General features: G+C 38.8%; 6 protein-coding genes and 1 pseudogene across 8 annotated transcripts; 3 read left to right on the top strand and 4 right to left on the bottom strand.

Annotated features, from left to right (window-relative positions):
* Positions 1–9,761: 9,761 nt before the first annotated feature.
* parm1 (prostate androgen-regulated mucin-like protein 1) lies at positions 9,762–16,110 on the bottom strand. Its single transcript, XM_042509815.1, has 4 exons — positions 16,014–16,110; positions 13,608–14,306; positions 11,227–11,305; positions 9,762–10,987 (listed from the first exon to the last, which is right to left on the bottom strand). Exons 1-4 carry the CDS (start codon positions 16,045–16,047, stop codon positions 10,906–10,908), a joined length of 894 nt encoding a protein of 297 aa, XP_042365749.1. The 5' UTR covers positions 16,048–16,110; the 3' UTR covers positions 9,762–10,905.
* Positions 16,111–17,272: 1,162 nt separating this feature from the next.
* On the top strand, positions 17,273–35,953 carry LOC121960106 (annotated as a pseudogene).
* Positions 35,954–64,314: 28,361 nt separating this feature from the next.
* Positions 64,315–70,493, bottom strand: LOC121960281. The gene is made up of 3 exons (XM_042509933.1): positions 70,410–70,493; positions 68,514–68,948; positions 64,315–68,098 (listed from the first exon to the last, which is right to left on the bottom strand). The coding sequence occupies exons 2-3, from the start codon at positions 68,819–68,821 to the stop codon at positions 67,633–67,635; spliced, it is 774 nt and encodes a 257-aa protein (XP_042365867.1). The 5' UTR covers positions 68,822–68,948; positions 70,410–70,493; the 3' UTR covers positions 64,315–67,632.
* A 13,937-nt stretch (positions 70,494–84,430) lies between these two features.
* Positions 84,431–85,802, bottom strand: htr1ab (5-hydroxytryptamine (serotonin) receptor 1A b). Its single transcript, XM_042509634.1, has one exon. It carries the CDS (start codon positions 85,682–85,684, stop codon positions 84,440–84,442), a length of 1,245 nt encoding a protein of 414 aa, XP_042365568.1. The 5' UTR covers positions 85,685–85,802; the 3' UTR covers positions 84,431–84,439.
* A 1,472-nt stretch (positions 85,803–87,274) lies between these two features.
* rnf180b (ring finger protein 180b) lies at positions 87,275–96,193 on the top strand. Of its 2 annotated transcripts, none has more exons than XM_042508687.1 (8): positions 87,275–87,363; positions 89,689–89,785; positions 90,377–90,472; positions 90,978–91,721; positions 92,755–92,877; positions 93,509–93,728; positions 93,966–94,091; positions 95,081–96,193. In XM_042508687.1, the coding sequence occupies exons 2-8, from the start codon at positions 89,729–89,731 to the stop codon at positions 95,272–95,274; spliced, it is 1,560 nt and encodes a 519-aa protein (XP_042364621.1). In that variant the 5' UTR covers positions 87,275–87,363; positions 89,689–89,728; the 3' UTR covers positions 95,275–96,193. The 2 variants fall into 2 exon arrangements, with proteins under 2 accessions (XP_042364621.1, XP_042364620.1); XM_042508686.1 differs by having other exon boundaries at positions 90,374–90,472.
* Positions 96,194–98,394: 2,201 nt separating this feature from the next.
* On the top strand, positions 98,395–116,523 carry c6 (complement component 6). 2 transcript variants are annotated; one of them, XM_042509229.1, is made up of 21 exons: positions 98,395–98,541; positions 98,785–98,957; positions 100,165–100,295; positions 101,794–101,932; positions 106,879–107,010; positions 107,298–107,457; positions 107,676–107,820; positions 108,042–108,183; positions 108,768–108,906; positions 109,350–109,565; positions 109,851–110,094; positions 110,771–110,893; positions 111,002–111,168; positions 111,264–111,489; positions 111,575–111,743; positions 112,058–112,169; positions 112,989–113,121; positions 113,288–113,482; positions 114,296–114,383; positions 114,584–114,828; positions 115,411–116,523. In XM_042509229.1, exons 1-21 carry the CDS (start codon positions 98,410–98,412, stop codon positions 115,590–115,592), a joined length of 3,393 nt encoding a protein of 1,130 aa, XP_042365163.1. In that variant the 5' UTR covers positions 98,395–98,409; the 3' UTR covers positions 115,593–116,523. The 2 variants fall into 2 exon arrangements, with proteins under 2 accessions (XP_042365163.1, XP_042365162.1); XM_042509228.1 differs by lacking the exons at positions 98,395–98,541; positions 98,785–98,957; positions 100,165–100,295; positions 101,794–101,932 and adding an exon at positions 105,966–106,248 and having other exon boundaries at positions 106,825–107,010.
* Positions 116,524–117,318: 795 nt separating this feature from the next.
* c7b (complement component 7b) lies at positions 117,319–126,611 on the bottom strand. Its single transcript, XM_042509705.1, is given in 21 exon segments — positions 117,319–117,693; positions 118,201–118,382; positions 118,486–118,582; positions 118,692–118,883; positions 119,115–119,247; positions 119,438–119,525; positions 119,684–119,855; positions 120,519–120,747; positions 120,828–120,994; positions 121,197–121,310; positions 121,611–121,854; positions 122,421–122,549; positions 122,999–123,069; positions 123,072–123,136; positions 123,239–123,260; positions 123,263–123,384; positions 123,689–123,834; positions 124,091–124,166; positions 124,452–124,513; positions 125,034–125,080; positions 126,566–126,611. Coding segments are annotated over 21 exon segments (2,577 nt in total). The 3' UTR covers positions 117,319–117,520.
* Between the last annotated feature and the right edge of the window lie 1,568 nt (positions 126,612–128,179).

Here is a 128,179-nt window from a genome sequence, read left to right as displayed (position 1 = left end):
TTCCTTCCCAGGTTATCAAGTATAGCCGCTTTGTCACGCCCCCTCAGCGTGTCATATTGACGTGCAGGGCATCATTTAGTGTGTTAATATGATGCACAGTAGTCTCCTGGGTAAAAGTGTTGTAAAACATGGTTAATGTTATGCAACAGTTGCAGTTAGGCAATGCAGCTACTGAGTTAGGCGAGAAAAAGGATCATGTTTCAGGTGTTAATGAGTACATTTGTTATAGAGTTATGACGTAATTAAATGATGAAATTACATGCCACCCGTACAATGGTGTTAACTTTTGGTTTCACATGGTAGAAAAACAGCATTTCCTGGGTGATATACCTATCTTTTTCACCACCCCAAAATATTTTGCTCGTTTATCCGGTCAGTTGACCTCAGCATCAAATGGATGCTGTGGATGGCTTTTTTACCGGAGCTTGTAGAAGGCCTTGTGTGTCTAATCAAGATGCTAAAAAGAAAGGCTTCATCATTGGTGTCCCACCCTGAGGGGCATGACAAGTCATTCAAATTCAAACTAACATGGCTATTTAGACGGCTGGTGGGAAGCCAGTGAGGGTTCTCGTCTTTATTGCTACTCTGGTGTCTAAACAAATACAACTGCACACATGACTGTAACTGTCTAAACTGGTGGTAAACGCACACACACACACCAAAATGTATCCATCATCGTCCCAACACACACATCGCATGTCTCCAACAGTATGAGACATAAAACCACTTCCTACTGTAAACACATCTTCATTCAAGTATGCACATGTGAAAGTCTTCGTGCAGGTTCGCTGCATCTCTTCTGAGTCAGAAACAGCGCTGGAAAATTTTAAACCACATCTCTTGCACTTCATCCAGAGCCACTCAGGGGAAAATCCAACCCTGGTCAATTATTACCGTCAGCCTACCACAGTTTTTTGTTCAGACACAGGAAGTGCTCAATTAAGTTTTTGGGTGTCCTGGTTGATTTGGGAAAGTAAATCGTGTAAGTAAGACAGCTTAACTTTTGTGAACGGTTAAGTAATATTTTAAAAAAACACAATAGAAACCTTGATGATTTGAGAGCTGAGCAAAGGTTTTAGGAGTTGACAGTAAAAATCTTAGACTACTTCCTCTTTCTGTTCTCTGATATTACGATTAGGATCTCTTATTTTAACTTTCTTCCGTAGAATATTTAAAGTAAAAATAAGTAGGCTGTGGCTCATTGTTGGGTGCTGAGCATCTCCCATAAGTGTCTTTCTCAAGAAACGCCTTACAACATTTCCTGAAGATGGTGACAGCACTGCTGATCTCTTTAGCAACACAGATCTGCCTCATTCGTTGGTTTTTATTTTAAGTATCATTACTGAACCTTATAGTGACAAAGTCTGTCATCAAGCCAAGAAAGTTGTTCGAGGAAAAATGACAAAATTTTAACCATAACTTATCTTTACATGACCCACTGATCCTTAAATAAAGATATCATCTTAAGTGCATATATGGAAATCATTGGGATGGTAATGCTTCCATTTTTTTAAAACAAAGTATTTTAATGGTCTTATATTTTTGATAAACTCTCCCATAGGAAATGTAGGAAAACTACAATACCCCTCTGTGTACATGTCACAATAATAGTCAGCTACATAATCCACTGGCAACATCTAGGGCAGTTTTCTTTTTTTTTCTGTAGTTTACATATATCATTGTTTCTTTTTTCCTAACATACTCACTTTACTGATGAGTTTTTCAAGTGGGCAATATGCCATGCTGAATTTAGATTAAATTATAGTTTCATTTTATATGACAAATTTAAATGGACCCCCTTGGCGAAGGTAATAAGCCCGAAACTCCTCTGCTTTGTAATCAAGAAACTGTGCTGTCAGGACCTGCAGATACAAACCAAAAATGAAGAAAGCACAGTTGAAATGTGGCTTAATGGAATGTTTTCATTAAGTCTAATTAGTGATCTGTCTGTGTCTGTCTGTGTGTGTGTGTGTGTGTGTGTGTGTGTGTGTGTGTGTGATGATCTCCTTGTTGTTAGTTTTTCATTTCTAAATCACACGAAGTGACATGGTGATAATAGTCCCATGTAAGTAGGGCTTTTAAATGGAATTAGTGAATTCTAGCTTTTTGACAACCAAAACCACTGGCATGAAAGCTGCAACATAAAGAGGGATTTAACACCAGGTTAAACACAAGAACATAACAATTCTTTTCTTGAAAACAAAACAAAACAAAACAAGAAAAACAAACAAAAGAAGTGGGTCTTGTGTCAGGGACTCAGGAAAAGTGTGGACTGAGTGATGAGTCTCTTATATAGACTCAGTCCACACCCCAACACAGGTGTCCTCAATCAGCCATCTGCCATCAGCCAGTCAATCGCTGCAGCGGCACCTACAACACATTGATTAGACACACACACACACAAGCAAAGCAGTAGCACAACGTGTAACCATGCCCTCTCTTAAGATGGCAACCACACTGGCGACATCATAACGTGCACGGGAGGGCAACAGCAGCCAACATTTTCACGACTGATTTTTATATTGAAGTTGTTAAAATGACATGTCATGTGTTGAAGAGGACATCATGACTTGTTAGGGATTCACAATTTAAAGCCCAGGACTTGGCACTTGACTTGGGATTTGAGACTTACTTGAGACATGCAAAACATTATTTTGGTCCTACCTGTTAAAGTATTTTTTTCAGCAGTGCATCTTGTATGTCATGAAACCTGGTGATTAGTGACATCTGCTGGTAATAATACTCATGTGCAACATACAGTAGATACACATACAGTGGCAACATGGAAAGAGTACTTTTGTGCTCCGCGTGCAAGTGTCTGGATCTAAATATAACACTGTAAACACAAATAGTAATACTCCTTTAAACTCATAGAAAATACCTGTGGTGAAATGTAACCAAGTGCATTTACTTGAGTACTGTGCTAAAGTACATGTGCTTGTTGTTTATTTGTTTATTCTATTCTTTTCATGCTACTTTGTACTTCTACTCCACTACTTTTTGGAGGAACATTTTGTACTTCACTACATTAATCTGAAGGCTTTAGTTTCGAGTTACTGATGAATAGATTATTTTGATTTTTTTGCATAAAAAACCTACAAGAAAAGCATATAAAATAACATGTTTGCTACATTTTAAATTACCAAAATGTCTATATGCAGCTGAAACAATTAGTGTATTAATAAATTAACTGATTAATTAACCACTGTTTTGCAGCTGTGTTTGCTTAACATTCAGTAAACATTTTAGTTTTCTAATTTATTTTGAATTAGCTTTTTTTTCTTTAAATATGTCATCATTGGGTACTTTTACTTTTAATACTTTAAGTTCATGTACCCAGTTATACTTAATTACATTTAGTTAAGCAACATTTTCAATACAGGACTTGTACTTGGGACAGACTATTACCACAGTGTGGTATCAGTACTTGGGTTTGAATACTGCACACTACTGCTAAATACTGCAACTTTAATATATGGTCACAATGAACTAGTAATGCTATAGTTGATTATTTTATCTGGTTATGTGTACTATACATAACTTTCTGCAGAATCGTATACATAGATGATCTTCTGTGTCTTTATATTTATGCACACCAGGTGACGTCTAATGGTAAATATTTCCAAGACAGTCATTTTTGAGTGAGTTTTATGGCATCATGAGTTGCCATCAGCTCCAAACAACCAAACATCATTATTGATGTAGCAAGAAAAATAAGTCTCAAACGTAAAAACTGTGTTTTGCTAAAGAGGAACAGTGTTCATTATGCTTTTCTAGGTGATTTGTGTTGAGATATTTATGTTGCAGCTCAAACAGCTCTGTACTGCTTTTTGATGATGTATCTCTGAGTTAGTGTGTTTTTCATATACTTCAAAAATGCAATGAACATATCGCATCAATGCAAAACCAGAAAAGTTTCAGTTCATTAAAAAATCCCCCAAAGTATTTTGCAGTTCTGACTCATTATTTGCAACCACATCGCCACTGATTGATTTGTAGATAATTGCACAGGTATGAGAGTACAGTGGTTTACTTGCTAAAAGAAGTTAATGCTTCATACGACAAAACAGATATCAAAATCCATACAGCTATCATAATGTATCTCCAATGTCTCCCTCTCTTATCTCTCTTTTCAGCTTTTATTACAACACAGTTTGAAATTTATCAAACCAGTTACGAAATGTTTTCAGACTGTACAACAGGTTGTAATTCTTAAGTTAAAACATATAAGAAACCAGACATTGAGAAGCTTTAGTGTCAGTGAGGCAGAAAGTGAAACCTGCAAATGTCTTTTCCAAGTAAATGAAACACCGGTGGTTTCCGTTCTCTTAACAGGACGTTTGTGTGTGGGTAAGTATATCGCGTGTGTGTGTGTGGTTTTGAAGATATGAGTATAGATTTATTACCCTTGTCAATTGCTGCCCTAAAGGTTCAGGTTTCCAGTTGAAACAGATAAGATAAAGCATTATTTATCCTGAGGATAATTGCTGTGCAGTTGCAAAACAACGGACAGACTTCAGAAACAAAGATGCAATATTCAACGACTAAAAAAACATAGCAGAAATGCAAATGTATAGCAAAGGTCAACAAAATTAATACTAGATAACAAAAAGATGCAAAATACGAAAAATAGCTAGCAGTACGGTGGAAACAGTGAGGTAAAAAAAAAGTGAAAACGATTACATACAATATATGTAATGACAAAAACCCATTACGGAGTTGGTGTTAGAGCAAGGGAGCACATGGTTAATGCAATATGTTCATGATGAGGCCTGTGATGTTTCCTTAATAACATATTTTTGCAAATAACGTCATGTGGGTCTGCTTTGAGAGCTTTATATATATAAGTAGGAGTCACAATAAAAAAGGTTAATTTCTGCAGCTTGTAAGCCACTGTGTCACTGTGGTTGCACTGCATGTTGTCAGACTTTGGAGTTTCAAACAGCTTTGAGAAAGTGAAGCGAGAGAGAGGACAAGACCTCTTCCTGTTTCATAAAGTCTGACACCGTCTCAGTATAATGAGGCCAGTAGATGAACTGAAAAAAGAAGCACATGCTGTCTAATGTTTTCCCTGAGCATCACTGCCAGCCTGTGCGACTCCTCGTTATCTTCTTTCTTGCTACTTCTCCTGCAGTAATTAAGAAATTGCCACATAAAGAGAATGTTTAGGACATAATTTGACTCATATAATCATAGTTTCTTGACACTAAACTGCATTGTAGAGTATATTTCCTGAATAGAAGTCATGTCTGTGAGTAACAGTGACAGTGATGGACAGTGGCTCATTTTAAGGACTGTAATTGTTCCATGTTTATGCATTCAGATAGTAAGTTTTAAAGTGTATCATTTTCGCAGTTGTGCTGTCCAGATGCTTGTAATGTAAAACATGGTCCCACCCTTCTCTCAGTGTAAGTATAAAGAGGCGCGCGCACACACACACACACACCCACACGCACACACACACACACACACACACACACACACACACACACACACACACACACACAGCTCAGGGTATTTAAGGACTGATAATAACAGTGCATCGCAGAAAGCTGTTATTACTGCTGCTGCCCTGCAATGATGATAAATAGAAAGGCGATGTAACAGCGGTGGAAAGTAACTATGCAATTTGCACTACTATGTTTCTGCACATTTTTGAGTACTTGTATCTACCTCTGTATCATGTTTTCATCCTGTACAGAGTGCACACATCCAGTCGACTTCATAAGCGACAAAATGCACATACTCATTTTGGTTTTCCTGCTTCCACCTCACTTGGTGTTGTGGCTAATGTTGGCTAACTTTTGATTTGCTGTGTGACTGAATTTGCATTGCTTTTTACTCTCTTCTTGACTTTTGTGTACTTGTCGTGATATTAAATTAATGTTTCAACATGTCAGAGATAAACATGTCAATGGTTTTGTCATGAAAGTAAAACAAGTAACAGGCTCAAGAATTCATGAGAAATAAATGAAAATTCAGCTTCATCATCCTGTAAGTGGTCACTCTACAGCAAAAGTTCCATGACCTTGCTTTAAATCTCCAATGCACCAAATCATGTCTGTTATTAAACTCAAAGGGTGTTATTTAAATGGTTTTAAAAAAGAAAAAATAAGTCCACTTCATATCCAGTGTGGCTTTTTGCAGTCTTCACAAAATCAGATAACTTGCCTGAGGGGACATCACTTGTGGAAATGTATTAGATGCTTATACCTTCCCTGTAGCAAATATCTAAAAGTGTGCCATGAAATAATTGATTTTGCTTAATTTCTGGAATAAACCAGTGATATTAACTCCCAGCAAGGAAACTCCTAATTTCTCAATGATTCATTTTGTTTACACTAATCTGATAGCATCTGGTCAAGTTGCAGGAGAAATCCATAAAGAATGCATGTTTAACATTATAACTGTGTTGTTAAATGGCATTACTTTGGCAGCATTTGGAACTTGACTTTGGACTCGAGTACGAGGACTTGAAACTTACTTGTGACTTGCAGAGTGGTAAGTTGGTCTCATTTTTGCTTTTTGAAGTTCCTTCTGGAGACAAAGAGGTCTACAACTGTTTTCACATATGCAGTAATACATCTATTTACCTGAGAGTAAAGTTTTGAATCCAAGACATTTCAAAGATTTTTTTTACATTATGTTGTTTCTATTTTTTTTTTGGGATGTGTATTTGGACCTTGACAGGAAGTTACACTTGCACTTAAAAAGAGATTGTTAAACTGTAATGCAGGTTAGGAAAGAGATGAAAATAACTTGGACACTGGGGTTTTAATCATGTCAACCAGTCAATGATTACTTCTTACGGTACAGTATTTTAGCAATATGCAACCATGAATGTTGTGGCCAAAAACAATGAGTCGTTCAGTTGCTTGTAAAACATCAACCGAATAACAAAGCCGGGGTTGAAAGGGGGGATGAAAAAAGAACGTGGGTTGAAAGCTGGTGTGGGGTTAAGTAGGGAGAGACAAGACAAGCGTGGGCAGCAGAAGAGGAGGATTTCATGGGAAAGGGTTTGAGAAAGAGGAAGAATGGAAGCAGTTACGATGGGAGGGCAGCAATGACAGGACTGCTATTAAAGCTTCCACTAATAAATGCTCTGCAGCCCATTGAGGAGCAGAGATGGTGCTGAACCTTTGTATTTGCGTGTGTTTTACGCACATTCTGTGTTGTCTTGTCACTTTTCCATGTTTTTGAAACAGCTATGATATTTCTGTATTAAGCCTTTGAAACCTAGATTAACATCACTTTTCTTGTGCTGCGCTCAGATGCCTTCACAAGTATTTAAACCCTCAAAATCTCAGCAAAATTGTTTGCTTTCTTTCAGGGGAAAAAAAGGCAATATAAAAATAAAATATCAAAATAGAAGTCCTCTGACAATGTCTTTGTTGACAGAATAGCATCAGATAGTGACACAAGGTATTTTATTGTGAAATGTTCACAGAACCATGTTTTTGACAACGCAGGAGATGGCACGACTTCATAAATGAGTAAAATATCTGCAAATAAATGTGGAAATTCAGGTCTCATATCAGAGGCAGCGTTGCAGAGGTGTCACAGCAACAACACTGCCAGTGTGGACACCACCAGCAGTTTAAATAGTACTGAAGGGCTGATGAGCTGATTGATGGCAGGTGAGTGATGAGTGGGGAACCAGGAGAGCTGAGGAGCAGATTTTAAACAGGTGTGTGGGTAGAGCTGCAGCTGTTGCTACTTAGTACTGAACACAAGGTAGGGGAGTCTGAGGGCAACACTGTTTGGTGGCATTACTCAAAACCCCTTTAGACTGATTTTTATGTACCTTTATTAATGGTCTCCTTATAAAAATTAATCAAATGTTTTTACAAACATATTTAGTCACAACATTAAAGTCAAATGTTACATGTGCCCCACAAATGCAAAAGTACAAGCATATAAGGGGAAATTAGCAACACACTTAATACCTTCATATAAATACCAAGGACCACAATAAACTCTAGATTTAGTTCATCAAACAATTTTGAGTGTATCAGTTGCCCCCAGTCCTCCCTACAGATGAAGTGGCTTGAAATGTCATTAGTTTTGCAGATATTTGGTCAAATCAGAGGGATTCATCCTCTGCACACCATGAATTTTTGTCCAAAACTCAGTGGCTCATGGAATACTTGTTACTGAGATATCAAAGTCTGGATCAAAGTGGTGAGTCAACAGACTGACCATTGCCACGCCACTAACCAGGCTAAGAAAAGCATTTGAATGTGTGTGTGTTTGTATTTGTCATTTGCTTCTCATTATTGTTGCATAGACACGCACCTTCAAGTTTGCTCTACAAGACCATCACCAGCACTCACATTATTCCTTTATCATTTTTATTGCACAAACAATTTAATACAATCGTATCACACAATAAAATATTGTCACATTATTCTTCACCTGAATGCGAACAAATACTTAATTAAATATTTGGAAATAATATAATTGGAAATGCAGCCTAGCTGAGCTGCTAAACAAAGCAAAATCACACTCAATAATAAAAAACTAACTCATAAATAGTAGTTTAAGTTGATCAAGTGTGAGAGAGACGCATTTCCCTGCAATACACATTTTATTAAGGCCACATTCAATGTACGTTACATTTTCTGAGATCTTTCCCCTAAAAACTAATTTTCTCCATTTTCAAATGACTGCTGTGTTTTGTTTTTTTTTTGTTCCTCCACAGGTCAGAGGTCAGACTCAGCAGCAGACCAGCACATAATGGGGATCCAGTGTTTTGTTCAAGGACACTTCAGCATAATGAATACAAGGGACTTGAACCAAAGATTGTCCTTTTCAAGGCTAATCTCCCTCGGCCTCTGCACTGTGTGGTTTGTAATATGAAAACAATTCCTACCCATTTCAAGGAAAATCAAGGACTGCGTCTGTTTTAAATCCTGAAAATTGCCTGAAAATGTCTCCACTGCACTATCGACACGTTTTAATCCAAACTCATCAATTACTGCTGCTTTGTCAGGGGACCTAAACATGTGCCTTTTTTTTGACATTCAGAGATGTCATGACAATTTTTGCTTGTTACATACTTTGTGTTTTTTCAAAATACACTTCAGTTTTCGCAGGAAATGTACGGCTTCTAATTGTAAAATGCAAACAGTATTTTCAAAAAATAAACTAACACTGATAAAACACTTAATTGCACTTTATACTACAGTAGTTGCTGGTGGTGTTACAGACTGCTGCCCAATATGTAGCATACCGCCGGGAAGGGTGCCTTTGTGCATCCGTGTCTATGGTCCACTGACAGTGGACTGACTGTGGCAGTATTTGACAGGTTGGGTTGTTGCTCACTGCATTAAAAACTGCTTTGGTCCAGTGTGTACCATTCCAGCCTATGCTTATTACAAAGTCATCATATACTGCCACTTGGTCAGTGATTTTGGCATAAAATACAGACACCAAAAGCCACCTTCTGCGGCAGTATGATGTGTGTCAGAATGTGACATGGCTGGACAGAATCTTTTGCAGTGTTTTGATGCGACTCCAGTTGGCCAGATGGTACCTGGTGCAGTCGTATGATGCGCTGATGGGGGGTGTTAGTTGATAATGCAGCCAGACAGAAAACTGCCATGTCAAGATGACTTGCTGCCAGACAGCATCAGGCTGAAACATTGTTTGTAAGGGCATAATAAAAGGAGCACAAACCCTGAACTTTCACCCGGGAGGTCAGTGTTTGCTTCCTGTTTGAATGCAGAGCAAAGGCATGATGTCTTTTCCCCAAACCTAACCATCCTAAACATGTGCTTTTGTTAACATTGTGATGTTGGAAGCAGCATCCCGGAATGTCAACAAGTTGGTGTCTGACTCCGAGATCACTGACAAAATGGTGATTTTTGAAGCTTTGAATAAAAAAAAGGCTCTTAAACTATCCTCTTGTGTATATGTTGATGCTCCCACTCGCTGTCAAAACACTTGATAAAAGTTATGCATCATTACCGTGCTATCAGTGCTTTCTCAGAATTTCCATTTCCTCCAAATAACTAACTCTTCACCTCCTCCTAATCTGCAGAATCTGAACATGCATGTAAAAGCAGGACATTTGTCGATGAGCGCTGTCTAAAATTTGAACTTCGTCGATACAGCCACAAGAAAATCTATCCACTTTTGTGACAGAAATCTCATCATTTCACAGTTTAACCAAGGAAAAGGTATCTAAGTGGGTGGTTAAAGGAGCAGTGTTAAAAATGAAGGAACATTTTGTGTCATTATGCATAACTACATTATTTGCATTTCAGGCATAAATTCAGGCTTTTTCTACCTTTGTATGTCACACATTTTGGTGACCATTTTTTTAATTCTAATTCTCAGTTTCCATTGCTGCTCCCCGACAGCGGAAAACATCACTGACAGATCTTAGTCATTAATAACCATTCCTAAATATTGCCTAGAGCTACCTTTTTACAGTTGCTCAGTAATTTATTTATTGTAAAAAATATCCTGGTTTAGTTCACATAATCCATACTTGTTGACAGAGGACTTAATTTTACAATTACCCTGTTAGATACATGATACTCCTGATTTGACACTTGCTTTTACAACAATTTATACTTTCATTTTGGTAATATGATTGTGCGTTTTGTCTATATGCAGCTAGAGCTGTTTGCAAAGCTACCTGAGTAAAAACTGCAATTTTAGGCCAATTGTACTACACTTAAAGTGTAACAAAAATTAGGCTACTTGGACAAAGATCAATAAAAATGTCACATTTGTTTTGTATTTTGCAGTCAAGTGATCAGGCCGCATGTCACAGTTATAAAATGTGCGCCTGTTCAGAACTTATTACGCACAAACTACAAATACACTCAGCTTCTGCAGACTGAGGACTTTCGGTATGAGTGGTGACTTTGCGAGTCAGACCTTAAAAGTTCAGATTCAAGGGTCATACATGGGGTTGCTGAAGTTTCCCAAAGTGCTGCGTTCGTTGTTTTCCAGTAGAGGGCCATAGGATGTCCGCCTGGAATGGAGAGGTGGAGAAAACAGGAATAAAAACGACAGTAGTACTTACTTGTAAAATATACTTAAAAAACTGCTCATTTAGTATTTACATGTTTGTAATTGCTGTTTTTGCAGTTACTTCAGTATGAAGTATAATCTATATAATGTTACCATTCCCATCAAATTTTACTGCTTGAGTTATAGTATAATTAATAGTTGCATGTTAGTGTATTTGTAGGAGATGAGCTCTTGACTTACCGGACCTTGTAGTAGTACAGCCCAACTAACACTAGGGTGACGGTTACAATGAACACACAAATAATGACTGCGATACTTCCTGGAGAGAGACAATAAAATATACATTTTTAGTAAAAAAAACCCAGATTTATTATTTATTTATTCGTCCAATTTTCCCAAGCACTTCCAAAATGTGTTTGTGTTATTCAGCGATTTCGTGATGTTGTAAGTTATGTTATCACCTCATAGTTTCCTGATTGGTCTAACACACACAGTACGTGGCTGGCCTCAACTGATTATACTTCTTGTGATAGACTTTAATCTTCTCTGTTAAATCTCTAACTCTGTATCAGGTAAGACATAATGGCCACTGTGCCTCACAATGTACCATGACCTTAAGATATTTCTTTTTCCGGCAGACAACACTGACCCTTGAGCTGAAGAAATAATTAGTAATCTCCCAGTGGGAAACTGAATGAACCACATTGTTAAAGATCTATTTGTATGCTTGAGATGGTACGGAGGTGCAATAAAATAATCAGACAGCTGTCAAACAAGGCATTGGGAAATTGCCAATATCTCCCTCCAAGGTTAAAGTTTAAGTAACTTGGCTGATAGACTACATAGTAACAAATAAGGTTGAGTTTCCACAATGAGCTTGGAGGAAATTTAAGGATTTGTTTATTTACTGTAGATGATCAGTCCTTTGCTCATCATGGAACAAAGCTGTCTGTTTTTTTCACTCACTTGGTGTTGAGTGGGTAGAGTGTAAGAGAGAGGTTTGTGCTAGACACTCTGGAGGTTGAGATCAAAATTTCACTCTAGTTCCAAATGACACTGAGGCAGTTGCCCACAAGCTTCATCTGAATGCAAATGCACATTTTTAAATGGGACACGTAGCCTAGAAAAAGTCACGTTCAAAAACCACTGCCCTGTAGACACGCCATAAAAGTTCTGAGTCAGATGCATTATCAGATTTACTAATGACGGGAAAGACTTTTTCACATTCCCGCACATGAAGGACAAAGTTCAAACTGTGGGACAACACCTAAAACATGGAATTGTTTAGGCTTTTGAGCCTGGGTAAAGAGCACTTTAACAAGGCAAATACTTACAGTAAGAAGAAGTAAAAGTGGATAGATGGTGGATAGACCAGAACACTACTGAATGTATGATTTAAAAAAAACAAGGAAAACACAGAATTTGCAGACACTGAGCTTATGAATTCCCATGATAATATTGCCTGTACAACTTGTAACATATACTAACAGGTCTGTAAAGAGTGACATGTGTTGCCACAATATCTGAAATGATGACAATGACCTGGTCTCATGAAAAACCTGGTCAGTTGTTGAGCAGTTATGTGAATGATAGAATGAGCAGGGGGAGGACTGGCAGAAAGCCTTTTTTTCATCAAATGTTTTGCCATTTGCTTTCACTCATTCATCTATAAAGACTCAACTGTTAAGTAAACAAGGAAGTGTAAGAGGAAAGTGTTGTGTTCACATATTAACCACAGATTGACTCAGAGCTTAAGGAGGTCATAGATGAGGAGGAACCTGATCCATGGACTCTGCATGCGTACATTTGACCTCTTTAATCAGAGAGGTGTGATTGCCTTTGGTTAGGTGTGATAGTGTGTAAGGCAATGTCCTTGCATGACACATTCAGATACCAGATACCTAGTTTCCTCCCACAGTCCAAAGACATGCAGGTCAGGTTAATTGGTGACTCTAAACTGGCTGTAGATGTGAATGTAAACATGAATGGTTGCTTGTCTCTACATAGCCATCTTTCTACCACACTTAAAAACTGCGAAAACCTGCTAACAGAGAGGTCAAGGGTATTTATCACCACTGTCTCTGATTGACCGTGATGGAAACACGACATATGGGTGAACACAATTTCAGCTCCTTAACTTGTAAGTTGCCTTGATGTGCCCCCACTAATAACTGTTCATCAACACCTGAGCAGGAACATCGCTCCATATTAGTTCAAACTAAGTTTAAAGAAAAGACAGAAAAAAAAAATAACTCATGGAAAAAAGTGACCAGCCTGTGAGTGACGCCGAAAGTGACACACAAAAAAAAGAACACACACAAAAGGCAGAGCCGTGCACACAGCCTTACACTACTGGCATAAGGAAAGCAGTTTATAGCCTACCAGAATTAAAAAAACAGTGTGCATGCTGTAATTTTAATGAAAATGGGGGTGTACCCTGCCTCTTGCCAAATGTCATTTGGGAAAGCCCCCCCGCGACCCCTAACAGGATGACTGATAATGACTGAATAAATGAAAATCTATAAATCTATGTGCATAAAAACCTTGCACAACATATTTAACATTGTGTTAACACTGTTATTCAAGAAAATGTAAAGAAAGAAAAGAACTTTTTGACGTACCTGAGCTCAGAGCCTTGGACTTGTGTCCTTCATCAACCAGTGTGGTAGTTTGGATGGTACTGGTGGTAATGGCAGTGGCGCTGGGGGTTGTGGTTGCAGTGGCAGTGGCAGTGGCAGTGGCGCTGGGGGTTGTGGTTGCAGTGGCAGTGGCAGTGGCAGTGGCGCTGGGGGTTGTGGTTGCAGTGGCAGTGGCGGTGGCAGTTGCAGTTACAGTTGCAGTTGCAGTTGCAGTAGCAGTAGCAGTGGCAGGGGGCGTTGTGTTGTGTGTAGTGTTGAGGGTGGGGCCAGGACCAGTGCTGGTGCCGTTGGTGCTGGTGCTAGTCTCCTGGATTTGGGCTGTGGTAGATGAGGATGATGGGGTTGATGAAGAAGGTGAGGAAGACGTGAGCACAGTTTGTGCTGTTGACGTTGTCGAGTTCGAAGTGTTGTTTATCTCTGCTGTAGCTGTCAACGAGGTGGAAGCTGTACTGCTGATGGACGGAGTGGGACTGGAGGAATTTTTATTGGTGCCATCAGAAGTTGACTCGGTCTGTTGTGTAAATGATGAATTCAAAGTTGTAGGCGAGGAGCTGATGGTGGTCAACATGGTCTCAGGGTTCAGTGAATCGGTAGGAGGGACTGTTGCTGCTGAGGAGGGCAATGGAGATATTGGTGTTGTATTTTCCGCCTGTGTTGTAACTGCACGGCACAACAGTAAACCTGCAAAACAAAAGACATTTTGTCAATCCTCTGGGCTGGCTTTAATGCTACTCATACTCCTATCTCTCTGCACGAAAAATGAACTTTTCAAAGCCAAGCTTTCAAAAATATTATACATTAATATTATTCTCTACTTTGTGGGTTAAGTTTTTAACCAACATAAGTCAGTCCTTATCATAAACATCAAATATTGCAAATATTGCATTGCTGCAATGATTATCATTATCATGTTTTTTTTCTAAATTTACTTATTTCCTGCAATTTGAGGAACATGCCTAACTAAGTTGCTCATTGCTTCTTTTTTTAATCACTTTTTTGAATAATTTGAACCACTTTGCTTAGGTTTCACAGTGTTAACTACTTGCGAAAAGGCGCCTGAAAGCAGCACAAAAGTGATGTCGAATTAGGTATCGAAAGTTTAAAAAACCAACTTCACTCTTACAATAAATTATTTTTTAAGAGTATTGCATTGTCATGGCAGAGTCATGTTCTGTGGAGTAGAAGACATTGTAATTCTTTAGAAGGAAACCACAGTTTTGTCATCAGTGTTTCAACAAACAGGAAGTCAGGGCAGAGGCCAGGTATGATGCATTTAAGAGACATCAGGGAGAAAGACACTGCACAACTATGCTGGGATGTAAGACCTGAATTACTACCCACAGGTTTCAAAACAGCACTGTGCTCTTCACAGTCAGTCAAGATTTTCTGCCTCTGAGCATTAGTGACCCTGACACAAATTTGCTTAACTCCTTGAGACCTGGATCGACATCAGTTTACCTGTGCTGTGTCGAGGTGCCTTTCACGACGTATTTAACAAGCTATTCAGCACTTGAAATTTAGGCAAATTGGTTTGATTTCTTTTGAAAACATAAGGGAAAAAGGGCAATAAGCAACTTGGCAAGAAATTTTCTTCAAATTGCAAAAAAATCAGAAAGAGGTGACAAGAAAACAACGTGATAATTTGTTAAAATTAAAAAAAAAAATTATGGAAAAATGTCCAGAAAACTGTATGTCAAATTATTATAACCACATGTAGAATTATGTTATGTTATGTTATGTTATGTTACAGAAAGCACTATTTTCAGGTAATTTCCTTGTTACTTAAAAAACAACAATATATTTCCTTTATTATATGCATTATTCTGTGTTTTAGAGCTCAGCACTAAATCAAACACTACAAAACAAAGATGCATTCTCTCATATGTTAACTACTCAATGTGGAGAGTGGGCTTGTGATTCTGATTTTTTTTAATTGAAAAGTTACATGTGACTCCATCTTAAAACCAACCAAAAATTCTACTCTTAGGAGTTGCTGCAACTTAAATGGTGAAAAATGTGAAACAATCCAGATGCAATGGTAAACAAGAGATTATCTCCCCCAAACAGAAACTTGGATTAAATTTGAAGTGATTTTAAACAGTTTTCACTGATTTAGAGCTATATCAGATAGTAAGCAGGATATTTTTGCACTGGAGCCTGAATATTAAATCAAAATTTATTTGGTAGTTGAAGTGACTTTTTAACATGCTATATCTGCATCCCCTGCACCTCCCTGAGCCAAAATTTTCTTTATTAAAGTGAACTGCCTTGACTCTTACAACACTTGCTTAAGACACTGAATTATCTTCTACATAAACAGACAATAAAGTATATTTTTAGGCCAGTCTCCACATCAGATAGCATACAGTGAAGTCAGAGTTTACTCACATGTTATCAGAGTTTGCAGGCTGATCCTCATCATTGTGTTCTTGTCTCTATAAATCTCCACAAACACTTGTGCAGCTGCAGCTCTGCACTCTCTGTGGTCGGCTGTAGTGTGTGTGGCTGCCTGTGACTGGAGGTGACTGATTATAAGAGCTTGGGGGCGTGGCTGCTTGATGACTGAGTCACGTTCAAAAAAGAGCGGCGGTCGTGGTATAAAGCACCATTAGCCTGTTAATGACTTAAAAACCGAAGACCACAGGAAGTTGCATCATGTGTGAATAAGGTATATTTATTGAAGTTAATGATAGTATTAAAAAGTACAACTTTTAACGTGGTATCACGTTTCAATAAAAAATATTTGTCAAACAATATATTTCCAAATATAGCTATAGCTAGCTGTATCGTGTGTATATATGATCCTTTTCATTATTTGTTCTTTTCATTTTTAAAAACTCATAGTCCTCTTTTAAAACATTTTTTTTAAAAAAACCTAATTTTTATAAAATGACATTTCTAGGATTTCAGGATGTTTCTACAATGTTTGATATTTTTAAGATTTTAGGATCTCTGGAATTATATAACATTTCTAAGATTTTAGGATGTTTAAGGAGTCCAGAATGTTTCGAGTATTTTATGACCAGTAATTTTGGATCTTTCAATTGTTTCTGAGATTTTACAACATTTCTATGATTTTAGGACATTGCAAAGATTTTAGGATGTTTCTAGGACATATCTTGTATTTTAGGACACTTCTCTGACATTAGGACGTGTCTAAGATTTCAGGATGTTTTTAGGATTTTAGGATGTGTCTAAAATTTTAGGACTTTAGAGACTTAGTTAGCACCTCTGTCAGGGGTGCAAGGGATCCTCCATTGGCACATATTTTTGATAAACAAGCTCAATTTGATGCTGTTTTATTCACTTTGTTTCCCTGAAGTACAAAAACAATTCATCTTATTTTTAGTGTGAATTAGAAAATAGTTTGGGGGGCCACCTGGCACCCTATCAGGAGCAGGATTTGGCCCGCAGGCCTTAAATTGCTTAAATTGAGTATCACTGGTTTCAGGAGATCGGACGAGCATAAAGGGGTGTTCCCATAAACAATTATATAATTCATCAGAAGTCTGATCTGACATGAACTGAGAGCCAGTGATGCTAAAACTGGTGTGATATGGTCTTGAACTCCACCTCTTCCTGTACGGGGATGTACACTGAGGACACTTCATGAGATAATCAGAGCAGACGAACAGGCAGACCGAGAGATGTTCTACCTGAACATGGATCACTTGTTGGTGTTGATGCTGTTGTTGTGGAGCTCAGGTAGGACTTTAAAGATGATGTGATATTATTCAAATATTGATTTTGAGTAAACTAGAGAACAAACTGCTCACACACGCCACCATCAACACTGCACACACATTGTATGAAAGACTCAGGAGGACAAGACATAAAGGGACAAAAGACATTTGTTAATATTTAAGTTATAATCTTTCAAAAGCTGATTCTATTTTTAGTCAATTATTGTCCCTGCAACATCCAGCCATGCCGTCAAAAACAATATTTAGATTCAGTAATTACCTCAGATGGGACCATTTGGTTCATGTACAAATGTCTCACAAATATACAAATATACGACACAAATATAAAAAATATCACCCCGCACAATTTTTGATGATAATGTTTGTGCTAAAAGTTTTCAAAGTTTGAATTCAAAACTTATAAGGAAACCAAAAGTAATTGACAGCTTCAAGCTTCCTGCAGAGACCAACAGAAACTGATAATCTTTGGGTTTTGTACTGTTGGTGGGACAGAGCAAGGCTTTTACAGAGAGCACAATTTTCTCAATTTACTTACTTAGAATTAGCATCAATTAGCTGATAGTAACAGCCCCCATCGGCCTGTTGTCATGATAAACAGAAACCATAGTCGTATAATCTATAACATGTCAGTTGCTTCTTATCAAATGCAAGATTACTAGTTTGAAAGTTGACTTCATGACCACAGAGTATTTTTGATGGACCAATTTTAAAATGGACAACAACAAAAAGAAAAAACAATAAAACTGCTGGGGGGTGGATGGGTCCCTCAAACAATTGATTTCCGTGCGGGAGTCCTTTTCACTTTCCGTGTGGTTGTCTGTTCTTTCTTTTTTTTTTTACACCTTACCATTTGCCACTTTTGACTTTGTTGCCTAGTCCTAACTATCGTGACAGTGTGTGAACTGTATCAAGGAGCAGAGGATACCTGAAATGTCATAAGTAGTTGCGATGAGTGAAAAAGTGACAAACCAGTGACAACTACTGTTTAATTGTTGCTATCTTAACCTTCCAAACTGTGATTATTGTTTTAATCTGTATTTTGTCCTGTTTTTCTCCCTCAGGACTCTGGGGTGAAGAAAAACACAACTCAAAAGGTAAACAGAGAAAGAAAAGAGAAAAAGAATCATTAAAGCAAAATGAGCAAGTATAATGAACATTTTATAGTACATTTTATATGCTTTACACACTTTTTCTTATATATATTTTAGGCTTTGTTCATGTATATTGCATACATTTTGACAACTGAATATTTTTTTTTGATCTTGGCATTTCCAACTCAGCTCCCACAGTGTCTAAAATTCAGTGTAAAAAAATGTTACATTTATACTGCTAAGTGGAAAAAATGTGCCAGTGAAAACCATTCAAACTGTCATTTTTGATCCCACAGCCATCAAAGCATAAAATATGAATTGTATTATATCTGGGTGTCTTTCTGGGCTTTTGACTTGGAATTTGGAGTCATTGACATAACCCAGGCTGTGATAGTAAACAAACAAACAAAAAAAACAAAAAAAAATAATGATAATGGGTTTTTTTTTTTGTTACAACTGGTGAACCAGGTAATCAAAAAATATAGTGGTATCATGACAAAAAACTGACATTTATGGGATTAAAATTCTTAAAGCTAATGAATATTTGGTATTTATTATTAGATTTGTTGTTGGTTAAAATATAAGCCCAGAGAGAAGTAAATAATATTAATGTATAATATATTTTTAAAGCTGGATTTGGAAAAGCACATTTTGTGCACAGAGCTTCATGAGCGTGTTTAATATATTAAAGCTGGCCCTAGGGGTTAAATCCCTTTCTTTACCAAAGATTGTCTTTGTTTTTGTTCAGAGTCGGTCAGGTTGGTGGGAGGAGCCAGTCGCTGTGCAGGAATGCTGGAAATTAAACATCTTGGAGAATGGAGACCAGTGAGCGAAATTAATATTCGCGTTGACTGGACTCCATCGCATGTAGTTGTTGTGTGTGGTGAGCTGGATTGCGGCTCTGCTCTTTCTGTGGAATTGATTGCGGGGATTCTCACGCAGTCCTGTGTGGGTGATCAGTCTGCTCTGTGTGTTTCGTCATGGTGGTTCTGCTGCGAGTCAGTGTGTAGAACCAGGGATATCCTCATCCATTTTTAACCTCACTTGCTCAGGTAAGCCGACACATTCTCATTCCTAACTTGTGAAATATCAATGATCTGATACCCTAAATGGTGGGTCAATTTATGCAAGTTGCATGCATTGAATCTTTCCAAAATAAACATGCGTTTTCACAATAACAAATGGACTGTTTCCACTCATTAAATGTAAATAGTCTCTTTTCAAAATTTAACTTAGAATGTAGGTTAAAAAACAAACAAAAACAAACAAAAACAAAAAGCCCCCACCACTTTATACTACAAAATTATGTGGTTACACTCAACATGCATAATCAGCCAAAAAAAAAGTTGACAAGGCTGATAAGAGCTGATCAGTGCCAACAGTGTGGGAAACACTCGGGCACCAGACACTCACAGATGGCCCGGTATTGACCAAAGGCCATTTATTGGCTTGGTGTGTTAGGGGGCCCATAAATTTGAGTTGCGATGTTATTAATGATCTGTTTTTTTTTTTAAATTTTGTTTTTTTGAATCACTGAATTTTTGTTTCATGACACCTTTTATTTTGGGTCTGGCATATTTTCTGTTTCAGTTTTACCTCATGTTATCTCTCCAGAATCTGTCAGATTGGTAAATGGGTCTGGACGGTGCTCAGGCAGACTGGAGGTGAAGTCTAACCAGTCCAACCACTGGTCCTCAGTGTGTGAAAGCTGACTTTGACCAGCAGGATGCAGAGGTGGTCTGTCGGGAGCTCGGCTGTGGGTCTCCTTCACTCTACCAGGGGGCGCTCTATGGGGAAGTGGAGACTCCAATGTGGTCTGAAGAGCTCCAGTGTGGAGGCCATGAGTCTAGTCTCATGGACTGTGCAATCTCAGGCCCAGCTAGAAACACCTGCTCACCTGGCAAAGCTGTTGGACTCACCTGTTTAGGTAGAAGAGAAGCTGCAGCTTTGATTTGGCTCATTTCTGCTCTAATGAACTCACTTTATCCTGTTAATTCTAAGTCTCTTGTTTCTGTTCAGATCCTGTCAGGTTGGTAAGAGGAAACAGTCGCTGTGAGGGTAACCTGGAGGTGGAACAGGAACACATGTGGAATTGGGTTGATGACTTGACCCTGAAGGAAGCAGATGTTGCCTGTAGAGAGCTGGGCTGTGGCTCTGCTGTTTCTGTCGGACGGCATTAAGAGATCCTCAGAGAACACTGTGTGGGTCATCGAGTCTGACTGTGTTCAGTCAGGATCTGTTCTCAGGGAATGTGCACTTTCAAATGCTTCTTCAGTGTTTGTACATCTCACCTGCTCAGGTAAGCCCATCAGTGTATACAGCTCGTTCTCATTCTGAAGTTGTCAAAAACCACAGTTTTGCCAGTGCTGAGGAATAAGATCTCAATGCCAAAAGTCATTTTTCGCGTCTGCATGATACGCTGTTGGACAGAGTCAGCTGAGAACACAGCTGGACAGAACTGGTCACAGTGTTTATAACATGCCAGGGGACAGCGCCTGACTCTGCAACATGACGTGGATGGGCAGCGTCACCTCAGAATGTGGCTGGACAGAACCTGTGGGTAACAGTGTAATATAAGGAGCATGATGCTGCCACTGGGTGGGAGGGGAGGTGTATTGGTCCAACATTGATGTTTTTTCTAAACCTCACTATGTGCCTCCTTCCCCGAGTCCATCTGTGCCAGCATTTGCATTTGTTGACATCCCGGCGTTGGTTGCGATGTGCTTTTGTTGTGTCATCATCAAAACCACATGCAGCGTAATCCCAGCATGTGCTTGTGCTGACATCACTGGAGTGGCATCCCGGAGGCAAACAGCAGAAGCAGAAGGATACCTTAAGTGTAAAACATAGACGTGGAAATCTACTGCAAAGTGGCAACATGTGATGACTTCATTCGTCAATAAAAAAAATCAATTGCAATAGCCAGGTTTCAGCCTTAACAGGGCAGTCACTAGGCATATTTAGAACATACAATTTTATACTTTGCACTCAAATGTCAAGAGTTGGACCTGAATTGATCAACAACACTACTGAATAGCCACATATATTGCTTTTTAACTGAAAAGTCTGGTTTGGGGGTTGATATACTCTTTAAGTTTAGTGATAATATCATATCATTGGACCCGAGGTCTGCTGCTTTTTTGTGTCCATTGTCTTTTTTTTGTCTCGATTTTATCTTCTATTATCTCTCCAGAATCTGTCAGACTGGTTAATGGGCCTAGTCTGTGCTCAGGCAGACTGGAGGTGAAGTCTAAACCAGTCCAACCACTGGTCCTCAGTGTGTGAAGCTGACTTTGACCAGCAGGATGCAGAGGTGGTCTGTCGGTCGGGAGCTCGGCTGTGGGTCTCCTTTACTCTACCAGGGGGCGCTCTATGGTGAAATGGAGGCTCCAATGTGGACTGAAGAGTTCCAGTGTGGAGGCCATGAGTCTGCTCTCATGGACTGTGCAATCTCAGGTCCAGCTAGAAACACCTGCTCACCTGGCAAAGCTGTTGGACTCACCTGTTTAGGTAGAAGAGAAGCTGCAGCTTTGATATGGTTGTTTCTGTTGTAATGAAACTCAAGTTATCCTTCTGATGTTGAGTCTATTTTTTTCTGTTCAGATCCTGTCAGGTTGGTGGGGAGGAGACAGTCGTTGTGCAGGTTACCTGGAGGTGAAACAGGGAGACTGGAAACCAGTGAGTGATTTCACTGGACCCTGAAAGAAGCAGCCTTTGCATGTAGAGCTCTGTACTGTGGCTCTGCTGTTTCTAGAACGGAGAGAGTACATAAACCGAAATTGGTTTAACTCATGCTGACTGTGTCCCGTTTGGATCTCCCCGAGAGATACTGCAAAACATTAAACTACTCTCCCTTCAACTTGAATCTCACACCTGCTCTCAGGTAAACTCATCAGTGACATCATTATGACAGTATTGTTTTAATAATAATGAATGAATAGTAATGTGACTTTCTCTGTCGTAGGGGTTACGGTTACATGCACACCAACATTCCACTGTTATTCCAAATATTACACTACTGTGAATTTGATGAGCATCATGCAGACAGCATATTCTGATTAGATTCTCCAAATTAGACTATTTTCCAAATTTAGCATGTTCCAAATAAAGGAATATGCTGGTATTGTTTGGGTTTTAGGAGCATTATTTGGGCAGCTCATTTGGAATATGCATTGTTTTTACTGCAGTTTGCGACACACAGCTTGTTGTCTATTTATGGTGGGCTCTGTGTGTTGTCATAGCAACACCTTCTCATCCTAGTCATCACATATTGCAGCTTTCCACCACCATCCTTTGGTGTTATGCTGTTACACCTAAAGCACTGACAAAGCTGTCCAATTTTAGGAGTTTAAAATGAGAATGGGCTGGTCATGGATATGTTGCACATAAACCAGCTCGCCAATAGTTTGTAAAGCTGTGATTAAGATGCATGCCCAAAAGAAAAGCATTCATTTCTGGTTGGAGGAAGAAACACTTGGGAAAAAGGAGACTGAAAGAATTGCATGGTCCAAGATGTCTGCCACCAGTGGGAAACAGAAAAAAAACTAATTTGATGCAAAGAAGCAAGAAGACAATCAGCTCCATTTTTTCTTTTCCATATTATAACAAAATAAAAAAATATTGGGGCATGTTTAACTGAGTAATATTCGTGAAATACTCATTTCTTTTAGCCATGTAAACAGCTTAGTAATATTGTCCTTTTTGGAATAAGGGCAAAAACCCTGCATAATTTGTGTGTGTGTAAATGTACTCCATGACAGTCAGTGTGTTGGTTTTGAACTGTAAAGTTATCCAGGATAGGGATTGATCAATATGGTGTATTCAGGGCAGATTCTAATACCGATTATTTATAATCAGGGAGACAGCTAAGCAATTTTTGAACTGATGTACATTTATAGCAAAATTTAGACACAAACTCACGAATGCCATTATGGAGCTTTGTGTAAATGCTTTTAACCATCCTATATTTATTTAAATGTTACAAAACAGAGTGAGGTTGGGGATGCAGAAGGCGAGAATATGGACTGAAGTTTTGAATCAATCCAAAAGGTTTTTTTGAATATTGAACTGTTTAATTTTCTGGTTTATTAGTAACTTGTAGAGGAACTTCTAAAGGCTGATTTATAGCCGTACTTAGCTCTCCCTGCATTAATTTGCTGAATAATCACACAGATGACTTCCCCACTGGGAAAACTCACTGAAGTTGATATCATATATATGCAGAAATATGACGAACAAAACTAAAAGTTTGGTTGATGATAATAAAACTTTAGATTTTTTATAATCCACCCACTGCATTGTCAAATGTTAGCTGACATGCAACTTGTTATATGGTATAAGGGCATGATGATTATTAGTTGCTGTCCACGCAGAGTGCCAAACATCAGAGCAAAAGTAGCACATTTTTTAATTAACTTATTTTTATCAGCTGTTGGAATTAACGATTCATACATTACAAATGTACAGTCTCGATAATTGTAAAAAATGCTGAATATTGCTGTTAATAATCGGTCAGTCAGTTTTTCAGGAGTCTTTTTTGAATCTGACCTTTTGTGTTTACAGAGCTGCTGCTTCAGCCTAACATCTCTGTGTCCTTCCCCATGGACGGGGTCTCCCAGGCACAGCTGCAGGGGTTTCAGGTGATCCGGGCTCGAACTTCACCATCAGCTGCGCAGTCGAGCCCGAGTACCCAGGAGGCCTTTTCCTGCTCACTTTGAACTCCTCCAACTCAGCACAAAACTACATCCAGCCCGCTGTCAATCACTCTGCCAATTTCCTGTTTCCTTCAGCAGAGCTCACCCATCAAGGAACTTACAGCTGTGACTACATTTTGCCTCATAACCTCTCGTTTAAAAGCCATCTTCTGTCTCTCACCGTCTTAGGTAAGTTGACGAAAGAAGAGAAACTAAATATCATACTGACTGTTTACATGCAAGCGTGGAAAAGACAGTTCTTTCAAACGGTCTGGAAATGATCAGCTGTCTGTTGTTGTGTCCGTACGTGTAAAGCTAACTTAATGCAGAAGTAAGAGACTGGCCTGCATTATATAGCCCATTATTGCCCTTGCCTGCCATCTTCGTCTTCTTGTGATATGCTGAGATATATTCACGAAAAATGGGATGCACGAAAAAAAAAAAAAATCATGTAGCTCCAGCCATGGCTACCACTGGTGTGGAGGCATAAAAGGCTAAATATCAGGAGGATCAACTGTGTTCAGAACAGGAAACACTTTACCGAGTAGACAGAGAGATCAGTGACACAACATATATGAACAAATGCAATTTAAGATATTAAATTTATCAGATGCATTTAATATGAACTAAATATTAAGTGTATGGTTTAAGAGATAACTCTTTGTGAGACGAAGTCAAGTGACTCCATGTCATAGTGATTCTGAGAGAGTTCAGGTCACTACAGTTTAATGGGAGCTGTTATTTTCACACTTACTGACATGACTGTCTGTGTGTTTCATAATCAGATTCAACACCTTTTATCATCAAAGCGGTCGTCCTGTTGCTGACTCTGGCCTTGGTGAACGCTGCCATGTATATCTACTGCAAGGTACAGACACAAGTCTTGTCATGTTGTTTATTGGACAAACTAAAATGAAACTCATTCTGTGTTTACTGAACCAAAGACAGGAGTGACACATCTGTGTGCTGTCATGTCTCTCCAGGCCAGCAGGAGGCAGAATACGGCTACACAGGAAAACATTTGAGCTGGATTATTATAACTAGGGTCCTTCTACAGCTGAAGGAGGGCCGATTGAAGAGGAAGGACCTCAGAGAGCAGAGTAGTTCCTTTAAGGAGTTCATATCTATAGACTATGGATTTTATATACATGTTTTCTTAAAATAATGAGGCTGGTATTTTTTTTTTTTTTGCGCAGGTTCTTTCCTATTTGCTTTACATATAAAATTAAGATACATTCATTTCAAATATTGTAACCATCTTTGTCTACATACTTCCTGCTTCCTTTTTTTTGTCAAATGTTTCTGACAACGATAATCATGGTGATGGTGCCAAAAAAAATATGCATCTGAAAAACATTTTTTTTTTTTTTTTTTTTTTCCAGAAATCATGACCTGGTTGCACAAGATAATCCACAAATCTTGATGTGAGCAGTTTCATAAAGGAGCTATTTCCTTTCTACTGAACTTTACCCACCAACCATCATATCATGCAGAATAAAGTGTGTATGTACTTATGGAAAAGAAGTTTGTGTCCATGACAACATGAGATGTAAACAATAATGGCGCCCTCTTCTGCTCAGCTATAATTGTGTCAATTTTGTATTTGAGAAATGTATTGACTCTTGTGATGAAAGCTTTTGTTTTTTCTATCAACAATGATTTGCTTATACCATACTTTTATATTGCTTTGTCCATTGCATATTTGAAATAAACGTTCCAATCAATCAATATATCAATCAGTTTTACTTCATTTTAAATGTCGGGTATTTACCAGATGTTGACTACTATGACTAAGATCCTATAATACTGTAAATGTATCACCATTATCTACTGTCTTTCAAGAAAATAAAACCATTTAATGAAAACTGTGGAAGTCTGTAAATGAGCTGATTTTCAATGGTTTGCAGGAATTTGGCGTAATTTTATTTTTTTTTTTTAATATATATATTTTTTTGCCCACCAGAAGGAGGCCTTGGTCATGACCCACTATCTTATTATTACCAGAGGAGATCTGATAATTACCACAATGAATGTATTAATTATTACATTTGGGTGCATGGCAGAGTTTATCTACGAAGGAGAGTTTGCTGTCTGACCCTCATCACTGAGTATTTCCCCCAAATTACATGCAAGAACACGTGATGGAGATCAGACCATGTCATGTTGAGCTGGATTAAGGATGCCCTCTATTATCAGAACAGAAAGTTTGACTCAAAAGTGTGAAAACTTACTTATACAATGTTGTTAGAAAACGTAAGGATTGTTTTCTGACTTTCATCCGGTCAAAGATCAGAATGAACCCACCCACTCTGTAGCTTGCACCTAGAACAATTTTATTGACCAACACACAATGTTTTGGTCCATCTCAGGATAGGTTTTCCAATACATCTGTCCCTCAATAGAAGCAAAAAATGCTAAAAAAGTATTATTTCCTTTCAAAGTTCGCCAGCATTAGCACCCAGAAAACATTTCGGCCTCCTAACACTTGACCTGACAATATCCCAAAATCACCTATGTTGGCTAATCACAGGGTTTAGTCTCACTGTCTTGCCAATCAATATTAAGTGAGCAAATAAATTATTTGTGTTTGTGTCTGCATATCTGTGTTTTCATTTGAGAAACAAAGTGGCATCATGAGAAAAAGTGTGACATTCAAAGGTTTAAAACTCTCAAAATGAATGAGAATTTGATTTTTAATATGGACTGATGTTGGTTAAAGAATTAACTCAATGGAAGCAGAAAATAATGTTGATGTGTAATATTTTTTTAAGCTTGGTTTGAAAAGCATATTTTTGTGAGCAGAGTGATTTCTGGCTGTTTGTGTTTCTGGTTACTGTGTTCTCACCCTTCTGTGTTTCTGTGCTGCCTTTCCCTCTTATGCCCTTCTGCACACCTGCCCCACATCAGCCTCGTTAGTCCTTCACTGCTCCTCAGTTTCTCTCAGCCAATCAGCTCGCTGCCCGCTCTCCTAATCACCTTATTCCCCTCACCTGAGCTCATCTGCCCTTTTCTCCACCTGCACTTCATCCCCCTCGTCAGATTAGCATATAATCCTGCATTTATGTGGTGTTGAAGTAATTGGACAAATTAAGTTCCTTAATGGGAAAATTTACAAGAAAACCATCAAACTGTAACAACAAATCAGAAAGTCTGAAAAGGATTTTAGGACATTTCAAGGATTTTAGGATTTTTCTAAGAATTTAGGACATTTCTAGAATGTTAGGATCTTTCAAAGATTTTAGGATTTTACATCATTTCTATGATTTTAGAACAAATATTTTAGATTGTTTCTCAGTAATTTCTAGTATTTTAGGACACTTCTAGGACATTACTGGGATTTTAACACATTTCTAGGCTTAGTTAGCACCTTTATCAGGGGCACGGGGGATCCTCCAATGGCACTTATTTTTTAATAAACAAGCTCAATTTGATGCTGTTTTGTTCACTTTGTCTCCTTAAAGTACAAAAACAATTCATCTTCTTTTTTTAGTGTGAATTAGAAAATGGTTTGGGGGGCCACCTGGCACCCTATCAGGAGCAGGATTTGGCCCGCAGGCCTTAAATTGCTTAAATTGAGTATCACTGGTTTCAGGAGATCAGACGAGCATAAAGGGGTGTTCCCATTAACAATTTTATAATTCATCAGAAGTCTGATCTGACATGAACTGAGAGCCAGTGATGCTAAAACTGGTGTGATATGGTCCTGAACTCCACCTCTTCCTGTACGGGGATGTACACTGAGGACACTTCATGAGATAATCAGAGCAGACGAACAGGCAGACCGAGAGATGTTCTACCTGAACATGGATCACTTGTTGGTGTTGATGCTGTTGTTGTGGAGCTCAGGTAGGACTTTAAAGATGATGTGATATTATTCAAATATTGATTTTGAGTAAACTAGAGAACAAACTGCTCACACACGCCACCATCAACACTGCACACACATTGTATGAAAGACTCAGGAGGACAAGACATAAAGGGACAAAAGACATTTGTTAATATTTAAGTTATAATCTTTCAAAAGTGATTTTTTTTAGTCAATTATTGTCCCTGCAACATCCAGCCATGCCGTCAAAAACAATATTTAGATTCAGTAATTACCTCAGATGGGATCATTTGGTTCATGTACAAATGTCTCACAAATATACAAATATACGACACAAATATAAAAAATATCACCCCGCACAATTTTTGATGATAATGTTTGTGCTAAAAGTTTTCAAAGTTTGAATTCAAAACTTATAAGAAACCAAAAGTAATCGACAGCTTCGAGCTTCCTGCAGAGACCAACAGAAACTGATAATCTTTGGGTTGCGGACTGTTGGTGGGACAGAGCAAGGCTTTTACAGAGAGAAGAACAATTTTCTTACTTTACTTAGCATCTATCATTAGCGTCTGATAGTAACAGCCCCATCGGCCTGATTTATGGTAAAAAACATATCGTATAATCTATAACATAGATCAGTTGCTTCTTATCAAATGCAAGATTACTAGTATGATCCTCCCTGAGTATGAGTATGAGTATTATGTTTGATGGACCAATTTTAATGGACAACAACAAAAAGAAAACACAATAAACTGCTGGGGGGTGGATGGGTCCCTCAAACATCAATTGATTTCCGTGCGGGAGTCCCACTTTCCGTGTGGTTGTCTGTTCTTTTTTTTTTTTAAACCTTATATTTGCACTTTACTTTGTTGCTATCCTAACTATCGTGACAGTGTGCTTCTGTATCAAGGAGCAAGGATACCTGAAATGTCATAAGTAGACCACGATGAGTGAAAATGTTTGATGACAAACCAGTGACAACTGGACTATTTAATTGTTGCTATCTTAACCTTCCAAACTGGATTATTGTTTTAATCTGTTTCTGTCCTGTTTTTCTCCTCAGGACTCCGGGGTGAAGAAAAACACAACTCAAAAGGTAAACAGAGAAAGAAAAGAGAAAAAGAATCATTAAAGCAAAATGAGCAAGTATAATGAACCCCAAAGGATACTGTACATTTTATATGCTTTACACACTTTTTTTTATATATATTTTTGGCTTTGTTCATGTATATTGCAATACATTTGACAAAACTGAATATTTTTGTTTGATCTTGGAATTTCCAACTCAGCTCCCACAGTAAGTCTAAAATTCAGTGTAAAAAAATGTTACATTCATACTGCTAAGTGGAAAAAATGTGCCAGTGAAAACCATTTAAACTGTAATTTTTGATCCCACAGCCATCAAAGCATAAAATATGAATTGTATTATATCTGGGTGTCTTTCTGGGCTTTTGACTTGGAATTTAGAGTCATTGACATAACCCAGGCTGTGATAGTAAACAAAACAAACAAACAAAAATAATAACAAAAAAAAATAATAATGATAAATGGGTTTTTTATTTGTTTTTTTAATCAAAAAATATAGTGGTATCATGACAAAAAACCTGACATTTATGGGATTAAAATTCTTAAAGCTAATGAATATTTGGTATTTATTATTAGATTTGTTGTTGGTTAAAATATAAGCCCAGAGAGAAGTAAATAATATTAATGTATAATATTTTTTAAAGCTGGATTTGGAAAAGCACATTTTGTGCACAGAGCTTTATGAGTGTGTTTAATATTAAAGCTGGCCCTAGGGGTTAAATCCCTTTCTTTACCAAAGATTGTCTTTGTTTTTGTTCAGAGTCGGTCAGGTTGGTGGGAGGAGCCAGTCGCTGTGCAGGAATGCTGGAAATTAAACATCTTGGAGAATGGAGACCAGTGAGCGAAATTAAGATTCACGCTCACTGGACTCCATCGCATGTAGTTGTTGTGTGTGGTGAGCTGGATTGCGGCTCTGATGTTTCTGTGGAATTGATTGCGGGATTCTCACGCAGTCCTGTGTGGGTGATCCGTCCGTTCTGTGTTCGTCATGGTCTGCTGCGAGTCAGTGTGTAGAACCAGGGATCTCCTCATCCATTTTTAACCTCACTTGCTCAGGTAAGCCGACACATTCTCATTCCTAACTTGTGAAATATCAATGATCTGATACCCTAAATGGTGGGTCAATTTATGCAAGTTGCATGCATTGAATCTTTCCAAAATAAACATGCGTTTTCACAACAAATGGACTGTTTCCACTCATTAAATGTAAATAGTCTCTTTTCAAAATTTAACTTAGAATGTAGGTTAAAAAACAAACAAACAAACAAAAACAAAAAGCCCCCACCACTTTATACTACAAAATTATGTGGTTACACTCAACATGCATAATCAGCCAAAAAAAAGTTGACAAGGCTGATAAGAGCTGATCAGTGCCAACAGTCTGGGAAACACTCGGGCACCAGACACTCACAGATGGCCCGGTATTGACCAAAGGCCATTTATTGGCTTGGTGTGTTAGGGCCCATAAATTTGAGTTGCGATGTTATTAATGCTCTGTTTATTTTTTTTTAAATTGTGTGAATCACTGAATTTTTGTTTCATGACACCTTTTATTTTGGGTCTGGCATATTTTCTGTTTCAGTTTTACCTCATGTTATCTCTCCAGAATCTGTCAGATTGGTAAATGGGTCTGGACGGTGCTCAGGCAGACTGGAGGTGAAGTCGCTAACCAGTCCAACCACTGGTCCTCAGTGTGTGAAGCTGACTTTGACCAGCAGGATGCAGAGGTGGTCTGTCGGGAGCTCGGCTGTGGGTCTCCTTTACTCTACCAGGGGGCGCTCCATGGGGAAGTGGAGACTCCAATGTGGTCTGAAGAGCTCCAGTGTGGAGGCCATGAGTCTAGTCTCATGGACTGTGCAATCTCAGGCCCAGCTAGAAACACCTGCTCACCTGGCAAAGCTGTTGGACTCACCTGTTTAGGTAGAAGAGAAGCTGCAGCTTTGATTTGGCTCATTTCTGCTCTAATGAAACTCACTTTATCCTGTTAATTCTAAGTCTCTTGTTTCTGTTCAGATTCTGTCAGGTTGGTAAGAGGAAACAGTCGCTGTGAGGGTAACCTGGAGGTGGAACAGAAACACATGTGGAATTGGGTTGATGACTTGACCCTGAGGAAGCAGATGTTGCCTGTAGAGAGCTGGGCTGTGCTCTGCTGTTTCTGTCGGACGGCATAAGAGATCCTCAGAGAACACTGTGTGGGTCATCGAGTCTGACTGTGTTCAGTCAGGATCTGCTCTCAGGGAATGTGCAATTTCAAATGCTTCTACAGTGTTTGTACATCTCACCTGCTCAGGTAAGCCCATCAGTGTATACAGCTCGTTCTCATTCTGAAGTTGTCAAAAACCACAGTTTTGCCAGTGCTGAGGAATAAGATCTCAATGCCAAAAGTCATTTTTCGCGTCTGCATGATACGCTGTTGGACAGAGTCAGCTGAGAACACAGCTGGACAGAACTGGTCACAGTGTTATAACATGCCAGGGGACAGCGCCTGACTCTGCAACATGACGTGGATGGGCAGCGTCACCTCAGAATGTGGCTGGACAGAACCTGTGGGTAACAGTGTAATATAAGGAGCATGATGCTGCCACTGGGTGGGAGGGGAGGTGTATTGGTCCAACATTGATGTTTTTTCTAAACCTCACTATGTGCCTCCTTCCCCGAGTCCATCTGTGCCAGCATTTGCATTTGTTGACATCCCGGCGTTGGTTGCCATGTGCTTTTGTTGTGTCATCAAAACCACATGCAGCGTAATCCCAGCATGTGCTTGTGCTGACATCACTGGTGTGGCATCCCGGGAGGCAAACAGCAGAAGCAGAAAGATACCTTAAGTGTAAAACATAGACGTGGAAATCTACTGCAAAGTGGCAACATGTGATGACTTCATTCGCCAATAAAAAAATTCAATTGCAATAGCCAGGTTTCAGCCTTAACAGGGCAGTCACTAGGCATATTTAGAACATACAATTTTAATACTTTGCACTCAAATGTCAAGAGTTGGACCTGAGTTGATCAACAACACTACTGAATAGCCACATATATTGCTTTTTAACTGAAAAGTCTGGTTTGGGGGTTGATATACTCTTTAAGTTTAGTGATAATATCATATCATTGGACCCGAGGTCTGCTGCTTTTTTGTGTCCATTGTCTTTTATTTGTCTCGATTTTATCTTCTATTATCTCTCCAGAATCTGTCAGACTGGTTAATGGGCCTAGTCTGTGCTCAGGCAGACTGGAGGTGAAGTCTAAAAAGTCCAACCACTGGTCCTCAGTGTGTGAAGCTGACTTTGACCAGCAGGATGCAGAGGTGGTCTGTCGGGAGCTCGGCTGTGGGTCTCCTTTACTCTACCAGGGGGCGCTCTATGGTGAAATGGAGGCTCCAATGTGGACTGAAGAGTTCCAGTGTGGAGGCCACAGTCTGCTCTCATGGACTGTGCAATCTCAGGTCCAGCTAGAAACACCTGCTCACCTGGCAAAGCTGTTGGACTCACCTGTTTAGGTAGAAGAGAAGCTGCAGCTTTGATATGGTTGTTTCTGTTGTAATGAAACTCAAGTTATCCTTCTAATGTTGAGTCTATTTTTTTCTGTTCAGATCCTGTCAGGTTGGTGGGAGGAGACAGTCGTTGTGCAGGTTACCTGGAGGTGAAACAGGGAGACTGGAAACCAGTGAGTGACTTTCACTGGACCCTGAAAGAAGCAGCCTTTGCATGTAGAGCTCTGTACTGTGGCTCTGCTGTTTCTGTAGAACGGAGAGAGTACATGATCCGTCATCTGGGGTTTAGTCATGCTGACTGTGTCCCGTTTGGATCTCCCCGGAGATACTGCAAAACATTAAACTACTCTCCCTTCAACTTGAATCTCACCTGCTCAGGTAAACTCATCAGTGACATCATTATGACAGTATTGTTTTAATAATAATGAATGAATAGTAATGTGACTTTTCTCTGTCGTAGGGGTTACGGTTACATGCACACCAACATTCCACTGTTATTCCAAATATTACACTACTGTGAATTTGATGAGCATCATGCAGACAGCATATTCTGATTAGATTCTCCAAATTAGACTATTTTCCAAATTTAGCATGTTCCAAATAAAGGAATATGCTGGTATTGTTTGGGTTTTAGGAGCATTATTTGGGCAGCTCATTTGGAATATGCATTGTTTTTACTGCAGTTTGCGACACAAAGCTTGTTGTCTGTTTATGGTGGGCTCTGTGTGTTGTCATAGCAACACCTTCTCATCCTAGTCATCACATATTGCAGCTTTCCACCACCATCCTTTGGTGTTATGCTGTTACACCTAAAGCACTGACAAAGCTGTGCAATTTTAGGAGTTTAAAATGAGAATGGGCTGGTCATGGATATGTTGCACATAAACCAGCTCGCCAATAGTTTGTAAAGCTGTGATTAAGATGCATGCCCAAAAGAAAAGCATTCATTTCTGGTTGGAGGAAGAAACACACTTGGGAAAAAGGAGACTGAACTTGCATGGTCCAAGATGTCTGCCACCAGTGGGAAACAGAAAAAAATACTAATCTGATGCAAAGAAGCAAGAAGACAATCAGCTCCATTTTTTTCTTTTCCATATTTTAACAAAATAAAAATATTGGGGCATGTTTAGCTGAGTAATGCCATTATGCCATTATGGAGCTTTGTGTCACAAATTTTGTGTCTATTTAATTAAATGTTACAAAACAGAGTAAGGTTGGGGGGATGCAGAAGGCGCGAATATATGGACTGAAGTTTTGAATCAATCCAAAAGGTTTTTTTGAATATTGAACTGTTTAATTTTCTGGTTTATTAGTAACTTGTATAGGAACTTCTCTAAAGGCTGATTTATAGCCGCACTTAGCTCTCCCTGCATTAATTTGCTGAATAATCACACAGATGACTTCCCCACTGGGAAAACTCACTGAAGTTGATATCATATATGCAGAAATATGACGAACAAAACTAAAAGTTTGGTTGATGATAATAAACTTTTGATTTTTTATAATCCACCCACTGCATTGTCAAATGTTAGCTGACATGCAACTTGTTATATGGTATAAGGGCATGATTATTAGTTGCTGTCCACGCAGAGTGCCAAACATCAGAGCAAAAGTAGCACATTTTTGAATTAACTTATTATTTTTATCAGCTGTTGGAATTAACGATTAATAAATTACAAATGTACAGTCTCGATAATTGTAAAAAATGCTGAATATTGCTGTTAATAATCGGTCAGTCAGTTTTTCAGGAGTCTTTTTTGAATCTGACCTTTTGTGTTTACAGAGCTGCTGCTTCAGCCTAACATCTCTGTGTCCTTCCCCATGGACGGGGTCTCCCAGGCACAGCTGCAGGGGTTTCAGGTGATCCGGGGCTCCAACTTCACCATCAGCTGCTCAGTCGAGCCCGAGTACCCAGGAGGCCTTTTCCTGCTCACTTTGAACTCCTCCAACTCAGCACAAAACTACATCCAGCCCGCTGTCAATCACTCTGCCAATTTCCTGTTTCCTTCAGCAGAGCTCACCCATCAAGGAACTTACAGCTGTGACTACATTTTGCCTCATAACCTCTCGTTTAAAAGCCATCTTCTGTCTCTCACCGTCTTAGGTAAGTTGACGAAAGAAGAGAAACTAAATATCATACTGACTGTTTACATGCAAGCGTGGAAAAGATAGTTCTTTCAAACGGTCTGGAAATGATCAGCTGTCCGTGTGTCCGTACGTGTAAAGCTAACTTAATGCAGAAGTAAGAGACTGGCCTGCATTATATAGCCCATTATTGCCCTTGCCTGCCATCTTCGTCTTCTTGTGATATGCTGAGATATATTCACGAAAATGGGATGCATGAAAAAAAAAAAATCATGTAGCTCCAGCCATGGCTACCACTGGTGTGGAGGCATAAAAGGCTAAATATCAGGAGGATCAACTGTGTTCAGAACAGGAAACACTTTACCGAGTAGACAGAGAGATCAGTGACACAACATATATGAACAAATGCAATTTAAGATATTAAATTCATCAGATGCATTTAATATGAACTAAATATTAAATGTATGGTTTAAGAGATAACTCTTTGTGAGACGAAGTCAAGTGACTCCATGTCATAGTGATTCTGAGAGAGTTCAGGTCACTACAGTTTAATGGGAGCTGTTATTTTCACACTTACTGACATGACTGTCTGTGTGTTTCATAATCAGATTCAACACCTTTTATCATCAAAGCGGTCGTCCTGTTGCTGACTCTGGCCTTGGTGAACGCTGCCATGTATATCTACTGCAAGGTACAGACACAAGTCTTGTCATGTTGTTTATTGGACAAACTAAACTAAACTTCTGTGTTTACTGAACCAAAGACAGGAGTGACACATCTGTGTGCTGTCATGTCTCTCCAGGCCAGCAGGAGGCAGAATACGGCTACACAGGAAAACATTGAGCTAGATTATTATAACTAGGGTCCTTCTACAGCTGAAGGAGGGCCGATTGAAGAGGAAGGACCTCAGAGAGCAGAGTAGTTCCTTTAAGGAGTTCATATCTATAGACTATGGATTTTATATACATGTTTCCTTAAAATAATGAGGCTGGTATTTTTTTATTTTTGCGAGGTTCTTTCCTATTTGCTTGTGTATAAAAAATTAGATACATTCATTTTAAATATTGTAACCATCCTTGTCTACATACTTCCTGCTTCCTTTTTGTCAAATGTTTCTGACAACGATAATCATGGTGATGGTGCCAAAAAAAATATGCATTTGAAAAACATTTTCAGAAATCATGACCTGGTTGCACAAGATAATCCACAGATCTTGATGTGAGCAGTTTCATAAAGGAGCTATTTCCTTTCTACTGAACTTTACCCACCAACCATCATATCATGCAGAATAAAGTGTGTATGTACTTATGGAAAAGAAGTTTGTGTCCATGACAACATGAGATGTAAACAATAATGGCGCCCTCTTCTGCTCAGCTATAATTGTGTCAATTTTGTATTTGAGAAATGTATTGACTCTTGTGATGAAAGCTTTTGTTTTTTCTATCAACAATGATTTGCTTATACCATACTTTTATATTGCTTTGTCCATTGCATATTTGAAATAAACGTTCCAATCAATCAATATATCAATCAGTTTTACTTCATTTTAAATGTCGGGTATTTACCAGATGTTGTACTATGACTAAGATCCTATAATACTGTAAATGTATCACCATTATCTACTGTCTTTCAAGAAAATAAAACCATTTAATGAACTGTGGAAGTCTGTAAATGAGCTGATTTTCAATGGTTTGTAGGAATTTGGCGTAATTTTATTTTATTTTTTTTAATATATATATTTTTGCCCACCAGAAGGAGGCCTTGGTCATGACCCACTATCTTATTATTACCAGAGGAGATCTGATAATTACCACAATGAATGTATTAATAATTACATTTGGGTGCATGGCAGAGTTTATCTACGAAGGAGAGTTTGCTGTCTGACCCTCATCACTGAGTATTTCCCCCAAATTACATGCAAGAACACGTGATGGAGATCAGACCATGTCATGTTGAGCTGGATTAAGGATGCCCTCTATTATCAGATAACAGAAAGTTTGACTCAAAAGTGTGAAAACTTACTTATACAATGTTGTTAGAAAACGTAAGGACTGTTTAAACTGACTTTCATCCGGTCAAAGATCAGAATGAACCCCTGAAACGCTCTGTAGTTTGCACCTAGAACAATTTTATTGACAAACACACAATGTTTTGGTCCATCTCAGGATAGGTTTTCCAATACATCTGTCCCTCAATCGAAGCAAAAAATGCTAAAAAAGTATTGATTCCTTTCAAAGTGCGCCAGCATTAGCACCCCAGAAAACATTTCGGCCTCCTAACACTTGACCTGACAATATCCCAAAATCACCTATGTTGGCTAATCACAGGGTTTAGTCTCACTGTCTTGCCAATCAATATTAAGTGAGCAAATAAATTATTTGTGTTTGTGTCTGCATATCTGTGTTTTCATTTGAGAAACAAAGTGGCATCATGAGAAAAAGTGTGACATTCAAAGGTTTAAAACTCTCAAAATGAATGAGAATTTGATTTTTAATATGGACTGATGTTGGTTAAAGAATTAACTCAATGAAAGTAGAAAATAATGTTGATGTGTAATATTTTTTAAAGCTTGGTTTGAAAAGCATATTTTGTGAGCAGAGTGATTTCTGGCTGTTTGTGTTTCTGGTTACTGTGTTCTCACCCTTCTGTGTTTCTGTGCTGCCTTTCCCTCTTATGCCCTTCTGCACACCTGCCCCACATCAGCCTCGTTAGTCCTTCACTGCTCCTCAGTTTCTCTCAGCCAATCAGCTCGCTGCCCGCTCTCCTAATCACCTTATTCCCCTCACCTGAGCTCATCTGCCCTTTTCTCCACCTGCACTTCATCCCCCTCGTCAGATTAGCATATAATCCTGCATTTATGTGGTGTTGAAGTAACTGGACAAATTAGTTCCTTAATGGGAAAATTTACAAGAAAACCATCAAGCTGTAACAACAAATCAGAAAGTCTAAAACATTTGCTGAGTTGCTGAGTTTATAGCATACATGCAGAAACATAATGGACTAATGGACTCACATATCACATAAATATTTTGTTGTTCACATGTAAGTTGTAATAAGGTATTAGATCATATTTGTTGGTTGCTCTACACATAAAGTGACCTCGATTAGTTTAAAAAGTTGTTTATTAGCATCCTTTAAATCAATATTTTAAAAGTTTTAGGGAGTGTACTGGTGCAGCAACAAGTCCTTTGTGTTGTTTCAATGCTCTGAGCAATAAAAATACATCCCAACACCTGTTGTTTATATGTTACAACTTAAAGCTCATGAACACACCAAAGTCAGAAAAGACCTCCTGAATTCAGGAAATGGGCCATTCAAGTAGTATACAACTGCAGCGCATGTCCTGGTTTTTAGTTCAGTTTTTGTTGGATCCTTAGTTTTGTTATGTGATCTTGATTTTTGCATTTTTTTTTTGCTCAAACATTGAATAAAAAGTAATTTATTCAGATTCCTGTTGCCTACAATATCATGTGTTTTGATCCATTGAGTATCTTTGTTTTGCTTTTTGTTTTTTTGAGTTTTTGAGTCGTAATGTGTGTTGTTGACTTTCTGTTTTTTCTTTTCTGACAGTAAAGGATGCATGAGTCAATTTCATTCAGTTTGGTGTGAAACACAGCTGGCCCTGTGGTGTGCTCATTCAGACTCTAGACTTTGATGCTAGAGATCTGCTGATTAAGATTCACCATTTGTTCTCATGTTATATTTCCTGTTAGAATGACCTAACTGTGGCTTATTCATAAAAAAATATGTAGTTCATATTGTAAGCCAGAAGAGAGCAGCATATTCATTTATAACGCGGCCTGTTATTTCAAAACCAGTGAAGTCATAGGAGCTTAAAAAAATCCACTGTATTGGTCTCGAAAGTACTACAGCGTCTAACAAGTGAGTCCCTATATTAGCATTCCTATCATGTTCCTGGCATGTTTTGAAATAATACTTTTTGTATTAATTCTACCACAGTACCTTTATTACAGTAAAAGTACAAGTTGGACCACAGAACATTAAATATCACTATTTGCTGAAAATTATAGAAACAGAGTGTGAGGCCTGACAGTATCATAACAGAAAAGTTGTGGCAAACATACCTTGAGTAACTTCCTCGCGGGAGTGCAGAATTCACTTACCATGTGTGTGCGTGTGTGTGTGTGTGTGTGTGTGTGTGTGTGTGTGTGTATTTCTACACTTAACCATGTGCCTTTTTTGCCTAAACCTAACCATCCATGACTTTGTTGCCTAATCCCAACCATCATGACAGTCTGTGCTGTTGTGTAAACATAAGGACCATGCTGCTTCATCCCACCATGTGCATTTGTTGACATCATGGTAACAGCATCCAGCAGCATAAACAGCAGATGCACAAGAATACGTTAAATGTCATAGGTAGACGCAGAAGGTCATGGATGGAGGGGCACAATGTGACAAGTTGGGATGAGAACGTGTTGGCTGCAACTGTTGACCATGTTGGTAAGAGGGCTAAATGAGCAGGCAAATCTACAAAACCAACTTTCTGTTTTATAAAGTTGTAGTACCATTGCCTAAGTCTTGTGTGCCTCTTAAGCCTCTCCTCACAGTTTGAAAACCTCTGGCCTTAACACTACCAGTCTCCATTTCTCATTTGCCCTGCATGTGCATCAGAGGATTGAATGAATATTTGTGTTCAGAAGTGCTGAAACAATTTGCTAAGGAGCCAATAAAAACAGAAAAATAAAGTAACAGGTATTTTAATGACAGATTAATAAAAAAAAAACGTTTCTGGTTCCAGCTCCACAAAAGTGAGAAACCAGCATGAATAACACCTGCACTAACATCTGCAATGTTAAGACATTTCTGCTGTGAGTTACTATTGTTTTCTGTGATAAAGGCCAACAGTGGGAGGTTTACATGCACCTCAGTGGGAGATGGGAATAATGGACACCTCATGCAGTGACCTCGCTGTGACAAACTCCCTCCGCTCCCGACCGATTGCCTAATTAATCGGTCTGGCTGCTGATAGCCCTGAATTAGTTTGCAAAACAAATGAGGACGGCTGCCGTGCCACTGAAACCTCTGTGGGGAAGGGCAGTGAATAAGGGGTTGGCATGAATGAATAACAAGATCTATACTTTTGTAATATTTGAGGAACAACTTCACATTTCTGTCTGTGCTTTCTATTGACAGACAAGGATGGTACAAGATGATAAGGACCTCATCCTATTGATCTTTTTAAAGGTAAAAGAAAAGCAGCAGGTGAAGTTCAGTGTTCCTGTGGCACAGCTTGACACAGGTGGATATTTGGTTTTTCCTGGAGGTTGAACCAGCGCCCACACGGTCATTATAGCCTTTTTTTTTAAAAAAAACTTTTTGCTTTATGCAGCACAGGAGGCGTGTTGCTGCTGCAAAATACAAAGAGGGTAAAACATTAAAGGGATTTTTCAGGTGCCACTTCATCAATAGAATAATGGGGGTAATTATCTATGGAGTGGAGAAAGGTCTGCGATTTAAATGGACTGTTTTATTGAGGCTGGAGTTAAGCCACCACTAGATTAAGTCCAGGAGGTGCCCATCTGTATGTGTGTATGTGTGTGTGTGTGTGTGTGTGTGTGTGTGTGTGTGTGTGTGTGTGTGTGCGTGTGTGTGTGTGTGTGTGTGCATGCTAGTTCTTGTGTGTACAGTAAGTATGGTGGAGACACACAGAACAAACAACACATTTTGCTAAAGGAGGCTCTCAATGAAAGGTCAAAAAATAGGTCATCCTTCAGGGAGCATGAATTTACTTGGTGGATCTCATAAGTATCTGCCTAATACGTTTTTAAATTGTGTAATCTAAAATATGACCTAATCTATGTGCAAACCTGGCCTTTTAATTCATCTTTTGTCGGGCAGGATTATTGATGGCAAATTTAATGAAAACTTTGCAATACATTTTTGAAATAGTGTCATTGTAAGCTTTATGTCACTATAGATGAAAAGTTAAGGGATCAGCCAATTTGGAACAATAAAGCCTCAGGGGGACAGATTTGTCTGAGCCGAATTTCATGGCAATCCATCTGACAGCTGTTGAGACATAATGCTGAAAAACAGAAATGTCAGTGTCGTGGTTGTTCCAGGGGAAAAGTCAGAGCATCCAGTCATTGAGATATATCATCTTTGAACCATGAATAGATACACACTTTTTTTAAATTCTATCCAGTAGACGAGATATCTCACAGGGTAAATGAAAACTTTGACTAGTAAGTGGCACTAGTGGAAATGTCCAAGGGTCTTTAAAATCATGAGGTCGTTTTTCAGGAAGCATGAATGTGCTTAGTAAAACCTAGGAGAATTTGCCTACTGAATTTGAATTTCTTCTAATATAAAATATGACCTAATCTGTGTGAAACTTAACAGACAGAATCATCTGGGCCAAATTTCATGGCAATCCATCTGACAGATATTAAGAATGAATGCTGAAAACCAGAAACCTCTTGGTTGTGCTTGGGGAAAGTTAAGTGGTCACCAAAGTCCATAGAGAAATAATAAATCTGTACAAAACTTTGTGTCATAATATCTTGTAGATGAGATGTTTCACACGATAAGAGAAAACTTTGACTTCTTTGATAAAAAAAGCCATCCATAGGCTTAGTTTTTTGGATAGCATGTTGATGGCAACTCATCTAATAGTTGAGATATTTCAGTCGAGACCAAAGTAAAGGACCGACCAACCAGCATTTCCATCCAGAACATTTCCACTGAGGCTCAAAAAACATTGTCAGTGAACATATTGCAATTTTGTGGTTTGTAAACTCCTCAGATGTCAACAATCTCTTCTGGCAGAAAGGCTCACACTGTAGACCAGTTTGTTAGGCCTTTGTGTGCCTCACAGTAGGACCAAAACCAATGTAATCTCATCCCTACTCATCTTATTTTGACACTTGTGCAGACGCCAGTGATACCAGCCTTTTTTAATTGTATTTTGAGACGAAAAGGTTCAGCAGTTAGACAGCGCCACTGCTACGTACACGCGCACCATGCACTGTGCGTAGGGCACCACAGTGCTGAGGGGGAAACCAGCTGAGCCGATCATCATAATAATTACAGGCCTAAATGATGAACTGTTTTATTTTAAGTTAAACTGAAGCACATAGGAAATAAGATAAGCCTGTACATATTTGCTCAAAATAATCATGTGTCGCGGTCGCGAGTCTTGTGACGTGTCATTGCTTGTGCATGCCATCATGGATGTATCAGGATTCAGGAACAGAGGCGGCCCCTCCTTCCTGCTCGGTCTTGCAGCAGCATGCGTTTGCTTTGAAATATGATTCCCGCCCTGCGGTGACAAGTGAGGAAAAAAATGGGCCCCAAAAGGCAACAGGAGTCAGGGGCAGAGAACAGAAAAAGAAGAAATTGCAAGAGGAGGCTTGTGCATCACTTGCAGGTATGTTTAGTGTTAATAAGCATCTAGACGCCAACGTTAGGACAAATGGTGAAAATAGCCAATCTACAAGCTGAAACGCGTCACAGTGCGACAGTGCTTGTTACTTTCAGAAAATGTCAAAAAATCATAAAACATTTTTGACATTTTGACAATGCAAAGAAGCATGCGAGTGTGCCCATATAGGCTATGCTAGGTTTAAATGGGGGCCTCTTAAGGGTTTATGGGGGGGGAGGGCTTATTCACATAATTATTGCATATAATTATTCCGATGGTTTTCTATTTCTATTTCTAGTTTGTTGAAAGCCCAGTGCATCAGATACAGACACCAAAGTTAGCATTGTGGGTGTGTATCCGACGCTAAGGGCCATTGACTATTCAACAGGTACAGTATCAGTCCAACACACACATCTGTGACGTTGAACTTGACACAGCGGGAAGAAAAGAGTTTCTAAGCTATCTGTCACCTACTTTCAATGGGTTTCCTGGCACTGAAAAAAAAATGCATACATGTGGTAATTTTGGTGCTAAAGTTGTTAATGGCATTATTTTGTACTTGACAAATGAGTGCAAGTGAGCAATAAATGCAGGATTTATGGTTCCCTCTCATTTTTGCAGATTAAAATCTAGTGGTCTTAACAAGAATTGCCAAACCCATATCGAAAATAACAAAACTGATTGTAATCAAAATCGAAAGTGGGTTAAAAACTTGTTGAAACAGAACCATCCTGACATTTGTGTGTGTGTGTGTGTGTATGTGTGTGTGTGTGCTCCTCCTTGTATCAGTAGAGGACTTATCCAAAGCTCTGTCATGGTGTGAAATATTAATTTGCAATATGTAATCTGGCCAACCGGACTCCTGAATATATGCAGTAGGTTCTTTTGGTTATTAGTAATTCAAGTCATGTGCTTCTTATTATGCAAAAAACATTTCCCCCTGTGCAACCGTTGCCCCAACAGTTTTCTCCTCTTGAATTTTCATCACCTGATTTGGAATTTGACACCAAGATAACTGAGCATCATGAGTCCAAAATCAAATGCAAAAGTTTGTATAAAAATAAAACAAGATTCAAATAAATAAAAGTTTGAGCATATGTAGACACTGAATCAAATGACAAAATGTCACACAGTGCTGTGTAGGTTTGCCTCACTGTAAGTGATATGACACATCATACAGCTGCTGCCCGATGCAGCAGTCCCAGCTCTGAACATCTTAAAAAGGCCCGGCAATACTGTTGCTCTTTACAGTGTACAGACGAGTCAGCTCATCCCCTTATACTCGCTGTCCCGGTCCTGGCAATCGCCCGAACTTAATGAGCCACTGACCTTTCACTGCATCATTTTGCACAGACAGTCTACTGCTAAGTCATAATCCACACGGCCTTACCAGATTGTATGATTTGCATTTATATTGACGGGAGGAATGTGTTGATTGATGCAGTGGTGGTTGCAGCGGCTGCAGCCTGGACACAGTCAGATAAAATGACATATTGGATCATCTGGGCGCCTTTTGGTCTCAAGCTGAAACCAGACAACTTTCTTTTTTTTCTGGTTCACACATTGTTCTGATGAAGTCCTAAAGGTCGTTGTGGAGATTGGGGTCGATGACAATGATCAATCAATAGCAGCTCGGAGGAAAAGCCAATATGAGAGAGTGCGGGGACATTATTGAAGAGTTTTGCTCTTTCTAACATTGCTAATAACAATCACACACAAAAAAAGAGGTTTTAATAAGTGACACATCACCTCAACCCATAAGAGCAATAACACAGAGTATTCTAAAAAAAATGGATCAAATGACAATGTGAGAATGTCAAAGAGGTCACTGGCTCATATCTGCAGCTCCTCTCGGCTTCAAGGAGCTTTATAGCGAATTTCGGCAACTTTACTGTTTTGTTTCATTCTCGGCGCCCTCGTAGTGGTGTTATCAGCCGCGGCAGGCTGCTGTTTTGAGAGAAAAAAGCTTTAAAAAACAAATTTTACTCTAGCTGCTCAGCACCAAGAGAAACACAGACACACAGAGACCAGCTGGTGAGAATAGTGTAGTCTCTCATTCAGCAACCTGGGAGCCAAATATATCCCTCTGGAGCTGGAAGAGACCAAAAGCCAACCTAAACACCAGAACAAATACTGGCATTGTATATTTCTGCAAAGCATGGATGCAGTAAATTTGTACATTAATATGTAGCTGATATTTTATTTTTTAACAACACTTTGGTTGGTTTAAGCACAGAACCTACTTGGCTATGTCGTGGCATAAATACTCGCTTTGATGGCACAATCTTGACTGGAAATGCAGTAATGCCTCTCTATAAAACAAATGTTTTTAAAAACCAAAAGGAGAGAACTAATGCTTTATCAGATTCTCATTGTGCTCGATCACTATCAGGTGTGACTTTAATATAATCAGATCCTGATTGGCAAGGGAAACAGCATTTATTGATCCACCAAAAAAGGCAATAGCAAATGTTAGTTCTCACAGCAGAAGCGTCTCTGCTGTGCTGCTGCCACAGGAGCTCTTAAGCAGCTCCTTCCCAGACCAGGTGCACCTCATAAGGTGATGCAGCACACCTGGGAAGAGCTGCGGGATAGGAAGAAAGTGACAACAGCAAAGGGAACATGTGCAGCTGAAAAAAGTGTAATATACCTGTGGTTTGCAGAAACACTCAATTCAAAAAAATCTTTAGGTGACTGGGTTTCCAAAAGCAGAGCTTAAAGACATTGAATATTGCACTTAAAGGGATAGTTCACCCAAAAATGAAAATTCAGTCATTTTCTGCATTACTTACAATCCACAAAACATGACTGCAGTTTCACAAAAAAAGTGTTCCAGTCATCTCTGAAAAGATGAAAGCTTATGGTGACCAGAATTTAAAGTTAAAAAACAAACAAAAAACAATTTCACCATAAATAACCTACATACTGCTTGTGCAAAGTAATCCAAGTGACCAGAATCATTTTTAGCCATAGTTTGTTTAAAGCAGTTATTAAGAGGGGTCATTTTGCACAATTGTTCCTCTACAGGATTTTAAAAGATAATAACACAAAAAAGAGATTAAAATAAAAATAAAAATCAGACTAAGGGAAAAAAACATAAAAAAAATAAAATAATACATAGCCATAGTGCATCCCACATTTAGCCATATCCCACATAAGGAGCTACCGTACAGCACAGCTGAAAACACGGCATTAGTGATTTTTTTTTTTTTTTTTTCAAAATAACTTTGCATGTCTGGGCGTCAGTACATTTGGATTAATTCGGACAGGCAGCATGGAGGCATTTAATGGTTTTATTTGTTTTTTTCTGTTTGTTTGTTTTTGTCACATTTGAATCTTGGTCACTATAAGCTTCAATTGTTTGTTTGACTATAAAACTTCACCTGACCATCCAACAGCATGAGGGTGAGTAGATAATGACTTAACTTTTATTTTTGGGTGAGCTATCCATTCAATAATGCTGACTAAGTCTTTTGCATTTCTCTGGTTTATTTTCATCTCATGGGAAAAGTTATCCTTAACCTTGAAGATTTTTCTGTCATAAAACGGAAAAGTGAGCTCCATTAAAGCTTCATGTAAATCCTGCATCTGTCAGGCTTGTCCAAGTGCGTTTCTAAGTGCTAATTCTTCAGTCACGCACTCAAACGCTCTCCTGTCAGACTTATGGAAGTGATGATTTTTCACTGGCAGTTAGCATTTTTCATCATGGCAGAGTGACACTGCTAACTCTCACCTGCTTGACAGATGATTCAGTCTGTCCCTGGTCCACTTTTTTGACTCCCTCGTCAAGGATTTATGTCCTCTATGACGGCAAAACACATCACACAAGCCATCAGAAACTCCCAGAGGTTGAACTCAGCTAATTTAACAGTTTAAGAGCTGAATTACTCCATCAAAAACACTGAAAATGCAGATGAGGGAAGGCGCTAGCCAAGCAGCATTAAGATCTTACTCATCCAGTGCAACATGAACAGAGCCCGCACTGCTCGCACGCTGGACGCCCAAACAAGCATTAAATTAAATCTTTGGCATATTTCTCCCTTATGTTTAGTTTTTGGGGGTTTTTTTTGGCATGCTGCCTAAAGAAATCCGTAGGTGATTAAAAGGAATGACAAAAAGTACTATGTACCTACAGACCTTTGTGGTTCCTGGATGGACAATGTATCTTGAAGACTTTGTGATCCCCTGACTTCTCCACCACAATGTCTACATTTACAGTTTTAAGTGAAATTCTCCTTTTCTCTGTTTTATATCACTTCAAACTGAAAATCCTTGGATTTTCAATTGTTGGTCCTACAATACAACCTATTTACTCCATAATTGGTTCTGGAAGCCTGTAGAGGATATTCTTTCCACTGTTTTCTGACATTTTATATACTTACGAATTAAACAGGAAAATTGTCAGAATACTAAATGGAAATAAATGTATTGCCCTGTTGGAGCATAATAAATAAATAAGTAAAATTTTAAAAAATAATTATTATTATTAAAATAATAATAGACCCAAAATGCCAGACAGGATACAAAAACAAAAACATTCGGCTGACAGAGTTTTAGATTTAAATTTAAAATGTTTATATTGTAAATGCTTATTAATGACCTACTCCATCATCGTCTTTGGATTCAATTTAAAGTGTATATAGTTTAGATTTGTGCTGCATGTCCATTAACATGACCTCCATTATGCTAAAAGCAATCTTATTTTATTATATACGAATATCATTATCTTTATCAGAGATAGTATCAGATATTTAATTAGTATCAGTCCAACCCAATTACCTTTAATGGATTACTTTTAATTGACTGAATGAAACTTTCCTCCCCAGGACTTGAACAAAGTGACAAATCTCCCACTGGTTCACAAGTACACACACACACACACACACACACACACACACACACCTTAATGTTATTTCTTTATTTTCCGTTTAATTACTCACAATGTTCTCATGCAGCTGTAATTATGATTTTTGACCTTCTTGAATGACTTCCAGGAAGTTTATGTCCTGTGCCACAGACAGGTCTATACGTTAAGTGCAAGAAGTTTGTCTATGCACACATTTGCTGAAGGTTTCAGGTGATTGCTCTAGTAGTTTGGAGCTACGATGGGTCATGCACACTTCTCTATAATGTGAAAACCTGCTAACCCGTGCCAGGCCGGTGCAGACTGGCAGATGGTAGCAGTGGGTGATGCAGTCTGTTTCCCACTGCAGAAAAGACCGGGAGGCAAAGAGGAGCAGGCATCTGTGAAAGACAGGAACTGTGGCATTTTGAGATTATGAAGAGGTCAGGCTTTCTTCCAGTGAAGAAAGCATTTCATGGCAGGTAATCACTCTTTTTTTTTCTTTCTTAGAATCATGCACCTTTTGAACACCTGCACAACTTGCAGATTTTCAGAGCTTGAAAATGCCAATGCTGAGAGATGAAGCTTTTGTCTCTACTTATGTATGCCTTTGCGTGGATTTAAGCACTTTAAGAGGATTCTGTTACTGTATGCCACAGTCCTTAAGCTCACAAAGGTACAGAATATGAAGAAATCCTAACTTTTTGGCACTCAACAGGATTGTAAGTGATTGAAATTATGATTCTTTATTATTATTATTCAAATAAAACCCCATTTCTGACACAGTCTCATCTTTTTAGCAACAGACATTCAATATACTTAAGTTATGGAAGTAAAGTAAGTTTTATCGTTATTGGTGGGGTTCGCCATTCATGCAACACGTGTACTTTACTAACATTTAACAGAAACTTTGATTTTTCCCTTACTTTTACCAAAAGTGCAACAAATTCCCACTAAACATCATCCCGGCAGCATTCAACCCTCCTGCAATGTTGTGTGAATATACATATTACTTTGTTTAAAATAAGTGTTGCATGTCAAGTTTCAGCCTATTTTCGTTCCAAGGTCGACAGACACTGCTGCTTTTGCAATGATGTCAGTGTAAGATCCCAACCCCAAAAGCCAGCTTTCGCAGCTGTATGATACTCCGCTCGGCAGCATCAGTTGAGAACTTGGCTGAACAGAACCAGTCGTGTCTGCATAATACACCGCTGGACGACATCAGGTTGACATGCTGCTAGTAACCGTGCAATAAGAGAAGCACAAAGGTCCCTATAGGGCAGGCGGGAACATGAGGGGCGAAAGATGGGTCCAACAAATCTCAGACTTTGACCAGGGTAACATGTTTGACCTGCAGGTGTTTGCTTCCTGTCTGAATATGATGTTTGTTTTTTTCTACACTTAACCACGTGCCCTTTTGCCCAAATTTAACCATTTGTGCCCTTGTTGCCTAACCCTAAGCATGTGCTTTTGTTGACATCCTGGCGTTGGTTACCACATACTTTTGTTGTCTTAACATAAACATGTGTTTTTGTAGTGTAATCCCATAATGTGCTTTTGTTGATATCCTGTCATCTATTGTGGCATCAACAGATGCAGAAGGACACCTAGAGTGTATAAGTCCATTGACACAGAGGCAACGTGACAACTTGAGATAAAAACATGGTGCAGGTATATAGAATCTGATGTCCAAAGTGTAAGACAAAAGAAGTGAACTAACATAAAGAAAAAATACAACATGAGCTTTGTTACAAATGACCCTCTTACTCGTTGCTTATTTAACTTGTTGGTAGCCAAAACATGATCTCTTCCTTAACCGTAAGCAAGTGGTTTTGTGCCTAAACATAACCAAGCATGTACCAAAGCACTGTTGAAACATAAAAAAAACATAACCACCGCATAATAACACAAATGTCTCATATCCAGGTTTGCAGACGCATGCAATGCCAACATTTGTTCTTGCAACTGGGCTGTTTGTCGATAAACATGTTCATATTTCTCAAAGTGGAGTACTGCAAAATGGTCCAGAGAGAATGAAGCTCTGGGGGACAAGCAGAGGATTTTCATACAGCCCTCATAGCTTTATATTCCAAGGCCAAAATGAGCCACAGGCTTTTTTTTTCTCTGCGGCAAGCAGAGCCCCGTGATCAGCAGCTGGGTTCTGACTTAAAACCGGGAGAAAATAGCTCACATGGGAACAGGATGAGAGCTGGAAACCGAGTTTACACATGAGGTAGCTTTGAAGTGGAGGCCATCCATCCATTCGTTGGACCAACTGACCAATTAATACTGTTGTTCTCAGCCTTCTGTAGCTCCACTCGGTGAAACATGAGGAGTTCTTAGGTTAAACTACTTATCCAAAATGTGTGCTCTATACTATAAGACAACACACAATATCCACACATTTTTAGAAGCCTATGTACTTAGAAAGATATAAAAATAAATCTAAATCACCGACAAAAATCACATAATGAGGCCATTAAAAAGTAATAAGGGACAAAAGACTGTTGTAATTTAGCACAAACTGTGAGAACACACAACGCCAGCTTATAACAACATCAAATAATATTAGGAGGGCCTTATGGTCATTTGCAGATAAGATTGCTTGCAGCTCACTCAGCTGAGTTGGACTTTCCACATTTTGACAGCTCCATGATGCCAAAGAGCTTTCTAGGAGGCTGACAACATGCTGCAAGTCAAAAAGCACCAGACATCCACTCCCATCAACAATCATGAAAATAAGGCCGCAGAAAACAATGGCGCTCAAAATAGATGAAAGTTCTGTGCTTGTTTAAATAATTTCAAGTTTCTTCTATTTTTTTCTGCTCCTGCAATACATAATACATGGCAAAGAATACATGGACACACATAAGGTTGTTTTTCATTATTCAGGCCCCTTAGTTTTAATGAAGATAGATCTTCATGCTCAGTGTTTACAACTTTGTGGCCTGGATTTATATACCAGGAGAGGTAAGTATTACAACTATCAATATTAACCAAGGAACCAACTACTCAAAAAAGGCAACCTCTAGTGCTGAAAATTGAAAAAGGGAGAAGAAATGGGAAATACAGGAAAATATTTAAAAAAAATAAGCAAAAAAGAGTTAAAACATGACAAAAGTGCTAAATATTATAATGCATTTTAATATGTAATTCTGATAATTATTGATACAGTTTTTCTCTTTTTCCCTAGACATTCTACCCTAGCTAAAAAAAAATCTAAATCTACTATTTTCTCGCAATCTGTCTTTGAATGAAATTGCACCCATGTGCCCAGGGTTCAAAGGTTGAAATACTTGTAAGAGGCATCTGAAAGCAGCACAAGAAAAGTGATGTTTCTCCAAGTGTTCAACGAATCACTTTTGCTTATGAATGAGGGGAATAAAAACCAAAGTTACAGTTTACATTAAAATAACTGACCAGTGAAATTTATAAGTTCCACATTGAGAAATAAGTCCAGTTAGGGTTTTTGAGACATTTCAGGGATATGCATTTCCCAGGTAATGGTTAATTGTACCAGAAAAACTATGTGTCAGTGGAGTCCCTGTAAATTCCTCAAAACAGCAGCTTCCAAAATGTAGATGGGCTTTTCCCAGAAGGCCTTACTTTGCATTCAAATTTAATCCCATGTGACATTAGATTGGATGTGTTGATGGAGGATGAGCAGCCGTGTCATGTGTACATTTCCCTGCACGAGTTCTTGACTTACACAAACACTCTCACGTCTTCGCCTTCTCTCTCTTCACTCCCTCACTCACTCTTACAAACACGCACATGAATACAAAACGGCCGAGATCCTCAAACAACCCACCCAGACAGCAACTAGCCGAGATGACTATCATCACAGTGCATCTTGTAAGTATTCCAACTCAATCAGAGGTGATACAAAAGGCCTTATCAGAGCTGACGAGCTGCCCTCTCGAGTCCCCTTCTTCCTCCTTCTGCTGATTGCAACCATCAGCGGCTGTGTGGGCGAGATGCCGCCTGATAACTCTCCTCCCTCAAATGAGTCCATCTTCCATGTTTATGCTGAGAGAGGCAACGTCCCCGACAGGTGTCAAAGCAAAATGGCATTCGGTATGTGCACACGTAGCGGCTGAATGTTAAATGTAGTGCACTTTATGGCTGAATGTCATACACCACACGCTGAGAAATCAGTTCATGTTTTTATCATCCCATTTCAAATGACTGTTATTATATATGTTATTCAGACCTTTACATTTATTACATTCAAAAAGCAATAATTTAGAATTAAATATGTTACAGCAAGCTATCATTGATATGTGCATGAGGACTCCACTCAACCTTTAATCCCAGATTGCTTTGTTGCCATTTCTCAGTCGCTGAAAGATAAGCCGAGGCTTCTGCAGGTTTGTGAAATGACTTTCGATACTTTGATAAAGCTGCTGCTCTCATAAAGCACTGACCAAAAACATACAATCCTCCAAAGGTATAACACTGAAAAGTACTTTCATTGATGTGAATTACAGTTACCGCAACTTAAAAAATGTCAACAGCAAACGGCATCAAACCAAATTCCAACAAACAAACCAGGAAATAGCCCAGCGCCTTTATTGTGTCTAAACTGGATATCAGTCATAACCTAACATGAGAAATGTTATATCTATTATCACCTACTGCAATGACCATACTGTACAGAGGAACAAAGTCTAATTGTCTTTAAAAAGCACATGAAACAGCCAAAACATATGTCATGTACCTATACTTACAGCACTGCTTCTTGTGTTTTAATGTGTATATTCTAAATTTAAATGAAAAGAGGCATAATTAATGTGCACGTTTATCGCTGTGTACATTTATTTGTCACTTCCGATTGAGACATGTTGGATATGATCAAGTGGCAGACGCTGTCGCTGGTGATGACAGATAATTAGCAGCCAGTGTAATGCCTCAGCGGGCATAACAAAGCCCAGAGATTTTATAACCTGAGGCTAATGAGAATTATCATCTTAATGTTGAGCGGACAGCGGTTTGGACAGCTCGTTTAAAAACCAATCATCACTCTGTGGATGTTTTCTGATGTGAGTGGGTGGACAAACACAAGAATAATCGCATTGGTATATCTGAAGTGGTTCACACTTGGATTGCCCCAGGGTTCACAAAAGACTCATTCACAGCCTGACGCTCACACAAAATAATCGCACAGGTTTTTCATCGGCTGTAAGAGTCCCGAGCAAATATACTCCAAGTCCTGACCAGAAGGTGGAAAGACACACCGGCAGCTGGTGGCTCTGCCTGTCCACATCTTTGTCCGTACTCTCAATCTCTTTTCGCTTAAAAGTTGTCTTTTTTCACTGATATTCATAAAAATGAAAGCATAAAGAAAGATTTCAGTGTTTTATATTCTATTTTTCAAATGAAGAGCGCAAATAAAAGGAAATATTTTCTGAAAGCTCAGTTGTTATTGAATGGATGTGTAATACTACTATTGTTCTATTATTTTGCCATTCATACCATGCATTACTTACACAACCCACTCCAGGTCTCCAATCAGCTCCCTCTTCACTGCTCTGACTGCAGGAATGTCTGAGATTCAGCAGAGGGGGTTCAATTTTCCAGCTGCTTCCTTCTCCACCACACAGCCTGGTCTAACTGCCAAAGCACCCAAAATTCACTGCTTGGTAAGTGACGCCAGTTATTGCAGTGATGCTGGGTTCAGCATCTGTTTGCAACATACTGTGCTTGCCATTAACTCTAATGTAAACCTGTCCATTAGGCATGGGCAGATCAATACCAAAATATTGATGCTTTCTATTCTATGTTTTCACTTTAAAGATCAATCCTAGTGTCAGCTGGATTGATACCCAAAGGGGATTTGTATTTAAACACTAGAAGTGTCTGTGCAAACAACGTCCTGTTGTCGTGAACCCATCTAGTGCAACTTCTCTTTGTTTCTTATTGAGTTTTCTGCACTCAAACAACATACCCCAGACCCAGCAGCTCTTAGTTTCACTTTCACCCAATGTTGACAGAAGGAAGACGGTAAACTCACATCTCAGCCCCCCCGTTTTCATGCTGGGGTTGACACAGACCCTCAGTTCTACTGTAAATAGAACTGTGTGCACATCCGAAAAGGCTGTGGCTGTCCAGAAGGTTTACAAGTTATTACAAGTCACTATGTCACCATTTTTTTTTAACCAAACATTCATTGGAGATCCAGATAAATGCCACACTGAGGGACCACACCATTACTTACACACTATGCACAGAAATTCTCAAATTTGAGAGAGAAACCAGAACTTTAAAAGAGTGGTCTTTTTTACTGCAGCTGAATGCAGACTGGTGATACGGAGCAGGCGAGTACACTGATTCCTCGACTTTCAAAAAAGCAGCTTTACACTCCAGGCAACATCGCTCACACACTGTGGTGCCCGGCCAGCGCTCCTCCTCCATCGTATAGCACGCACGCACAGATACACACAGAGTTGGTGGTGGTTAGGTGGGGGTGGCGGGTCTTGCCCCGAGCACCGTTTGTCCCACGAACCTCTGCTGGATCCAGTCCTACATGGCTGCCACTGAGTCTGTTCTTGTATCACTTACATCACTGTCTGGTTAAAATCAACCCCTATGACTCTGTCTGAACAACTTGAACTCTCAGGCTCCTCAAATCATTATCGTGAAAAAATACACCCAATAATAGTTTCTTCTCACCTGCCACCATAAACATAAACTAGCTTGCATTATGTGCAATATTTGTCTGACTCCAGTGCACCTTAAAACTATATTTATGTTCATTAGAATAACATATAAAAATGATCAAAAATTACATGTCAAAATGTCATTTCCTTAGCTTCTTCCTCATCTTCCACTCCAGTAAATCCACAAGGTTCGCTTTTTAACCCTCTAGTGGCTGAATGATCTTTAGTTGATGCACTCTACATGTAACATCCTACATTTTCCCACGTGGCCCATGTTTGTCAGACATGCTACATTCTGGCCATTTCAAACAAATTTCATGTCTGTTTCCAAATGTTTCAATGACAGGGTCGCACCATCCACCGTAACCATGGCGACTAAAAGCATATGACTTCTTTGTCAGAGCATTTACATGCCCACTCCTCACAGGACAAAGAGCACATTTTAAGATTTAAAAAGGCCGTCTGGATGGAAACACATTATTAAACAGCAGGTTGGACAGCACGCAGCCTCATCCAAATTCTACAAGACCTTTTGTGGTTTACACAGAGACATGTGGACCCCTGAACTCTTACTGTAAGACAAACACATCACATTTTTACACCCCTATCTCATATTTGTGTGTTTCTCTACTGTTCAGATACAATTTTACACATTTGGACACTGATGTTTAAACCGCCATGAGGGTGGCAACCTAGATTTTTTAAAAAATATTTTATCATTCAGACAGCCTGTTCTAATTTGCAAGTTGTAACATACTGCCATTTGGTCAGTGATTTTGACGTTAAACAAAGACACCTAAAAGCCTTTTTTTTTTGCAGCTGGATGGCACCTTTTGCAGTGGTATGATATGCTACCACATGGTATCAGTTATAAACGCTCCCAGGAAGGATGGAATATAAGTTGGAAAGTCCCTGTGTAGCGGGTTTGAGGGCCTGATAGGTCCAACAAACCCCGGACTTTCACGCTCTTTGCTTTCAATATGAACTGTAAGCCAAATGATGATTTTTTTTTCTTTATATAAACCTAACCATGTGCTTTCACTGCACTAGGAAATAAAGGTAAATGTGAGTTGTTTTTTTTTACTGACCCAAGTTTATTTTGAAAAGTCTGTATGCATCTGACAAGCAGAGACTGTACATTTCCTGTGAAAACAGAAGTGTATTTTAAAAAGACACAAAGCATTTACCACGCGTAAGTTGACAAGCCGCCACAGAACGTCAACAGATGCAGGGGGAAACCTAGCGCAAATGTAGTCATGAGTGGCACAAACCAACTGCCGATATTTGATAGTTTGAGATGAGAACGTGTTGTTGTTACTACAGTGGCAGCAACAATTGAGTTGGTCACTTTTTTCAGTTGCACTGTTGCTCCCTAATGGAAGAAGGGAGCAGTAGTGAGTTTGGATTCAGAGCAGTTACAGTGGAATCCATCTGTGACTCATGGCACAAAATATGTCTGCAAGCAGCCAATATTAATATAAAAAGATAATTCAATTGGCTTTTTGGTGGAGTTTTACCCATCTACATTATATTCCCAGTTATGTAACTGATTTAATTTAAATGCAAAACCATGACTCCATAAAATTTCCATTATTTTCCAAACTGTTTGGACATTTCAAGGCTGCTCAGGACAGTCCAACACACTGGAGGCAAACATAGTCCACACTATGAAGAATTACTACTTTTAGGACTTTGAGTCCAGCAGCAGTTCTCTTACTTTTGTGACCATGAAAAGATTAAGGCCTTTCTTTATGTGACTAATTCACTTGTTGAACATTGTTTGTTGAACATTGTTTCGAACTGGGCGCTTTCACACAAAACAGGAATATTAAGCAGCAAAAAACTGTGTTTCTTGGAGTGAGGTAAATTTTTCCAAGCTTGCATATAACCAATAAAGGTATCAACTGAACACATTGTGCGGAACAGACCTCATATGATTTTCAATGACTTAATTTCCTGCATTTTAGTTTTATGCGCCAATTTCTGATGAAAATGTCTTTTTGTAAAGAAAAACTAAATTCAGGTGATAGGTGACAGTTTAAAATCCAGTATTGCAGTAAGGCTCTGAGGCATTATGTGCTTTCAGAGCCTTACTGCTGAGTCAAACACATAAAGCCATCATTTACTTTTTCATCTTCTTTTGTGTCTTTTGTTAGGAGACTTAACCACTTTAAAAGTCCATGTTACTGTAAGATTTTTAACATTATGACACTAAACTTATAATATAATGAGATTCAAGTCATAATATGTCAAGGTAACAAAATGTACCTGTCCTAAAGGCTGCTGTGCATTACATTAGTTCTCTATGGCGATATATTCTTACTTCCAACTTGTCACATATCGTTGCCACCTGTTCAGTGGAGTTTGGGCATCTACACATGATGCTCTATATCCCCGGTGCATCTGTTGTCAACTGCCTGTCAGTTTACTCCTGTTAGATGCATACAGTCCTTTTCAAAATAAACATATTTCTTTGTGCAACAAATGGACATGCTTTAGGTTCAGGTTTAACATTCTTATAGGAAGCAAAAACCACCCTCCTGGATGAAAGTCCGGTGTTTGTTGGACCAATCCACCACCACATCCTAGGGACTTTCTAGCCCCTTACAGTACTTTGTTATCCAGTGGCGTTTCAAACCAAAGCCGTACGTTATTATCTGATGCTGCCAAGTGGTGTATAACACCATCAGTAATGATCAGTAATGCCAAAAAAAAACACTGTCCCTTACTGATTCAATACAAGATGCAATTTGTCCTAGAGTTTCATGCAAAGAACTAGTAAGGATAATGCAAACAGAATCACTCAAATACTGGTAGCAACATGTCCCTACTGTCCGTATACACACCTACACAGAGATGTCAGTGACCAGTAATCTGTAATTCTTCACAGTTAAGTTGTTCAAAGAGATTTGTTAGTTTTTGCCCATCACTACTGCCACTTCATTCTTTCCTAACAAACTTTTTAAAAGTGCAATACTAAATTGCCAAAGGATACCTCAAATATAGATGTAGCCATAGAACTGTGTTTTTCTTGTAGCAATTTTCCACTGGTAACTGTTGCTGACAAAATCATTCTTTTCTCCGTCTCTCTTACAGGAAGTGAGGATTTCAAATTGCATTAATTCTAACGGCTCCCACTTTGCAGAGCCATCACCGGAGGAGGTGGAGGAGGAGGCTCACATCTAAATTTAACACCTACGATACATTCAGAGAAATTGATTCAGTTTGCTCCCAGACATACTGTAATCACTCTGCTTTTGAACTGTCTCTTCCTGTGTCCTCATGTTGCCCTCAGTAAGACAAAAGCTGGAATGTCTCTTTTCAGCAGAAAAGATGCTGTTAAAAGGATTAGACTGTATATTTTCTTTTACTGCACAGTTGTGTGTGGTGAAGTGATATGTTTATTCTTTTAAGTAGGTGATTTTGTGGCTTTTAAAAGCTCCAATCATATTTTCATCCGCAGATGGGCATCTTTTTGCAGCTGAACTGATTTGGACTCATGAAGATTTGCATTGCTAAAATACCTCTGTTGTGCTGCACAGTGACAAATCCAGAGGCTCCGTTCCAAGTTATCCCCCAAGATTTACACCCTCCGGTCTGCTGAAATCAGGGCAAGAGCAAACGGTCCAACAGAGATGGAGACAAAATGAGGCTGAACTGAAACCCTGAGGTGCCTGTGACATGTTTGTCATATATAAGTATAGCTATGTATACATTTGTGACCACAGCACTCAGTTTTGCCTCAGCCAAAAAGCAGCCAAAACTGGAGATATCTTTGGAATTTAAAAAAAAACCATATTAATGGACAACAAATAAGAACTTATGTTGTGTATGTTTTCCCTAAAAGTTGTGTATCGAACGCCATTTGACCAAATCAGAGTAACTCTTGGACAGTTCCCCAAAACTTTCCAGATCTTGCCATTTTCTGCCTGTCCACTGGGTACCATCACACCCCCCTATCATTTGCCACCTGACTGCCCTGCACACCTGCTCCTAATTCCTTAATCAGCTCCTCTGGCTCAAAGGAATAATTAACCCCCCAAATGACCAACTGTATATCATTAACTCACCCTGTGTTACGTTGAATTTGTGAAGTAAACTTTGTTTTTCTTCTATGCGTCGAATGTGAGCAAAGAATCCAAAAAAGTGGAGGACATTCTTGATTGATTTAAGACTCTTAAAAGCCAGGCTCCATTGACAAACGCTGTAACTTTGCCTCCCTGAACACAAATGTAGCTAGTCTTTCACTGCATTTTGGACAATCCTTATGAGTGCTAAACACATTCTCATCCCATTTCATCACATATCACTGCTTAGTCAGTGCCATTCATGTCTCCTGCGTTTGTTGTTGACATTCAGGGATGGTTTGTCAATTTAAGCCTGTTAAATGCATTGTGACTTTTCAAAATACAATTGTTTTTGCAGGAAATTTAAAGTTTCTCCCTGTTAGATGCATCCAGTCTCTTTCAAAATAAACTTACGTTGGTAAAACACCTCACATTTAGATTTATTTCCTTGTGCAATAGAATCACGTGGTTAGGTTTAGGAAATAAGCTTTATAGTTTGGCTCAACATTCATTCAGGAAGCGAACAGTAGACTCCAGGGTGAAAGTCCAAGGTTTGTTGGACCCTTCCACCATTGGTCCCATCCTCCCTATAGAGGCTTTCCAGCTCTTTATATTATTTTGTTACCAGATTTCAATCTGACATCTCCTAGCAGAGTTTCATACTGCAAAAAAAACAGTTTTCATCCGCCTGCATATCCTAGTGCCGTAAAATGTGGCTTTTTTCTCAGTGTCTGACGCCAACATCACTAAACAAGCGAGGGAATTTTACACATTTGGAATGAAAACAGGCTGGTGTGCTGATTCATTGTCCAGCAATTTCTTGAAAAGTCCCTTAAATTAACCTTCCTCTGCCTGCGTGTTTCTGCGTCCTCCTCTCTCGTTGCCCATAGCTGACCTTGTGACAGGTTTTCATTCATGTGAGGGAACTCATTGTTTATATTGATTATAAAAAAGTCTATCTTAAAAAAATCATTTATTTTTATTTATCTATTTTTATTTATTTTGGGTGGATTAAACAGGTCTTTTTTAATGAAAAAAGAATCAATAAGATAATTAAGTGTGCGTGTGTGTGGGTGTGTGTGTGTGCGTTACTGCATACAAAAGGGCTGACAGGTGCTCAGCCACCTGCCTGACTCAAAGTGCAATTAAAGTTCTGAAAGTCATGAGTCAGACCAGCAGGGAGACATTTGATTCAGAGCTTTTCAGCTCAGTCAGTGAGATGGACACGTCTGGCAGGAAATGAGAATGTGTTAATTGTTTTCTTTGGAGGTGACTGCGGATCGGTAGACAGTCCACCTCGGTGACACTCAGACGTACAGTAGATGGCTGCTGGAAGTGATGATGTGATCTGTGTGTTTCTTGTCAGATGACAAATATTAAATATTATGACAGATATTAATGACATGTTCTATTCTGACACCTATACACAGAACCCCAAATAACTGGACTTATTTCTCTGAGTGATCTGAGATTTCACATGTTATTCATGTTGTTTGAATTTAAATGTCACGACTACTTTTTGTAAATTAAACTCAATACAGTTCTTGCAAGGAATATTAATCATTCTCTGTCATATAGTGTATATACTCAAGCAGCCAATAGTTCCATGTTTTAATATGCTTTCTGACTGTTTCCCATTTACCAGTTTGCACTGCGTTATCAGTAAAGTTACTGGTGATTTTTTTTTAATGCAGTGATCATGCTTTGCATTTATTTATGTTCTTAAACTAAGTCGGCATTTACTTTTGATTTCACCCAGGACACAAACACAATTCTCCTGGATGAAAGTCCTGTGCTTGCCTGACCTGTCCACCTCCTCTCCCTCTCGCCCAAAGTGGACTTTGTCTTGATTTTGACACTTTATGTCACTTTCATCGCAAACACTTTGGCCATTAGAGGTCGCATTGAGATTGAATATAGGTGTTCATTCATTATGTTTTTATAACTTGTATCACAGTTTGAGTTGCTTCCCTTTCTGGTGTTTCCAGAGTCACAAACAAACTTTTAATCGCCATGAGTAGCAAAATAAATCAGACACAATCCTCGCCATAAAATCTGTTCAAAGGCACCTTGACAATAACTCAAACTCTGACCTCTGTGTCACCGCCATGAATATGGTAATAAGCTCAGACATTACGAAGTCGATTGAACCAGAGCTTGATGAGTGTGAAGCGTTTATTAAGCATTCAGTTAGAGACTAATGAAAGCCTTTTAACCCACATCTCATCTCCACGCTCAAGCCAAACTGAGGTTGACACTAACGTCCACTTTGAAACACAAGGCGTGAAACTGATCCTAAAACATACTCAGATCTTAAAGGTTCTCTAAATGTCCATGTGGTGATAAAAGTTCTTATAGAGCTGCACACTTTCTATTAATGAATGTGGAGTCTATGATAAGCTTTAATTAAGCTGGTACCAGACATCCAAAACAGGCAGGGAACTAAACCAAAATAAACTTTACACAATTGCAAGTGATCTGACACTAAAACACGGAAAACACACACATTCCTTAAAATATAAGGTAAAGAGCGTGTTAATGAGGGACAGGTGACAGTAAGGCTAATGGGGAACAGGTTTAACAAATAAGGGTGGGGCACACAATCACAGAGGTGGGGAAAAAAAACACAAAGGAAATAAGTAAAGCAAGATATTACACATGAGGAGTGACCTTCAAAATAAAACAGGGAACAACCAAAATCCATGCTCATAGCATCCTTTAAAAAAAACAGTATGAGTTGGGGTATTTAGTAATATCTAGTGGTGAGGATTACAGTGTTCATTGTTCATAAAGTTTGATGAAATCTGTGTTTCGCTAAGCAGTTTGGCATGTTGCAGGTGAGCTCCTGGTCCAACCACCTGCTAATGCTTGTTTTTGTTTTTTTCGTATAATGTGCACACTTTATTTGCGATTCAAGCATGGTGGTGCAACATAGCGATCTCCGTAGACGAGGACCTTCTCCCTAAACGGCTCATTCGAAAACACGACGATTCTTATTTTAAGGTGATTATACACAAAAAATATGTGTTCTGTATTCTCCATTTCTGCTTATATCCCCTCCTAAATCCTACACACTGGACCTTTGACGGACAGCTACGAGAGCTATCAATACTCTCATAACTCTTGAATTAAATAAGCATACGTTTTTTTTTGCACTTTATTGCACTTTTTTTTTTATTATTTTATCTGTGCTTATTATTTACACCATAGCACTGAAGGAACGCACTTCCATTCCCCTGTTCACTGAGTATTGTTGTGAATGGAGTGGAAGAAATTCGACTGTGAACCTTTTTTCATTTTGTTTCTTATCTTTGGGTGTAAAGACCAGAGCAGGCTCTTGGGGACATTAGCAGGCCTTTAGACTTTTAATCTTGTCGTGTGTGTGTGTGTGTTTTTGTGTCATCTGTGCTCATACCACATTCAGTGTGACTTGAAAGGTTCAGAAGGCGAAGTTCTTCAGCGCTCCTCAGTGTTTTCTCCCTGACAAGGAGACACATTAAACTGCGGCACCAATTTCCGCCCAAGCTGTCCGATGATTGCCATCAAGAGTCCTAAACAGCTCGCTTTCTGTCCTCTACTGGTCTATTAAGACTCTGTTCATTCTCAAGTTGTTGTGGAGGGAGGGGAGATGGTCATGGCTCAGTGCTCGGAGACTGACTCTTCAGTGCTGTGTTGACATCTGCAGGACAGACAACAATTACCTGAAAACGTACAATGATACATTTTGTAACGGATAATGAGACCTGCTCAGCCTTTGTTTTTCAAATCACTTATCACTATTATGTTCATTTTTTTTTTTTTCTTTCTTCCTCTGTTTTCGCTCTTGTAACCCAAGTAGTAACATTACTTTGAAGAATCAGGCTGCCTTTATTATGTTAAAAAATATATTAAAAAATAATTATTTTCCGACTGAACCCTGATATCAAACAGAATTGTTGCACTTGTTTCCATCTTCAGTCTGACATTGCCTCAACCGTTGTTTGTGTTCACTAGAGACTAATGTAGCCACCGAATCCAATGTCATTTTAAGTCCACACTGATGCGTAGCCATGACAACATACTAGTTTTGTTGTTTTAAAAGTGGAGCGGGGAGAAGTTAAACTAACTATGATGGCAGTGATATTGAGATGTTGCTGTAGAACACCCTCGATAGCAGCATCATATTGTCTATAGCAGTAGCCAAGTTCATCACTCCTAATTCAATTTCAGCGCACAGCTTGACAGAGCTTGACAATGTAATTAGTCCCTTCAAGGTGCTCATTTGACTGCTTTTGATTTCAACTGAGAGACTGTGTTATGATGCTCGACAAATCGGTCAACTGGGTGGGGTTGGTGGGTTCAAACGTCTGGACCCATGCAAAATCGAGGCATGCCATTGTTCTTGCAGCCAAAAATTCAGAAGCCGTTTTAATCAGATATGCTATTGGACCAAAAGTCCATTCATGCATCAGTTTGTTATCCCCAAAACAAACACCCATTGCTCGGAAAATACCCACTCCCTGCAGTTACTTTCAGATTCCACACAGCTTTTAAGTTACCAATCCTGGGTGTTTTTATTGACCTATCCCTTTTGTGCTACCAAACTTGGGGTTTTAAAATAAAACATGATATTTTGAGTGGGTTTTTTTGTGTGCCTAAACATAACCACAACTTTACCACAGCTTTGTTGACAAATGCATCGTATCTGTAGTCTGCAGAAACATAAAATGCAAAAAAAAAATTCTGACAATGTCTAACTGCAGAAAGTGTGTATGTTTGGAACTTAGGAGCTGTGTGTGCTTGTTTTGGGGCTAACGAGCCGTCAGAGAAACTAGCTTTTGGTATAACTGGACATTCGGACAGGGCTTTGGATGTTTGGACCGTTGGAACAATGGGCAGTCCCAGGCAAAATAACTGTTATACGAATTATCAAAACCCTCACAACGGTTCAAAGGGCACGGTCCCTCCCTCTCAAGTTATTTGTTATTATACCTATTTAAAGTCAGTTTAAGCTGTTTCATTTTTGTTATTTGTTTGTTCTCTGCTAAAAAGAGAAAAATCAGTGAGTATACCATGACTTTGTTGTTGTACCAACAAGGGATAAGTTTGTGTTTGTTTTTAATGATTTTTTTTTAACCTTTTTATAATTGAAAGTTTGCATCTCAGGAGATGTGCCTTTATATGGCCATTAGTGGGTTAATTTATTTCCAAAATTTATGATTGAATATAAAACAGTCTGGATGTGCTTCTCAGTAGACCACATCAATTTATGTTTAACATTAAAATTCCATTTACTTTCAGCAAGCACCTTCAACTCGTTCATCAGGATGTGTTCCAACTCAAGAGTCAGTGGAATTAAACACACATTGTGTTTTTAATTAAATTCATCAGATGTTTTACCTCCACCTGACCATGCTTGCCTCCCTCAGTTTTATAAGTCACAGACCTGTTTTGGTATCATGCAGAGGTGACGACACAGAGGGCAGTTGGAACAATGGCCATTTCCTCTCAATGTGGCTGCAGAGATTAGAAAATGAGCCGATGCAATTACCAAGAATCTGCAATTTGAGTCAAGGACTTCTGGGACAAGGCATTTACAGGGAGTCAGGGTCCGATTTATGAACCAGCAGAGTGTCAACCATCAGTCAGGTCTGTTCCAAGCAAAACTGTGTTTACATTTGTTTCAGGAGCAAGGACACAAAGTTTTAAGTAAGAACCTGAAACTGCAGAGTTGCACATGTAGATGTCCTCTGCAAATGCTTCTGTACATAAGAAATACCTGCAAACGAGTGATACACCTAGCCGTTACTTTTTTCTTTACTGTCATCATGTTGTGGGACAAGCATCTATTCACACACACTGAAATTATGAGGAATGGTGTTGTATCAGTGGACAAATAACTAGGCTCCATAAAGGTAACCTTTGTGCAATTTCGATTTTTATTTTTAACTTACAATACAGCACAACAAAAAGACAAACAAGAGATGGTACTGTAATAGTATTGTGACTATGTAAAAGAAGCACACAATAAGAGGAGAGAGCCTAGCAGCAATTGAACTAACTAACATTTTCATGTTAGTGTCACATATTGACGCTTTGCAGTGGACTTCCATATCTGTCCTTCTATGTCTGTTGTTGACTTTCTGGGATGCCGCTACCATGATGTCAACAAAAGCACATGGCAACCAATGCCGGGTAGTCAACAAAAGCACATGCCTGGGCAACAAGGGCATGATTGGTTAGGTTTAGGCACAAGAGGCACCAGACTCCTGCATAAAATTCTTGTTGGACTTGTTGTAGGCACCTTTGTGCTCCTTATATTTTCTTGCTACCCGCAGTGTTTCACCCTGATAGCATCCAGCGGCGTATTATGCAGACTAGCCTGGTTCCCTCAGGCCGTGTTATAAACTGACAACATCTGTCTGCATATCATGCTGCCATAACAGATGCTATCCACAGGCATATAATCACACCACGAATAGCTCTGTCCATTCTGTTGATGCCATCCAGGAGCGTATCATGCGAACACAAAAGGTGGCTTTTGGTGTCATGATCTTGCCTAAATCTCTGCAAAAACGGCGGTATTTGATGACTTTGGAAGGAGAGCGGGCTGGGCTGTCTATCACTGCTGATCAGAGAAGATCAGAGCTGGTGCCAATAAATATCCATGACCACTGCAGAGTCATTCGTCCTGGAAATGAATGCCGAACATTTCCCACTAAAGACAAAAGCAAGAAATTGGTGTGTGTTACTGGTTTTTTTGTCCAGTCGGAAAGGAGCTATGAATAAGAAAAAGGATCAGATTAGATACAGACTGAAGAGCTCCCTCTGGTGGAGAATCTGCAGCCTGCTAAATGTGAAAGGTTGAGTTTGTTACCAAGTTACAAATCAGTTCTATAAGGTGCTTTAAGTTACATTATACATGCATATGTTGCATTCAAAAATGTAGCACCAACCTGCACTCCATGATTTAAGGATAAAAAAAAGATGAAAAACACAAAAGATACCATTTGCACGTAAGAAACAACACAATGACAATGGCTTAATGTATGTTTTTTTTACCACTGTATGAAGCATCCCTATGTGCACTTCAAAATGGATAAATTACATTTTGAGATTAAAACCTTCAATTAATATTAATCAGATCCAGGACACAAACACATTCGTATTCATCCTTGCATGACAGTCCCTCGTTTGATTTAATTGCAGCAGCAGTATATTGTTACAAATGTCTTTCCTGCTCAGCTTACAACCAATTAAGAGACAATTCTGCAGTACATGCACAGATTGAATTAACTGGCTTTTAGTATGGAGACAGCGTCCCCACCAGCAGACTTGGATACAGAAAAGACTAAGGAGGCATGTCACACAAGGTCTCGGTTTTCAACCCGGCAAGCAGAAAGCAACAAACAAGCTAAAACAGCTTCCCTCATGAATTTACAAACTATTGTTGAATTATAAATGAGAGGCTTGTTGGGAAAATGTGGTTAAATATTGAAAGAAAACTTAACAGCTTGTTAAGGGCCAAGGTGGATGCTCAGGTTTCCATATCAACCATAGACAGATGTCACCTGAGTGTCAACAGGGCTACTTTAGAGAATAATGAATCATTTCTTAGTCTAAACGCTAAGGAACATTTTTTTTTTAAGTTGAGTCTGTACTAATTATATCTTTGTTGTGATTCTGAATGTGCTAAAGAGATGAATTAACTGTTTAACATTCATATCTAAAGTTGTGACATTTGTTTGAATAACAGGACATCTTCAGACGCATAATTTAAGACTGTAAGTGAAGGAAATGCAAAGTAGGATTTCTACAGAGAGTCAGAGGAAACACAGAGAATGGTGTGAAACAGGGAGGGACCCTTCCATGGAAAACCAGCTCAGGAAATGCCTCCCTTTTAGGAAAACAATGGGCTCTGTTACAATAAGTACACTCTAAACATGAGGACATTATATCTGTCAAATAAAAAACTATCAACATTGAAGAATAAAAAATTATGTTATGCCAAAAGATCAAACTTTTTTCAAGACTCACTCACAGTGAAAAGCTTTGTAAACCTTCAGAGTTTACACCATGTTAATTTAACCAACTCATCTTTTATCATGAATTATATATGATTGCTACTTTTAAGTCCTGTCAATTGTTTCATCCTCACATTAAGAGCCATTTACTTCTTTTCATGAGTTCAGCTGATGAAATTTGGACATATTACAAAATCTGTGTGTGCTGGTGGGGAATTAGATGTGATGAGATCAACACCACGCTCATATCTGTTCATTAGATTTAAGGCTACAGCCAGTAGACAGTTAGTTTAGCTTCGGAAAAAGACCAGAAACAGGTGGTACCAGCTAGCCAAGCTCTGTAAGATGGTTATGAAATCTGCCTACAAGCACTTCTGTAGATCAATAGTTTTTTTAATCCATGAAGTCAATGTGAAATCACCCAAAACTGCAGTTCCTCTAACGGCCACTTGAGACTTGAGACTTTTGTTTTCTAATTCCAAGAGAGGTATATGGAGAGTTCTGTTTTTTTTTAAACTGTGATCCAAATTAAAGCAAAGGTTACAAAGTTCAGCATTCACTTCAACCATTCCCACTACTCTCCCTGCATTTGAGCCACAGGTGCCATATCGAACATTAGTGATCCTGGTCTAAGTGTGATGGTTAACAGAAAACTCGAATTACTGCATCAGGACATGGGGGATCAGCCTTGACATTACCCTACCAGTAACTATTGGTAATTTGTAACTCATTCGCTTTCCGTCCAACTTTGACTTCCTCCCCTGGGAGTCAGTCCAGGTGATCATCCAGGTGCTTTTCATCTCCTACCTAAAATACTGCATCTCCTCTCTTGATACAATCCCTGTGTGAGCCACACAGCTGCAGCTAATCAAAGTAACTGCCCCATCCTACCTCCAAGCCACGGTCAAACCCTGTTCTTTGTTCAGGTCCCACAGGGGTGGAATGAACTACCTACTGAAGTCAGGACAGCAGGGTCACTTGGGGACAGCCGCCCGTCTGCCACCACAGGTTAAAAACTAGCTTTACAGACCACACTTTAACGCCATGCTTGCACTTAACTCAATCCTCTGTCTTAATAAAAAGCCCCGAGCAATTGCATCATAACTCTCCTAAGCATGATTATTTAGCTCTAGGGACGCACCTCCCATTTTGAAGAAAAATGTCTTTTGTTGCACTTATAAACTTGGAGAAAAGCCTCTGCCAAGTGTGACTGGAAATGTTGCCTAATTAAAAACTCCTGTCAAGGCAATTAATCTGTTGTTAATTTGGTGAATTTAAAAGTCAGTCTAACTTAAATTCCAGTTCATTTGAGGTCCAGCTGCAACAAAATTAACATCAGAGAACTAGTGGCAACAAAAGCACCATGCTGCATTGCCTCATGTTGCCATGTGTTGGCCAGAAAGTTGCACATTAACATACCAACCCAAGGGCTAACTAGCAAGTATGTTTTGCACTTGCATAATAGGAAATACCTCTCCGTACCAGCAGACAGCAGTCTACAATCATCACTCAAAAAGGAAACTGGAAGAACATCTTGACACTAATAAGCCAGTTAGCTCATAAAAAAAACTTCCTTACTTTCATTTTTCTCCTTGTGCACTGAGCTGATATGCCAATCAGAGTGACTTTATTCAGCGATGGGCTCCACACCCGCTGTTTGGCAATGATAAGTTGGGGAAAAAAGAAGACTAGCACCGGAAACGGCCACCAGTGCAGGACTACCGCAGCAAAAAGAGACATGGATGTTCTTCGACAGCCCAACAATATTCTTGTACAATAAAGTAGAAACATTGAAAAATGGAGACAAAACCACTCTGCAATGAAACAAAATATAATTATAGTTGAGATGTTTCACTCCAAACTGCAACTTTTTCACAGAGGTCTGGCACAAAATCTCGGAGGATAGTAAATGAATCAGAATCAGTGCCCCACAAAACCCAGCCTTCAATTTCTGAAGTTTTGGAGTGCCCTGAAAGTATCTGAACTTCATATATTTGTCTGCGCCACACATGTACACTGTATACTTCCATCAGAAGAACTTGTTTTTTCACCACAATCTTCTCACATCATCAGAGGTCAGAGAGACGAGTGTTCAAAAAGGATGACTTTTGATTGGTTGGAGAGGCTGGAGAGCCTGGAGGGTCTGAAAGCTCCAATCCGAGAGTACACCTCAGCGTCTGAGCAGGCGCCCCACGACAGGTGAGGGCTGGGTGGAGTGGTATGGATCACAGGCAGGGGGAGAGGGAAGGCCAGGACAGAAGGTGTTGGGGTGAGAGAAGGTGGAGGGTGAAGTGGTGGTGGTGGCAGGACAGGAGGTGGCGGGAGTGGCAGAGGGGGTGGAGAAGACACCGGTGGGGGCGGAAGTGGGGCAGTGATAGTGGGTGTCACTGGTGTTACAATTTGGACTGGCGATGTGGCTTCAGGGACAGTCCCATTCTTTGTTGGCAGGTCCTGACATGATCCAGCATGTTTGAATGTGTAGTTGGCGGTGTGGTAGAAACTGTAGTACTCGAGAGCGTGCCTCGCCTGCGCCAACCGCAGCCTGCAGGACACAAACATGACACAAGTCAGCACAAAGTTCTTTTTTCTTTTATTCCTTTATTTAATCAGGTAAAGTCTGATTGAGAATGAATGAATACTTAATCCTTCATTCATTTATTGGCAGTAACCACTTATCCTCTTAAGGGTTGCGGGGCAGCTGGAGCCTATCAAAGCTGTCATTGGCTGAGAGGCGGGTTCACCGTTGGCAGATCACCAGATTATCGCAGGGCTGACACACATAGAGACAGATGACCATTCACGCTCACATTCACACCTACAGCCAATTAAAAGTTACCACTTAACCTGCAGGTCTTTGGACTGTGGGAGGAAGCCGGAAAACCCGGAGAAAACCCACAAAACAGAGCATGCAAACTCCACACAGTTACATCTGTTACATCTGCGACATGTCTACACACCTGTGTCTCAGCTGTAAGAGTTTGTACAGCAGCAGCAGGATTACAGCTCCAGCCACAGTCACCAGAAGCACGGCCACCCTCGCATCCAAGCCAGAGCATGATTTCCCAGCAGCTCCAGGTGAGGTGCAGGTCCCGGGCGGCTGTGGAGTCTGGACAGGTCCCTCCATACCTCGCTTAGGATTTATGATGGCCTGGGCCAGGACGGGCTGCACAGTGTCCAGTGGGATTGGGTGTTGGAGTCCAGCAGTGTCAGGCTGGGGAGGGAACTGGAGAGAAGTGGTGCTAGTTACCGGATGACCAACTTGCATTGCTGCCAGGATTTGTCCAGAGGAGTGTTGTTAAATGTTAATTATTTTCACATGTTGAATTCGCTCTGAGAAGTGTGACGAGATGTCTCTGAGAAGCTGGCTTTAGACGTCAGAAGTGTCGGATGCTCTGTAAAATAAAAAGGTTCTCAATCACTACATGATTCAAATCATGAAATAAAGACAAACAATGTCTTTGTGTCATTTTCCATTCATGTTTCTTGTGTCTCCTGCATCCTTTACCCAATTAAGTATTTCAAAACTACTTTTTTTAGGATGCAAACAACGCAAAAAATATAAATAAAATCGAATAGTACCTACAAAAAGAGCCCCACAGCCACCAATTGTTTAACTCCTCACATTGTTAAAATTATGAACAGGCGTAGTTAAGGGTGTGTTTGTATGCAATGTGTATTTCTAAAGTCTAGCATATACATGCATAGACTTAATTTCCTTCCTAATGACCTATTTGAAAAAGCAATGTCTTATATTGAACTTGCAATAACTGATGATTTTGCAGTGTTGTGAACACAATATTGACATCTTATCACCCAATATGCTGAGCTTACTAGCAAACAGTTGCTTATTTACATGAAAATGACACTGGGAGTGTTGAGAGTGAACAAAAACAGTAAAGTTGCAGCGGTAAAGCTAAACATTGAGCTGAAACCCACAGTAAAGCTTCCTAAAGCCAAGATCAGCCATGTATTTGGGTGATAATTCTCTGCAGGTTCATCACTATGACCAACCCCTCCCACATTATACATTGTTGCCACATAAAAGTATCTATTATAGCCACTTCAAACAAACTGCATTGTTTACATCCATGTTTCCTGGTTAGAAATTTCCTTTTAATCTCCTTGCCTGTATTATAACTTTCCTGGTGCATTAAGACAAGCAACTGTTATTCAAAAGAAAAGCATAAAATCATCTGCATAATGTGCTCTAAAGCAGTGAGCTTAGTGCCTTTTAGTGTTTGTGTTTTTAATAGCCTTGGTATATGATTTCAAAAATAAAAATAAGCCTAAAAGTAATTTAAAAAAAAACATTAGTAGTGCCATTCCACCACTGTAAACGTAAGCATCTAACGATTTTAAAGTACTTTTTAAAAGCAGTTTTTTACTTAATACTTTTAAGTACTGAAAAGAAAGATACCAAAAGGTCTTTAAGGGTAAATAAGGTACCAAAGTGCATAAAAAGCATAAAAATAGAGCATGTGCATAAAAAAAATCATGGAGGGGGTTATCCCCTGGGACCTTCCTTCAGAGGTCCGCGCTGAGCCCCAAGTCTCCTCAAATCCTAGCAACGCCCCTGCTCCATAGCTGAAATAAGATAATAATCTACACGGCATAACAACCATGCAAGAAATAGCTAATAATGACAAATTCTTAAACATTTGAATGTAGTTTTTTAGATGACAACTTCAAACAAGTGTTTTATTCAAGTGAAATCATAAAACCAAAAAATATTTTCATGTGGCAACATAAAAACCAAAAAGATTAACTATGTACCAAGTGGACAAATACAAGACAAAAAAATATGCTACTCTTAAAAGTTTGTCTGAAATGTAAACAAAAAGTTTGGAACTTACTTCATTTAAATTTGATGGCGTTCCTACATTCGTTAGAGAACCGAACACAACCAGAGTGCTGGTTAACAACTATGCAGCTTTCCAGGACCAAACTCCTAAGCACAGACCAATGTGAGGAAGCTGTGGAAACAGCAGGAAACAGTGCACTTCCCTGACACACGATACAGAGATGTGATTGGAGAGCACTTCCTATCACCATGGTTACAGGAAACTGGTCAAGGATGTCTTTTTTTTAAGGATTTAATTTCTGAACAAAACACACAAACTCAGAATAGTAGCTCACAGAGGGTCTGCTGAGGAAAGAGATACTTGTTATTCTGCAAGTCTTATAGACGAGCTCTAATCTCTGCTAGATTACATTATTGCACATCATCCATCCATGTAGCATAAAAAAGCGAATTAAACATTTTATCATTGAAGCTGGAACAGCAGCACGAAACTTGAAGCGCAAAAAGAAGTCTTGTGTTAAAGGGGTTTACGAGGTGTCTTTATTTTGATAAATCAGGGAACAAAACACCAAATAGAAAAGTAGAGTCACATATACACAGTCTGACCTTTAGATTGCAGCTTTATCTGGGAAAAAAGAACAAATTGAACAAAAGCAGTTTCAGAGTGAAAGGGAAACGGCTGTTTCAGTGCCACCTAAGCCGCCTGCATTAGTTGTGCCAGTGCAGGTCAACAGATGCATAGAGACGGTGGCTGCCGTGAAAGGCTGGCCACTATCTGATTGAGTCGGTATTCAGGGGACGAATAAATGACACACAGGCACAGAAAAAGGCCTGCAAGTCCAGCTCTCATTTATCTGTCTAATAAGTTTTGACGGCGGGCCAAGCCGAAAGGGAGAAACTCTTAGCTCTCACTCAATATCCCTGCCTGGCACCCTCACAATTCTCCGATATTGAAGAGAAGAGTAATATTAAAAGATCCGTTATCACAGGCCCAATTGTAGTTCGGTGGGTGGAGGCGATCCGCCCAGACAACCTGCTGGAGAAGGATTCAGGAGCTGTACTGTTTGTTAAAACCACAGAGACGATAATGGAACCGTGTCTTCATTGTGATACCTTCCATTAGTGTATTTGTTGTTAATGTCTTTTCTCAAATTCAGTTTTTTTCAGGACTTTCATAACTACAGGGAGTGGACAAAATAAAATCTTCCTGCATTAACAGTCCGTGTTATTTTCCCTTTGTTAAACCGAACTTAGGACAGACAACCTTCAAGTTACCGTGATATCTCCCAATGGACTGTAGACTCTCATTTTGAAGCCTCAAGTGCAGGATTTTGGCTGTCGCCATCTTATTTGGAGCCAGAAGTGACCATATACCCTAGAGGTTGGAGCTGTGGAGGAGCAAGGAATGGATTGGACCCATAGACTGCCTCACAGATAGCCTGTCTTTTTAGCTGCTCCACCTTTAAATATGCATAACTTTAACCCTTAGCAAAATGTAAATGGGTGAGTAAAAATAATCAATATATATATTTACCCCATCATGCCATGCACCATCCCCTCCACTCCAAAATTTTTGTATTTATTTTTTTGGCAAATGGGCTGAGTGGTGATAGTGACGATGTTGATCTGCAAAAGAATGATGATGCACTAAAGAGGATGTTGATGGTAATGACAATGACGTCGCTGCTGTAATAACGATTGTATTGTGATGATGTTAATATTAAACAAGATAATGAAGATGAGAATGATGATTATGAAGAGAAAGCTGATGATGATGAGGAGGATGGCAGTGTATTAAAGACAGCGTGGCATGAAAAACCATGGAGAAATTCATCCAGTTAATGATCCCAGAGATGTAAATCTATTCATGAGCTCCTCATGTGAAGAGTGTGGAGCTGTCGCTCCAACAGGCTGACGGAGTTCAGTGATTGGACTTTTTTTTTCTGTGTGTATGACTAAAGACTACCCAGGAGCTGTCGAGTGCTCTTCAAATGGCCATCCACTGTTAACCTACACGGTTAAATAAGAGACTGTTCATCGCATCCTGCTCACTACAGCCGCCTTCAAACGTCTTCAAAGTATGATGGAGTGTGGAGGAAGAAAGACAGGATGCTGGTGCTTGTGCGCATATAGAATCATACATTAGACCATCTGCCTTTAAAATGTATATGGAAGTTTAAACAAACATAAGTCATCAATGTGTTGTTATGAAACAGCTGAAAGCTGAAAAATAACTACCTTTTTTGCTGAAACTGTCACTACTTACTAATTGACATTATTTACTACTCGTAGTGCTTCTAATTTCATTTGCTTAGAACCTACCACATCTGAAGGATAACTACCAATCGGAGCCAAGGCATCTCTACTGCAGCTGTTAATCACTGCTCGTGAACTGCCAGCTCGTTCTCTTTCTGAAGTTGTCAAATACCGCCACTTTTGCAGTGATTTCGCCATGAGATCCTGACTCCAAAAGCCACCTTTTGTGGCTTTATGATACACTGCTGTCAGTTCAGAGCGCAGCCAGACAGAAAATGTCACGTCCACCTGATTCGCCACTGCCTGGTGACAGGTTGAAACACTCCTGGTTAACAAGATTATATATGGAGTGCAATGGTCCTTATAGGGCAGGCGGGAGGGGCAGCGTATGGGTTCAACTAACCCCAAACTTTAATGCAGGAGTCCGGTGTTTGCTTCCTGTCTGAGTGGGATGGGTTTTTTTTCTGTACCTTACTATATACCTCTTTTTCCTAAACCTAACCATTTGTGCCAGCATGTGCATCTGTTGATGTCCAGTTGTTGGTTGCCATGTCTTTTTGTTGCCAAAACCTAACCACATGCGTAATCCCACCATGTGCTTTTGTTTACATCATGGTAGTGGCATCCTGGAACATCAGCAGCAACAGACACCAAAGCATGCCTAGAATGTAATATGTAGACGCGCAACTCCACTGCAAAGTGGTGATATGTCGACTTGGGATGAGAACATGTTCGAACTGAGGTCAAACTGTAAAACTTGGCAGCACTGATCAAATATTAGTCAATAATCTGTCATTGCATTGCCTATTGATCACCTGTGTTTACAGAAACATATTTTAGTGTACTGTATGTCTATGAAATGAGAAGGATTCAATGTGCTTTAAGAGTCGATCATTTTAAAAGCAATTGTTTCAAGGCAAGAGAGAGACAATCACAAAATTAAAACAAAGTATAAATAAACAATTGAATGAAAAAAAAATGTAATTTTGGTGTTAGTTAAACATTTCTTTATGGGGTGGGGGTTGCACTGAGTCTAACACACAAAAGACTCAGAGAAAATGCTGATGTTTGGTTTACTTAGAATATAATGTAATGTATGTATTTATTCATCTGACATTACTTTTATTACTGCTGGTGTGAACATTTAATGAGACTTTTGTAGGTTCAGCTCTCTTTTCCTAAAAACAAATGTTCATCTTTCACATCAGACTATGACAATTACTCCAGAAAACTTTTATGCTGAATGCATAATCTGCCACATTTATTAATACAAGTATTTAACATTAAAGAGGATTCAATTCAATGTGTAATTCAGCGTCCTTCATTCTCCTTCAAAGTCTCAATGGAGTGATTAGGCCTTATCTGTCCAGTCTACCATGAGAGGGTAACATGACTTTACTGATCACTGACCAGCACTGATGTAAATTCCACCCAAAAATAGCATCCACTCTGGCAAACCTGCAGCGGCGACTGCATCCGAGACTGAGCTCCGAGTTTTAATTGTTAATAATATCAAGTACACTTCATAGATAGAGAATGTGTTTGTGGAAGGAAATTATAAACTCTGTGATACATTTATTACATTGAGATCAGGAAATTGAAGCCATTGCTGGAGCTCCGACAGCCCAGGAGCAAAGTGGCCACTAATGTTGAGCTCAATAACACAGCACAGGGCTAACAGATAAATATCTGGGGGCTAAAGCCATCTGAGGCAAAATCTCGATTGAGGGATTTATAAATTAAATTGTTGTCCCGACAGGACAACATGCCACCTGTTTAATCAAAACATTATTGATTGTAAAACCTAAATGACTATGAGAAATTATAGGAAAACTGTGATTAGTTTTATTAATTACATAAAGTAAGGAGTTCCTTTACGTATCCTCTTGGACTCCAAATATTGAAAAGTGCATTCTAATGAAATAAATGCATTTTTGTGAGGCCTCCAGATTTTATATTCTGGCCCAAAATTTAGAAATAATTCTAGTATGGTACTTTGTTGGTTGTAATTAGGCTGGTAATAGTCTGCATTGCATTTATTATCAACAAATCCCAAAAAATCTGACTCAAAAGCTGAGTAATCAAAAAAAATATATCTTGTTTGCTATCAATATGTTTAATTATAATTATAAAATGTATCACATGTTGCGTATTAAAAGTTGCATCAACAGAGATGTATTTTGGACTGTTGGTCGGAAAAAATAAGCAATGTAAAGACATCAGTTTGAGCATCAGGAAAAACTAGGCTGGGGGAATTTTTTTCTGACATATTAAAGACTAATGGAGACAAAGTATGAGGGCTTCGACATTCTCTACACAGGTGAGGCAACAAAACAATAACAAGTTGTGAAAATAGTTGAAAAAAAGTCTAAACCAAGGCACTCCTCTTATAATACAAAGCTTTATTATCAAGGCTAGTTCATGTGGGAAGAGATAAAACCAAGCCAACATGTTTCAGCCACACACAGTCTTCATCAGGGTATGACAAAGAAAAAGGTGCAACATCACTACGTTACCTTGGTTGTTATTAGTCAGATGAATATCAGCTGGTGGAGGAGCAGGCCCGGTGAGGCTACCACAGAAGATCTGTTCACACAACAGCCCAGTGCAAACGTCTGTCAACAATTTAACACATCAAATAACTTGCAGTTTATGAATAAAAATAACATGGTTACAGTGGTACCATTTTAAACCATAAAAAGAAATAAATGTAATATATCGTGGAGCCCTTAAAGAAATAATTTCACATTTAAGACCAACTTGAGAACAAACAATTAACTGAGGGTACAATCTGAGTATAAATCAATCAAATAGTGAAAACAATCAACAAATCTAATTAGCCCTTTAAAAGAGAACTGGTAATTCCATACTCACTCAGCTCCTAATACACTGAGCTGCCTTTGCGCTGAATGCTTCGGGAAGAATCTAAATATCGATACCTCACTGTCAGTACGACAGCAAATCAGCGAGTTTCCCAAAATTTCAGGAGGGGTTTACAATGGAGATATTTAGCAGTGAGTGTGTTTGTCTGGCTGCTGAGCGATGCCACCCTGACGGCTGGTGAGCGCAGGACGACGGCTGACTGAGAATGAATGTGGACAGCTGAGCAACCGCGGGGCAGCCCCGGCCGAGGGTCGTCGTCTGATGACCTTGTGCTGTCTGCCGTGGAAAGCTGATCTGACAGCATGAGGCCCGAGGCCGCGAACACACATGTGGTGAGCACAGATAGCCACCAGGACGCAGGCTTACTGACGGACAGATGTGGTGTCAGAAAGACTGTGATGACTGGGAGGCGTCGAGCTGTTAACGACGACGCTTTGCTCGTCAATTAAACAATTAGTGCTGTCTTTTTTTCTTTTGAATTGGCAGAGCAAAGATAGTCCGGTGAGTAGGCGAGAGTGTGACACATTCAGCAGGTCAAGAGTTCAGACCCTGCAGTCAGTCAGTGCTGAGCGTGAGATATTGAGCTCCTGAGGTGTTACCCTCACACCCGTGCCACCCATGGTCACGTCTTTCTGGTTTTACATTTTACAGACTTCATTTCAGGGCTGTTACTACCTCCTGTCCCGATTCGGAGGCAAGACCACTCTGTTACCCCTTTCTGCCATCGGTCATCATATACCAGCCAGTTCTCACTCCAACCTCGTCAAATAGCGCTGCTCTGTCAGTGACTTCCACATGCAAGCATGATGCCAAAAACCACCTTCAGCGTCCAACCAGAACGCAGCTGAATGGCGTCAGATGAGAACACGGGAGGACAGAACCAGTGGCGTTGTTACTAAACACTGGCAGGCAGCCGGATGGCATCTGGCGTGTCCACATGCAACACGCATGGGCGGTGTCACTTGAGAATGTAGCCGGACAAAACCAGTCGGAGGTGCACAAAATGCTGAAGGACAGCGTGAGGTAATAACTCTGCTGGTAGCCAAGTAATATCAGGAATGTGAGTGTGCTGATCGGGTGGGTGGGGAGGTGGACAGATCCCACAAACAACTGGCATTGGCGCTGGAGTCTCGAGTTAACTTCCTGTGTGTGCGTGCTTTTTCTTTTCCTACACTTTACCATGTGCCTCCTTTGCCTCAACCAAACTGTCAGTGACTTTGTTGCCTAATCCAAACCATCGCGACAGTCTGCGCTGTTGTGCAACCATTACAACCATGCTGCTTCTTCCCATCATGTGCATTCGTTAACATCACCATAACAGCATCCCGGAGCATAAACAGCTGACACAGAAGTGATACGTGATAAGTATCTTATCTCCTTAATACAACCCGTCTTCTCAATACTTGTAGTGGGTGTTGAAAGAGGTTTTGCTGATGCTACCATTACATTAACAGAGTCTTGCTGGGTGGCATTTATTACTCTAGGATTTGACTTTTGAGTTTCGTTGAGGCCAGTCCAACATTATCGTAATGTAACATTATTTAAGCTTGACATAGTGCCATCTTTGTAGCCTATGTAGTTCTCCCAATGCCCCCAACAACAATATACATGATGCTGTATTAATCCATAAGGGAAAGGCAAATCTAGGATCACAGTGGAAGGCAAAACCTTGATCTGACTGAACTTTATACAACAAACCTTGACTTCCAACTTCAGAATGTTTATATGTGTCTCAAAAGGTCCAGACAGTGGGATTTAAGAGGCAGATGGAAAATGTCATGGATTGATCCATCCTTAATAACTCGGAGTGAGGACGCCTGGAAATTGCTCTGCCAAGTGACACACATCTCGCTGTTTTCAAATGGTGCTGTGCTTTCGGCATTTTAAAGTGCTGTGTTGTGGTGTATTTTTAACATGCAGTCTCACTTTAAAGTTTAGGAACCGACCACAATAATTGGAAAATTGCTGTAATGCTGAAATTAATATTCTTTTGCATGTATGAACTAAGATTAAATAAAGTCCAACAAGACCAGAGTGTTTAAATCCCAGTAGAGTCCCAAGAAGCTGCAATATTCAACCACCAATACATCAGATTTGCACATAACATTTCAATAACGCTGTGGTTAATATGTGGGCAGGCACAAAATCCAATTCTGATCAGTAAAAGGTCATTTTTTGTCTTAAAATACCCAATTTGGGGGCCCAGTCCCAGCTAGAAAATGCTTCAATGTTCATTGATGTCCAGATGACATTGTTTAGTTAACTTTAATCTTCTTGTGCTTGAATCAGCTGGAAAACAGAAGTAACACCTGCAGAAGGTATCAAACAGCAAGACAACAAACAATAAGCTTCTGTTTGATGTCCCACTTAGAATGACTCCACAAACAAAGTGACAGCACTGACAACAGCAACAAGGTCAGCAGGGTTGCACTTTGGGAGCCAAAAAACACACCAGGCATTAAGATTTAGGAGACAACTGAAAAGAAATGGAAAAGCCATGTGAGGAACCAGACTATAACCACTGAAGTTCACAAGTCCCTTCAATTTTGCCATTACTTTTTAGGACTGCAGCACAAGACAAAGTGGCCCTCGGGTTGATGAAGTTCACCTAATAAAGACGTCCAGGAAATCAGTCGTGACTTCATTACTGTTGGAGGAGCCCTGTGAAACATCACGACCTCACAGCAGAGATTTCATTTGTTTGCTTTTAGCTCCTGTAGAGACACTCGCGCATGACTAGCAATCCATGTTTTACATGATCCCATCAGCACAACAAGTTACAATTGACAATCTGAAGTTTGCTGAGTTGACTGAGTTACTAAAAGATACTAATATTATATCTTGAAGAAACAAAGTATTTCTTGTCTTGATTAAAAGAGCCATGAGAGAGTAATCCTAACTGTGAGGAACTAACGTTAGATTGATAACTAATGATCTTTGAGATTGTCTCTGTTTTGGAGCCAGCCTCAAGTGACCATTAGAGGAACTGCAGTTTTACTTCCATAATGTCTTCATAGTTCAGTCTCTTAGGTTAAACTCGGGTCTGACATAGAAAGTTGATAGATTTGCAAAGTGTATATGCTGCTGTTCATTTCCAGTAGAAAAAAATATCATTAGAACCTTTATCTGACATATAAGTTGAATTACATTCTTGTCAATAGACAGTTTCCATGTCCAGCTGATATATTTTCTCCATTATATTCTCCCTGTAATTTCTACCAAATTAAATAGTCATTGTGATGCACGCCCCTATGAGTTTGCCGTTACAAATCAGTCTCTTTCCAGTAAATTATAGGAAACCATGGGATCGTTAAAATGAAGGCACTTAAATAAATTGGCTGAAAGCAATACAGACTGCACTGACTCATGCCATCAGAATAACTTGAAAGAAGTTGCACCTCTGCTTTAGGGGCTCCCTATAATGTCCATAAAATATATATAAGTCAGATATATTTAAGGAAAAATCATCTGCAGCTCCTGTTCTGCTTTTTTCCTTTAAGCTTGTTAACAACAGCAGCTCCGAGAAGAAACCCAGAAAAGACGAGGAGGGTTTATCCCTGCGAGGCTGTGAAAGCCCATAACGTAATTCCTCTGACAGCAAAACGCCACCGGCGCCCCTGCAAGGGAAACACGACTGAACAGTTCAAGAGCGTATGGATGAAATTTAATCCACACTCTTCACCTCCTTCAATACGCAGGCTGATTTAGAGCCAAGTGCACTCAGCGGCAGTCTCGGCGGAAGCACTGACAACAAACCTGGAGAATACACAAGCATCTGCAGTGATACATTCAAACCTTGTTACAAGGCACCAGAGGTTTCAGTCTCATCTTGCAAATTTTAAAGGAACTTTGTGAAATTTGAAAAGTTTTATGCTGTAGTCAGCAAGTTGTGTTTATACTAAAGATGTATTAACAAATTACCTATTAAAGTGTCTTCTGTCGAAAACGTAAATGCTACAGATGAATCCTGTTTTTTGGAGGGAATGAAACTTCATGAATTGGGCATTGAAGAGAAAGCAGAACAACTGTGTTGTGGAGAAAAAGCATCAATACACATTTAAATGTTTTTATTTTTTTGTCCCAATGCGGCAGCCCACTGCAACATGGTGCCTTATTGCAGTTTGGATTAACAATAAGCACAAAATGCAAGCCTGAAAATGATCTTTGTTACTGATTTCTCTGTGATATTGAAGGATTTACAGATGCTTGGAGGTGTAAGCAGACCAGCAAGTTGCCAAAAGAAAATGTTACATTACACAAATATGTTACATTCATATGTTTTATATGTATCATAAACGTCTCTAAAGTAACACAGTGTATGATCTGTCTTATCAGAGGTGAAGGGTGTGGGGTATGCATGGCATGGAATTTGCCAAGCTGCAGACCACTGTTTCAGACCATCAAATATCAAAAGTATTGTTTTTTAATGAGCTATTGCTATTTACAGCGGCTTTTCAGCCACCAAATGTTAGCATTTTTAGCCCACTTTTGCTGTTTTTCCACCAGGACAAGTGCCATGAGAAGCAGGTTTGTTTGTTTGTTTGTTTGTTTGTTTGTTTGTTTGTTTGTTTGTTTGCTTCTCTGGCAATGATTGTGCAATCAAAACCAGGTATTTTAGGCGAAAAACAGGCTATTTCATAATCACTGTCACATTTAATAGTTTGAAAGAGGACTCAAAACACCAAGCAAGAAGGTTAGAAGAACAAAAAGCAAGCTTTAATGAAATTAAGCTGATTTTAAAACAAAGAGACAAAAGCAGCATTAGGCAACAAAACTAATGGGGCAGGCTGAAGAGAAACAAGTTTGCATGAAAAAATGAATGAAAAAAGCACAAAAACTACGCTGAGAACAAACCAGTGCACGGGGAGCACAAAGTCCAAATATACACACAGAGCAGGGCATTAACGAGGGACAGGTGACGCTAATCAGGGCAAGGCAGACAATCACTGAGGTGGGAAAACACACAAGTAAAACTAGACATGACACACGAGGTGTTAACATACGAAATAAATCAGGAAACAAACTAAACATGGATGAATAACATGCAAGGAAAAACACAAACAGAAAACCTGAAGTCCTGAAGATAAAGACTGCAAACAGAGAGCCAGAATCTTGACAATAAAGCATTTTTTCTGCCTAAACTGAACCAAAACTTAAACCCCAGCCTGATTGAAACATTAAGTTTCACCATGTCAACAACATAATAACGTACAAATGTAACCTATCCGTGGTTTGCAGAAACATGCAATGATAACAGACGACTGGATGTGAGCAGACAGTTAGTTATTAGTTATTATTATCTTACAGACTATGTTGTTTAACAGCGAAGCAGAATATTTAATGAACTCTTTGCTTTCCAGGAAAACATTAAAAGGGTGATCTAGCACAACAGCAAGACTGTGCACAGACATTTCAGGGGACAGGTGCTCATGCAAAAAAAAGATAAATGAACAATCAGTGGCTCATCTTTTACCAAGACCACCTAGCTGTAAACACATGGACCTCCATTAGCACATGCGCAGTAAAACATCTATCAGTGCATGCGCACAGGAGATATCAGCACACACTTCTGTTTTATTTCCCGTGAAGTAACGAATGGATTCAAAGATGTGGGAGCTGCCACACATGAGGGATGTTGGAAGATGATAGTCCACGACTTCTCAAGGGAATTGTGGACTCAACTTTTGTAGAGTTATCTGATGCAGTAACATCTCTTGTAGCGCCTGCTGCTTCACGCCTGATGGAGCCAGTTCCTCTTAGCATCATGTGACCTGTAAAAGTGAAAAAAGTGTTTCAATTGCAGTTTTGCGAAATATTGCTTTTTCAAATCACCTGAAATATCACCTCGTAAAAAAAAACAAACTTCTTTGCGATTTTTTTTTTTTTTTTTTAATTTCCATGAGACATAGTTCATATTCAGAATTTCAGTTTGTGAATTCTGAGGGTTAATGGAAGCCGCATTCAAACAGGATTCAAAACATCACTAAAATAACCTTGGGGTAATCTAATAGGACACAAAAGGAGAAAACTTGAAAAAAAAAGAAAAAAAAGTTTGTTTCAGACCTGACTGTACAGTAGACGTCAGCGTGTTTCACTGTCTGCCTAAGAATAAAAAACACACCTGCTTATTGTCTGCAGTGGCCGCCAGCTGTGGGCCCCTCACACACACCTCTGTATTCCTGTGTCGCACCAGGCCTTTGATCAGGTAATTGCCCCCTCGGCCCCCGGAGTTTGCATCCACCATATGTCGCTATGGCGACCACCTCTCCAGCATCCATCTGTGTGCCCCCTTCACATCCTTTTTAAGATGGACTTATATGTTATGAGGCTGTGAGTGATGGAGGAAAAGGGCAAAGTGGTGCTGCAAGAGCCCCGACCACTTCAGCAGCAGTCTCTCTGATGAATGTGTGTGTGTGTGTCTGTCCGCCCACCACATTCGAGACGCTCTCCATGTCAGTGTCACCCCCTGGAATGACGAAATGCATTTTTTTCACGCTGTAATAAGGATTGTCTTTGTTTCACAGTCAGCCCTGAGATACAGCAGAGCCACACACGCATGTTATGAGAGGATCAGAGTGCAGGTGGAGCTCAGGGGAAACACTTTGGGGGCTCGGGATGCTGTTTGAAGACACTTTGAGGAGGATGGCACATCTTCTATTGCTCATTCTGTGAAGATTTTAACACAAAAATCCCACTGTGATTAATTTCAATTCACAAATATTATACAAAGACAGTATTAACCCCTTAACATTGACATTTTCTCCTTTTAATTCCCCTTTAAATAACTCTAAGGTTAATAAACCATATTTTTCCCCACACTTTCTGACAAGATCACATAAAATATTCTATTTCATTTTTCCCCCAGCTCTTCATTGAAGTTTTATGATGTTTACATAGCATTAAATATTCAAATGTTTTGCACCTTTCTATCTTATTTAAATATTCTAGATGTAATGAGCATCAATTTGAATTTTCACCAATATAATGTGGGTTTAAACAGTTCTTTTAATGCCATTGATCGGTCAGTGGGGATGAGGAGATTAATTAGCCACACACAAAGACAGAGAGACAAAAAGCAAACCCATACTTAAAAGCTACACCATTACATCCTCCCTCTGTTGACAGCTTCCACTGGAAAAGAGTCACATTACGTGTCTTGCTTGAGAGCAATGGCATTGTTAGGTCTGGGTCTCTGAGGCTGCAGCACAGAGCATCTTATTAATAGACATGGATGTAAATATATAGCCTTTTTATATAGAGAATAAACCAAATATATTTTTTAAAATCTAATCTCTAAAATATAATAATCTGTCATACCATTGCGTGCATTAAAGTCTTCAAAAATAATATGATGTACATCAAAAATACAAGTTTTGGGTCCTCTGTGTCATTTAAGCAGTGCATTTTGTGTATGCAAGTGCAAAAGAAAGAGAGAAAGAGAGCATAATGTGGACCTCATTTTAAATGCAAATTTATATACTGCAGGGTCATTAAGTTGTTCATAATACATTATCATTTATTAGTTTATTATATTTTGTATCATTAATTTAACATTTCAAAGTATCTAAAGAAGACAAATAAATGTGGTGCACTAAAAAGTACAATATTTCCCTGTGGGAATAGTGAGTAGCATGAAATGGAAATTTGTAGATCATAGCAGTTGCAAATTTTGTTTCTCCTCAATATCAGTATAAATAACAGCTATGTTTATTTTAACATTGCAATTCTTATTTATGAAGAAAGTTTAAAAAATAGAAGGTAAATAAGATGCTAGATTGAAGCTTAAAAACCATTGAAATAGAGCTTTTTCAATGAAAAACTCCTACAGAAGTCCAGGCTGAGCCCCCAATGTCCTCACATCCTAGGAACAGCCCTGGCACTGCAGTGGAGACCAGATGGTTAATGTAATAATTTCAATGCATAATAAGTAGTTTGCAGGTGCTGGGTGACAAGAAAAATCATATCCATAGATGTGATGTGATGTGTTTTTTTTATATTTCAGTGCAGATGTTAAAGAGCCCATTACAGTTTTCTAATGAGACAAAAATGGAACTGTGTCTCCTGGATAAGAGCTGTAGCTAAATGCTGCCGACTGCTTTCAATCTGGATAATTAATTTCCAATGTTCTTATTGCCACTTACACAATATCAGTATTGGAACATGTGAAATGAAATATATTGAAATTTAAAGATGGGGTGCATCTAATGGTATTTTTATTATCCAGAAATTCCTTATTTTTTCAATTAATAGACTATAGTTTCAGCTAAAAAAAAAAGTGTTATACGTTGTTTTTCTGCCTTTCTGCCTTTATTTCTTGGCTACATTTTAGCTCATTAAATGCCCTAAATGATGAATCAATTATTGGTTAATTTTTTGCTTATTGAGTACTAATGTTGAAGTCAGCCACATGCACATGACCTTTTTTCGTAGTTTACCGCTTAATTTAGTATTTAAAATAGTGAAATTAAAATAAAAAGTGTAAAACAAAGAAATGCAGCATTACTTTTCTTTTCTTTTCTTGTGTTTTCTTTCTTTTTGCCATTAATCGATTAATTGTCTGCTGATTGAGAAGGCTACAATATGTTGAAGTCACACAGACACATAAGATGCACGTTCACTCTTTCCCTCATTTTACAGTTTTTTTAGAAACCATTTTGCAGAATTTGAAAGCATAAATTTGGAGATAAAATTACAAATGACGACTTCTGAAAAATGTATGAAAAAGTATTTCTTTATTGAACATTACAGAACAGGATGAGGAACATGGAGCTTCAGTCAAACGATCACAGTTGTTTTCTATGCATAGGCTACAGACACCTGTGGGAATATTTCAGGACGATGGTGATGATCGACATTATTAATCGTTGTGAGCCCTGTTTTCACTCAGAACAATCTCTTTATGTCGCTTTTTAGGGGCTGCCCCTCCGTTCACCTGCATGACGATCACGGTCTGCAGAAATGACACTTGATTATTTTCTTAAAAGCGCTCTGAAAGTCTTTGTTAAAGTACGCGTAAATGATGGGATTGAGCAAAGAGTTGGAGTAGCCCAGCCAGTTGATGACATCCTCCAGCCAGCGGGGCATGTAGCACGACTCCTGGCAGAAAGGCATGACCAGGGCGACGATGAAGAAGGGCAGCCAGCAGAGGATGAAGGTGCCCATGATGATGCCCAGAGTCTTGACCGTTTTGCGTTCCCGTGCCAGTGCGATCTTCCTCTTCGCCTCGGTCGCCTTCTCGTGCCTGCTCTCGAACAGCGGCACGGAGCTCGGGGTATTGGGCAGCGGCAGGTTGCCTTTGGAGTTGCTGTGGACCTCGATGATCTCCAGAGACTCGCCGTCCTCCGCGTGCTTCACCGCGCCGTTGACGCTCGGCAGCGGCCGCGGCTCCACGCTCCTCTTCCAGCTCTTGCCTTGCGCGTCTCCGGGAGTCTTTTTGTGGAACAGCGCGGGAGACAATGCTAAGCAAGAGTCGGAAACTTTCTTTTTTTCTGTTTTACGCACAGTCCTCCTGATGCGAAACCGGGCAGCTTTGAATATCCGCCCATATAAAACGAGCATTAGCGTCAGGGGGATGTAAAAAGCCCCAAAAGTTGAGTATATTGTGTACCAGGGGTCTTGCCTGATCTTACACGGCTTGGGGTCCGGCGTGTCCTCCTCCACGCTGCTGGGCTGGGAGCGCATGATTAACATGGGCGGCACTGAGATGGAGAATCCGACCAGCCAGGTGACACTGATGAGGACCGCAGCTCTCCTCGGCGTCCTCTTCTTCATGTACTCAATGGGCTCGGTTATCGCCCAGTACCTGTCCAAAGCGATGGCGCACAGGTGCAGGATGGACGACGTGCAGCACAACACATCCAGAGAGATGAAGATGTCGCACGGAATCTCCCCGAGAGTCCACCGGTTCAACACCTGGTAAAGCGCCGCCATGGGCAGCACCAGCACCGACACCATCAGGTCGGTGACCGCCAGAGAGCCGATCAGGTAGTTGGCCACATTCTGGAGGGAGCGCTCCAAGGCGATGGCTGCAACAACGCACGCGTTCCCAAATATTGCGCACAGGATGAGCGCGCCAAGCAGGAAGGATGTGGCCACTTGGTAACTCAGCTTCACCTCTTCGGGTTTTGGGGTTGTGTTGGAAGAGTTTTCAAACAGATACCAGGCTGTCGTGTTGTTTGTTCCCTCCATAGTTGGTAAACTCGAAGTGCTTCGTTTTTTTTGGAGAGCTTTCCTGTTACTTGATGGAGAGCCTGGTGCGCATCACACCGTCGCACTTCCAAGAGCGCATTGTGGACCGTGCAGCAGAGAGAGTCTGAACTGCGAGTCTCGGCTACTGACGGAGAATGATGCTGCGCATTTATACCAGTGATGGAAAATGCGTCATTTGTCTGTGAAGATGTAACAGAGGCTGCCTGCTTCTGTCTTTTCAGTCGGCAGCTCAGACAGTGAAGATGTGGGAGTTAGGCCATAGTTTAAAATAGACATGAACAAAGAAAAACTTAAATAAGTTTCCTTTATTTTTGTATGCTGTTCAGGCTGCAACTCAGATCAAGGTGCTGTTTTCGTTTTAATTTGATCTTTTGTAATTATTTGAATGTGATTTTTTTCGAAACAAGTGGATTGTTTTGGAATTTCGGTGAGAAAATAAGCTTTCGAAAATTTCCTTTGCATCAAATTGCACTTTTCGAGTCTTATTGATGTTAATGATCTGCGTTGCATCTACACTGTTTATAGGCTATATTAAAGAATAAATGAAACTGCATTGTATTTTTTTTCTTGAATGATTTTGATTTAGATTAGTAATAAATACAATAGTAACAACAATAAAAATAACAATATTAATATAACAATACAAATATTAATTTTTATAACTTAGTCTTATATGTGCAGAACTACTTTTTTTTCAAACACATGTATAATACAAGTGAAACGTTTTTCTCGTTAGTACATAATTTATTGTTTTTGTATTGCTGTATTCTTACAGTTTTATTACTATTAATTAACTTAACTGTTTTAGCGAAATAATATTCTTTCCCATCTCTTCAGCACCATGGTCAGAGCTCTGGAGCCGTCGGGTGTGACACTGCCACCTGGCGATGGTTCGCTTACATAACAATTACACAATGCTGAAAATAAATGAATAAAAAACGGATCACTGTGTCAAATTATTATATGCAATGTTGTGAAAACTGACAAGGTGATGGAAAATTTAAATAAACCACGACAAAAAGGGTTACACTTATCCTTTGTCTTTCACAATTCACAGATGAATGCTCAATTTACTTTTTTTCCTTTAAATCTAAGCTATGTATGTATAAGTAAAATATGGCAGTTACTACTCGTGCTATGACAACTTTTATACATTACAGAAAAAATGTGAGAGGCAACAATTCTAAAATGTAATTTTTTTTAAAAAAAAAGTGCTAATAAAAGTCACATTATTTTCTGGTCTGCCCCTGCAGCCTCGTGCAGGACAAGCCCGTTAATCTAAGCATGCAGGTAGGCCTAAAACATGCCATTAGCTATGTTTTTGCCCCATCCCTTAATTTATTTTAACTGGATTGATTATCGTTTTTGTCTTCTCTTTTGATTTGATTAATGTAGTGGGTTTATTTTTCATTGTTTTATTTAATTCATTTTCACGTTTATTCACTCCTCTTTTTTTTTTTTTTTTTTTGGTCTCTTCACCCTTTCAGCGTTTGAGAACGAAACGCCTTTACATTTTTTGGTCTATACGACTCTCCGTAGTGACCCAGTTTTTGTGACGTCATAGTTCCCCTTAAAGCGAGAAGGCTGCTAAAGTTTTCTTGTTTTTGAGCTCAGGGTTTCGTCGCTACAGCGACCCAAAAAGTCTTCCCAGCTGTCAGGTAGGCGAGTATATTTAATGAAAATACTCACTTGTCGAGTGCCATGATTTTAGTAGTGTCATTTTTTTCGCGAAAACACCACAAGAGACACTATTGTTGTTGTGGTGAACAGAGCTAAGTTAGCTAGCATAACATTGTTTTGATTCGGACACCGTGTTTGTTGGCTAGTTAATGACTGTAAGTTACATGTTATAACGTGAGAAAATGGTTATTACGCTGTTACAGTTTGAACACTGCGAGATAGACGGGATTATCCTCTCCACCTGCAGCTGAATCATCACCTGAATTTAACGTTACACTCCAAAACTAGCCTAATTTATGTTCACTTTATAGCCTGAGGGTCAACAGAGCATGATTATACGGCTAAGTATTTGAATTTCAAGGCAAAAAGGTCTTTTCCGGGCTTTAGTTCTTGATCAAATGTTATTACAATCAGCACAATCACAGTTTGGCGAGAAATTCTGCACCCTGATCTCAACCTAAACACCTTTGGGATGACCTGGAGGAAATACTTGAAGCCAGGCCTTATTATCCATCATCAATGACTAATGCTCTTGTGCCTGAATGGGACCAAATCTCTGCAGGCAGCGTCCAAAATTCACCGAAAGGTGAAGAAAGGTTTAGACTTATAATGTTCTGCACTGCAATCATAAGGAAGTAATGTCCAGGTATCCAAAAGCTGTTTTCATAGCGTGTGTCTCATTCACTTGCAGGATTTTTTTCTTTCTGAGTTCTTATGAGGTCCACTCTAAAGATAGCTCCATTAATATAAACACAGCCTGCAGCATCAGGTTACCACATATATAAATAACTGCCACACTGCAAAAGCTTCTATTAGGGCTGAGCAATATGAAGAAAGTCAAATATTACAATATTTTTACCAAATACGTCAACAGCGATACTGCAACAATATTGTAGAGGGACTATTGGTGCTTTTACATAAATATTTATACAATGAGATTTTTGATAAATAATTATCAGTAAGATAGATAGATAGATAGAAACTTTATTTGTTCCTGTGGGGGTCATTTGGTTTGCAGGATATCACAAAGGTATATAAGCACACAATGACAAAATCATCATAAACATACACATAACAACATCATGAAAGTCACACATACCAAAAAAAAACACAAGTAGACCTGTGCAGAAACAACAGACGGACTCATTCACACGCTTAATATATAACACTTGGAGGTGGGGAACAGACCAGACCAGCTGGGTATCATCTGAGACCAGGAAGAGGTGGCCACAGTGCATATGGGGATAAGGTGCAAGTGCGTTACTCATTTAAAAATTTAATGGCTTATGGAACAAATGACAACATGTTTTTTTGTGAAAAGAGGAGGGTAGTATTGTTACCCCGATGGCTATAGATTAAGTGAAGAGGCGAGGGAATGCCTCTGGTCCCACACAGTGTTATTTGTCTTTGTCATCATTCTGTCTGTGTAGTATTGTGAACATAATGATCAAGTGGGTAAAACAAAATTATAACAATAGCTAGAACAGCGGGTTTGTGGTTTTATTGGATTTTCACTGTACAATAAACAGAAAATATCATAGTATATGCAATCACACAATTATTATTTTTGTTATTATTATCAGAGCCCTTAAAAACTGAAAACAGATGGTTGTTCTGATTGAACAAAGACTTTATTGTAATGATACTCAAAGCCATTTTTACTAGAAGTATGAGCAAAAAGTATGAAATCTCTGTCAGGTTGCATTTAATTTCAATACTGTAGATAAGCAGTGTACACAGTATGATAACTGTTAATTTTCATATCAAAGTCTGCCATGAAACCAGTATCAAGTCCAGTAAGGTCAAATTACACTTTGCTGTGATGCAGCCTATAAAACAGGAAAAGACAAACATCTATGATATTTCAACATCTAAGATCAAAGACTTATATCACAGTATCGATATAATATTGACATATTGCTGGCTTCATTTATACCTGTCATAACAAAACTCTTTTTCCATGAAGCATGACGTTTCACGCAAAACAGATCTATATTTAAATATGCTTCACTCAGATAGTCTTGGCTATATTTATACGTTAGGCCGAGACACGTGAAATAACAGAATCTGATGTGATGAATTACAGTGTGTGAGCATTTCTGGAAACATTTAGTATACAGAAATATAATACTATACTAAGCCTCCATTTAAAAAAAAAAAATCTTTGTTATACTTTTCTTCAAATTAAAACCGACCTGAACTTAAACAAAACAAAGTAATTTCTGCCCCAGTGTGTAGTATAGTGCAGGCATGTTTTTTGACTGTCTTTACCACACCATCATCATCATCATCATCATCAACAGCTGGACTGAAAACCCAAAGACAGCCTGAAGGGAGAGAATCATGCTTCGCTGCAGGAGGTGTCGGAAAGGCATCATAGACTCAACATGTTTGTCGATGGTTGGTGAAAAGTTTGTGTATCTGATGTATTGGGCAATTTTGGTCTCATTTTTTTGCATGTATTGTTTTTTTCTCACCCAGTGAGCTGCTGCAGACATTATTTGTGAGGAATTTAGTGTTTGCTCAGTTTAGTTACATAGTTATCGCTAGTGCTGAAACACTTGGTTGATAAGTAATCAGTTTGCTACTTATCAGGAAATAAATCTATGATTTTGACAATTGTTTAACACATTTTATCAGCAAAAACTCCAAACATTTTGTTATTTAGCTTCTCAAATGTGAGGATTTACTGCTTTACTGTTCTATATTGTGTATCATTGTATCAGTCCACTGTTTTTCTCACATTTTAAATGATTAATCCATAACTCTCTCCAAAAAAGAGAGATTATGTGATGATTGCAATCATCAGCAGTTGCAGCCCTAATCATAACTGATATTCTATAAAGTTGTCAGGGGACATTAGGGCTGGATAAACTCAAAGATAACAGCTTGGGTTTCAGTCATAAAAAAGATGGCTGGCTATCAGTGTCGGGGAAACTGGGTCTGATGGGAGCTCTTCTCGCTGATTGTGTGCCCTCTGTGTGGAAGCAGGTTGAGGACACAGATGAGAGCTCAGCTGCTGTTTGCAGCATTTGGCACGTCAACGTGGACACACTGCCAGAGTGGATACTGACCTCAGTTCACCAGGTAAGTGTCTCAGCTCAGGAATCAAGTGTGTCCTGCTGACGGTCAACACAATCATTTAGTGGTGAGTAAATGTCTTCACAATGTTCACTTTTTCTCTTGTAGATTTACTGAGGTACACTTTATTATGTGTATTTCAGTCTATATATATGAAGTCATAATTAGTTTTAGACTCTTTGAATTATGCAATAAACCTGCATATAATGTGTTTAAGTCCAATTTTTATTAATTTAAATTAAATTGAATATAAATGGGTTTTTTAATGAAAAACATTTGTTGATCAGTAGATCAAAAGGAAGTGAGACATCCTTATATGCATAGGTTTTAGTTAAATCTAAATATAAAGTGAATGTTTGGATGTTTTGGTCTCTTGAGAAGACAAGACCATCAAAACTAGTGACGGTCCCAGTTATTATACTACAGAGTCAAATGGATTAGCTGTTTCCTTTCCTAAAATCTAAATGATTTCAGGACATTGATGATTTCTGTATCTGTGGTTTCTGTCCAGGCCCAGTGGACTGTCGGAAAACTCAACTGCCAGTATTGCGGAGCTCGTTTGGGCGGCTTCAACTTCAGTAACCGCAGCGAGTGTCCCTGTGGCCGAGACGCCACCGTCCACCTCAGCAAAAGCCGCGTGGATCGTGACCAGAAACACTACGTTCTCATCGTCCAGCCGAGGAGGACGAGGCCTGGGAAGGGTCCGGCTGTGCTGCTGACAGGCGGCTCTCAGGACAGACAGCACAGGGCTGAATATAACCGGACACCGCTGGACAGCTTACAGCTCAACTGTGCAGCTGTCATGTCCCACATCAGCCCTGCTGAGGCGTCTAATTCACTGACTGACGGTGAAAACACCTCCTTTTCTTTCAGTCCTCTGTACTGCATCTCTCACAGGAGACGCTGCAGTTTGGAGGACGATGCCACCATCAGGTCGTCATGTTTTTGTCCTTCAGGACCTTCGGTCAGTTCTTCTGTTGAGAGGAAACACGAGTCTTCACGCACACCTGTCTCATATCCCACCAGTCAGCAGACTGACTCTGACGGTGAGGCCTCAGTTAATGCAGCCGCCCGTCATTCATTTGTCTCTGGAAGGACACGGTCACCTCTGGATCGACAGCTGCTGCAGACTGTGGAGGACGTCGAGTCTTCTCCAGAGACAACAGCTGTCAACGAGGACGCGTCTGATTCAGCGCTGTTCCTCAGAGGGAGGTCCATCTCTGACAGTGTGGCCGAACCAGACGGGGAAGCGCTGGTATGTTGCTGATTGGAAATGAAGCTTCTTATCATATAAAAAAACTATTCTACTCTTTTTCTTTTTTACACATAATATACGTACATAATAAATAGTGACATACAGAGGAAGATTTGTTATGCATATAGGACCAGAATAGACTAAAGGAGCCCAGAAACCAGTTCACTCAGGTTCTCCTGCAGTTTTTTATAGCAGAGGTGGGTCATCTGGCCTGAAACAAAAATCCCCTCTGCTAATATTATGAAAAATATATACATTTTATGACATATAAGTGGGGAGCTCATTTTTATTGGTAGTCCCTTACCTGACGTTAAGAGGCATCCTAAAATAATAATGAAAAATGTAAAAATACAATAGATGAAGATAGAAGACACAAAGACAGAAAATGAAGATGATGATAGAAGATATGAAGATACAGTATGTACCATTGTGAACACATTAAGATAAAAAGGCACACTATATAGTTTAGAATATGCAACACAATTTCACAATATTAGTGGACAAAATCCAAACAGCAGGTGATGCAGGATCATGATGCAGTATGAGTATAGTCATTCTTAAATGAGGTAAAATTAGCCTTAAATCAGTGCCAACATTGTTGGTTTTCAATAAATCATTTCTTTACGCGTAAATTAATGACATGATGGAGACTCCATTATTAATTGTGGTACTATGTTCCACTGATGAGACGCTCTGAAGGAAAAAAACAGCCTGGCTAAAGGCAGTTTTCCTGAGTGGGATTGTGCAGAGATGTGAGCAGAGCCTTTGTCAAACGGTGACTTTTCTTACTTTCTAAATTGATATGAAACAGGATTTGTCAGGATCTGGGTGGACTTTCACTTCGTCTGCACAGTTTCCCTCATGTTCCAAAAAATATATAAGAAACAGGCAGCATATTACACCGCGACAAGAGAGATCAGGACTCAAAGCGGCACCTCTGTAGTGATTCAGAGCATTAAAGAATCAAAAGAAAAAAAGAAAAAGGCAAATGTGAAATAAACAAAAGTAACTCTTGATGTATGTGTCTTCTTAGCCCCAGGCATCGATGGCCTCCCCGGCCTCAAACAGACTGAGCAAAAGAGAGAAGAACCGTCTGAAGAGTATCAGGAGGAAACAGAGGAGGAGAGAGCGATGGCTGCACAGCCAGCTGGAGCAGGTGAGAGAGAAGGATTTAATCGTACAGTTTTGGCTCTGAATAGCTGGGATTAAACAAAAAAAGAAACGTAATAACAGCTCTATGACAGACCTACAACTTCCAGACTTTTTTCTGTTCATGGAAAACAATGTGCATCTTAACTGTTTCAAATACGATTCCAGGCAATTTAGAGAAGATATCAAGATGAGTTTTATTTGTATCGGTTATGGATTAAAACAACTCAAATTTACAAACCGAAAAATATGTTATTATTATTTTTTAAAATTCTTTTCAGTGTGACTTTAAGGATTATGTTGTATATTTTAGTCAAACATAAAAAAGAGTCCCATAAATTGAATCTGCAAATTGGATTGAAAATAAAACACTTAGTACAGTAAATTGTAAAAAGTTAAAGCGTCTTATTTTAACGACAAGGTGGAGGGATTTGTTGCAGTTGTAATAGTTTTTCAGGGATGATTATCAAGTAGCGGGTTGCAGAAAATCAAGAAAAATATGGGAAAATGTAATGTTAGAAAGGTATTTAGCCATAAAACAAACAAAAATCAAAAGAGATTATCACAGCATTTGTGACATAAATACTTATGTGAGGTTTTCATAACAGATGATTGTTTGTGTGTTTTTGTGTGTCCAGGCTGAGAGTGTGAGCGGGTCCCTGTTGGACAGTGAGGAGGAGGACAGAGAAGGCCTCACCTGCGCCGTGTGTCTCGACGTCTACTTCAGCCCGTACAGCTGTCAGCCCTGCGGCCACATCTTCTGCGAGCCGTGTCTCCGCACAATCGCCAAGAACCGACCGACAAACACGCCCTGCCCTCTCTGCCGCACCCTCATCTCACACACTGACTTCCACAGAGGTGAGATCAGCCAAAACACAATACTGGAATATAGATTGACTCTTTTTTCTATCCAATCCCAATGTCCCAATAGATTAGGAAATAGACAGAAAATTTATAAAAAACAACCTCTTATCCCGTGTGCTGTGCACAGGAGAAGTGGGTAAAGATCACAGACGAATAAAAACATATTTTTCACATTAATGGCAGCCCTGGACTTAACAGAAATGCCTCGTCGCTATTCTCCTTCCTCTTCAGAGCTCAACCAAACAGCAAAGACCTTCTTCCCCAAAGTGTACTACGCCCGCAAGCAGAACTTCCAGAACGCTTCGTGTGCAAAATGGCCTCTGCCCAGCTGTCGCAAGCGCTTCCGTACCTTCTGGGGTGAGAAAATGTTTGTAATTGTTGTATCAGCATGTTTTTTTGTTTTTCTTTTTGTTTCATTTTTTGTTTAATAAGTAATTCCAGTGTTTGATGGTGAAATCTCTGGATTATCCCGAGTAACCAGGATGCTGCTTCTGGAAAAAAAATATTTTTCAGTTTTATGGAGTCATAAGAGTGCCATAAAAAACAATAAATCTGTAAAAGAATAAACAAATGAATGTTGAAATATGAAGAGAATTAATTTAAAGAATAAATAAATGTGGAAAGCAAAACTGTAATGTGCATGTTCATGTATTCTCATATTTATTTGTTCACTTATATATTTATTTATTTTGTAAATTATTAAGCAATTATTAAATTGTTCACTTTTTATTGAATTTTTTTAATATACTGTAATTTATTTATTTTTATCCCTTTTTTTTCTCTTATTTTCCCTATTACTTCCCCTCATTACTTTTGCTATTCATTAAAGGGCCAAGCTGCCAATCAACAGGCTTTTGATGGGCCTTTTCTGCCCAGGCTGAGCAGGCACTTTCTGCACACATGAATCCTACTTTCGCAAGAGGGAAAAATAAAGAAAGTAGGGAAAATGAGAAAAAATATCTGCATAATAATAAATGAATTAATTGTGATTTCAATTATATTATAAATTACAAAATATATATTATAAAATATGCAAAAATTAGTTATTTATAAATGAAAATAAAAAGTATATATATATATATATAAATGAAGATTTACATAAAAACTAAAATTGAAAAACAAATGAAAACACTTTTAAAATTGACAATTCAACCGTAAAATCCACTTTACGAACAGTAAAACAGCAGTAATACAAATGTGGTAAAATAAACATTATTGCGTCGTGAACTTACTATATGTTAAAGGAGTATGGTATAAAAAATATACACAACACTACAAATACAACCAGCAGCAGCCATCTAAAATCACTTTGAATACTGACGGTGATTTTGTCTGTATAACCTCAGGAGAGCAGAGACAGGCGGCGGCAGGAAGACGCTGGCACTTTGGCCACGTAGGTTTCACGCTGGACGCTTTGGACTTCACCGACATGCGCGGCTGGCTCTTCGACATCGGCCTGGTCATCGTCTACATCCACTCAGTCAACTGGATCCTGGCGTTCCTGTTCTTCTGTTTCCTCATGTACTACTTCTTCTTTTGAGACGCAGAGGAGCGCTCGACAGTTTGTAAAACAGGTTCATCTTTATTTTCTTTGAAGAGAGTGGATAATGTGCGATTTTCAGGTTTCTGAGAAATTCACACGTGAAACCTGTTTACCAGTGGTAAAAATAACAGGTTTGCAGGTTTGAAATTTGCACAAATTGTTTGAAAAGTTTAGTCCGTTAACTGGCAACAAAGTTGCTTTAAAAAGCTAACTTTAAAAAGTAACTTTAAAAAGCTTACGACTACGTAGAACAGATCTCCTTTTTTCCAGTGTTAAGTACCAATGTTGTAAGTGCAATAATACATCTAAGGTGTCCTGATACAATGAATAAGACTGAAAAATGACGCTACTTGAAGCAGTCTGTTAATCCCGTTAACTTTGGACATTAGGAAAACCTCGCAAATTTGTGCAGGTTGGGTTCATTTGGTAAAATTGTAGTGACGATCAGACAGAAGAAGAACATGATTGGTCAATCATGCATGATGTAATCTGACGCTTTTGTTCAATAAGGAATAGCTTAACATTTTGGGGAAATATGCTGGTTCCTTTTCTTTAATAGAGGTAGAAGATTGATACTACTCTCATGCCACAAACGTTTTCAGCCACCGAAGATCCCCACGAAATCTGACAGTGACAGTAGCATGCAAACTGGAGATACGGAGATACGGGTAGTTCAAATGTATTTGCTGCACACTGAGAGGCATACGCATGTAAATAAGACACGATGCAGCTCTGTCTGAAACCTGGATTGACATCAGTTTTCACAACCTTAAAACCTTTAACACATGAGTGGATCGGTTTGATTTCTTCTGAAATTATGAACAAAAAGCAACAAGCAAGAAATTGGTCAAACGTGAAAAGAAAATGGCAAAGAAATGAAGAGTAGTTTTTAATAGAGGAAATTATTAGAAAATTAGAAAAAAAAACAATGAAAAATGTTTAGAAAACTATATTTATGACTATTATTATTACATATTTAAAATTATACCACAGAATATATATTTGTGTATGTTTTTTTTCTATTTTTGCTTTTTTTTAAAGTCATTTCCTTTTTTAATTGTTGTTTTTTACTTTTCTTTTATTGCAAACTTTACCTTTTTTTTGCAAATTGATAGGTTATCTCTTGTTGCTCATTGCATTCTGACCATGATTTTGAAAGAAATCAAGACTATTTGCTCAGGTTTCAAAGGGTTAATACAGGCATTAGTAATGCATCTCATCTGACTCTCTAAATGATAGTAAACAAGTTTACTTCCCAAAATATTAAACTATTTCTTTAATGTAGCGCAGGTGGGAGAGTAGGAGACAAACTGGGACTTTTACGAAAAATAAAACATAAAAACAAGGGAGAGGACATTGAGTTTTTGTGTTTTGTTGAGCAATACTGGTTGAAACTGTGTAGATTTAAGATAACATTTGAGATGCACTTCCAAGAAAGTTTTGCTTCTACTTGTACATGTAGAGAGACGCTCAGGAATTAGATATTTAAAAATGAAAGCAAGTAGCAGTTATTAATAAATGACTGATTCTGACAGGAGCAGAAAGAACAGACAGAGAATGAGAAACAAAAAAATGGGCTAAAATTTCAAAACTATTATCAGTACGGTGCCTTTGTTTAGTCTGTGCCTTCCGTCTATAACAATATGAAGCTGGAATCAAGTAGCTTTAATTTTTAGGTGTTTGTCAAAATACACTGTATTTACAGGAAGCCAGAAAACCATAAATTTATTATTACGTTTTAGTGAACACGAATAGTGTCTCTCTCTCAAAATGCTAGCAAAATTGAAAACAAAAATGGCAAAAAATGGCATTCATGTTGTGTAACTACACATCTGCATTTTTTTCAGCAGGGTCATTGTGATCTTAAGAAGAATTGAAGAATAAATTCACAGCATCTTTTTCTTTTATTTAAAAAAATGGCCTAAAGGGCTTTAGCCAAGTAAATCTAATATAAATGTATTGTTGTAAGGAAAAAAAATGGTTACATATTGTATCTTTTTTTTGTTTTGCTGTAATCATTTCAAGTTTTATTTGTCAGTACAAAAAATAATAACAGGTCAGGCCACATGGATGAGTTTGTGGAAATTATTCATGAATAAAAATGTCTCTAAATAGAAAACTTTTACAGATTGATGAAGTCTGTTTCTTCACTGCTTTCTTGACCAGTTTTCATTGGTTCTCTTTAGTTTTAACCAGTAATGTGAAAGTAAAAAAGGTGGAATAACAGCATGACATTCCCACCTTGAACATGCAGTGTAAAAGTGGGCTTCTGTTTGACAGATAAAGCTGGCGACTCGCCTTAACAGCCAGATATTTTTCTTCAAACACGCGCAAATAATGGACTGAATATAACCTGTCAATGTTGTGGCTGCAGTATTTTTGCTAAAAAATAATTTAATAAAATTTTAAAAAATCAATAATTGTTGTTCCCACAAGTCACTAAAACACAAAAACGCCGGAAAATATGGTTCAGGTTAAAAAAGACAGTTCTCCTTTAATTTAACTTTATCACAACTGGACATTTAATATATTAAACAGCTGATTTTACAGCCTATATTTTAGCATCTCATTAACAAAAGGAAAATACTATAGAGTCCAGGTTAAAAAATAAAGTTTTTTTTATTGTAACACTGTCTATATGGTATTTGTGCATTAATTAAAATACAAATAAAAAACCAATAGAGTCCAGGTTAAAAACACCGGAGTGTTCCTTAATGTCACACACAAGAAACCACAGTTGTTGATTTTTCTGTCCCTCTGATGCTCCTAAACAGTTAATTGTTAGTCGAGGAGGTGACGACTTGTTTCGCTGTTGGCTCGTGCTGAATCCTCCTCACACGTGAGCGCGCGGCGGAAGACGGAGGAGCCTCCCTCTCGGCCTTCAGGAGGGGCTGAAGGTGACTCTCCTCTCGGCTGAGATGCACAGCGAGCTGCTGGGGGTCCGACCGGCCCGCGACACGCTCCTGCTCCGGGAATAACGACGCACACACCAGCGGGGGGCTTTACGCGTTAAACCAAAAAACCTTCCGAGCGGGTCATTTTTTCCTGCTTTTTAGAGGACACAGCTGCTGATCAGGAAACAGGAGGACATCTGTGTCCGTCTGTCTGGGCTCCGGTGGTGGGTGTGCATGCATGTGTTCTGCACCGTACGGGCGGAAGAAGCGCCCAAGGTCTGCAGGGAGCATTTTTCCCGTCAGCAAAGTGGCGCAGACGGAGCTGGAGCGCAGAGAGAGCACGGAGGGGGCCGTGGACGGCAGCAGGATGGTGAGTGCCGAGATAAGTCATCGCTGTTAATCATTAGTAAGAGCTCCGTGTTTAGCTCTGCACCAAAGGACAGCTTCTATTTACCAAATAGAGCCGATGTTATCATGTGCAGGTGCAGCAGCAGTTGCGCAAAATGGACAAAAAACAAACAATTTTTATTGCTATATTTTTTTATTTGAGATTTGAGGTTGCTTTTCTCGACCTTAACTAACAGTCGGTGGTTTGTTTTTTTTTTTTCTCCAGACAGTGCAGGAATTTAACACCCTGGTCGCGCTGTACCGGGAGCAGGTCATCTCCGTCGGGGAGATCTCCATCGACTGTCCGTCTCTGCGGGCTCAGATGCACCACACGCGGTCCAAAGGATGCTCCATGGCCCGGGCTGCACACCAGGACCTCACCGTCATCTCAGTTTCAGGGTAGGAAGCAAACAAAGACGCATTATTATGACACAAGAATTTTTTTTTTATTTGACATTAACACACACACACACACACACACACACACACACCTGCCCCCACTTGTTTGTTTCCACGCACGTTTGAACCTCCTTTATTAAAGGCTTATCATGCTTTAAACAGTTAAAAAAAAAAAAGCATTTTAATGGCACACACAGTAGCTAAGTTATTGAAGCAACACATTTTTCTGCTTTTAGTTTTTTTTCTATTGCTGCTGCCATTATTATATATATACTTAATAGGTTGCCATTTTGTCACATTTTTCTCTTTTATTTATTTATTTATTTATTTTTCTTTTGTATGTATTTTTTTCGTTCGTGTATTGTGTAACATGCAAGGTCATTATTTTGTATTTTATTAATTTCTTTATATTAATGTTTGAAATTTTATTTAATGTATTGATATATTTAATATTTTATTTTATTTTATTTTTATGTTTTTTTTCTATTTGTATATTGTTTATAAAACAAAACACTAAAAAAACAACAATGATCAAATGGGCACAGCTGGAAAGTGGACAGTTTAACTTCCATGAAGCCACCACTTCCTCACAAAATTTGAAAGCCACTGAGAAAAGGCTTTATTGAACAAGGATGTCCTGTTTTCAGCACATATAAAACAGTACTGCAGGAAAGTTGCAGTATAAACAAAATGTGAAAAGACTGAGGCCCATGAAAGTAACAGTATTCATCAACAAACTACACCACAAACAGGCCAAGGTCATCTGCATAAGGGACATCATTGAAAACACAGAGATTAACTGAGTTTAGCTTGTCTAGTTTTACGAGCCTCTGCAGATGTTCCTCTTTTTTGTTAGAAACACTGGAAAATTGGCCCTTAAAAACTGAAGTAATTTATTAAAGTGGATGTAATGATATCACTGTTTGGTACTGCAGTTCAAATAAATGATGCTACTGTCGTGTAACTTTGACAAAAGTTCACTCTGCAATTTAATTTTGATCACTTTTAATGAAATAAAGGAAAAATTGTGGAAATTCATGTCCCAAAACCTGGATTTGCAGCAAGTGTGTTTGAACTTGGTCAGCTTTAATGTAAAGTTCCCTCTTGCCTGTTTGTCTGATCATATATTTTCTTTATTTTCCCTCCTCCCTTTCATTCTGTTGTCCTCTCCTCCCTCCTCCTCTTCCTCCACCTCTTCTCGCTGCAGACTCGAGGACGGGGAGATCCACCCTGAGATCTGTCGGCTCTTCATCCAGCTGCAGTGCTGCCTCGAGATGTTCATAACAGAGATGCTCAAATCCATGTGCCTGCTGGGGGTGCTGCAGCTGCACAGAAAAAGTACCGTCTCTCACACACACACACACACACGCACACACACAGACACACACAGTACCATCATTTTTAAAGGCACACACACACACATACACACACAAAGTGTCAGTCAGATGAACAACATTTTGGGGATTGATGTAAATCAAACAAGCAGTGACTCGTTCAACATAAAAACCTACATATGCATCACACGACTATCTGTATTTGTTTGGTTTTAATACTCAATGTCTGCCCATTAATAAGAAAAAAAGCCAGTAAAATGTTAAAATGGGCTTTTTCCCACCACAGAAAACATTTGACCTGTGACAGTGGGACAAACACAGGTGTAAATAATGAAATAATTTAATCAAGATGCTCCAGTTTCAGCTTGTCACACAGTCTTGGCTCACTGGGACATTTGAACAGAGCTGAGCATGGTTAATGTTATCAGTAACACCTGTGCTCCTCCTGCTGGGACAAGTCCAAACGTCTGCTGAGAGACAGGCCCGGCGCTGCGATAACAACACGTTTAATTCCTCTTTTAAAAAGACAAATACGACACTAAAAACACAAGTAATGAAAAATGCATTTAACAAAAAAGTTAAGTGTTTAGTGTTTTTAGTGAGTGTGTGTTTAAAGGTGTGTGTTTATGTTCATGCCAGTTGACTCAATGACGAAGCAGTAAGAGTGCCCTGTAACATAAAGGTGCATAACTTTCTCGTGGATTCACATAACTTTAAAGAAAGAAATTCACATAACTTCATAGAGAGATTAACACACACACAGGTAATAATAATAGAGAGCAGGGAGAGAATTAAATTTATTTCCAGTGTCAGTCTGGTTAAGTTAAGCAAACACACAGATGTACAGACATACATACACACACATTCACCATTTTGCCACTAGTTGTTGCAGGGAGACATCAGCGGACTAATGATGAGCATTTGTGAGGCTGTGTATGTGTGACCATGTAAACACTTTGGTGCATGTGCATACGTAATTGCATCCGTTACAAATTTCACTGCTCTTCAGGTCTGTTAAACTTTCTGTTTTTCTACTTGAAATCCTCATTTTAAATACATATTTTAATGAAGAGCTCATTTGCAAAAACATAAGAGCCATTCTTAAAATGAATAAACCACCTTAGTATTCTTGAATGCATAGTAAAAATAATGAATTAATTGAAATATGGTTAAAATGCATGCATAAAACCTCTGCTTACATATTTTTTTCATTTGGGTTTCTCAGTCATATCTGAAGATCAGAGTCTGTTCACTGTTTAAACAGCAGAGGGCAGTACAGAGTTACTAATATTTTTAAATAAGAGATCATACAGATGGATCATTTCTTTTGCACATACAAAAAAATGTTTGCAAAAAAACATGCCAGTCCCCGCAGGCCCACAGAATATTCAAATTATTCACTTTCTTTATCATGAGTAGAAATGGTGTCTTAGTTGCTTTGAATGTGTTTGAGTTATTTGTCGACGATGCCTCAGTTCTGCCGTCTCTTTTTGGACCTGAAGGAACAGACTCTGAGCCGAGGTTGGACCTGAGGGTGGATGAAAGCTCGGACGTTCCCATCCTGGAAGACCGATCTTCCTCGCCCATAGACTTCCCGCAGGAGCAGTGGCTGGTGGGAATGGACATTCAGAATATAGAGAGGTACACCGACTGCACCTGCTTTTAAAAAGGCATTCTTGCACTGATGTGATGAACTGTATTCTTCTGCCGTTGAGAATTCAGAATCTTTCATCCAAATTAAAAACAAGTTGGTGTTTGTTTTCGCAGAGATATGCGAGAGATGCGAAACCTTCTCAGCAAACTCAGGGACACGATGCCATTGCCACTGAAAAACCAAGGTATGACATGTTTGTGACTGATAAAATTCAAAACATTAGTAGTGTTACAGTCCAGACACACCTTGTTGCACTCAGTATTACAGTAGTTTCCTGAAAATGTAATAAAATCAGCATTTAACCCGTCAAAAATGTGCTTAAACCCAATGTTGTAACAGACCAATAACATACTTAAATGTCCTGACTGTCATTGTAATAACATTTTAACCTTTAATGTTTTAACTGTCAGGTGCGTCTTTATTTTTGCAACAAATAAAGTATACTTTTTATTCTTGGAAAAAACTGACATCTTACATTTATACTGATAGGTGCACAAAGTGTGCCATTGAAACCCATTCAAACTTGCAGTTTGAATGGGTTTCATCAAAGCATAAAAATACACATTGTATTATTTCTGGGTGTCATTCTGGGCTTTTTGCCTCGAAATTTGTAATTTTTTACAGTTTTCCACCTCGTGGCATCATTTTACCATATTTGGCATATGGAAAAAATACATGCTATTTCCACCAGGTGCACTTTCACGATCAATGTCGCTGCTAATCATTGACATATCCCAGGCTGTGTTCATAAATCTACTTTAGATGTAGTATATTGAAAATAATTCAATAACCCTACGCATGAACCGTACTCAAGACAAATTTTTCAAGTTGACCCGGGCAAAGTACACAGTGTTCAGACTAAATAGATGAACTGGACTGAAGGGTCAGTTGGGTCCAGGCCAAGGCCCCTGATATGAAAGCCTCCAAATTTATAACTATTTGCTCCAGTGGAAGAAGATCAGTGTTTTTGATGATGTACATGCATGATTCTTGCACTTTTAGGGTTGTTCCTATGTGATTGAACTTAGAACTTGGAAGAAGCATTGGACTAAAGCATCAGCTAAAAGTAAAGTTGTGTTTCCATCCATCTGTGTTTGTTTCAGACGACAGCAGCTTGTTGAATCTGACTCCTCACCCGCTGATCAGACAGAGGAAGAGACGCTTCCCTGGACTCTGCTGCATGGTGTCTGGCTGAGAGGACAGCACTACGGTCCACACATAGGAAAGGACTGTCATTTTAATTTATGATGTATATTAAATAAGAGATTTATGAATCTTATTTCATTATAATCTTTATTTAGTTACAGTATTTTCCCCAATATTATCTGAAATTGTAATATTGTAGTACTTGTTATCTAATTCTACACCATTTGTCTTTTTCATCTTGAGGCTAAATTTTTTGGCTGATCGGTTTTGAGTTCTGCGACTCACCCTTTTTAGGTTTGGTTGGCTTAGTGGCATAACATTTTGGGTCTGGTTTGGCTATTTTCATGTATTTTAAGAAACCTTCCAAGTGGATTATACATACACAATTATCCAGTGGAAAGGGGAAAATAGTGAAGCCAAAGTGTTTCATTAGCTTGATGACCTAACAGTCAGTCTTAGATTAAAAAAAAAAAAAAAAAAAGATACCATAAGTGTTTTAACAGGTCGGACCCCAAAGACAAATACAGGCCGGGTTTGGGTTCAGTTTTAGGCTTTGAAAAATGTTTTTGTTTTCTGTCATTTTCAGTCATCTTTTTTTTCTTACATATGCAGCCATCCCTCCTTATTTTTCTTTTTTGTGCCATTTTTATATAACGAAATAATTTAAAAAATGTACATATTCAGGCTATGCACTGGCATCTTTGCTTCTCAGCTGTCTCACTGTGCTCGTGTCACACCTCCATGTTTGAATGTGTCGCAGTGTGAGATGTTTTAGTGCCAAAAACCTCCTGTAGTATTTCATCCGGACATCACTCAGTAGAGGCTCTTGCCAGGTGAGTCTCTATCTGCCTGTACGCCCTGTAGACAAAGCAATTCATATACAGTTGAAAGATGCAAACACTTAATTGGCTCCATTAATTATAATACTTATTTTTCATATAGAAAGATAAGCAAATGCCGCTACAAAGCTTTGCCTAAATTTTGCCTTTTACACATCTTAGGCAGATCTTCAGCCTTTCTGCTCTCACCCAGATAGCAGATGATGATGCATGATGATGTTGGTAAGTTAGTCTTTTCAATACTTTGGCATAGACAGAGATATTCATAAACTACTGGATGTATTATTATGAAATGTAGTCTGGAGAGAGGATGATTTGTGAACATTTAGGTAAGCCCTAAACTCCTTTTGCACCAATTCAAGGTGAAAATTTCCGACAACCAACACTTTAGTTCACAGCAGGGAGCCTTGAAAACTATTGGCTAGATTTGATTTATATTATATGGCATTTTTATGAAATTTGCTGTGGATATTTATGGTCTCCAGAGGATGAAAGCTAATATTACTGACATTAGCATTATATTACAACTATAAACTTCCATATGTACCATGAAATATCAAGAAACCTATCATAAGTGGGCAGATTGCATATGAAAAGTATCAATCACAAGCCTACTCCCCAGAGGATAAACCTTTATATGTAAAAATAGACCTCCTCAAACACTTTTTTGGTAAAAAAAAAAAAAAAAGTACTACAAAAAATGTTTCTTCTAGGGCATGTTAACAAATCTACCAAATCTATTTTTTTTTTCCCAAAACAGATTTTGTTCTCAAAAATTAGCATTTTTCCACAACTTCATTCTAATAATATCCAGAGTTATAAAATTAAAAATATGTCTTAGAAAATTGCAACTTGTAATTGCATAGCTTAACTTGTAGAGTTTCTCTAATACTCCTTTAAAATAGTAGTCGAATTAACTAGCAGGACTTGTTTTATACAAACGCACAGTTTGTCATTAGCAGTCTTCCCTGAAAAACAACAATTTTAACTTTCAGCTTTCCATCACAAGGGCTTTGCAGATAATCCACATACAACAAACAGAATTGAAAAGGCCGGAAACATACAAAAAAACCTAGTTAAAATCTGTTCATTCATAGAGCCATTTTCCCATTGAATCTAAGTGTAATTTGTAAATTTGTGTTTGTGATGTTATTTTATTTCTTTACTGTAATCTAAAGTGGTGATGTCTAAGTTGCTAAATTCTTTGTTTGGGCATGTATATGACTCAAAGTATGCCATGTAGTAAGTGTGTCCTGCAATGTAGAGAATCCACAGCTAAACGTATGTACAGCTTAGGACATTTTATAATGTGAATAAAGTTTTATATACAAGTAACATAATATTTCTTTCTTTATTGTCTTTATCTTAACCAGTTCAGGGCATGCCTCAGTCTGTAAATCATCTTAAGTACATAATGTGTTTAAATTCTGTTGTTACATTACACATTTAAAAAAAAAAAAAAAAAGACAAACTATTCCTTTAAGTAATCAAATAGGCAGTCGGCTACACACAAAAAAAACATCATTTGCTGGGAAATTTAATTTATATCTAATGTTTTTAAAATTATTCTACTAAATCCAATTGTTTGGATTTTTTTCCCATTTGGAAGATTTCTTCTTATTTTTTGAAAAATCTAGACACTTTGTGCAGACATTGTGCTTTCCATTTTGCAAGGTTTCATTTATTATATGTATTATATGTATGTATATATATATATATATATATATCTTGTAACACAATGCATACTTTCTTTTCTCCTATTTCCCTCCCAATGTCTTGGAAAAAATAATAACGCCAAACCAAATAACAATATTTCATTCCGTTAATATAATATGTCAAAATGTTCCAGTCATCTACCAGGCAATAACACATTCATGGACCAGTTGCAATCATGTGTAGTGCCAGATTGTGCAAATCTTTGGATAACTGAAGTGTTCTCCCCCTCAGTATCTCGAACTGTCAAGTCTCAAACACAAAACATCTGGTTTACGTCTCAGCAGCTGGGAAACTCCAGAGCTCTTAACTTCCCGTAACGACGAGGAACAAGAAGGTTATGTAAAATGCGCTGCTGCTGTTTTCTCATTAGTGTCATTATTAACAAAAAGTAGTTTTTATTTTCGGACACAGATTAGGCAATGTAACTCTAAAAAAAAACACAGAGGTTATAAATTGCTGCTGGTAACTCAAGTCAGATTCAGTTCTGCTTGCAGTGCAGAATACCCTGAGTGAGAGGACTAACTGCCCAAATATACAGTCACACACAGGAGCTGCCAGACTGTGTGCATTAATATCTGTTGAAGAGGACATCTGTATATGTGGTGAGTCAGATGTAGCTTTTTTATGCATGTTCCTTTGTTGTTTTGTATTATTTTATTTATTTATTCCCTTTTTGGGGGGTCTTTTTTATTAAATTCTTTTTTATGCATTATTCAAAAACACTGAATTAATCTATTAATGAAATGTGCTGCCTTAGCTTATTTTTTATGTGTATCAGAAATATATTTTGTAATATGGATGGAAAATATGGATTGCATGAAAAACTTTGGAGTTTAGAGAATTTTTTAAAAATGTTAAGAACTTTTTTTTAGGGAATGCAGAAAATTATCAGCTGCAGTGAAGTGCTGCATATTGCATTTTGAAGTGAGTATAGTACAATTTACGGTTAATTGATGTACCAACTCGCCATGTTCATATTAGGATGTTTCTCTGCAGAGAATCTGCAGGAGCATCAACTTTTTTAATTTTGAGTAGATTATTGATGTTGACGTGTGCATTTGAGAATCAGTGGTGTGATTTTATCTGTTATTAGTGATGCTTCATTTTGTTTATTCAAAGTACAATAAAGCATCAGTATAATAGAAATCTAAATAAATCTGACTGATTCTGTATATCAGATTATTTTCAGAGGTGGTAAAACCAGTGCAAACTTCCATGATGGCTCCTTCCAGCCGTTTGGTCCTGCTGCTCCAGCTCCTCAGCTGGATATCAGTTGGCCTGGCTTGTTTCTGTGACCGGTACCCCTGGGGATCCTGGTCAGCCTGCAGCAAGACCTGCAACCACGGCACTCAGCACAGACACAGGTGGGACACTCTGATACAGATGAGACACTGTACAAATAAGTGAGACACAAGATACACACAGATATTTAGGCTTTTAGGCCAGAATTAGAAGTATAGCATGCTGTGTTGTAAATTTTGCAAGTCGAAACTGTTGTCAAAATAGAGCCAGTCATTGTGAAATCAAGAGTGATTTCATTCTTATTTACTCTGCCGTTTTTCAGTTATTGTTGTGAAATACAAACACTTAAAGCAGATGTTGCCAACAGATCCTGTAAGTATTTTCTCACCCTTTTTTTCTTTTTAAACAGAAAATTTACTTATGATGATGGTTATTTCTGGAAAAGCAGCTGCAAGCAGCTGTGTGACAAACATGACAGCAGAGCTTGTAATGAGCAGACCTGTCCAATCAACTGCCTGCTGACAGAATTTGGGCCTTGGTCCGACTGCTCTCCCTGCGCCAAGAAACAGGCAAGAAACACACAGATGACACTGCAAAACCCTGACAGATTCCCTGTCACAGCTGTGTTTTAATTTTATGTGACAATACATGACTGTTCTTTTCTCTGTACTGTTTTTATAGCAATCTCTTTCAACCATTGATCAATAAGTTGGTAATAGGCTAGAATTTTTTTTAAAAAGTGTGAAGTTTTTATTCAAATAAACTTTTTCTCACATGTTGTCGCCAGTTACGGACGCGGTCTGTCCAGAGGCCGTCCCAGTTTGGTGGCTCGGCCTGCAGCATGGAGCTGACAGAGGAGAGACCCTGTCACCCCTCCACAGAGTGCAAGTTACCACCCATCGACTGCAAAGGCGACTTCAAGTGTGATAATGGCAAGTTGTGTTTTTACATTACCGATGTGTTAAGGAATCAAGGAAAATGTGCAATACTCTGTTGTTTTTATATTAATTTTAAGTATCCCAGCCTATTGAGGGAACCAAGTTAACATCTTTTCAGTTACATGCACACTTTTTTAACCTCTGATCTGCTGCCACAACACAAAAATAAAGACGCATAACATTTTCTTTTTCTCTAAACATTCTTTCTGCTGCAGGACGCTGCATCAACTCAACACTAACATGCAACAGACAAAACGACTGTGGAGATAACACTGATGAGAAGGACTGTGGTGATTTCAAGATAGTGTGTCCAGCGGAGAAGAGAGTGGCCCCCGGGGCTGACCTGGTGGGAAATGGGTAGGCTAAAGGTCAAAAGGTTACAACTTTTTTAACATCCCTTCCCATCCCACCCCTGCTGGGTTTGTAAATTAGATTTCTTTTACAAGTATTCTACTGTTTCCCCACTTAAAACACATTTATAGTCTTATATTTTGCATGTTGCATTGAATTTGTTATTCTTTGAAAAGTGTCCAGCTCTACGTTTTAAAGACTAAATTTTGTTTTTGTCAACATGCATGTATACATTTTGGAAAAAAATATTTTATTGTAAAGAAAAACTCATTTTACAACACCTTTTTGCTACAGAATTAATTTGTTTATAAAACTTTGCTAATGAATTACATCTATCAGTAAACAAAAGTTCATTTTACAAACATTTACCATGATTATAAATAAAAAAAACACACAAAAAATACTCATTTGCTCCACTTTACTGCTCTGCAATTTCATTTTTCATTATCTGACATTAATAATGATAATGGTAATAAAGATAATCATAATATTGACCAATAATATCACTTTGCTAATGTTTTGTTGGACTGTAGTGCTTATTGTACAAGAAAAGTCACTGAGATTTGGTTTTCTCTGATTTGTGATTGAAGGTTTGATGCTCTGGCAGAGGTGCCAAGGGGAGCTGTACTGGACAACATGTTTATGGGAGGAAGCTGCATTATCAGAAGGCCGCAGTCCACGCTGCTCTACCACCGAATCCCCCACAACTTTGAGAGCTTTGACATTAAGGTACTTTTATTTCATAATATTTAATTGTACAGCCCCTTTAGTAAAGTTAGCCTACTTCCTGACTTCTGACTTCAACATATACATCTCAGAATTGTTCAGTGATTTGAGATGTGTTGCTCTCACTAACTAACTGTAGGCCAGAATCATAGTGACAAAAAAATGGGAACAGTAACATTAGTTTTTTCCTTCAGGCCTTAATGTGTTGTGAACAGCAAAATCTCCAAATACCACTAATAGAAATTCCCAATGTTATGAGCATTTCAGTCTACTTTAGTATATATTTGACCACTAGGAGCAGCTATGGCCAGACATCGCATCCTGCTCAGAGGCTTCAATGTAATAATTTTGAAAAAAAAAAAGAACATTTTTTCTTAGTTTTGGCTTTTTGTTACTGTTCTGTCTGTTATAAACCTTGATTAACAGATGTAGTTGTGTTTGTAAAGGTTGGACAGGTGGAGGACTTCAGCACCGATCCCCAGCCGCTGGAAACTGAGTCAATCAACGTTAATCCGACCAGTTCTCCTGGAACCAGCCAACAAGATGGACATGAACAAGTCCTTTTCTTCCCCATCCCTTTCCACCCCTTATTCTTCTACAGAAGGACCTACATGACTCAAATCAGCTCCAACAAGGCGGCTTTTGAAGCTTCAAAGAAATCAGTGAGTGGCTAAACAAAGACACACATTTGTAGTGATATACCTGTGAGAACTTTATTCATATTATACATTCCCTAATCCTCTGAGCTTAACATAAAGTCGTAAGGACCAAACAAAATATCATTTGACAAAAAAGTCCTCACTTTCAAGGTCTGAAACATGGTCCCCACAAGGTATAGATACAAGAATATGTGTACACACGTGTGTTTGAATGCACACCCAAAGCAGGTTTCAGCTGAACTGTCCTCCTTCATCTCTCCCGCCCTCTTCCTTTTTGGCCTTTTGTAGGACTCCAAATTTATCCGGGTGAACCAGGTTCTGCCTGTGTCCACGTTCAAGGTGAGGGACCCCGAGGACCTTGTCCTGACACAGCCCTTCCTTGAGTTTCTTAATGCTCTTCCTCTTGAGTACAACTACGCCCTCTACAGGGACATCTTTCAGCGCTTCGGGACGCACTACTACAGTTCAGGGAAACTGGGAGGCCTCTATGACCTGTGGTACCAATACAGCCGAGAGGTGCTCACCAGTTCAGGTACAACAGCACAGCCTGGTGGTCAGATTTCAAAATGACACCCTGAACTGCACTGGTAACCCAAAAGTCTGAACAGTGCTTTTTGATGCTGGTAAGATGTTAAAACTTCTCTTACACATCAAACTCATGATAATGTATTCTGATTACATTTGAAAAAGAAAAGGAGAGACAGAGTTCTCTCTCCATACATTAGACCGTGATTTCAGCACATAGCATTGCCTACGCAAGGATTCGCAGAAACATTTATAAGTTGTTGGGGGTTTTTTTACCCATTATTTGTCAGAAGGTTGTATCTCTAAAGGTAATCTGATCCTGCATGTTTTCTTTGTTCTCAGGGAAAAAATCAATGTTTAATATTTCCTCAAGAGTGTGTAGGTTACAGATAAAACTAAATATTCACCTAATTTTTGCCATGCAAATGTAACATAATATCAAAGAGTCTTTAACATTTTTTGATGAACAGTTGAGCACACCACAAAGACGACAGCCAGTAGTTCTGCACCGGCGTCCTCCAGGAAACCAGAAGCCCCAAATAAGTAGACTGTTGTTGAATAAACAGAACAAGAGGAAAATGTAGTGTACCTGTCATTTAAATATAAAAGACCAACCAACACCCACAATGTTTTATTGTCTGTTGTTTTGTTTCTGCATCATGTTGCTCTACACACTCCCACAGGTCAAACAGAAAACCACATCAAAGGCTGCCTGGCCCAAGAGACGACCTGGACCGTCATCCTCTACTCCCAACACAAAAGTACAATACGATGCGGCGACAACAGGATGACTCAGAAATATGAAGGTTTATTACAAAATTTGCCAGAAAGCACATCTTTAACTGTTTATGGATGACTGATTGTGAAGATCGTATTACAACCGCTTTCATGTATTTGAAATTTCTTTGTTCCAGGCTCATACATTAAGGCAGCAGAGAAGTCTTTCTCCATGGTTAGAGGAGGTCGAACCAGAGAGGCGGCAGCTCTGGCCTGGGAGAGGCAGGGCGCCACTCCGGACAAAACATCCTTCAAGAACTGGGCCAAGTCTCTTCTAGACAACCCTGTTGTGGTCGAATGCAAGGTTCAACAATCACTGAAATGTCTTTGATCCTTTGAAATGTTTTTAAAACGTACCAAAAGCTGATGTTGGGTTCATGTATGTGTGTGTTCGTCCAGGTGCTTTCCATCATAGATCTGGTTCGGGGGATCCCATGTGCTGTTACAAAGAGGAGACACCTGAGGAAGGCGCTGCTGCAGTACCAGGAGGAGTTCGATACCTGCAAGTGCTCTCCCTGCCCCAACAACGCCAAGCCCGTTCTCTCCGGCACAGAGTGCAAATGTATTTGCCAAACTGGCACATATGGCACCAACTGTGAGACACGAGCTCCAGACTACACTTCAGGTACAGCAGGACAACTGCTGAACACAGCAGAGTGCTACAGGGGTGACGGGTTTTTTGGAAATGTGGTTTGGTGTGATATCCACAGATGCGGTGGATGGTTACTGGAGCTGCTGGGGGCCGTGGACTCGCTGTGATGGCTCGATGAAGAGACATCGGACGAGGCGATGTGATAACCCCGCCCCCCTCAGAGGAGGCCGACCCTGCAGTGGTCCTGGGAGACACGAGGAGCCATGTCACATCTCCATGTTTAAAAAGTAGGGCAAACCTTTTGCTTAACAAATCGTGATAATTAAGTCAGTTCATTTTTCTTGCCTTTACAGCAATTTGAGTCATACATCCCAAGAAAGAAGGCAATTTAACTCATAATAATCACAAAAAACTTTATTTTGTCACTAAAATATTGGTGTTTTTCAACATTATCACATTGTTATGCAGATATTGCAACCAGTGAAGCACTGCCACTGCTACAAACATTTTAAAATCAAATTTACAAAATGTGTAGGTTCGATTGTGTCTTCATACACATGTGGATTTGCTTTATATTTTGCATTGATGTTTTTGTGTCAAGACAGGAGACCTGTGATAATGACGATGACTTCACTGTCGGCTGGAAGGATGAGCTGCCTCCTGGTGTGCAGGGCTGTCTGAGGCCACAGATTCCCGCCAACAGCTTCCTCAGGGTAAACACTACCAGACCCTCCAGCATGCAGTTAGTGATGAAAATATGCATTATAAGAGCAAAACAGAGAGAGTGATTTATTGCTTATTACTGATAAAAGTGTCAGCTAGCTGACCAAAATGAGAAACATTCACTTCTGTTAGTCTTGTCTCTGTGTGATATGGAAGTTAATTACTGCCAAGAAAATAAATACCTATATGAAAAATAAAATATCAAAACTCAGACAAAAAGTCTTTTAAACCCCCTTTTTTTAAAAAAAAAAAATAATAATAATAATAATAATTCATTTAATACATATGAGAATGGGTAGATTAAATTTGCATTTAAATTTACAAATCTTATAGCATACTTAATCTAAATAATGATGAATTATCTCTTCATTATGCTTTATCAAGTTAAAAAAAGTGTCCAAAATAACAATTTGCATCTCAAAATGACAAAGTATCACTTTGCATCTCTCAATTATGAATTTCCACTTATTGTATCAAAAATATGACTCAGTATGTCACAGTTGTGACATTAGGTAGCTATTATCAATTAATTCTCAAAGAAAAGCATATCATTTGCAGAAGAAGTCAAATGCATTTTGGCGAAATAGTCCAATATAAATCACAATTTTGCCTTATAAGAGCAGGAGTGACATGAAGGAGTAAAAAGACAAAAACATCTAGGAAAAGGAAAGCAACAAATGGGAATATGAATAGTAGAAGAATGAAAAGAGGATTGCAAGTACTGTGAAAACTAAAAGAAAGATGTCCAGGAGGATTTATTCTACTGTGTAATTTCCTAACTGGTATTTATGAACTTTCTCCTCTGACAGAAAGCAAAGCAGTACTATGAATTTGGCGAGGATGAGGAGTTCCAGTGCTATACTGGATTTGACCTGGAGGGTTTTCAATACATCAACTGTCTTCCTGATGGGACGTGGAGTCAACCAAGCGGAAAATGCATCAGTAAGTTTATCACCAGACGAGTGAACTGAAAACCGTGGTTATCTGGTAACCACAGCTCTACAATCTCTCAATACTCATTCTCTATGAACTCAACTATATTGTTTCTGCACCTGATATATACATTAGATTCAGATCCATCTTATTTTTTTGGCTTTTATTTTTTAAGGGAAAGTGTGCCTTCCTCCTGAGATCCCTGATGGCATGACGCTGACGCCCAACAAAGACGAGTACAAAGTTGGGGAGTCAGTGGGTTTTAACTGTGACGAGGCAGGACTGTTGCCGCAGCCACCAGGTTTATACAAATGTGGCAACAGTCTCACCTGGGAGCCCGCGTTACCTGCCGACCTCCGCTGCACTGATGGTACAGTATAATACTCATTTGTTCTCCCACAGTCATGAGAAATTAGGAAAAAAATTCATATCTAATACTTTTCATGCAGGTGTATCACAGAGGAGCTCTAATCTTAAATAAAAGGTAAATTTCCTATTGAAAACCTACAGTTCACAAGGGTTTTCATGAGACAAACTTCTTTTTAACAGACCTTTTTTTTAGGTACAAACATATGTGAATCTGTGTATGAATATGTGTAACATTAATACACTGAACACAAATTCAACACTTATTTTTGCTCCCATTTTTCACAGGTTTGAGTTAAGGATGTCAGTTTTTTTCTTCATGCACGTGATAGATATTACTCTTAATTTTTGGTTGGTTTTGCACAGAACCATTTTAAACAAGGTTGTTTCATCAACGGAAAGTGCAATGCACAACTGAAGTAAAAAAGTTTGTAGCAAAATCGCGGATTACATGGATCCTGTGGACTTTTGTTCTGTTTTTTAAGATTTTTTTTCCAGATAAACAAACATCAACTATTAATAAGACCACTGTACGCTCTTTTTCTATCCAACCATTTCTCACTTGACTTCTCCATAGCTCTCTTCTTTATCCTCTTTCCAATCTGTACAACATGACACACAACGTTTCGGGTTCAGAACCAATTTGTTTTTTGTCAAAATATTCAAAAGGGTTCAAAATTAGGTTTGGGACTGTGAACAGAGCAAGTTCCATGTTGGTGGAAAAGGGGTAACAGTGGATGAGACAGCCAGTGTGTTATTTAGAAAATAGTCTAAATGAAGAAAAAGACTGAAGTGTTTGTTTGTTTCCTGTGTGTAGAGGAACCGTTTGTTCCCGACGGTCAGTGCGGTCCAGGAGAGAAAATGCAGGGCTCTAAATGTGTCTGTATACAACGGGAGAGCTGCCTGTAAGTTTTTATGAGTTTCTTGTTTCTTCTTTATATCTTACGAGCATGTCATTTTTTATAAAAAGTCACTTATGTGAAGCACTTTCAGTTGAATTTTATCTGTTGTGGTATATAAAATGGATATTTTCATTACATCAAATTGTAAACAATTGTCCGTGTTTATCTCAAAACAATTATTTTGTCCCTGTATGTGTTTGCAGTTCTCAACCAGAGAGTCTCTGCATCCTGAACTTAGATGTCGGTGTCACCGTGCCAATGTCCCTGTGCTCCTTCCATGCTGGTCATTGCCACGGTGATCCGATCTTCTTTGTCAACGATGGCGCATGTGACGCGGCTGATTTGGCCAAACTGGAGTGGGCCATGTTCAGAGCCAACATGTCCTCCAAGAGCTCTGTTCAGGAGTCCTGTGATCTCGACACGTGTTATGAATGGGAGACCTGCTCTGGTGAGTTTGATTCAGATAAAACAATGAAATGGTCCTTAAAATGTTGAGTCAATGAATAGCCAAAAATACTTTCTGCACTCATTTAAAGGGGCTGTTTACATGGCAACAGTTTGTGCATGAGACAAACTTTCTGAAACCGGGTTCCAGAGTGTAATCTCTTGAAAATGCAACCCCTCCTTTTTCCGTGTGAACTGGCAATGTGCAAATCCTTTGAGAATGACATTTCAGCTGGACTTGGTTCACTGTACAGCGTTTTCGGATGTTTTTGCGGATCTGTGTGCAAGAGGATTGTTCTCACAGTGTTATCACATGAATGCGGATTTTTTAAAAATGCAAAAGAAAGACTGTCATCATTACTCTAAACTCTGGCTGTTTTTTGAACTTGCAGTCCCTTAAAACTTGTCAGCACCAATTCTATATTCATCAGATCATAGTATTAAAACTTCAAAGTTCAAGTTTCAGTTCTGCAAACTCACCACTAAATACCACTAAATCCTGCACACTAATGATCACAAATGGAGGCTTGAATATTTTAAGACTTAACACAAATGATTTTCCTAATGTTCACTCATCTGTCCTCAGCATCTAAGAAGTGCGAGTGCAGAGCGGCTCGAAACTGCCCCAAAGTTGACACGCACATGTTCTGTGTGAAGCTGACAAGGACCCAGAGGACTCGCAGCATGGACCTGTGCTCTATGGCCGCCCTCAAATGTGCCAGTTATCAGTTTGAGATTGTCAATGAAGGCGTCTGTGCATCCAGATGATCCTCAATCAGTGGTAATATACTGCATTGGTTATTTGCTCCTGCTGTGTTTCATTAGCAGCAGTCAGTCATTTGAGTCTAAATATTGTCACAAAGCCCATCATTGATGCCTGAATGTAGCACAAAAAAACTGATGTCAAAGGGTTAAAAGGAAAGGTACAGAGATAAACATTCCCCTGTCCCAACCTTTTTTTGGAAATATTATGCAGGCATCAAGTGTGTATTTACGATCACGCTTCAGTTATAACATTTAATATTGTTTTGGACTGTATTGATCCACATCCTGTATTCATAAATCCTTTGTATGTCAAAAATGATTTATAAATCATTGCATTTTAGTTTGGTTTTTTTTTAGGTTTTACAGTGTCCCAACTGTCTTGGAATTGGCATTGTAAACAAATGCTTCTTTAGTGGTAAACAAATGTGTTTTATAACATACAGTATATTTTATAACTGAGAAAATTACAATATTACAGCCAATACTGGGTGATGTATGCTCAAATGAACATTTTCTTATGTAAATCTAGTTAAGATGTCTCTTTTCAGAGCATATTGTGCATCACTTTATACTGCTCACTAATGGTCAAAGCACAAAAAAGCAAGTTTACACATGTTGCAGGTGGCATATAATAACACCATGAGAAAAGTGATTGTAGCTGCAGGGGTTAATACAAGCTGTTTAAGGAATCTCATGTATAAATTTACCTGCCTTCTTTATGACTGAGAATGAAATAATACTATAAGGAGTAGCACTACACGTTACCAATCTCAGCTGTGGAGACACTGGTATAGTTGTCTCTTTGTAGGACATTTATATATTGATTTGTCTTTATACTATGATTTTATACCATGTTTGTCTCTAGTTTACTTGATGTTTTGTCTCTTTTATATGGACCCTGAGTCTGAAATAAAGGATTGATGTATTGTTTATATACGGGGAGTAGAGGTTTTGATTGGTCTCCATTAAAATAACCAAAACATAGAATCCCTTTATAAAGCACTGGGTGATTGTAGACCATGCAAAAACTCTTGCACAAAACATTAAGAACTTCCCTGATGTGGAAGAAAAAGAAAAACTTTAAATAATTTTAGTACTGGCAGATTTTTTTTCAGTTATTTTTAGAATTCAGTTTGTATCAGTTCATTATTCTTTGGTAACTGCTGTCATTTCTTTTTTTCCAAATTCACTTTAGCAGAAAGTCACAGTTCTCCAGCTGATTAGATGGTGATTCAGATCACCTGTTGTACAGGGTGTGTGTGTTGGTGGGGGGCTGGCTCCTAATTAGGAATTGAAAGCAGTTTGGTGCATTTCTCCTCTCCTCCTCAGTCGAGTGCAGACCTCATTTTAGCAGATCTTGTGAGCCAGAAACTCTGAACTTTAGGCCCTTTGAGACTCCAGTGCTGTCTTATGCTTTCCTGATAGTTACTCTGTGGATCCCAAAACCTATGTGGGGGGAATGTCGAACCTTTGAAACCTGAGCCTCATTTCTTTTTATTTTAAGACTTGGACATGGAGCACTAAGTCTAAATACCCCAAAAAATCACTAAGTAGACCAGCTAGTTTGACCACCATTCACCTTCATGTAGAGTCAGTGCAGATTTTAACAAATTTCCACCGAAATTTTAGAGATATTTGTCTCAGATCTTGTACTCTCTTTGTAAAACAAATTGCTGCATTTAAAATTTTATAGATTTTGTCTGATTTTAAAAACAAAGGGACAAAAATGTAATCCAAGAACGTGTTTTATTAACTTTCTATGACAAGAACAATCAGTGACTTTGGAATCAATATTTTTTGTTTAGCCCTCCACGACAAATATAACATGATGGCAGAGGAACATATTTACATCTATTTACAATTCAGTCATCAAAAGAAATCTCGTCCCTTGTTTTATTTACACTGTGAGACAGTAAAATAAGCTGCCATCTTTATTCTGGACAAGCATCAATACCAATGACATTGACCTGCTCCCCGGCACACCGTCTGGCTCCCACCTCACATTCGCTCATCGTTGTGGCAGCGTCGCCCGCACCAGAGCTGACGCACAGCGGAGCGGAGTCTTCAGGGCATTCTGCTGCATTCTGACAGACGCATTTTGATTCTGTAATGATAAAATAACAATTATATGAAGTGATGCAGTCATATTGACACCATATATGAGTTAAAGAATAAAAACCTCAGTTGGCCAACCATGCTAAAAACTGAGCAAGCAAACACTTGCAGTCAGATGATCAGACGGGATGTAAACAAACATCCAAATTACTTAGACTTGAATGGAAAATCAAAACAAAAGCAAGCAGTAAAAGTATTACCAGAGCAGTTTACAGACTGATTCACTGAAGGATTCATGGTTCAATTTTCTCACTTTGTTTGGCTAATGAATAATCTAGAGAGGAACAGCGACTTTAAAATTTGGCATTTAAACCTGAACTGTACTTGTATTGGGAAAAAAAGCTGAAACAAGTAAACTGAAGCTCCATTGTCTGTGTTTCTTGTCCCATTGCACTGATGTTAAGATTAATACAGTGTAGATATGAAGCTCAAAACAACAAGATTAAAATGTAATGAATAGGAATTATCCTTTAAGAAGAAGGCCCAACAGACTAACCTTGACAGATTGTCCCCGGTTTGCAGTCCTCGCAGGACGTGGTCGTCTCCTCCGGCCAGCTACAGTCGCTGTCATTGGCCAGCTGGAAGCTGCGGCCCAAACACCGCAGAGCTCCAAGCGCACAAACACTGAGTAAACGAGTTCGGCTTGAGCTGACTCCGGCACACAACTGCAGAGAAGTCCTACATGAAGACAATAGACAGAAAAATGCAGTGTTCATTTTTTTTTTGTACTTTTACACCTTTTAGACCATTTCTTTGTGTGCAATGTAAAAATCACACTCACGAGCACTCAAACGGCTTTTTACACACACACTCCGTCTGTCCTAAATTCTCCCACAGCTTACACTTCAGGCCAGATGGAGGAGACGGAGCAGTGGGCGCTGAAAAGAAAATAAAAGCCCAACTGATGTTTGTATACTCACAGAAAGAATCTTAACTTGATCAATGTGCAGATCTTTACATTTGATACTTAGAGTAAAAATACTGTACCGGCTCTACAGTTAGCACTGGCAGGCGAAGGAGACCACTGCAGACTGGGACTGCAAATGACCTCTGACACCTCAGCATCCAGCACCGACCCCGCAGGACAGGACAGGGACACTTTGTCTCCAATCTGATAGGCTGTTTTGGTGAGTGTGGCGGTCACATTACCACTGAGTGGAGGAATCCCACATGTGGAACCTGGATGGGATTAGAAATAGTGAAAAATGTGTTTGGCATTTGAACTAAAGAATCCAGAAACAAAGAATGAGACAAAACACACTGATGTATAATCAGAAAAAAAACCTTATCGGTCAATAGCCCAACCTTCAACCAAACCCCATTTTAATTTTAACAATAAGATGTTTTTGTAGTAATACATAATACCAAATACATAATCTCCCTTTCAGAATTAGTGCAGTGAATTCGTACTTTTACAAACCATCGCTCCTGTCCTCCACTTCTGGGTTTCAGTGCATTCAGCTGCAGCATCTCCACTGAGGTAATAACCGTCTATGCAGGAGTACTGCACCGTGTTTCCAACCACGTAAACGTCTTTGGGATTCTGAGGGCAAAAATAAAACATTAGCTAAGCTAAAAAAACATGCATGTAATCACTGATTTACCATGAGCCATGACATTTTTTTAAAAAAGCTGCAACTTTACAACAATTTTGCAACCTTTTGAAACACAAAGCGCCCGGTGGTCTCCGAAGTTTCGACAGATGGAAATGCAGCATCAATCAGCACACTCACCTGAATAAATCCGTTCCTGAGGTTTGGAGGAGTTCCACATGTCTTTGGTGGAGTCGCAGAGAGACTGAAGCACTGAGGCTCCATAGTCCTGCACACAAACAGTTAACAGTGAGAAAACTAAAAACCTTCTGCTTATTAAGCATCTCTAATATTTCAAACAAGTGTGTGGATTAGATTTTATTATATTGAGAACCTAATCATTAATTTATCACTTTTGAATCACATGAAAAACTAATGTGTCCTTACTGTAAGTACTGGATGTCTGCGTCCTCACAAGGCTTCTGCTCCACCTGCAGTCCGGTGCAGCTCTGTCCACCTCTGCTGGGGGCGGGGTTGTTGCAGCTTCGGGTCCTCGACCTTTGACCTTTAGAGCAGGATCCCCAGGAGGACCAGCAGCTCCAGCCACCATGGACCAACCCTAAAAGAGATGCAAAAAAAATAAAATGAAAGTTTTAAAGCAACTGGTATTACTTTAAAACCTGGATTTAATATCCTTTTTATTTTGTTATTCTCATACAACACATTTTGAACTAAACATGATTATTTGGAACCCTTTCTTTAATTTTTGTCTTTATTTAATCTTCAAATTCTAGGAACGCTGCCTTGTTACGGCACATCAAAGTCTCATGACTGATCACTTGATACTATTAGATTTGGTTTCATTGGTTTTTAAGCTACGGAGGCTGAGAAAAGCTGTGCTTGCCATTACTATTTTAAATTCTCTTTCACAAGTTCATTATTTTGTAATTTCAAGGTAACAAAACTTGTTTTCTCGTGATATTTTGTAGGGCAGATTTCTTGAGATTTTTCTCAAGAAAACAAAAGTTGTTTTTGTTAATGTGTACTTCTTGAGCTGATATTTACAGCTTCAATCAGTTGGTTTTTTTATTGATGTAATTTAAAGCAAATAAATCTGTTTAGTTTATCTATTTACTTCCTTTTTTGTTACAATTTTTTTTCCGGATGAACATTTATTGACAATGACATTTATCTTGACATTTAAATCTTTGGATTCAATCTTTATACTTTTTAAGACAAACTAAACCTTTTACCCAACATGATCCCCTCCTTTGTTGTGTACCTGGTTGTTCTCCGATCACAGTCCCCCTCTCGCAGGCTTGTCCTGACGTCCCCGGCCGGCAGATGCAGCGGCACTGGGTCCCTATCAGCAGCGGCTGGCCGTTGTTCTGGCACGGCCGGCAGTGACAGGGGTGCTCCTCGGCCAGGTACTCCTCTGTGGCTCTTTTCAGATGGAGCTTCTTCAGACCCGCACACTGCACCTCCTTCACCAGCTCATACAGAGGACGCAGCTGGAAAACAAGATTAAACTTCATTACATGCATTTATAGAGAGACACACAGAAAACTGGACACTTAAACCATCTGCTAACCTTCTGGTCTGTGACTTCAGGGAAGTCTCTGACAGACGAAGCCCAGTTGTCGTAGTGCGCTCCGTTGGCTTCTGGGTTTTCCAGATCCAGGGGACTCAGAACCTCTTTCAGGGCTGGATTCCCTCCGTACACGTTGACCTTAATGTGCAACTTGTTAACATTCTGTCCTGAAGGCAAATTACAACAGAGTTTAGGCTGCATGAAAGTCACATTTAATTAATGTTTTCTGCTGTCTTGTGTTTGTGATAGTTAATTGAGTGTATGTTGACAGGTTTATGTTATTGAAAAATGATAAAATTATCATTTGGTAAAAAGTTTTAATTTCATGTATGTAATTCCAAACTTGACAATGAAATTGCTTTCACTCACTATCACTGTCGGATGAAGAGCTTGTCAGTTTTTCACAGACTGTTTTGACTTTCTTCCTGAAGAAACGGCGTTTCACTTTTCTCCAACACCTCTGGTACTCGGATTCTGTTATACCTTTACACAAAGCAGAAGCAAGAGATATAAAAAAGTTCCAAATTTGTAAATTATCAGCTAACAGGCATTAAATGTTAGTAAGTAAAGAAAACCAACATAATGTAGGTGATACAGATGGTGCAAAAATTAGCTTTTATTGGTATTAAACTCAACTAAAATGAGTTTCATGTGTGGTACTAGCCAATATCCAATAAAAAAAAATAACAATATTCCCTAAAAATATGTCATCACATTCCCTTAAGCACTCAATCAAAATTAAAGGAACTATTAACAACAACATTATTATTTTTAAGGTCTTACTGTTCCATTCGAGCTTTTGACGGTCTAACTCCAAAAAGCCTTGGTATTCGCCTCCGAGCGAGCCCTCGGACAGGTAGTGTGTGCCGTATGTCTCAAAGAGCCGGCGGTAGGCAGAGTAGTCATACGTGTACGGCAGTGAGGACAAGGCCTTCCAGAAGCTTTCAGCCAGAGGTAGATACTGAGGGGCCGAGTTTTGGAACTGGGCGAGCTCCACTTTATTCTTCAGGATTATAATTCTGGATGTCTGGATGATAGAAATGAAAAAATATGAAAGATACTGAACAGAAATCTTTAAATGAGTATTTTACCCCTCAAATGACCATTTGTATATCAATTAAATTAAGCATACACCTTGTGAATGCCTAATTTGTTATGAAAACTGTTTTTTCATATTTTTCTGGTGAATGAAGAATCAAAAAACATAGAAAGTTCTTGAAGTCAAAGGGGTCAGTGATCAACAACAGCAAAATTGTATCAAAACATTGAACAGTGAAGGCTGAGTCTCATTTATCCAGTCAGTTAACTAAAAGTGAAACGCTTAAGTGCTCTCTTCAAAGCAAGACTCCACTGACAAAAACGGTAATTTTACCTCACTGAACACTGGAGCTGTTGGTCTACCGCTGCCTTGATAAACAAACTACCAACTGAGTAGTTTTGCTGTTAACATGCACCCCTCAATTTTTTAAGTCTTCAATCACCGGAAGCATAAAAGAAAAACAAAGTCACAAACTGCAATATCAATTTATGTCAGTTTGTACAACACTTGCTGTAAGAAGTCTAAAATAAGTCAGTTGTGAAGGAGACGGTTACCTTATCTTCAGTGAGCTCTTTGTGGAAAGTGCGACGGTCGTGTCCCACCAAGGCGTTGCTCTGGATGTGCTGCATGTAGGACCAGGAGCTATCGTAAGATTCATCGCTCTCTTCATTGTTTACTGTCACCTGCAGCACAAACACAATCAGCATTTTGTATCGTTAGAGCAGCTGAGTTGAACCTGAGTTTGGATTTCTTTCAAAAACATGGCAAAGATCAACGTGACAAGATATTATCCACATGTTGGGAGAAATCGGTAAATGGTGGCAAAAAATTACCTGAATTTGTTTTTTGTAAAGGAGGGAGGATTATTAGAAAATTATCAAAAAAAACAATATAATTATTATGATATTATATTTGAAATCATGTTACAGAAAAATTGTAATATATTTTTATTTTATTTATTTATTTATTTTTTTTAATAATTTCTTGGTAATTTTTTAGCCATATCTTGTCATTCGTTGCTTTCTCAAACCAAAATTCAAACCAATTTGCTCAGGTTTTAAAGTATTTACTGCCTAAAAATCTGATCAAATTTGCTCCTCATCTGTGCACGTGATTTTCATGTTTGACTCACCTCAAAGCTGTACCTGAGGATGTTCTGTGGCAGTCTGTAAAAGATTTTATGGTCACCACTGAACACCTTCTGCACTGCCCTCCAAAGCTCAGAGTGTTGATCACACCTGCCCTCAGTTCGCCTGTCAACACGTTGTACCTGCAAAATGTGACATGAAAAATCAATTTCATGGTCTTTTATTTGAAAGGGGACACTTTTATTTTTTACAAGTTTATGTTTGGTGTAATTGTAGCTACTCACCCTCGGCCTGTGATGTCAGAGTTGGAGGTGTTTTGTCGAGATCACATGAGTACTGGCTGCTGTCTCGCTCACAAACTCTCTCATCCAGGCCGTCCTCACAGTCCTGGTCTCCGTTACACAACAGAGACTGGCTGATACACACTGACCTGCATCAAGATTTAATTAAAGATTTCATTTCACATTGCAGGAGAATGTATTTAGATAGAGAAAAAAAAACTTTCTTTCATATGCGTAAACCTTTTTTGAATCATAACTGACTAATGGGGACAAGTGAGACATATCGAGTGAAATCATGAGCAAAAAATGTACCCTAAAACACTCAGCCCAAACTATAAATGCATAAACTGGTATCATGGTGCTTTGGTTAATTGATTAAAAATAGAAATTCCTAGTAATATTTTAGGGGGAAAAAAAGTTTTAGGCACGTTTTGTTGAATACAATGTCTTAACATACCAGAGGTGCAGCGGAACCTGTCTCCACAGCCTGTTGCCAGAGGACATCCTTTCTGTGAGACACATGTTTGTGTTTGTGTGGCTTCTCCTGAGCACGGCACACCTCCAAACTGGGCATAGACCTGTACACCGCGAGTTCGCACCTACAAAAGAAGCAACAATAACAAACATTAAATAATTTAAAGATGTGAATAAAAATTGCAGAAATTATATTTATTTTTATTGAGTTATTATTTTATTTCTTTTTTTATTGTTTTATTTCATTTATTTATGTATTATTTCATTTTTTTAAATTTATTAATTATTTATTATTTTTAATTTTTATTTTGGCTTCAATTTAGAACCACAATTCAATGGTCCCCACAAGTATAGCGTATGTGTGTGTGTCCTCTGAAGTACCTGTGTATTGGAACAGCTGTCACACTCAGACCACTCTCCATAAGGGCCCCATCTACAGTTTACACGCTGCACACAGCTGAGGGGAAATGGGTATTGATATTATTAATAAACATTTATGTTATATTTCTCTCAAGAATGAACTGAAACTTATTATCCATCTTATGGTAACTAAAGCAGTGAAATAACATAAGATCAGTAAAGCACAAGGGAAAAAAACAGTCCTTTGACAACAATTTTTTTAAAAAAGCTACATTAACGTTGTATAGATACGTGGAAAAAGACATTTTTTCATACTCTCAGTACATTATTCTCAATGTTACAAGATGTAAAGGCAGCTTGTGTGGTTTACGTGCGCACCTACCGAACTGGAGACAGACAGACGACCAACAATGCCAAAGAAGACAAAGCTGCAGCCAAATTCAACTGTAAACAAAAAGCAAGGAAATCATTAACTCGATCTTAATCGTGTTTTTTAAAAAAATCAGAACACAAAAGCACAATTTTAAAAAATGTTCAATTCCCAACAAATTATCGTGACATGAAGGAACTTACTTTAAAACGTCCAATTTTGACATGTTCACCATGAATAAAAGTACTAGTTTCTCTAAGAATATCAAATTATTCTTGGTCATTAACAGGCTGCACGCTGTAAAAATACTCATTTACATTCTGAGTAAAAATTACAGGTTGGTTGCCCATAGAATTTTAGATTTGCAATATTTAAAGTAAAAATGTAAATTATTCCATCAAATCAAGATAATCCATGTATTTCATATACAAATCAGCAATAACTTTATTTTTTTAAAAAGCCAGAAGTTAATGTAAATCACCTGACCAGTTGCCAGCATCAAATTTTACAGCATCAAAACAATACTAATATATATATATATATTATATATTTAATAGTGGCACTAAATCTGAATGATAAATGAGTTGTGGGTACCTTCATGATGTTCTCCTCAGAGTTCAGACCTCTCGTCTGGTCCAGATCTGTAACACAGGGGTCATATAATCATCGGGGTGTAGATTACTCAACAGTTCAGGAATTCCCATGCTGAAGAAACTCGTTTATCAAATCTGAACAAGCAGATTTTTACCGCCTCTGTTCACTCAATGAGTCACGAACAGAGCGTACTTTTCCACGGCTTCAGTCCAAGACCAGGAGTTTTGCTCTTTTAACTGCACTTTATTGTTTCCAGCAACACTGAGTTTATTTCCAGTAAAAAGTTTGATAGCTCTGTTTTGTTTTGTTTTTTTGAGTGCTGGAGGGTACAAAAAAATATGTGATAAAAATCTGTTTTTTTGCAAACAGCCTCTGTGTGACAGGGCTTGTTGCATCACAATTGTTTGTCCTGGATCTGCAAAGCTGAGTTTGGGCAAGGGTCAATTCGGCCCATATTTGAATGCAACGGTCTCTGCTGCTCTGTAAATCCAAACCACGTGTGGAAATAACATCCATATCTTCATTTGTGATAACCAGCTTTGTATTTATGCCAACATGACAGTATTAATTCAATCCACATTTCCTATGTATAGCCCAAAACAGAGTATCTTAATTCAAAACTGTTATTTTTTTATCGAGTCAGTCATCTAAGCTTTTCCAAATTCTAATTTTGTGTCTGTTTTGCATTTGAAAATAAAAAATAAATTCCATAGATAAATAACATTAATCTGTCCTTAGCCTGACTGTGCACAGCCTTGTCATTAACCCTTTGAATGCAGGGAAAATTGGCTTCAGTTCTTTCAGAAGCGTGAGAAGAGGACAAAAAAAATAGCAAGAATTTTGTCAAAATTTACAAGAAAATTACCTTAAATAAGCAACAAAAAAAAGAAATAAAAAAAACAAGAAAATGGCATCAAGAAAGAGCTAAAGAGAAATAAGGGAAAATGATTTAAAAAAAATGTTTTCTTTATTTAACATAATTTCAAATATCTAGTTAGGAAATTTACAAATATTGTTTTCTGAATATTTTCCCTAGTTTTTTCTTTAATAATATCTAATAATTTTTAGGTCTCTTGCCATCTTTTACTTTTTTCTTTGTTGAACTGTTAAATCCTGCTGTTTTGTCCCAGTCACCCTTACATAAACCTTGCAACAAACAAATATCTCAAAAATATGCTGTACAAATCCAGTATCTTATGGAAATTTGTTTTCATATTGGACAAAATTTAATCCATATTCTCTTTTCATTACAAGTAAACTCAACGTTCTTTGAATGCAAACAAATACAGCAACAAGTGAATAGTCCAGAGGAATATTATAAAAAAAAAAAGAAAATGCATAATCAACAAAAAAGGTGATTTTAAAAGATGCTGACAAACCTCACATCCAGTCCACAGAAAATAGTGAAATGTTTTCTTATAAGGGACACAGATCTCAGGTCATCATGCAATTTGTTCCAGAGAACAGGACCAACGTCACATCCAGATCTGGATCTTCTCCAATTTGAAAAGTCATGAGCAGAGAGGTCTGACTAAGCTGAGGCCAGAGAGCAGTGAGTCCACATGGGTCTGCATACATCGTTCGTTATGGTTGCCATCTAGTGGTGACTTATTTTCTCCTTCAGTGTGAAGCGCAGAGACTTGTGTGCTGTTAAATCACAGATTGGGAGATGCACATGTGCAGAATAAAGGCAGGTCTCTTTTCCGGCAACAATGATGATGAACCTATGTGATTATTCCTCTATGAGTGATTCAACCAGTTTTACAACTTTTAGGATGACACCACTGACACACCTTCATTACTTTCTAGTTTTGGGACATCAAATTCTTCCTTAGACACTAGTGGCCGTTTGGAATGTTTGCCACTGGCCTGTTTTGTAAATTGCATTCCCACAAGACCCAGATTGCCTCTGAATCTTTATTTTATTTTATTTTATTTTATTTTATTTTATTTTATTCATTAATTTCATTTCATTTCATTTTACTTTTTTTTTACTTCATTTTATATTATTTTATTCTATTTATTTATCTATTTTCTCTTTTCCATTCCTATCACTATTTGTTTTCTAGGAAACTTTTTTGACCAATTTGCCTAATTTCCCCCCTGACTAGAGGATTTATGACACAAGGAAGAGTTCTCTGATTACACAAATAACATGCATTAGGTGTTTTACAGGTTATTCTGATATGTAATAAACATTAAATTAAGACGATTAAAGAAACTGAACAGTCTCTTATGTAGGTGAGGTTCAGCAAGGGGGAATTTGACCTCATGACCCCAGTAATTCTACATTCCTGTCTAAAACACGAGCTGCAGGATCTCCTACTCTGAGACTGATAAGATATGGCGACTTTATGAAGTCTGAATATTGCACTACACCACATTGCCAAAAAAATGACTCCAAATTAATGATAATGTTGCCCCGTGTCTGCTGGATGTCTAAACTGGGAAGTGTTTGCTTTCTAACATTGTGCTTGCAGCTTGTTTCCCATACCCCCATAAGTTTAAGAAAATCAATAAAAAACATTTGCCTTTCACAATACACTTACAGTAAATACTATTTACCAAAGCTAAGACTCTCTCTCTCTCTCTGTGTGTGTGTGTGTGTGTGTGTGTGTGTGTGTTTGTGTGTGTGTGCTATGCAAAGTATGTGGAGAGCGTGTGGGAGGTCCCAAGAGTCTTTAAAACAACAAGTTGCTGGCATGTGAGTGGGTGAGACTCACATGTACCAAAGAGTGAATGACCTGAAATGTGACTCCACAGGCTGAGAAATACTGCTCTTGAAACCGTTGAGAAACACGTTCATTACATGTAGTTACAACTGTGAAGTAGAGAAATGCAGCAGTTGAGCTTTATTCCATTTTTTATTTATCCTTTGTTGGGTTGATTGTAGTTTCCATCCACACATGGAAAAATAAGAACTTGCACTGTACAAGTCAGAGTACATTTAACAAATTTACACAGAAGAAATGCTTTTCTAAACACGTTAAGTCATGGAGGACCTAAATAATTAATAAAGAAAAGAGGAAGGATTCGATAATTAATTTCCTCTTTCTCCTTTTTGGACATGAAACACTTATGTTTGTTTACCGAATAAGTTCAAAAAGGATTCTGGTGTTGTTTTTCTACTTTCTGTTTTTTACAGA

This window comes from Plectropomus leopardus, chromosome 20, assembly GCF_008729295.1.
Source record: "Plectropomus leopardus isolate mb chromosome 20, YSFRI_Pleo_2.0, whole genome shotgun sequence".
Lineage (NCBI taxonomy): Eukaryota > Metazoa > Chordata > Actinopteri > Perciformes > Serranidae > Plectropomus > Plectropomus leopardus.
The sequence above is the reverse complement of the archived record's forward strand: the minus strand, read 5'-3'. Positions and strand labels throughout refer to the sequence as shown.

What these genes read in the sequence shown, in the direction of transcription:
- rnf180b (XM_042508686.1), top strand. Translation starts at nt 89,729, where the DNA reads ATGCTTCGCTGCAGGAGGTGTCGGAAAGGCATCATAGACTCAACATGT. An exon ending in ACTCAACATGTTTGTCGATG is followed by an intron (nt 89,786 to 90,373) that starts GTTGGTGAAAAG and finishes TCTGTGTGGAAG; the next exon opens with CAGGTTGAGGACACAGATGA. An exon ending in TGCACAGCCAGCTGGAGCAG is followed by an intron (nt 92,878 to 93,508) that starts GTGAGAGAGAAG and finishes TTGTGTGTCCAG; the next exon opens with GCTGAGAGTGTGAGCGGGTC.
- htr1ab (XM_042509634.1), bottom strand. Translation starts at nt 85,684, where the DNA reads ATGGAGGGAACAAACAACACGACAGCCTGGTATCTGTTTGAAAACTCT.
- LOC121960281 (XM_042509933.1), bottom strand. Translation starts at nt 68,821, where the DNA reads ATGCAAGTTGGTCATCCGGTAACTAGCACCACTTCTCTCCAGTTCCCT. An exon ending in CTCTTACAGCTGAGACACAG is followed by an intron (nt 68,099 to 68,513) that starts GTGTGTAGACAT and finishes TGTGTCCTGCAG; the next exon opens with GCTGCGGTTGGCGCAGGCGA.
- parm1 (XM_042509815.1), bottom strand. Translation starts at nt 16,047, where the DNA reads ATGATGAGGATCAGCCTGCAAACTCTGATAACAT. An exon ending in CCTGCAAACTCTGATAACAT is followed by an intron (nt 14,307 to 16,013) that starts GTGAGTAAACTC and finishes TTTGTTTTGCAG; the next exon opens with GTTTACTGTTGTGCCGTGCA. An exon ending in GTCCAAGGCTCTGAGCTCAG is followed by an intron (nt 11,306 to 13,607) that starts GTACGTCAAAAA and finishes GTCTCTCTCCAG; the next exon opens with GAAGTATCGCAGTCATTATT.
- c6 (XM_042509229.1), top strand. Translation starts at nt 98,410, where the DNA reads ATGTGTTCTGCACCGTACGGGCGGAAGAAGCGCCCAAGGTCTGCAGGG. An exon ending in AGCTCCAGACTACACTTCAG is followed by an intron (nt 111,490 to 111,574) that starts GTACAGCAGGAC and finishes TGATATCCACAG; the next exon opens with ATGCGGTGGATGGTTACTGG. An exon ending in CGACCTCCGCTGCACTGATG is followed by an intron (nt 113,483 to 114,295) that starts GTACAGTATAAT and finishes TCCTGTGTGTAG; the next exon opens with AGGAACCGTTTGTTCCCGAC.